A 121,896-nucleotide genomic window follows, 5' to 3' on the forward strand; every position below is an offset into this window, starting at 1 on the left:
CTATCACAACCACCCACCCTGGTACAATGCCACCATCTGGTGTAATGATTGCCACAACCACCCATTCCAGCACAACCGCACCATCCAATGGGATAGCTATAATAACCACATTACCTGGAACAACCCCACCATCCAGTGGGATGACTGTCACAACACCTTAGAACAACCTCACCATCCAGTAGGACAACCATCACAGCTACCCTTCCTGGCACAATCCCACCATCCACTGGGATGATTGCCACAACTATCTACTCCGAAACAACCCTACTATCCAATGGGATGACAGTCAGGGCCACCTATCCTGGCACAAACCTATCATCCAGTGGAAAGACTGTCACCACCACCCATCCCAGCACAACCTCACTATCCATTGGATGACAGTCATAACCACACATCCCAGCACAAATGCACTATCCAGTAGAGCAATTGTAACAACTACTCACCCCAGCACAACCCCACCATCCAGCGAGACCATCACAACCAACCCCCTGGAACTACCACACTATCCAGTGAGAACATCACAACCACCCAGCCTGGACCAACCACACTATCCAGTGGAACTAACACAATAGCCATGGCCTCTAATGTCACAAGTGCAAGCACTACCCCTCTGTGGAATGAGGAAAAATGTAATAGATACTTCAGGCCATGGGAAATTGCTCTAATCATTCTAGTCTCCATCGCAATGGCTGTGATTCTCTTCACTCGGCTCCTTTTCTGTCTTGTGAGTGTCTGGTGTACAGGAAATTATTTTTCTAAGAAAAAGAGAGCAGGAAAGTGATAAAGGAAGTATGGTAGAGAGAGCAGCGTCACTGTAGGGATAATAGAGAATGAGAAATCAGGAATTACAAAACAAGATCCAGAAATAGCATGTTAGAACCAGCAAGACAAACAGAAAAGTCAAGACATATTCAGAGGAAAATGATGAGAGGAAGATAGGATCTTTAAAAAAGCAATGGGAAGGAGGAGTGCTGACAGGGAAAGAGGATGCTTGGGACTGGAGAGCCCTGGAGGAGGGGGCATAACTCAAACAATTCATCCTTTTGTTTACTAGAGAAACTCTCTGGGCCTAAGAAACCTCTTCATCACATCTCTACCACCCTCATGGCTCCAACCTTAGTCTACACTTCACAGCTATTATGGAGTCCATGCAGATCTGTGACTGAGTTCAAAGGAGACTACTCTTCCCCTGCAGTCAAGGAACTGACTGGGAGACACCAATGGATCTGAGTAGCCCTGAAGGCAGAAGCATCACCAGGTGGAGGGAGGGAGCTGATCTGGATGTATGGGGGTCTGAGTGTCTCCCATAAGTCCCCAGGCTACTCCTACCAGCCCTGACCATCCTCCCTCCCCCCTGGTTTTTCCTGACCATAAAACAGAGGCTGTAGATGTGACCGAATTATTAAATAAATGTGTCTAATACATGTGAAAGCCAGACTCTATGTGTTAGTGTTTATATGTTGCTGTGAATAGAGGTTCCCTGTATCTCAGACCCCTCTTTCCTGTATCCTTTCAGCTCTCAAATCCCTAGAGTGACATCCAGAGATTTTTATCTGCCCCATTTTCTTCCCTGTCCTACGTCCATCCCCTTGAGGCCTCTGGGTTGATGGAAGAATTCAATCAGGGAAAATGGGGGAAGGTAGATATTGGACTTCACAGATTTATGTTGCACAATCAAAAAGTGAATGGAACTTAGAGTGTGAAGGGGTGGGGGTACTGCAAGGCAGAGAAGGACTTAGCTGTTAATGGGGCTATCCTTAGGCATGGCCACTTTCGCTGGTCACTCATGTCTGCCCTGGGCTTGGACTCTACTGAAAAGACAGGTGTGAGTTGCCACCTTTTTCTTCTGTGCGCTTCCACCCCCAAGAGAGGTACCAGGTAAGGAGACCATGCTCCCAGTTTCTGCAAGGCGGGCCCAGCCTGCCTTGCCAGACCTTCCAGCAGGGACACGATGCCCAGGTGTCAGTGCCATGCTCTTAGTGAAGAACATAGCCTTGTCAAGGCTTCTGGTGCAACTTGCTCCTAACATACATTCAACTAACCCTTCCCGGCTACAAAATCACTAGCCTTAACCCTGCTAACTCTCTTCAGCTTCTACAGTTCTCAATGTCTGGATCTTTGCCAGAGCCTTCTTAACAGAATCAAAGCTGTTCATGTACATTTTATAACACTGTTAACAAAACAGTTTTAAAAGGCTATATAGAAGCCAAATTCAAAAGAATACATACTGTATGATTCCATTTGTATGAAATTCAAGCATAAACAGAACTAATCTATAGTGACAGAGATTAGATCACTGAGTTTCCATGGGTGTGAGAATTTTTAGAAAGGGAAAATTTCTGGGTGATAGAAATGTTTTATATCTTGGCTGGTCTTTTGATTACACAGATAAATATATCTATCAAAACTCATCTAACTTAATACTTAAGATCTGTGCATTTCACAGTCTGTAAATTTTATCTAAACAAAATGATATGATAGAGTTGGTTTTTTGCCACATAATAATTTAATACTATATAATTTTTAAATATATTATACTACATAAATACTTTAAAGTTTTATCAAATAATAGTTTTATACTTGAAGGTAGTAACTAGTCAGTTATTTCCTCTTCAGTTTTAATAGTCCCCAGTCTTTTGTTTTAAAATAATTATCACAGGGCAGCCCCAGTGGCCCAGCGGTTTAGCACTGCTTTTGGCCCAGGACATGATCCTGAGTCCCAGGATCGAGTTCCACGTTGGGCTCTGTGCATGGAGCCTGCTTCCCCCTCTGCCTGTGTCTCTGCCTCTCTGTGTGTGTGTGTGTGTGTGTGTGTGTGTGTGTGCCTCTCATGAATAAATAAATAAAATCTTTAAAATAAATAAATACATAAATAAATAAAATAATTATCACATTTCTCATTCATTTCTTCATTTATTCATTCACCATATTTACTGAGCACCTGCTGGGTGCCTGGTTCAGAAAAGTTGGGGAGATGAGGATAAATATGTAGGTCACCATTTAGTAGAGGAGAAAGACTTACAGACAGGTTAAGTTTAGGCCAATGCATCAAGTACTACTAATTAAAGTAGCCCAGGAAAAAACATATAATTCAATCAAGGGGGGAGGAGCTGACTCACCTAGAAAATGGCTATGACTTGAATCATAAAGAGTTAGCAGGCATTTACAAGGAGGAAAAGGAGAAATGTCAAGCATGCAAGCACCTCAGGCAAGAAGAGGTGTGGCACTGCCAGTGAATGATCAAAAGAGCTGTGGGCCCAGATAAGACAGCACAAGGGAAATGAAGCCAAAGGGTTAACTGCATGGTTTTAGAGGCCACACCAAGGAGGTGAGATTTCCTTCTATAACAATAGGAATTCAACAGATTGTTTTAAGGTATTGTGAGATGGAATATTTTTTCCAAGCAAGAACGCTCTGCCTGAGTGAGTAGGAAATAGAGGCTGGGAATCCAGTAAGGATTGGAATTCAAAGGCTCTTGTAATATCCCAGCAAAGAAACAAACAAACAGATCCAAGGCCACAAAAACATGGAAATGGGAATCAAGAAGAAAAGAGGTGGGCAGCCCAGGTGGCTCCGCAGTTTAGCGCCACCTTCAGCCCAGGGCATGATCCTGGAGACCCGGAATCCAGTCCCACGTCAGGCTCCCTGCATGGAGCCTGCTTCTCCCTCTGCCTGTGTCTCCGCCTCTCTCTCTGTGTGTCTCTCATGAATAAATAAATAAAATCTTTTTTTTTAAAGAGGCTTTTGCCTAGTAGTTTTTTAAAAATCCCCTTCTCTGGGATCCCTGGGTGGCGCAGCGGTTTGGCGCCTGCCTTTGGCCCGGGGCGCGATCCTGGAGACCCGGGATCGAATCCCACGTAGGGCTCCCAGTGCATGGAGCCTGCTTCTCCCTCTGCCTATGTCTCTGCCTCTCTGTCTCTCTCTGTGTGACTATCATGAATAAATAAATAAAATCTTAAAAAAAAAAAAATCCCCTTCTCCACAACCCATGGTGACTTTTGTCAAGAAGTCCTGTTTCAAGTAGGTCCTCCTCTAACAGCTATAGGCAATTTTCTTAAAATAATCAAATGATTAATTCTCTAAATTTTCTTTTTTCTTTAAAGATTTTATTTACTTTTTTTTTTATTTTATTTACTTATTGAGAGAAAGAGAGCACAAGCAGGGACAGCAGCACAGGGAGAAGGAGAACCGGGATGTCTGCTGAGCAGGGAGCATAACACAGGGCTTGATCCCAGGACCCTGAGATCATGACAGCCAAAGGCAGATGCTTAATTGACTGAACCACCCAGGTGCCCTAATTCTCTTAATTTTCTTATTGTCTTTAAACAATAATCAGGGGATCCCTGGGTGGTTCAGCTGTTTAGCGCCTGCCTTTGGCCCAGGGCGTGATCCTGGAGGCCCAGGATCGATTCCCGCATTGGGCTCCCTGCCTTGAGCCTGCTTCTCCTCCCTCTGCCTGTGCCTGTGCCTCTCTCTCTGAGTGTCTCTCATGAATGAATAAATAAAATCTTTAAAAACAAAAACAAAAACAAAAAAACCCAATAATCAACATGTCTCCCTCCTGCCATAACTACAGACTAGGGGAAAGGCAGAGGGGAGACTGAAGAATATCTTGTTGCTGGAGCACCTAGGTGGCTCAGTTGGTTAAGCATCCAGCTCTTAATTTTGGCTCAGGCCAAGATCTCAGGGTCATGAGATGGAGCCCCGTGTCCAGCCCCTCAGTGAGCCCATGTCAGGCTCCCCACTCAACAGGCAATCTACTTGAGATTCTCTCTCTTTCTCTTTCTCTCTCTCTCTCCCTCTGCCTCCCCCCTAGGCTCTCTCTCTAAAATAAATAAATAAAAATTTTAAATAATATACTTATAGTCAAGAATATACTCACGAAAATATATTTATTTATAAAAACTTTCATTTAAAATACTATATTCAAGAACATATCCAAGAGGGAATATAAATAATAGTGAAAGGGAATAGAAGGGAAGGGAGAAGAAATGGGTAGGAAATATCAGAAATGGAGACAGAACATGAAGACTCCTAACTCTGGGAAACGAACTAGGGGTGGTGGTAGGGGAGGACGGCGGGGGGTGGGGGTGAATGGGTGACGGGCACTGAGGGGGGCACTTGACGGGATGAGCACTGGGTGTTATTCTGTATGTTGGCAAATTGAACACCCATAAAAAATAAATTTATTATTAAAAAAAATTATTGGAAACACAACAAAACAAAAGAACATATCCAAGAAAAATATTTTATGCTTGACTGATAATTGCAAATATTATTTCTATGGATAATATATAGATTATAGTAAAAACAATAAGGCTACAGACCGTGTAGTTCCATTCATTCAACATTCTGGATATCGCAAAATTATAGAGACAGAAACCAGGTCTATTTTGCCAAAATCTGGGAGTCAGGGTAATCAGGTAGGGTTGACTATTAAGGAACAGCCAGGAAGGGGTTGGGGGTGATGGAATGTTTCAGTGTGCTGAAGACGTGATTCAATCATTTATCAAAATCTATACAACTGTACCCTACAGAGAGTGAATTTTACTGTGTGGAAATTTAGCAAATCATCCAGGGTATGTGGGGAGAGGTAGAATGCAGACTCTGACAAATGAATCACATCACCACATCAAATGGGATAAGGAAGGAGTTGATCTAAGTGACTTTGAAAAACAGTGTTACAGGGACACCTGGGTGACTCAGTGGGTTTAGCGCCTGCCTTAGGCCCAGGGTGTAATCCTGGAGTCCCAGGATCGAGTCCCACATCGGGCTCTCTGTGTGGAGCCTGCTTCTTCCTCTGCCTGTGTCTCTGCCTCTGTGTGTGTGTGTGTGTGTGTGTGTGTCTCTCATGAATAAATAAATAAAATCTTAAAAAAAAGAAAAAAGAAAAAGTGTTATGACTGTTAGGCCGAAGATAAAAAGAACTGCACAAACACTACTCTCGTTGACAAATTTGTTTCTCACATGGGTGTGGATTAGCAACTCTGAAACTACCATCTGTTCAATAGGGATGAATAAATAAGTACTAGAAATATTGTAGGGACACCTGGCTGGCTCAGTCAGTGGAGCATGCAACTCTTGATCTTGAGGTTGTGAGTTAGAGTCACATGTTGGGTGTAGAGATTACTAAAAAATAAAATATGAAAAAAAAAAAAGAAATTTTGCAGCCATGTCAGAGGAAGAAATTACAAATAAGAGAAGAGGAAAAACTAGAATGAATTCTGTGTTGCTGAACTGCAGCTGTAGGATTCATACTTACGTTTAATATAAATACAGATAGATAATACAGAAATAAATACAGGTATGTGTTTATGCATGAGTGAGTATACATATTTCCTAGCTCTAACTTCTATGATGGACAAGAAGTAGCAACACCCAATTAACAATGAGCATACCTCAATGAGTGCCCAGATCTTGGTTTCTAAATACCATTCTCTAATAAATAGAATCAGAGTTACATGGAGAAATGGTTGATTCTAGGGCCTGGGCAGAGAAAATACAAAATGAGCATGGAACATCTTGTGATGTAAGAAAATACTTTGAGTATGGAGGGGGTGCCAGTGTGGCTCAGTCAGTCTGCCTCTGCTCGGGTCACGACCTCAGTGTGCTGTCCTGGGTCCTGGGATCGAGCCCCATGCTGGGTTCCCTGCCAGCAGGGAGCCTGCTTCTCCCTCTCCCTCTGCCTCTCCCCGCAGCTCGTGCTTTCTCTCAAATAAATAAATAAAATCTTTAAACCAAACAAATAAAAACCAAAAATGTCATCATGAAAAACAAAGAAAGCCAGAAACTGTCATAGACTGCAGGAGCCTACGGAGACCCGGTGAGTGGAATTCTGGTGCAGGTCAGAGAAGGAGGGAATATGGGCATTCCCTCTGCAGGCCTGACGGAACCTGTGGACAGGAGCTACTTTCATCGAGCAATTGAGGAAATCTTGGTAGGGGGAGGGCACTCAAACAGTAGGAACAGGGAGGTGGGCCTGCGGGCTGCAGATAAGCCAATGAGAAGGATCTGGGTGATGATTGAGAGAAGAGAGTGGTTTTAAAATAGCGAGATTAGGGATCCCTGGGTGGCGCAGCGGTTTAGCGCCTGCCTTTGGCCCAGGGCGCGATCCTGGAGACCCGGGATCGAATCCCATATCGGGCTCCTGGTGCATGGAGCCTGCTTCTCCCTCTGCCTATGTCTCTGCCTCTCTCTCTCTCTCTCTGTGTGTGTGACTATCAAAAATAAATAAAAATTAAAAAAAAAAAAATAAATAAAATAGCGAGATTAGGTGTTGATGTCCCCTCGTGCCGCCTGACACCTACTTTTCCTAGATAGTCGCCCTGCACCGTCCCCCCTGGCCCACCCGGCTTTCGGCCTCCTCGGGAAGGGAGCCCGAGGCCCTCGCTGAGCACCGAGACACCGAGGGGAGAGCGGCCCCCACCCCCCGGGGTCTGCACCGCAGCGCGACGCCGCCCAAGCTGCAAGCTCCACAGCTCTAGGGTTGCGATCTGGGCTCTGCGCCCCGTTGCGCCTGGACAGGTGTCTTCTCCCCTGCCGCCCGCTGCACCCGGCCTCTTCCCCTGGGTGACAGGGACCAGCAGGCTGCTCCGCCCTGAGAGAAGGACGGAGGACTCGGGCTCCCTGGGCCGCAGCACATAAATCCGCGGCCACCGGGGCTTAAGAACAGGAGCGACGCGGCGGCGGGAAGGAGGAGGAAAGCGCGCCCTGGCTTCCAGCCCCTGCGGGTTCTCTTGAGATGGAGAGAAGGAATTGCTCCGCGGCATCCCTTCTCTTGCTGCTCCCGCTTCTGCTCGGGGGTTCAGAATTGGGTGAGGAAACGAACTTTGGAGAAGATGCAAGGGCTGCTCCGGGCTCGCCGAAGTGGGGGTCGGGACCCATGGAGGAAAAGCATCCTGGGACTCCGGCAAGGCCAGTCGTTTTTGTTTTGTTTTTTTTTTCCTTTAAGATTTTGTTTATTTATTCATGAGAGACACAGAGAGAGGCAGAGACACAGGCAGAGGGAGAAGCAGGCTCCCCGCGGGGACCCCAATGCGGGACTCGATCCCAGGACCGCGGGGTCGCGGCCTGAGCCTTAAACAGAACTCAACGGCTGAGGCACCAGGGCGTCCTAGGCAAGGCCAGTCGTAAGCAAAGCTATGGAGTAATGGAATGAACCTTGGCCAGCTCCGGACCCTGCTACCTGCCCCAAACCTCGGTCACAGGTGAGCAGGGCTGCCAGAGTCCCGTTCATTCTCTCCCTCACATCCTCTTTTAAGGAAATTATCTTCTTTTGATCACTTATATTAATTTAAGTTTTTCTATCTCAATTTTCCTTAAAAATAAAGGATTTGAGTTTTATTAGAGGAATTTTGGGAATCAGCTGCAGATACAGAGGAATTCCTTTGAACAGAAGGATCCAAAACTCCAAAATTTATGCCACATAGGCTGCATATATTCATAAGAATAAATATTCTCAGTCTTGATGTCCTGCGGGTGGGGACAGTGGGAGGCACAGAGGCTTCACATCTTCCTCTACTTAACACCCAACTCAGTTTTGCTATCAACCTCAATCAGAGGTTGATTCCTCACGACTCATGCTACCCCCAAACCATCTTAAATTTTACCTGCCTCCAATCTTGCTACTTCAGCTTCAGAACAGAACCAGGAACTGTCTCATTCTAGATCATACACCAAGCCGTGTCCTGAATTTAATCTCCAGTATGAATCACAGCTCCTGCCTCATTTGTTTACCCCGGACATAACTAGATGAGAGGTGACATATACAATTATGGAGTAAGAATACCCAATATGCTGAACTACTAACTGGGGATGCGAGTGGGAGGGGCAGTGATGTTTAGAAAGAGTCAGTTTTAGTGTTTCACAGAAAGAGACCAGAACTGCAAAAAGTGGACTCAAAGGCTGGTGAGCCAGACCTCCTAAGGTTATGGCTTAGCTCTAGAGACTCCATATTGTAGTACAAGAGGATTCCTTGTGGAATATGTTTTATCAGAATTAAATCCAAAATACCAGATGATCCTTAACTCGAATAAATCCAACCACATCATATGGGGAGACCAGTCATATAAATGGGAAGGATAACTATTGAAAATATTAAGCAGAGCAGATGATGACAGGCTACCAAAGATCCACATTAATAGAGATTATTTTCAAATAGGAACAAGCCAAAATGTACCCACTAAAAACCCATTGAGCAGCACTGATGACTCACAGACAAAACAAAACTATACCAGTGGTGGCCTTAGGATCACCAAAAATCAAGTAATTGACAACCTAGGCTCCACTGAGGACTACAGTACTGAACACCGGGTAACCTCTGCAGACCCGGCCACCACCGAAGACAACGCCTCTGCAGACCCTGGCCACCACCGAGGACAACGCCTCTGTAGACCTGGCCACCACCAAGGACGATGCATCTGCAGACCCGGCCACCTCTGAGGACGATGCCTCTGCAGACCCGGCCACCACCGAGGGCTCTTTTACTGCTGTCCTGGGAACCACCAAGAACTATATCACTAAACATCCAGACACTCGCCCTAAGAGAACAATTGCAATAACCTCAGTGAAACCCACTGGGCAGTTGACACCTACGGTGTTGACATCCTCATTTCCCTGGCTGCCACCACAATGGCAGTTGCACTCCTTGTTGGACTTGGCTTCTTTGTGGTGAGTATTGGCCCAGAATGTAAAGGACATTATGGGCAAAGGGGTATCTGAGGAGGAGGATGTGGGCATGAAGAGTTAAGCAATGATAAATTGTCAGAGGTGGGGAAACCTACATAGAGAGAGCTTTAGAAAGACAGACAGAAGCAGATGTGGAAAAGGAGAGGAACAAGAAACATAAAAAATGAGGGCAGCACTAAGGGAGAGAGGAAGGTGTTAGAGACAAAAGAGGATGGAGAGAAAGAGGGAAGGGGAAGAAAGTATGGAGAAAGATAAAGCAGACAGAAAGGAACATAAAAACACAAATACAGTAAGGCATGGAGAGTTATGGAGAAAGGCATAAACCATTAAGTACAGATAGATGTAAAAGTTCTGAAATTTTCATAAAAGACAGGAAATTGGTGGTAAGAGGAAAAGAGGATGTAGAAACATTTTGGCCCGCTTATGTCAAAAATGATGTTTTGTATTGATTGCCAGCTCTGAGATTCTGCAAAAGTTTTTTTAAAACCAGGCTTGGGGGATCCCTGGGTGGCTCAGTGGTTTAGCGCCTGCCTTTGGCCCAGGGTGTGATCCTGGAGTCCCGGGATCAAGTCCCGCGTCAGGCTCCCGGCATGGAGCCTGCTTCTCCCTCTGCCTGTGTCTCTGCCTCTCTCTCTCTCTCTCTCTCTCTCTCTCTTTCTCTCTCTGTCTATCGTGAATAAATAAATAAAATATTAAAAAAATAAAATAAAATAAAACCAGGCTTAGGTAGGTTTTTATGAGCATGGCTACTCTATATTGGTGAGACAATTGGTAAGAGCTCTCAAAGCAGGGCTCTAGCTATTTTTCTGCCTCTAAGGGAAGCATTGTTTCTACAAGAGGAGATAAAGAAACTCCATGCTAGCCTTGTGGCTTGCCCTTATTGACTTCTGGTCTAAGACCCATACCTTCAAGGTCTGACTTCTGCTGGATGGGGAAGGGCTGGTTCTTTTTGGTAGTCCTGACTAAAGATTAAGTTCTCATTGGAATCTTAACAAGTGACAGCTTACATGACTAGCCAGCTCATGTAGGACATTAAAGCCTCATTAATTCTTGTTGGTCATTGATGCCACTATGCACGGACCTCTGCCCCAGGAGGCAAAGCCACAGCTTGAGATCAGTTTGTAAGTGTGATTTAAGCCAAAAGGAATGTATTATTCAGCTGAGGTGTTCATGTTTAATTCAAAATCACACTATGAATCTAGAGCATTCTGATGGATAGTTGACAAGAGGAAAGTGGGAACAGTAGCCTCTATATGTACTTGACACACACACATGAGTCACATTCAGTATTCACTGGTAGAGGAAGGACCTCTTGACGTCAGTGTTACACAGACTAGTGGATTTCTAATTATGTGGATCACGATGAAAAATCGGACACTCTTGCTCCAGGCTGGTGGATACTTTCCTCCCTCCAAACCAGACCTCTAAGTACTGATACAGAGCAGTCACTAGTAATCGCACCTTCTTAATCTTTTATAAAGACTGAAAACAAGAGATGGCTCAAAAGCTCAGGAGTAAGAGGAAAGTTGTGTTTCCAACGTGCTAAATTTTTAACTTTTAAACATTTAACTGAAAATGTTGAAAACATAAGAATTATCTATATTTTCATCTTCCCCACTAATTCCATTTACCAAATAGTTTTCTTTTCCCTACATGACTTCAAGATTTTGGAAATTTTGTATCTCTAGGGGTAAGTGTCAAGATCTAAAGAAAATGGTGACATAGGAAGGAATCACAAAACTGGGAAGAGGAGCTGGATAGATCTTGATAACTTACCACAAGAGTTAAGAGAAGAACTGTCTTAAAACCAAACCACTTTTTTCTCCTCTAGAAAAGTTGTTTCCTGCAGCCATTAAATCCATCCACCGGGGTTGTTTATTTTCCCCATGCCATGGATTGGAGTGCACCATGAAAAGGATTCCTGCAGTAAGTAACTGTAATGGGTTCTAGAGCCAATCGGTCCACCATCAGGCTCTGCAGGACCATGAATCATGACATGTACCCTAAGACCTCCACTTTTCTCCCCCACTCCAGAGCCCTGGAACCACCAGATGAGAAAGGTAGCTGGCCCTGGGAACAAGCATATCAGGAACACCCAAAAGGATGCCTGCCTGCTCCGAGTATCTCCTAATTCGGTCTGGCCATAGTTACTTCCTCAGGAAAATTGCCTTTACCTATCTACCAGGTTTAGTCGTAAAAACTATTTGAAGGAGACAGACACAATTCAGGTATAAGAGATATTCATTAATTCTGATCAAAGAAATAAAGCTGATGTTCATCTGCTTCTGTCTAGATGTCTTCATTCATTTAACAAAATGGAATGCCTAGCATGGGCCAAACACTCTATGCCTTTCTGTCTGACCAGTCCGAGTCCGTGTACCTGAAGGAGATAGCTTTCTCGTCTTTCAAGAACACTACACCCAAGTCCTCTCCACACCCTGGCCAAAGGATTATGTTTACAGGAAGTAGCTAACTGGTCATTCAACAAATATCTAGTGAACATCTACAGTGGAAACAGGCCACTGTAGCAAATAACTGAGTTTCATCTCTGTCATGGTGTGAAATGAGGGACAAAGTCCTGATCTGACCTCTAACTTAGGGGAATATCTGTGCATATATGAATCACACAGGAAGGAATTTCCTTGGGCTGTGTGTTAGAAGACACTAAATTTCAAAGTCATAAAGAAACCAAAACTTACATGTATACAAAAATAAAATTGAATACAGTGAAATGAAGGCAAAAATAAAGACTATAAAATGTAAATGTAAAAAATGAAAGTTTAGGGATCCCTGGGTGGCGCAGCGGTTTGGCGCCTGCCTTTGGCCCAGGGCACGAACCTGAAGACCCAGGATCGAATCCCACGTCAGGCTACCGGTGCATGGAGCCTGCTTCTCCCTCTGCCTGTGTCTCTGCCTCTCTCTCTGTGTGTGACTATCATAAATAAATAAAAATTTATAAAAAAAAAAAAAAAAAAAAAAAATGAAAGTTTAAAAAAAGACAAAAAGATGGGGGAATCCCTGGGTGGCTCAGCAGTTTAGTGCCTGCCTTCGGCCCAGGGTGTGATCCTGGAGTCCCGGGATCGAGTCCCACATCAGGCTCCTTACAGGGAGCCTGCTTCTCCCTCTGCCTATGTCTCTGCCTCTCTCTGTGTGTCTCTGATGAATAAATAAATAAAATCTTAAAAAATAAATAAATAAATAAAAATTAAAAAGACAAAAAGAGTTGATAAAATAAGAAACTAGTTGAGGCGGGAAAAAAGAAAGAATATTGGAAAATTTTAAACTGAAGCATAAGTGAATCCTAAGAAAAAAACTTCAAGTTCTACATACTATTTTCCCCCAGTCCTGGAGTTTTACAGTCCTGTTTGGTCCCTAAACTTGCTGTTCCCCTGTTCTTCCAGCTGGTCTTCTGGGGGAGGGCCGTGCCCTGCTGATCCTCAGGTATGTGTGCCTGGGCCGAGATGCACCACCCCTTGCGGGGTGCCGGGCTCAGTGGGAGCTGTCTGCTGTGCATGGCTTTTATTCCCTGAAGGCTTTCCCTGACTCTTTAGGGGTGAAAATAAAAACTGTCCACTCCCTAATCTCTAGACCTGGAGCTGAGCGGTGGGGGTATGTGCCAAACTCTGCAGACTCCTATGGTGTGTGCCCACTCTGATCCTCCCAGGGGAAGGCAGAGGGGTCACCCAGCTTGTTTCTGTCTTTTACAGGGCCTGGCATGGAAAGTATTCATGGGGTCAGTGTGCACCCACTCTGCCACTCCCAGGGGGAGCTGGAGGGTTGCTGCATTCTAGTCCTTTGCAGGGACTCAACATAGAGCGAGCAGTCACCCAGTCAGGCCGCTGTTCCCAGTTTATGGCAGATTGAACGAGAGCCTCCTCCACCCTCCAGGGCTTGCTGACCTAAACCTGCTTCCTGCTCCAGTGCTCAGGAACTGCCAGCTCAGGCACCTCTGTTCTTTTTGTGACTCTGGGGACTTTGAGTGTCCCACCAGGGAGTCTGCCTGCTTCACCACTGAGCACCTTTTAGGCAAGGGAAGGCTCTCATGGGAGCAGATTTCTGAAGTCCTGATTTTATGCTCCAGGGCTATATGGCTTTCCAGAAGCCAGCTGATGCAGATTCCCTCCTCCTGCTGTTTATCTTCCAATATGTCCTCTGTGCTTCTCTTTGCACTCCTACCTTGCAAACTGTGGTCGCTTTTCTATTTATAGAATACCAGCCACTCATTTCTTACATCCCAGGTTGAATTCATAGGTGTTCAGGATGAATTGACAGTTACCTAGATAAATTTAGGGGACCAGATGAAATGAGGACCCCCTCTTCTTCCACCATCTTGCCCCCTCCAGAGAGGAGCACCTCTTGAAAACTGCCTACTTCTGAGTGCCTCTGAGGAAGTTGGCTTGCCTTACAGGTCAGGTGTCACACCCAGGTCACTTCTCATCTTGTACTTGCTAAGGGCTAAGGTTCATATGTCCATAAACAACTACAATTTTTCACTGAATCTAAGACTCCATTAGCTAGTAAACATATCATTATTTCTTTTTTTAAAAAAAGATTTTATTTATTTATTCATGAGAGACATACAGAGAGAGGCAGAGACACAGCATAGGGAGGAGCAGGCTCCTAGCAGAGAGCCCAATGTGGGGGGCTCAATCCCCAGTCCCGGGATCCGGGATCATGCCCTGAGCTGAAGGCAGACACTCAATCGCTGAGTGGTCATTCAACAAATATCTAGTGAAATATCTGAGCCACCCAGGAGTCCCAATATATCATTATTTCATGCAACATTGAGAAAGAAAAACAGTCCAAAAAAAAAAAAAAAAAAAAAGAAAAGGAAAGAAAGAGAGAAAAGAAAAACAGTCAATTAAATGATGACATGCTGAAAACTTCTGAATTCACTGTGAGGCCAGCTTTACCTTGATCCCAAAACCAGACAAAGACGCCACCAAAAAGGAAAATTACAGACCAATATACCTGATAAACATGGATGTAAAAATTCTCACTAAGATAAATACAAGTCCATAGGATCCAACAGTACATCAAAAGGATTATTCACCATAACAAAGTGGTATTTATTCCTGGGCTGCAAGGGTGGTTCAACATCAGCAGATTATTCAATGTGATACATCACATCAATAAAAGAAAGGACAATAACTATATGATCCTCTCACTAGATGAAGAAAAGCATTTGACAAAATACAGCATCCTTTCTTGATTAAAACTCTTCACAGTGTAGGGATAGAGGGAACCTACCTCAGTATCATAAAAGCCATCTACAAAACCCACAGCAAATATCATTCTCAATGGGGAAAACCTGAGAGATTTTCCCCTAAGATCAGGAACATGACAGGGGTATTCACTCTCACCAGAGTAGTTCAACAAAGTACTACGAGTCCTGGCCTCAGGGGTCAAATAACAAAAAGAAATAAAAGGCATTCAAATGCAAAAGAAGTCAAATGTTCATTCTCACAGATGACTCAATTCTCTGTGAGGAAACCCAAAAGAATCTACCCCCAAATCACTAGAACTCATACAGGAATTCAGCAAAGTGGCAAGATATAAAATCAAGGCACAGAAATCAGTTGCATTTCTATACACTAACAATAAGACAGAAGAAAAAAAAATCAAAGAATCAGTCCCATTTACAATTGTTCCCAAAAGCATAAGATACCTAGGAATAAGCCTAACCAAAGCGGCAAAGAATCTATACTCTATAAACCAGGGAACAGGGACACCGGGTTGGCTCAGTGGTTGAGCATCTGCCTTAGGCTCCGTGTGATCCCTGGGTTCAGGATCGAGTCCCGCATCCGGCTCCCTGCAAGGAGCCTGCTTCTTCCTCTGCCTGTGCCTCTGCCTCTTTCTCTGTGTTTCTCATGAATAAATAAATAAAATCTTAAAAAATAAAAAAATTTTTTTCTTAATTTTTTTATTTATTTACGATAGTCACAGAGAGAGAGAGAGAGAGAGAGGCAGAGACACAGGCAGAGGGAGAAGCAGGCTCCATGCACGGGAGCCCGACGTGGGATTCGATCCCAGGTCTCCAGGATCGCGCCCTGGGCCAAAGGCAGGCGCCAAACCGCTGCGCCACCCAGGGATCCCAAAATAAAAAAAAATTAAAACTACAGAACACTTATGAAAGAAATTGAGGAAGTCACAAAAAATGGAAAAACATTCCATTCTCATGGATTGGAAAGATAAATATTGTTAAAATGTATGTTACCTAGAGCAATCTATACATTCTCTGCAATCCCTATCAAAATACTATCAACTCTTCACAGAACTGGAACAAATAATCCTAAAATTTGTATGGAACTAGAAAAGACCCCAAATAGTCAAAGGAATGTTGAAAAAAAAAAAAAAAAAAACTAGTGACATCACAATTCCAGACTTCAAGCTGTACTACAAAGCTGTGATCATCAATGTTGTGCCCAAGATTGCGAATCCGAGAAACCACCAAGGAGCCATCACCGATGCAAACACAAGAGGGTTCATTTACAAGCTCGACTTGGGTCCAAGTGCACCCGACGCAGCGGAGCAGGGACTTGGACCCCGAGACTAAGAGGCGTAGCAGCTTTATAGGGGCCAGTGGCCCATGGGACACGCAGAAAGTTGCACAGTCCTGTCGGTTCACACGCAGGTGGCCGATTGAATTACACCTTACCCTATAGGATCCACTTGAGCTGGCCTATTACTTTGGTCAGAATCGGTGCGCAGTTTTGGTGGACACAAAGCAGGGGTACATTGTTATGAGCCGATTTCCGATTAGGGTGTGCCCAGTGGCTCAACTAGGGTGGGGCAGCGCCTTAAGCCATAAGCAGGTCATGTGGGGGTCATAGGGGAGGTGGCGGGTGTAGCACAAAATGGAGTTAGTCCTGCTCTGCTTGTCCACCGGTAGGGGATTTTTGTTAAATTTCCTGGGTCCCACAGTCAAGACAGCACGATACTGGCACAAAAACAGACACATAGATCAATGGAACTGAACAGAGAACCCAGAAATGGGCCCTTAACTCTATGGTCACTAATCTTCAACAAAGCAGGAAAGAAAATGCAATGGAAAAAGGACAGTCTCTTCAACAAATGGTGTTTGGAAAATTGGACAGCTACAGGCAGAAGAATGAAACTGGATCATTTTCTTGCACCAAACACAAAAGTAAACTCAAAGTGGATGAAAGACCTAAATGTGAGACAGGAATCCATCAAGATCCTAGAGGAGAACAGAGGCAATAACATCTTTGACCTCAGCTACAGCAACTTCTGGCTAGACATGTCTCCAAAGGAGAGGTAAACAAAAGCAGAAATGAAGTGTTGGAACTTCATCAAGATAAAAAGGTTTGCACAGTAAAGGAAACAGTCCACAAAACTAAAAGACAACCTACAGAATGGGAGAAGATATTTGCAAATGACCTATCAGACAAAGGGCTAGTATCCAAGATCTATAAAGAACTTACCAAACTCAGTACCCAAAAAACAAAAAATCCAGTCAAGAGATGGGCAGAAAACATAAACAGACATTTCTCCAAGGAAGACATACAAATGGCCAACAGACACATGAAAAAATGCTCCACATCACTTGCCATCAGGGATTTGCAAATCAAAACCACAATGAGATACCACCTCACGCCAGTGAGAATGGTGAAAATCAACAAGATGGGAAACAACACATGTTGGTGAAGATGTGGAGAAAGGAGAATCTTATATATATAAATATATGTATATATTTTTATATATATATTTACAGTGGGATATTACTCAGCCATTAAAAAAGAATGAAATCTTACCATTTGCAAGGACAACTGCACTAACATTCTGTGACTCAGTAATTTATGACCAGATGAACTACAGAATGAAAATAGACAACAGAAAAGAAGTCAGGAACCTGGGCTCTGATCTAGGGCTGCCCTTTATTATTGTTTTTTAATATTTTTTACTTATTTGAGAGAGAGAGCACACAAGCGGGGTGGGGGTTAGAGAGAGAGGGAGAAGCAGGGCAGACTCTTCACTGAGCAGGAAGCTTGACGTGGGGCTCGATCCCAGGACCCCAAGATAATGACCTGAGCCAAAGGCAGATGCTTCACCAACTGAACCACCCAGGCACCCCTAGGGCTGCCCTTTAATAGAGTCTGTGATCCTTCTCAGCCTTAGTTTGTCCACGTATTAAGTGGGGTTATTATTGTCTGTTTAGACTAGATCTGTTAAATCAAGAAGTAACTATAATTTTCTCATAACACAGTCCTTTAAAATACATGCAGTGGGGACGCCTGAGTGGCTCAGTCAGTTAAGTGTCCAACTCTTGATTTTGGCTCAGGTCATGTTCTGGGGCTATGGGATCAAGCCCCTTGTTTGGCTCCTCACTCAGCAGAGAGTCTGCTTCTCTCTCTTCCTCTCCCCCTCCCCCTACTCATGCTCCTATTTTTCTTTTCTGCCCCTGGGCCAAGAAAGTTCCAGTTTTTGTCACCTTCAGGTATTAAGCAGTATAATTTTCTGCATATAAATGTATAATCTGGAACAATATCAGAACTTTCCTATTGTTCAGTATGGAGCTTCTTGTTCCCCAGTGGACAGCCTACAGTGGACTGGTATCTTGTCTTTGCCTGGTAAATACAGCTGCCTGGGGGTGGGAGGATAGGAGGCGATGCTGGGGTGCTGGTTCCTGAGTTTTTCAGGGCAAAGGCTATTAAGTGTTTCCAGTGGACTAGCTGTAAACCAGGCTAGAAAGAGAGCCAGTGTGGGGCTGAGTTACTCCTGTACAGTCTGGCCACCTACAGGTGTGAGTAAGCCTCAATGTAAAGAAGCTGAAGTTGTTTTTTAAATTGTTTTAAATTTATTTTTTGTACTTTCAATCTTTTTTATTGAAGTTGGCATACAATATTATATTAGTCTCAGGTGTACAACATTGTGATGCAACAATTATATACATTATAGATGCTCACTAGAATAAGCGCAGTTACCATCTGTCACCCTACAAAGTTATTACAATATTATTGATAATATTCCCTATGCTGTGCTCTTGTGACTTGTCTATTTTGTAACTGGAAGTTTGTACCTCTTAATCCCTATTTTATTCATTGCTTCCTCCCCTGAGCTGAAGTTATTGCTGCATGCCCAGGGATCTATGGAAGACATAAATTATAGAAAAAAGGCTTTACCTGCAACAAGGAACTATAGCTGAGTAGTCTTCAGCAATGACTGTGGAAGAATAAGGGATCTCAGAAGAATCTATGAAAGCACTCGAGAATCAGCTTTAAGCATCTGCCAGTCCCAGAGCGTACAACACCCTCTCACCATCCTGCCAGGCAAGAAAGAACTTGTGCCCCACTATCTGTAATCCTTCCCCATTCTACTCAACCTTGGAGGGTCAGAAATTATCATTAGCAAGCTAGGAGAAGGGGATAGAGACTTAAAGTAGAGAAAAGAGGAACTGTGTGTGCATTTCCTCATCTTCCCACACTCGGAAAACACTAATTAAAGAAGATTTAACTTTGGAGTTGGACATCAAATTTCCAAATTGACATTGTATTTGGTAATATAAAATGACCATAGGACTTTCATCACCTAAGAGAGATCAGGTGTTTAATACTGTTCCTGTTTTCATCTTGGAACAAGGAAAACTGATCCCACTGAGCAAGCTAAGGAGACAGTGGAGAATGAAACAGAGTGGCTATGATCGCATCCTTCAAGTCATGCTCGCTCCTCATAGTTGTGTGCAGGCCTGGGTGTCACTTCAGGCTGTCACTGGATCTGGTCTGATGCAGTTTGTGATAGACTGATCTATAGATGCTCAAAAAGTCTATTACTCAAGACTAACTTGTTCTTGAGGAATATGATTCAAGACAACACATGTTGCTATAGTTTCCTCATTAAAGGTCATAGTTCTATGTTCTCCAATATGGTAGCCATTAGCTCACATGTAGCAATAACCACTTAAAGTGAGGCCAGTCCAAATTCAGATGATTTCTTAATCATACAACACACACCAGATTTCAAAGTCTTAGTACCAAAAAGCTCACTAATAATTTTTATATTTATTACACTTTAAGATTGTATATTATTTTGGATTACTGGTTTAAAATATATTATTAGGGATCCCTGGGTGGCACAGCGGTTTGGCGCCTGCCTTTGGCCCAGGGCGCGATCCTGGAGACCCGGGATCGAATCCCACGTCGGGCTCCCGGTGCCTGGAGCCTGCTTCTCCCTCTGCCTGTGTCTCTACCTCTCTCTCTCTCTCTCTCTCTCTCTCTGTGACTATCATAAATAAATAAAAATTAAAAAAATAAAAAAATAAAAAATAAAATAAAATAAAATATATTATTAAAATTACCTGTTATTTGGGTGCCTGGGTGGCTTAGTCAGTTAAGTGTCCAACTCTTGGTTTCAGTTCAGGTCATGATCTCAGGGTTGTGAGATCAAGCCCCACATCCTGATGGAGCCTGCTCCGTGCTCAGCCTACTTGATTCTCTCGCTCTCCCTCTCTTTCTCCCTGTGCCCCTTCCCCCATTCATGTGTGCATATGTGCACATGCTCTCTCCCTCAAAAAAAAAAAAAAAAATTACCTGTTATCTTCTATCTTATTAGAAACTTTTAAATTACACATAACTCACATTATATTTCTATTGGGCAACCCTGTCTTAGGCCATAAAGCATTGAGGTCACAGGTCATATAAGACTGGGATATTTCCCATTCAGAGTGGTTCATTTCCATTTTTAATTATCTTAAAGCAGTCAGATCCTAGTAGATGGGCCGGAATCTGGATTAAGGGAAGAAATATCCTCTCCTTTTTGGACCAGCGTAAAGGTGGTGGTGCAGCTTGTATTTTGGGTTAGGAGAGCACATTCAAGGTACCTCCAATTGTGGGGAGGTAAACTGGCTCCTGAAACTCAGAGCATGCTGGAGGTAAAGCAGAGAAGCGACCAGTAGGAGAACTCACATAGGAAGGGCCTTGGGTTTGTGAAATCTGATCAGCTATATCTAATTTCCAGTTCAAACTGTTTCTTTAATTCTCTTCCTTTCTCCCACACTCCTTAGTAAAGACTTCTTAAAAGTGAGCCTGGAGGCAGGGGAGGGAAGCTGAAGGAGGGGTCTGGCATTGCCTCCTCCCTGCAGGTCCTGGCATCTGCAGGCCAGCTTGCTGATGACGCTGCTGTTCTCCCAGTGTGTCTTCTTAGCCTAAGAGGCAGTGACCTCACTTCTGAGAATCTATAAAATTCTCAATTGTGGGAAAAGCTTTAATAAATAAAAAAATATTCAGGGGATCCCTGGCTGCCTTTGGTCCAGAGCGTGATCCTGAAGACCCGGGATTGAGTCCCACATCGGGCTCCCTGCATGGAGCCTGCTTCTCCCTCTGCCTATGTCTCTGTCTCTGTGTGTGTGTGTCTCTCAAGAATAAATAAATAAAAATCTTTAATAATAATTAAATAAATAATAATAAGCAAACATTCATTACTATTTATAATCTTAAGGGGCTCCTGGCTGGCTCAGTGGGAAGAGTATATGACTCTTGATCTTAGAACTGTGAGTTCAAGCTCCATATTGGATATAGAGATTACTAAAAAATATAAATAAACCTTGAAAGAAAAAAAAGAAAAATATTGTAAGCAGCATAAACACTCAATGGGAAAAACTATAAATTGTGGACCATGCACTTCATACACCATTGTGGAGCTGCTTAAGTGACATTTATTAAAAGTTTGTATTAACAAGGAAGATGAAAATGTCATAATAATCATTTCAAAAAGGAATAAAGATGGGGCACCTGGGTAGCTCAGTCAGTTGAGTGTCCAACTCTTGATTTCAGCTCAAGTCATGATCTCAGGGTTATGAGATCAAGGCCAACAATGGGCTCTGCACTGGGCATAGAACCTCCTTGAGAGTCTTACTCCCTCCACTCTTCCCCTGCTTGTTCGCACGTGCTCTCTCTCAAAAATTAAAAATTAAAAAAAAAAAAATGGAGGGGCACCTGAGTGCCTCACTGGCTGAATGTCTGCCTTTGGCTCAGGTCATGATCCTGGGGTCCTGGGATCGAGTCCTACATCAGGCTCTCTGGCTGTGTCCCTGCCTTTCTCTGTGTCTCTCATTAATGAATAAATAAATTCTTTAAAAAAAAAAGATTAAAAGAATACACAATTAAATACACAACTGGTGACAATAAATATACTCCTCCCTCCAAAGAAAACCAAAAAAATCTAGCCATAAAGACTAGAAAAAATGTTTTTAAAAAATGGAACCATGATTGTTTTAGTCAGCCTTCTCCACAAAAATGGAACCAATATAGAGAGAACTGGTTCAGGCAATCGTGGAGGTTGGCATGTCTAAGATTTGCAAGGTAGTTCTGGCAGGCTGGAGACTCGGAGAAGAGTTGCTTCTAGTGGAGAAGCAGTTGAGAGGCAACATTCCTTCTAGTTCTAGTGGGGAAGCAGTTGAGAGGCAGCATTCCTTCTTCCTCCATGGGGAAGTCAGCCTTTTTCTATTAGGACCTTCAAATGATTGAATGAAGCACACCCGCATTACAAAGGGTAATCTGCTTTAGTCGAAGTCCACTGATTTAAATGTTAATTTCATCTAAAAACTAACTTCACACACAAAAAAATAACTTCACAGAAACATCTAGAAAATGCTTGACAAAGTATCTGGGTACTATGGGCCTAGCCAAGCTGACATAAAATTAACCATCACAATGACCTAGGATTCAATCTCTAACTTACTTTCAAATATTTTACTGTTTTCCAAAATACATATGGTAATGATGTACCTTTATGATAGAAAAAGACCTGTAAACATTTAAAACACAATTTTCCTGGAGTAGGGCAAGGGTGTCATGTGCTGGGTGCTTTTCTCAACCTGCCAATGCCCCCCCGACACCTTCCATAACTCTTCTCACCTCCTGTCACTGTTATGCCCAGGATGTGTCTTCCAATGCTAAATGGTAAACCCTTAGAGGTCAGCAACTAAGTCCTACTCTCCTTTTTCTTTTTTTTAAGTAGGCTCCACACCCAGCATGGAGCCCAATGTGGGGCTCAAACCCACGACCAGGAGATCAAGACCTGGACTGAGGTTAAGAGTTGGATGTTTAATCCACTGAGCTACCCAGACATCCCAAGTCTTACTCCTTTTTGACTTCCCTCATCATAGGGAGCTCTTTCATCAGTAAGTAATTACTTTCCCATTAAATTAAATTAAGAACTTTGAGGGAATGACTGGCTGGTTCATTTGGTAGAGCTTGAGACTTTTGATCTTGAGGTCCTGAGTTCAAGCCCTACATTGGGTGCAGAGATCACTTTAAAAAAAAAAATGTTTTTTTCAAAATAAATTAAAAAAAATAAGAACTGTAGGAGATAATCTTCAAGAGGATTTTAGGACCTGGGATTTTAGTTAATGACAGAAGGAAGATGTGGAGGCAATGAGAACCTGTCTAACTGCATTCATTTCAGCTGCAGGTAATATGCTGATTCCTAAGGCTGTACCCTTCAGAGAGGCTTAGTTATGGGTGAGCACAGGGAACTTGTGTTCTCGCTTTGCAAAGTTAACTTGATAAGATTTTCCCTACCTCTGCTGCAATTGTTTAAAAAGTATTATTGATTTTCTCTAATGTTTTCTGGAATTCCTTTAAGTTTTAATTTATTGCTCATGCTTTAACTTCCTTTTTACTTCTTCCTAAATGTAATATTGGTATATCTGCTTTGCTTATTTCTGATATGTTCCCATAAATGGAGGGAATTTCTATAAACTAAATCCATCTTTCTTTGATTTTCAATATGTTTGGAAATAATTTCCTAAAGGTGAAAAATGTTGCTCCCAAGACACAATGAAAATTTTACTTTAAAATGATGTGTGGGGGCAGCCCTGGTGGCTCAGTGGTCTAGCGCCGCCTGCAGCCCAGAGTGTGATCCTGGAGACCCGCGATCGAGTCCCACATCAGGCTCCCTGCGTGGATCCTGCTTCTCCCTCTGGTCTCTCTCTCTCTCTCTCTCTCTCTCTGTCTCTCATGAATAAATAAGTAAAATCTTTAAAAAATAAAAAAATAAAATGATGTCGGGCAGCCCGAGTGGCTTAGCGGTTTAGCACCCCCTTCAGCCCAGGGCGTGATCCTGGAGACCCAGAATCGAGTCCGGCGTCGGGCTGCCTGCATGGAGCCTGCTTCTCTCTCTGCCTCTCTCTCTCTTTCTGTGTCTCTCACTGAATAAATAAATAAAATCTCTAAAAAAAAGAACTTAAAGTCAGCCAAACGCAAAAGAAACTTATTTTTGTGGAGAGGATGGAGTAATTGGGTAATGGGCATTAAAAGGGCAGGTGATGTAATGAGCACTGGGTTTTATATGCAACTGATGAATCACTAAACTCTACCCCTAAAAATAATAATACATTATATGTCCACTAAATTTAATTAAAATAAAAATATTTTAAATCTTAAAAAAAAAAAACTGATTTTTTTTTTTTTTTTTTATGATAGTCACAGAGAGAGAGAGAGAGAGAGCGCAGAGACACAGGCAGAGGGAGAAGCAGGCTCCATGCATCGGGAGCCCTGACTGTGGGATTCGATCCCGGGTCTCCAGGATCACGCCCTGGGCCAAAGGCAGGCGCCAAACCGTTGCGCCACCCAGGGATCCCCAAAACTGATTTTTGAAACAATATCCAGAGGAGAAAATAAAGATGTGCCAAGTGTTGTCTGGCCTTTGAATTTGGTTGGTGGTTCTAGGTCTTTCTTGGAGAGCTTCTCCTCTGTGGTATCTCAGAGGTACTTGGGATTCTGAGAAACTCCCACTGAAAGCAAGAATTTTCTTCATTACATCCTACATAGTGGCTTTCTAGTCCCTGCCCAAACACAGAAGGTGGAAACTGAAGGTGGAGAAAGAAAAAAATTTGTGAACCTGAAAGTCTGGTTGCCCAAAGAGAAAAGACATTCAGAATCCTCAAAAGGAAGGGGTATCTGGAGATCAGGAAACTATAAAACTGGGTCCAGAAAAGGTTTTCTATCAGGAGAGAGAATATCTGATGAGACATGCAAATGTGGCCTAAGGTGGTAGGTTACGGGCACATGTTATAGGCAGATACTCTTCACAAATGCTCCACAGTTGAACTCTTAAGGCTTTTGAAGAATCTTAAATAACTGGCAGGGTTTTTCCTGATGACTCAATGAACTTGCTCAATCAGCCAGTCTCAGCTTACCCCCAAAAAAGAAAAATTAAATTCACTGCTCCCCAACTGCCCGTAGCTTTCCCTCTCCCCTCCCCCTTCCCTCTTTTATGAGTCCTGTCTTGTCTTTATATGTCAGCCATCAGAGTGGCCTGGCTCTTCTCCATGTGCACTACTTTTTTCTGCTACCACCAACTTACTATACAATTTCTCTATGTCCTATGTCTCTACGTCCTAACTTTTGAACTGTGCTTCCTCATTCCAAATCAAGGCCCTCCAGTCTCACACCTAATCACCATCACTGTCATCACCACCATTACCCCTGCACATTGATTACCATCAGCAGCACCATCATTATTACCATTTAGTTTCCATGAGAGCAAAAAGTACATCTAATCCTCACAATATTCTCAAAAATGTATTGTGACTCCCCTTGGAGGAAATGAAGTCAAATAACTTGTAAAGAGTTACGCATTTAGTAAGTCACACAACCAAGATTTAAACCTGTTTGTTTGGGACACCTGGGTACTCAGTTGGTTAAGCAGCTGGCTCTTTCAGCTCAGGTCATGATCTCAGGGTCATGGGATCAAGCCCCACAGGCTCTGTGCTCAGCAGGGAGTCTGCTTGAAAATTCTCTCCTTCTGCCCCTTATTCCATTCTTTTTCTCCCTCTCTCAAAATAAATAAATACATCTAAAAAATAAAAACAAAACCCAAAAACCTAGCTTTGTTTGATTCCAAAGCCCAAAGTCTTACTCATTATGCTATCCTGCTTTCCAAATTCTCTTTCTACTACCAACCACTTTAAAAAAAATTATTTATTTATTTATTCATGAGTAACACACAGAGACATAGAGGGAGATGCAGGCTCCTCACAGGGAGCCCAATGTGGGACTGAATTCTGGACGGGGGATCGCACCCTGAGCCGAAGGCAGTCGCCCAACCGCTGAGCCACCCAGGCGTCCCTCAACCACTTCTTTATAGTTCTGTTTCTTTTCTTTCTTTCTTTCTTTTTTTTCTTTTCTTTTTTTCTTTTCTTTTCTTTTCTTTTCTTTTCTTTTCTTTCTTTCTTTCTTTCTTTCTTTTCTTTTGATTTTATTTACTCATGAGAGATACAGAGAGGCAGAGAGAGAGAGAGGCAGAGCCACGGGCAGAGGGAGAAGCAGGCTCCATGCAGGGACTGATGGATGTGGGACTCCATCCCAGGTCTCCAGGATCACACCCGGGGACAAAGGTGGCGCTAAACTGCTGAGCCACCCGGGCTGCCCTATGCTTCTGTTTCTTAAAAGAAATTCTTTTAATTTCTTAAAAAGAATTCTTTCTTTTTCTTTATGATAGTCACACACAGAGAGAGAGGCAGAGGGAGAAGCAGGCTCCATGCTCCGGGAGCCCGACGTGGGATTCGATCCCGGGTCTCCAGGATCGCGCCCTGGGCCAAAGGCAGGCGCCGAACCGCTACGCCACCCAGGGATTACCTCTTAAAAGAATTCTTAAAGGAAAGAATCTCGTTGGTTTGACGCAATTTTTAGTACCATGCCACATTACTGGTCATCTGCCAGCTTATTGATTGGCTGACCATGAATCAGGTACCCATCTCTGGACCAATCAGCTGTGGCCTGAGGATGCAGGGTGCCTTGGGCTGTGCTCTCAGCAGAGCGGCTGTTTGTGGAAAAAGCGCCATAATTGGCATGAACAGTGTATGTGTAGGTGTCTGAACCCCCCTGAGAGTTTGCTCAAGAAAACAAATTGTAATGTACATTGATTTGGACTTCATCTCTTTCCACAGATTATTTGAAATGGCTCTATAACAAAAACACAATTATGCAGTAATAATGTACATATGAAAACATTTAAAACCTACAAACTGAGGCAAAACATTTAAAACCTACAAACTGAGGCAAACTGAGGTTTGGAATAGAAATATTCCAAACCTTAGGGATGAAAATATCGAGGTATTTAAGAAAGTTAGTGTTTTAAGGTTTCTGGGGCAATCTGTGCAGAAAATAATATATAGACAGCCTATAGTATGTATGAGGAAAAGAAAAGTAAACAACTTCTCCAAGCAGTAAATTCTAAAATAAATTTCTCACATGACATCCTTAATAAGGGACACTAGGTAATATAAAACTAAAAGTCTTCAGCAAATTTTCTGGAACAAATTCAATAATCAATTTCACATGCTTGTCCACTATAGCAAACCTAGCCAAGGAGAAGAGAGCATGAAGACAAAGGGCAATGGAAGCGATTCCAGGAAGGGCTAAAAAAAAAAAAAAGTCATATAAAGATAGAGATATCCTTGATCCAGGGACTGAGTTTGAGAACTTAGAGAAGAGAAAATTGCATGCTCCTTATATAATCATCTCTAAAATATCCTTTATCTCTGTTGAACTATTATGAGGAGCCATATACCAGAAATCCTAGTTTATACTCCCTGTTAGGTAACTTTAGGATATATGATTTCCATTGGTTATCTTTTCTTTTTAAAAAAATTTATTTGGGGATCCCTGGGTGGCTCAGCGGTTTGGGGCCTGCCTTTGGCCCAGGGCGCGATCTTGGAGTCCCGGGATCAAGTCCCGCATCGGGCTCCCAGTGTGGAGCCTGCTTATCCCTCCTCCTGTGTCTCTGCCTCTCTCTCTCTCTCTATGTCTATCATAAATAAATAAATAAATCTTTTTAAAAAAATAAAAATAAAAAAAATATTTATTTTGGGGGCAGCTAGGTGACTTAGGTGTCTGCCTTCAGCTCAGGTCATAGTCCCAGGATCCCAATATCGAGCCCCACATCAGGGCTCCCTGCTCAGTGGGAAATCTGATTCTCCCTCTGCTCCTCAACCTGCTCATGCTCTCTCTCTGTCTCAAATAAATAAGATCTTTTTATTTTATTTTATTTTTTTACTGGGACGCCTGGGTGGCTGAGCATCTGCCTTTGGTTGAGAGCGTGATCCCGGGGTCCTGGGATCAAGTCCCACCTTGGGCTCCTTGGAGGGAGCCTGCTTCTCCCTCTGCCTGTGTCTCTGCCTCTCTCTGTGTCTCTCATGAATAAATAAATAAATAAAATATTTTTTAATTTTATTTTTTATTGAAATATAGTAAACACACAATGTTACATTAGTTTCAGATGTACATTTGACAAGTCTATACATTATGCTGCACTCACCACAAGTATAGCTACATCTGCCACCATACAACTCTATTATCATTGCCTATATTCCCTATGCTATACCTTTTATTTCTGTGGCTTACTCCATAACTGGAAGCTTGTATCTCTCACTCCCCTTCACGCATTTTGCCCATCTCCCCACCTCACTCCTCTAGCAACCATCAGTTTGTTCTCTGTGTTTATGGGTCTGTTTCTGCCTTTTGTCTTACTTACCTTTTCTTAAAAGCTCAGTTGGACAGGTAACAGGTCCACATTGCTCCATGGAAACCAAGGGCCTCAGCCTATGCTCCTACCTGGGTGGAAACAATCCAGGAATCTGTGCAAAAATACCAAAGCCAGGATGTCCTTCAGGAAACTTTTTTGGATTGCTCCAATTCGTGAACTGCAGTGAACCAGCCACATTATGAAGCATTACTACAGCAAGACCAATCTGGCCCCTAAAACCATGTTGTTCATAGTAGAGCTAAAATGGTTATTTTGAAAAAATAAATCAAAGCAGGTACTACCAGTCACCTACTACAAACAGAAAGACCTCAGAAATTACTCATCAAATCCTCTAAGAATGACAAGGAACCCTACCAAATGTATGTAATTAATTTTCTGTATACTTACTTGAAATATCCAAATTAATTGTAGAAAACATCTGCCAAAGACAATTACTTTAGTTTATGTAATAATTAATACTGTGGCTATTTATTTGTTGTTGTCGTTTTTTGTTTTTTTATATTTTATTTAATTTCAATTTGCCAGCATATAACACCCAGTGCTCATCCCATCAAGTGCCCTCCTCATTGCCTGTCATCTAGTTACCCCAACCTCCTACCCACCTTCCCTTCAGCAACCCTTCATTTGTTTCCCAGAGTCAGGAGCCTCTCATGGTTTGTCTTCCTCTTTAACTTTTCTCCACCCAGTTTCCCTCCTTTCCCTTATGGTCCCTTTTGACTATTTCTTATATTCTATATACAAGTGACACCATATGATTGTTGTCTTTCTATGATTGACTTATTTCATTTGGCATAATACCCTCCAGTTCCATCCACATTGAAGAAAATGGTAAGTGTTCATCCTTTCTGAGGGCTGGGTAATATTCCATTGTGTATATATATTTTTTTCCATTCCATATATGGAATATAAAATGGCTATTTTATTTAGTTATCACGATCATTCATCTCTTAAAATCAGGATCCATCCTGGTTAAAGTTAATGAAACCATATCTGCAGCCCACTTATATCCTTTTAAAAAAATTTTTATTTAAATTCAATTTAGTTAACACATAGTGTATTATTAGTTTCAGGGGTAGAATTTAGTGATTCATCAGTTGAAAAAAAAAAAAAGAATTTAGTGATTCATCAGTTGGATATAACACCCAGTGCTCATTACATCACATGCCCTCCTTAATGCCCATCACCCAGTTACCGCATCCTCCCACCCACTTCCCCTTCAGCAACCCTCACTTTGTTTCCTATAGTTAAGAGTCTCTTATGGTTTGCCTCCCTCTCTGTTTTTATCTTTTTTTTTCCCTCCTTTTGCCTTTGTTCATCTGTTTTGTTTTGTTTCTTAATATCCACATGAGTGAAATCATATGGTAATTGCCTTTCACTGATTGACTTATTTTGCTTAGCATAATAGTTCCTTCCACATTGTTGCATATGGCAAGATTTCATTTTTTTTTAAGATTTTATTTATTTATTCATGAGAGACACAGAGAGAGAGAGAGAGAGAGAGAGGCAGAGACACAGGCAGAGGGAGAAGCAGGCTCCACGCAGGAAGCCCAACGTGGGACTCAATCCCGGACTCCCAGGATCAGGCCCTGGACTGAAGGCGGCGCTAAACTGCTAAGCCACCAGGGCTGCCCGATTTCATTCTTTTTAATGGCTGAGTAATTATATACATATATATATATATAATTTAATATATATGGGTATATATACATATATATAATTCTCACATCTTCTTTATCTCTTCATCTGTTGATGGACATCTAGGCTCTTCCCATATTTTGGCTATTGTCGACTTACATTCTTTGGCAGTTCCATGAATCTAGGCTATTTAAAACCATGTTTGAGTTGTTGAGATAGTGGTTTAAAAAAGAATTTGAAATTTTTTAATAAAGGAAATGATTCAACTTTTAGAGATTGTGGTGAGAGGGCCCCATATTATATTAATGGGGGGGGGGCTGCTATCTCTTTGGAAATACTTAGATAACATTCACCAAGAGTTAACACATACCAAAACATCTTTTGTAGACAATGTTTATGGAAGCATTATTTTTAACAGTGAAACATTTGACAAACTCAGTAAAAGAGAATGTCATATGGTATTATATTAGACAGCTATTTAAAATTAATTTATGAAGGAATGCCTGGATGGCTCAGCGGTTGAGTGTCTGTCTGCCTTTGGCCCAGGGCATGATCCTGGGGTCCCGGGATTGAGTCCCACATCGGGCTCCCTGCAGAGAGCCTGCTTTTCTCTCTGCCTATGTCTCTGCCTCTCTCTCTCTCTGTCTTTCATGAATAAATAAATAAAATCTTTTTTAAAAATTATTTTATGAAGAATTTTTAAATGTAAGATATTGTTCATAACATAGAATTCAGTTGAAGGAGCAGATGCCCATTGAATGAAAAAATATCCAAATGTTAGCAATATTTATGGATTGGGTTGAAGATTATTTTTTATTTTCTTATATACGTATAATTTCTCCCTTAAGATTCCAAATTCAGGGCAGCCCTGGTGGCCCAGCGGTTTGGCCCGCCTTCAGCCCAGGGTATGATCCTGGAGACCCAGGAACAAGTCCCACATCGGGCTCCCTGTGTGGAGCCTGCTTCTCCCTCTGCCTGTGTCTCTGCCTCTCTCTCATGAATAAATAAACAAAATCTTTAAAAAAAAAAAAGATTCCAAATTCAATAAATGTTATTACTTTTTTAATGAAAAGGGAAGTTATTGAACAAAAGAGTGTCTCTTCTACAAAATTTTTTTTGAGAGAATGCGACTGTGCACATGACTGGGGTGGTGGGGGAGTCAGGGCAGAGCAAGGAGACAGAGGATCTTTTTTTTTTTTTTTTTAAAGATTTTATTTATTTATTCATGATAGTTACACAGAGAGAGAGAGGCAGAGACACAGGCAGAGGGAAAAGCAGGCTCCATGCAGGGAGCCCGACGTGGGATTCGATCCAGGGTCTCCAGGATCGCGCCCCAGACCAAAGGCAGGCGCCAAACCACTGCACCACCCAGGGATCCCAGAGACAGAGGATCTTAAGCAGGCTCCATGCCCAGCTTGGAGCCCAACAAGAGGCTCAGTCTCATGATCTTGAGATCATGATCTGAGCCGAGATCAGAGTCGGATGCCTGACCGATTGACCCACCCAGGCACCCCATCTCTTCTACAGTTCTTAAGATGGCTGTCAGGTCCATCCAAATAGCTTTTCTGCAGTCCTTGCTTTTGGAAGCAATATAAAAAACAAGTATTTTATTTATAAGCATGAATGGCAGAGAATGTATATTAGCTTATCTATTTTGGCTCAGCTTTGCTTCCGATCATTAGAGGCCCACTAAAATAAATTGAAGATTGTAAATTCACATTGTTCCTGGAAGATCTCTCCACAGGATGACATATAATTCAGAATTCTTGACTGTCTCATCATGTAGCAAAGGATCTTGTTGGAAATGCATCAAATCATACACCACAGCAGGGGACCAGGTGCCAAAGAAAATGGAAAATAGAAAGAATGGTTTCATGGCATTTGCTTCTACATGGCAAAGCTGATCCATGCTACGTAGCTTGAATCCAACACAACCACCCTACAAACTCAACTGGGTCTTCTGACTTGATGTGGCTGATTGAACACACACACATTTGTCTCTGCTCCCACCAGACATCTCACTAAAATGTAATAAAGGTTTTTTAAAAGGTAAGAACCTACAAAGAAGAAAACAAGGAAACTATAAAATCTATATAAGTGAATAAATCAAGATCTGGCCAGTAAACAGATTAGCAGATAAAAGAAAAACAAGAGTAAGTTCACAGTAGGAAAATCCCAAAGCAGCCTGATTGCACGAAACAGAACCCCAGAAGTTGTAAGGAATGAAGATAACAAGTTTGTCTGAACGTAGGGATGCAAGAGAGCCTGGAAACATACGGTGAACATCCATGTAAGAAGCCAATAGAAAGCCCCAGATCCCCCAACTCGCTTGCATGGCAGCATGACTCCCACAGTCCACCCTAGTGAGTGCTTTACTTACCGGAGGGGGAGATGCAGAGAACTATCTGAAAATGGAGAATTTAACTAAAAGTCTGCATACAAAATGGCAAGACCTCCAGGTCTTCCTGCAGGTCAGTTCTGAGAACTTGCAGCCAGACTTGCTCTCAGAAGAATAACAGAGAAATCTCCTCCAGAACAACTGATCAGACCAAAAAAAAAAAAAAAAAAAAACCCTACAAATCACAGCAGTAGGGGGGGTTGCTGGTTATGAAGCTATTGTCATGTGGCTTCAATCCCACTCATCTAGTCCCTCCTTTGCCAGCTGTTCCCTCTTAGGCAGAGAGAGCCCTCAGGGTTGGAGGCAGAAGAAGGGACTTGCTCCTTCATGTTTTTTTTTTTTTTAAGATTTTATTTATTTGAGAGAGAAAGAGAGGATGCTTGAGCGGAGGGGAGACACACAGAGAGAGGGTGAACAGACTCCCCACTGAGCAGGGAGCCTGACCCTGGACTCGATCCCAGGACCCTGAGATCATGACCTCAGCCGAAGGCAGACCCTCAACCTCTGAGCCTCCAGGCACCCCTGCTCCTTCATGTTTGCTCCCCAGTCCTGTCAACACAGCACAGCAGTAACAGCTGGTTCCAGTAGCAGGCGCTGCTCCCAAGGTGTAGTTCTTCCACACTCCCAGCATGACCCATCACACCACCTCACAGACACCAACGCTGGGGCTCAGGCCCCACTCAGAGGTCTGACTTCCAGCTCCACCTGGCCTCTGCTCCAAGATTCTACTATTTCATGATCCCAAGCTTCTCCCATGATTCTTCAGCCTGTCTACCCCTGTGGTCCCTCTTGCTCCTTTTTGTCTTTTTGGATCTCAATATATGGTTACCAGTTCTTTACATAAAATTATCTGTTTAGAGGCGCCTGGGTGGCTCAGTCCATTAAGCGTCCAACTCTTGATTTCAGCTCAGGTCATGAGATCAAGCCTTGTGTCAAGTTCCACACAGAGCATGGAGCCTACTTGAGATTCTCTCCCTTTCTCCCTCTCTTTGCCCCTCCCCCCTCACTCTCTCTCTCTCTTAAAAAAAGATCTATTTAAATATATGGAGTTTTTTTCTTTCACTTGACTGGACCCTGAATGCAGGGCCTTCTGGAGAAACCCAATCACACTATAGTGAAGCCCACTGAAAAAACCCACCAACACATGTTGTTATCAAACAGCTTAACCTACGAGCCGAAGATTACCATACCAGTCAAGGTCCAATCAGGAAACAGCAGTCAAAGCCCTAATTTGAGCAGGGTGAGTTTAATATAAAGAATTATTGACTTGTAAGGAGGAGTAACTATAAAAACATAAAGAGAACCTAAAGCATACTTTTGGGCTGAGGAAGCGTACCGAAAGGATGACAACCAGGAAGGGCATCTCCCACTCCAAAGTTGGATTCAGACCTCCTTGGAGAGGACGTGGTTGAGCCCCTTGTGTGACAGATAATCTCACTGGGATGCCCAGGCCATAACAGTTGTGAGAAGGCAGGAAACACGTCTTCGGGGTGGAACAGAGGCACCTAGAGTTGGGCATTAGGAGCTCACTGGCTGCATGCAAAGTCTGGGGCATGCACTGTACCTGCCAGGACTAGCTCCTCAAGGAATTGCACACTCTCAGCATGTGGCTGAGCTGGAGCCCAGTGCGTGTCCACACCAGAAACACTGATGGGTTGTGCAGCTGGAGCTGCAAGAATCAAAAACTGCAGCAACTCGGAACCAGAATACGCTTCCTCCCACAACGTCCCTCAAGTGCCCCCTACTGACAAAGCTTAATCTTGAGCGGGCTGCAAAGAAGAAATCAGAGCTCAGGTAAGAGGATGCATTCTCAGTTGAGAGGAAATACACTGATAACCAGCATAGTGACCATTTCGTGCCACTAAAATGAAAGAGGGGGATTGAGCATACAGAAATTGAGAAACTTCAAAGAGACAGAGACAATTCAAAGAACTAAAAATAAAACCCACAATATTTTCATAAAAATAAGAGATACTGTCTCCATGAAAAAATGAAAGGCTATGAAAATGAACAGTTAGAGATCTAAAAAGCAGCATTTTTAATTAAGAATGTGATTCCAGGGGATCCCTGGGTGGCGCAGTGGTTTGGCGCCTGCCTTTGGCCCAGGGCTCGATCCTGGAGACCCGGGATCGAATCCCACATCAGGCTCCCGGTGCATGGAGCCTGCTTCTCCTTCTGCCTGTGTCTCTGCCTCTCTCTCTCTCTCTGTGACTATCATAAATAAATAAAATTAAAAAAAAAAAAAGAATGTGATTCCAAAGGCAAATATGCCCATAGAAGTGTTAGAATTTAAAGTTGATGAAATCTCCTAAAAGGAAGCAAAGAATAAAGAAATTAAGTGATACAGAAAACATATGGAAATTAGATTATTAATCTGGATGAATAACAGGATTTCCAAAAAGAGCAAAGGCAGAGAATAGAAGGAAGGAAATTATCAAGGAAATAATTCAAGAACATTCCTCAGAACTGAGAGTCATCAAATTCCAAACTCAGAGAGAACCTTGAATATCTAGCAAAGTGAATGAAGTCAAAAGCATATCATCATGAGTCCTAAAAATGTTAGGGACAAAGAGAAAAACTCCAAAAGTCTTCCAATTGTTTACAGAGAAAAAACAAAAAGGATAAAGACTCAGTCACCAGTGACAAGTCAACAAGTGACAAAGGAGGCTATATATAAGACAACACAGCAATGCTTTCGAAAGTCAGATGCAAATTTTGCAACTGGGAATTCCATCTTCAGAACAATTATTAGCCAGGTATAGCAGTGAAATAAAGACATTTGTAGACAAAGTCTTAAAAACTTCTCTCTCTCTCTCTTGCCCTTACCTCAGGGAGTTATTGGAGTGTGTATTCCACCAAGGTGAGGGGTTAGATCAAGAAAGACAAAGACGTGGTGGGGTCCTCCATAGAGTGAGGTGGGGGCGGCCCCAGTGGCTCAGCAGTTTAGCGCCGCCTTTGGCCCCGGGGCGTGATCCTGGAGACCCGGGATCAAGTCTCTCGTGGGGCTTCCTGCATGGAGCCTGCTTCTCCCTCTGCCTGTGTCTCTGCCTCTCTCTCTCTCTCTCTCTCAATAAAATAAAATAAAATAAAATAAAATAAAATAAAATAAAATAAAATAAAATAAAATCTTCAAAGAGTGAGGTGGTTGGAAATCCTGGTACGATACTGAGACATTCCAGAAGGCAGCTATGCAGGAGACCTAGGAATCGACAGGTCCAGATTGAAACAGGATTCTGGGGCCAAACCCTCAGAAATAAAGAGGATTCCTTTACTTGGCTGAACTCAATTATCATGCATTTGAATAGAGAGAAAAACTACACCGTTGGAGAAGAATTTGGTGACAAATCAGTGATAAAATCCTAGACACGCGATCAAAGGAAAACCTAGTAGATCAATATTGTCCTGGCTGACTACCATAAGGGTCAGCTTAGAACCTGCTCCTTCAGCCCTTCTAAGGTTTTCAAAAGCTCCAAATACCTTTCACAAAATTCCTTCCTGTTTTATATACCTGGATGAATCTCTATAGCCTGTACTGAAACCCAGCTGATGCAACTCATTATTAAAAACAGGAAGACAAGGACACCTGGGTGGCTCAGTGGTTGAGCGTCTGCCTCTGGCTCAGGTCCTGATCCCTGGGGTCCTGGGATAGAGTCCTGCATCGGGCTCCCTGCGTGGAGCCTGCTTCTCCCTCTGGCTGTGCCTCTGCCTCTCTCTCTCTGTATGTGTCTCTCATGGATAAATAAATAAAATCTTAAAAAAAAAAAAAAAAACAGAAAGACAAAAGCCAATTGAGCACTGCACTGTTTGCATCCAAAAGAGAGAAGCTGGGAAAGGCTGTACGAAGGACCACAGCTTTTTGTTGTTGCATAGCATTTTTGTCTTTTAAAACTATATAATGTTTAAGTTTGGTAAAAATTTAAAATAGTCAAGTAAACAAAAACTCAGGTGGGAGATAACATACGGTGAAGCACTAAGACACACTGAGTTTAAAAGAAAACACTTCACACCATCTATGCAGACTGCATTTTCTTTTAAAAAGTGGCATCTGAGGGGTACCTGGGTGGCTCAGTCAATTAAATGTCTGCCTTCAGCTCAGGTCATGATCCTGGGGTCCAGGGATTGTGTCCCACGTTGGGGCTCCCTGTCTAGTGAGGAGCCCGCTTCTCCCGCCCCCTGTGCCCCTCCCCACTGCTTATGAGCTCTCTCTCTAAAATCAATAAAAAAATCTTTTAAAAGATGGCATCTGGGGCAGCCAGGGTGGCTCAGCGGTTTAGTGCCGCCTTCAGTCCAGGGCCTGATCCTGGAGACCCAGGATCGAGTCCTGCTTCGGGCTCCCTGCATGGAGCCTGCTTCTCCCTCTGCCTGTGTCTCGGCCAGTCTCTCTCTCTGTGTGTGTCTCTCATGAATAAATAAATAAAATCTTTAAAAATAAAAAAATAAAAATATAAATATAAATGATGGCATCTGGGGAACCCTGGATGGCGCAGCGGTTTGGCGCCTGCCTTTGGCCCAGGGCTCGATCCTGGAGACCCGGGATCGAATCCCACGTTGGGCTCCCGGTGCATGGAGCCTGCTTCTCCCTCTGCTTATGTCTCTGCCTCTCTCTGTGTGTGTGTGTGTGTGTGTGTGTGACTATCATAAATAAAAATTTTAAAAAAATAAAATAAATAAAAATAAAAAATGATGGCATCTGAAACATTCCTGCACCTGGAAAATTTACAAGTATGTAGTAGGGACACAGTGGACTTCTGTCTTCATTTATCCCTTTTCCCTAGTATCTTAAGATTGGCATCCTGACTTTTTTTGTGAACATGGCACATTGTGCTCGCTTTGGCAGCATATATACTAAACATGGCACCTCCTATTTCTTACAAACACTCAAGTAAATTTCCAGGCCCCACATTCCCCACCATTCCAACTGCTGTTCTCCTCTCTGATAGCTCATACCCCTGCAGAAACCCAGGGCTCCCTTCTCCTTGTGCCAATGAGGCTGCCATGGTCCCAATTTAGCCTGTGCCCCTGGGAACCAAGGAGATCCAATAGAGTTTCAATCGCCCTCAGCCTTGGCTTGTGCCCAGGAGATAGGCAGCTGCTCCTGAGGTTTCAGACTCTCAAGTGACTCAGCTCTCCAACTTGCAGGGCTCTGTGCATATGCTCTCCTCCACTTCATCTTCCAGACCATGCCAGATGTTGGTCAAGTCTTCAAAGATGAGATAACCGATACTGATGTCCTAAAATCCTCCACCAGCTGCTGGCCAGTTGCAACAGCCTCCTGGGGTTCTGAGGGAGATACTTGTGGCAGACCCTACAGCCAAAATCACTCCTTAAGGCTGGTGCCACGGGAATCACTTAGCACCAGCCCCTGCTGGTGAAGGACACTTAGCCCTTCTTTCAGAAGCCAGAGGACACGGAGGAGTCAGGGCACATGTGACAGGTCAGGCACCCCACAGGCCTGCCTCCTCTCTAGGCAGTCATCGGGATCACACGTGATCGTTGGTCCAGCTCATTACGGGAGGGAGCCACGACAGAGTTTGGGCCCAAACCTCAGGAATAGAGTCCCTTTTCCTGGGTCAGCCCCAGGCTCAGTCCGATGCCTTGGCCTCTGGCGAGAAGTGAAGGAAAACGGGACCATGTGGGGTGGAAGCAGGCGCTGCTGCAGCTGCCTGCGGCTCGGCTCGGGAGGCGGCGTCCCCGGGAGAAGGCGGGGGGGGGGGGGGGGGCGGGCTGGGGCTCAGGCGGGGCCAAGGCGGGAACCGCCAGCTTCCGAGGACGAATTCGGACGGTTCGGGGAGGCCCGGGCGCCTTCCGCAGGCCCCCCCCCCCCCCGCTTTACTGGCTGCCCAGCTGCGCCCCACGGGGCGACCCCCTCGGAGAGGGTCCCCGCGGAGCACGCCCCCGGGCAGGGGCGAGCGGAGCGCAGGGCCCCAGGCGGGCGCCCCCCGGAATGCTCACCGCGAACGTGTGTGAGCGCGGGCGTTCGGCCCAGCCTATGGAGGCGCCTGAGAAGGAGAGGTCGGAGCCCGTGGGCGCTGGGCTTGCTGTCGTCCGTGCGCGGGGAAGAAATCCGAGGGTGGAGGAGGTCGGGCGCTCAGGTCTCCAGTCGGAGAAGAGAGGCCGGTGGAGCGGCTTTAGGTGTCCCTGTGAGCAGAGTCGTAGGGCAAGTGCCAAGACCGCAGAGACCTGGCGCTGGACGCTGGGTCAGGGGCACAGGGAGGGGAGGAGGACGCCGAGCCCTGGCTCGGACGTGAGAGTCGTGGGCGCACAGGTATCCAAATCCGAGCACAGCTCGGGCGCCTCTGCCGCTGCGGCCGCCTTCCTGCTGCGGGCGCTACGGGAGGTGGAGGCGGAGGCGGAGGTGGAGGCGGAGGCGGAGGCGGAGGCGGAGGCGGAGGCGGAGGCGGAGGTCGGGCGGCCCTGCTCTGGCGGAGGAGTGCGAGGGACAGGCAGGCGCGCAGGGGCCAGCCCGAGGAGAGATCCTGATGACACGCTTGGCGGTAATGGCAATGGCAGGCGTTGTAGATCCGTGTGAATCACCTCATTTAACCCACACAAGGGGGCAGCCCAGGTGGCTCAGAGGTTTAGCGCTGCCTTCAGCCCGGGGTGTGATCCTGGAGAGAGTCCCACGTCGGGATCCCTGCACGGAGCCTGCTGCTCCCCCTGCCTGTGTCTCTGCCTCTCTCTCTCTCTCTCTCTCTCTCTCTCTCTCTCTCTCGAATAAATAAATAAATAAAATGTTAAAAAAAAAAGATTTAAAAAAGATTAATCAGTATTAATCTTTCCCCCAAGCCAAACATACTTTTACTTCCTCCCTCCTCCTATTTCCCCCCACTGGAACCTCCCAACTTCCCAAGTTTTGTCAAAATCTTCTGAAACTGGACTCTCCTGTGGTTGAATAGCAGACAGAGGAGGAGGAGGTGGATGTGAAGCAGGAGCAAGGCCTCAGGATGGCCACGGGCTTGAAGGCTGGGCACCATAGGTGGGCTGGACAAGGGGCTGGTGTGTGAGCTCATGAAGTCATTGCTTCTGCAGACCCTCTCTGAGTCCCACTCTGTGAGGAGGTGGGGGAAGAGGAAGGCAAAATCCAGAGAGGCAGTGGCCACACAGAAATGACCTTCAGCGCAAGTTCCAGGCTCTGCAGCAGCTGATAATTGAGCAAGGAAGTGTTCTGACTAGAACTGACTTTTTGTGTGTCTATTAAAATACACATAAAACTTACTGTCTTAACCATTTTTGAGTGTAGAGTTCAGTAATATTAAATCCATTTACACTGCTGGGCAGTTGTCACCACCATCCTTCCCCATTATTCTTTTCATCTTCAAATCTGAATGCCTGTCTATTAAACAATAGTTCCCACTAGCCCCTCCCTCCAGCTGAGAGGATGAGCTGGAGAAAAGGGAGCTCGTGCGTATAATATCAATTAGGACATTACTGTAACTACCCAGGCAAGAGGCCATGAGGATCCCCATGAGAAACAAGAAACAGAAAACAAATTTAATAATTAAACAAAAGCACCTCCCTGTACATGAGACAGGCAAGATACCAGCCCTGCAGAGGAGTCATTTCCTGTCAGGGTGACTTGCCTGGCTGAAGTCATCCCCTGGCAAATGTAAAGCACCTTAACTTACTGTCAGTGCTCCAAACAGCCCTTTTCTGCACCCATTTCTCATATTACTGAAGGTCCCCAGATGCTCAACATCTATCTCTTGGGGCACCTGGATGGCTCAGTCCATTAAGTATCTGCTTTAGGTTCAGGTCGTGATCCCAGAGTCCTGGGATTGAGCCCCACATCGGGCTCCAGCTCCATGGGAAGCCTGCTTCTCCCTGCTTCTGCCCCCTCTCTCTTTCTCTCTTATGAATAAATAAATTAAATCTTTAAAGAGAAAAAATCTATCTCTTAGCTCATTCATGCCATTCCCCTTTTGTTCCTTCTCCATCCAGAGAAAATATGATCCTGTTACTCCCCTGCTTTAAATTCTAAATTCCCATGGTTTTTCAGATACTGATAAGGCTGCCATAACAAAGTACCATAATCTGAGTGACTTAACAGAAATGTGTTGTCTTACCATTCTGGAGCTAGAAGTCTGAACTCAAGTTGTCAGCAGGATTCGCTCCTTCTGAGGCCTGTGAGGGAAAATCTGTTCCATGGCTCTCTCCTAGCTTCTGGTAGCCTTGGGTATTCATTGGTTTGTAGATGACCTTATCCTTGTGTATTTACTTTTCTTCCATCTGTGTGTACTTGTGTCCAAGTCCCCCTTCACCTTTCTAAAGATTTTATTTTTAAGTAATCTCCACACCCAATGTGTGGCTCCAACTCACAACCCAAAGATCAAGAATCATGAACTGAACCAGCCAGGTGCTCTTCCTCCTTGGTATAGGAGCACCTATAAATGAGGTCCTGATGACCTCATTTTAACTCGATTGCCTCTGTAAAGATCCTCTTTCCAAATAAGATCATATTCTTAGGTACTGGCAGTTAGGACTTACACATATATTTTTTGGGAGACATAGCTCAATCCATAACAGGGTTGAATATGGTCTCACCCCAAATGAGTATAGCTCAAACAGGCCCTACCAGGTAGAAATATCCCTGAGCACTTCATTCTATCCCAGTCTGATGACTTCAAAATCTCTGCAGTGAATTGGCTCCCAATCCTAGCCTCGGTTTACCTGAATGTTGCCTAATTCACACCCTCTAACCCTTCCCCCAACCTACATGAGCTTTCACATGTGCCTTCACTTCATTCTTCCACACAACCTGTCCAGAGTATGTTCCCCTCCCTTAGTCTCGGTGATGTTAAAATCTTCATGGTTAATGGCACGCATATCTGATAAAAGTAGGAAACAATAAATATGTCATGTTAAGTTAGCGAACTCAATGTAAGTCTATCTAAAAACTGGCCAACACATCAGGGAAATACAAATCAAAACCACAATGAGATACCACCTCACACCTGTGAGAATGGGGAAAATTAACAAGACAGGAAACAACAAATGTTGGAGAGGATGTGGAGAAAAGGGAACCCTCTTACACTGTTGGTGGGAATGTGAACTGGTGCAGCCACTCTGGAAAACGGTGTGGAGGTTCCTCAAAGAGTTAAAAATAGACCAGCCCTACGACCCAGCAACTGCTGGGGATTTACCCCAAAGATACAGATGCAGTGAAATGCCGGGACACCTGCACCCCAATGTTTATAGCAGCAATGTCTAAAATAGCCAAACTGTGGAAGGAGCCCCGGTGTCCATCGAAAGATGAATGGATAAAGAAGCTGTGGTCTATGTATGCAATGGAATATTACTCAGCCAGTAGAAATGACAAATACCCACCATTTGCTTCAACATGGATGGACCTGGAGGGTATTATGCTGAGTGAAATAAGTCAATCAGAAAATGACAAACATTATATGATCTCATTCATTTGGGGAATATAAAAATTAGTGAAAGGGAATAAAGGGAAAGGAGAGAAAATGAGTGAAAATATCAGTGAGGGTAACAAAACATGAGAGATACCTAACTCTGGGAAATGAACAAGGGGTACTGGAAGGGGAAGTGGGTGGGTGGTTGGGGTGACTGGGTGATGGGCGCTGAGGGGGGCACTTGGTGGAATGAGCACTGGGTGTTATGCTATATGTTGGCAAATTGAACTTCAATAAAAAAAATTTTTTTTAAATAAAAAGTGGCCAACAGAGGAGGTAGCATTTTTTAAAAAGATTTTATTTAGTTATTTGAGAGAGAGAGAGCATGCATGTGCATGAGAGGAGGGGAGAGGCAGAGGGAGAATCAGACTCGCTCCTGAGCAGGGAGCCCAAACCCAAGACCCCAGAATCATGACTTGAACAGAGAAGGCAGATACTTAACCAACTGAGCCACCCAGGCATCTCAGAAAGTAACATTTTTAATTGACTCTCGTATGGACACCCAACACCTTGCCTTTCTTCAAATACTACTCTTACCTGAAAGAAACTAGGACCCCTTAGAATGCAAGGCTTGGATGATAACAGATTCCATATCTTAGGGAAGAGAAGAATCAGGACAGAACTTGAATGTTCTATTATTACCAGAAAGCGAGGATGCTTCAAGAATAGCAAGGAAAGGGGATCCCTGGGTGGCGCAGCGGTTTAGCGCCTGCCTTTGGCCCAGGGCGCGATCCTGGAGACCCAGGATCGAATCCCACATCAGGCTCCCGGTGCATGGAGCCTGCTTCTCCCTCTGCCTGTGTCTCTGCCTCTCTCTCTCTCTCTCTGTGTGTGACTATCATAAATTAAAAAGAAAGAAAGAAAAAAAAAAGAATAGCAAGGAAAGTGTTAAAAAGGACAAAGGAAAGTGAAGGGATGGAACTCTTCAATAAATGGTGTTGGGGAAACTGGACAGCAACATGAGAAAGAATGAAATCGGGCTACTTTCTCACACCTTGCATGAAAATAAACAAAAAATGGAACATAACACTCCTTGAAGAAAACATAGGCAATAACCCAAAGAAAATGAAACCTCTGACTTGAAAAAATACATGTACCCCTACATTTACTGCAGCATTCTTTACAGTAGCTAAGATATGGAAGCAGCCTAAGGGTCCATCAGTAGATGAATGGATAAAGAAGATGTGGTAAACACACACACACACACACACACACACACACACACACACACTATGGAATGTTACTCAGCCATAAAAAACAATGAAGTCTTGTATTTGTAATAACAATGATGGATCTAGAAGGTATAATGCTAAGTGGAATAAGTCAGAGACAGACAAATACTATATGATTTCACTCATATGTGGAATTTAAAGAAAAAAACAAATGAGTAAAGGAGGGGAAAAAAAAGACAAACCAAGAGACAGACTCTTAACTATAGAGAACAGCTAATGGTTACTGGAGGGGAAGTGGGTAGGGGAATGGGGGAAACAGGTGAAGGAGATTAAATGTACCCTTGTCATGATGGGCACTGAGTAATGTATAGAATTGTCGAATCACTATATTTTACACCTGAAACTAATATAACACTGGTATTCTGTTAATTAAAATTTTCAAAAGAGGTTAAATAAAAAAAATTAAAAGGACAAAGGAGTCAACTTAAAGGAGCTCTCATTGTTCACCTGAAGACAGTTGAACCTGAGAAGAAAGGATGAGAAGAAAAATGATAATTGGGGTTCATTGAATTAAATTAAGGCTGTTGAATGCTGTGAGATTTTACAATACTCAAAGATAAAAGTTAATATAAAGTGCACAAAAGATGGCTTGTAATAGAAAAGAATATTCTGAAAATTGATTTTAATAAAAAGGGAATTGTTCATTTTGTCTCTTGTATCAATTATGTGTCTGTTTATGAAGCAGAGAGATGTGCACTTTCATCTAGGTAAGCAGAAAAGAATTCTCAGAAAGCCAAGAAGCCCCACTGTAAATATGAGCTTGGCAGAAATGAGAATGTCTGACAAGGGGTGGGGTCAGACGCAACAATGAAAGAGAAGGTGGTTTCAATAGGAAAATAAATCAACCAAAACATCACTGAAAAAGAGAGCTAATAAAGTCAAGCCAGTTAGATCCTTATCTTCTAGAAGATTCTAGATCGCCCTGCTAATTATAACAAAATATAAATAAAGAATGCATCAGATTTAATAATGCTAACAGATCTAGTCAGTATATCATAATGAGAGGAAATGCATTATGCAACATTGCATAATGTCAAGAGAGATTTGTTAAGCATGTTATATTAAGGAGAGAAAATGGATTGCAAAATTCTAAAATCCATGCATTTTGAAAGTTTTACTCATCACTGAGATACAATTTCACATCCATAGTCCCGGCTATATAAATAGAGTAATAATAAGTGCTGACAAGAACATGGAAAACTTGGAAACTTCATACACAGCTGGGGGGAATGCGAAACGGTGCCATGGGTTTGCAGGACACTCAGGCAATTCCTCTGAAGGGGGAGGAATGTGAGCAGAAAGAGTAGCAGCTCATACTGGTTACCAACAGCCCAGATTTGAATTGTAAGCTGTACAACCAGCCTCACTTCCAGCCCAAGTCCAGGTAGTCAAAATGCAGATCCTAAGATTATTGAAACCTCAGGGTGATAGGAAAATAAAACATACTGATGTCCTAGAAAGGTAAACCAAGAATGGAAGAGTAAAGAGAAGAATGAAGAAGTACATTTAAATCCATAGAACTAGCTTTCTGATTTTTAGTGGAAATGAAGTGATCAGTTTTATAATCGTTAAAATTTGTGCACTTGTTTGCTTTATTAGGGATTTAAGATATTTAAGAGCATCTTATATATCAGACATATGATTTTCATTAAATATATAAATTAGTCTAGGGATGCCTAGGTGGCTCCCAGGCATCCCCTTAAATAAATTTTTAAGATGTATTTTTATGGGTGGCTCAACGGTTTAGTGCCGCCTTCAGCCCAGGGTGTGATCCTGGAGACACGGGATCGAGTCCTGAGTCGGGCTCCCTGCATCGAGCCTGCTTCTCCCTCTGCCTGTGTCTCTGCCCCACCCCCTCTCTTTCATGAATAAATAAATAAATAAAATCTTTTTAAAAAAGATGTATTTTTATCTCATAAATAAATAAATAGTCTAAATGTGAACCAATATTAAATGTCTGCATAAATTTGGTTTATTAAACCATAAGTTTTTACACCGTAGTTGTGTAAACAGCACGTAAGCAGGAGAGTGTGTTTGATGCTTAAATATGAATTGTTTAATAAATTCATAAGGGTAACAAACTTTAAACAGAAGTGCCTTTTTTTAAAAAGATTTATTTATTTATTCATGAGACAGAGAGAGAGGCAGAGACACAGACAGAGGGAGAAGCAGGCTCCATGCAGGGAGCCTGATGTGGGACTCAATCCCAGGACTCCAGGATCAGGCCCTGACCTGAAGGCAGACGCTCAACCGCTGAGCCACCCAGGCATCCCTAAATAGGAGTGCCTCAAGTCCTTTAGACAAAGGCAGTCCCAGGAGTGGAGACCCTGTAGTTGGAAGCTGGGAGACAGGCAGGTAAGGGTGCACTAACAAACAAGGTTGGTTTTCTTCCTAAACTCATCACGAACAGTTAGCTCTTCTGAATTCAGCATTACAGTGTCCCAGTGAACAGGGAACCCCAAAGCAATGGGTATAAGGAGAGGTGGGTTTGGGTGGGCAAAGTCCAGTGCATGGGATGGGCAGTCAGACCCAGCCAGAGGTGAGCACTGATGGGTGGTCCTGGGAAGCCAGGAGCAGTTTGAGCACAGGAGTGGAGAGGGAGGGGTAGCGGGAAAATGCTACAGGACACAGCTTCCCCTCTGTCAGTCATGAGTGCCGTGCTGAGGCCAAGAAGGACGAAATGGCCTGGAAACTCTTTCACAATTTGTTTCTCCCACATTTCCACAAGTGACGCTTGCCTAGGTGGGCACCGCCTGGGATCAAAACTTATTTCACATCAGCACAGTCTGCTCCTTTAGAATGAACAACTCCCAGAGCAGAGCGCCAGCTTACTAGCAGCTTGGGATAAACCATATCCACCCCCTTGATCTCTGTCTATGCGGGCCTGGAACCACCCTAGAGCAGCCATTGCTCCTGAGAGCGTGAAGGTGGCTGTTCCTACATAGCCACAGCCACACCTCTGAGACCTCCCTGCATCCCACTACCCCTTCACTGAACTGTACCTCCTCCACCACCAGGATGCTCTGAACACGGAAGCCTGGTGTGTGACCGAAATTCCTGGCAGCTCGTGTGCTCACTCTCCCGTGTGACAGTATGGGTTAGTAAAGATGTCCCCAGGGTGTGCTCACCAGCTTTCCGCAGCAAAAGGGAAACGCTGACCTAGAAAGAGATAGGGCAAAGATAATAGGGGACGTCTTTCCAACCGAATAAGAGAAACACAAGAGGTAAGCGTTTGATCTAGAGAGAGAAAGAAAACCAAAATCTAACTGCCGGTCTTCAGGTGACATGAAAAGATGGGTGGATGTGGATTTGTTGGAGAAAGGACTAAGGTGGCCAGGTGGCTCTGGGGGCTAGAGAATCTCTCACCTGCCCTGTGCACTCTGCCCACCTGGGTTTGCAGTTTCTAAAGGGTACCGTGACCATGCTCCACTGCGTATCGGCTATGTGACGTTGGGCAAATTACCTACCCTTGCCGAGCCTAAGGTTCTTTGCCTGGAAGGTGGAAATAATAAAACCTTATCTCTTTATTTACTACTTTATCCAAGCACATCCTACAATTGTTGGAACAGAAATAACCCTGCAACACATTTCGTCTGTGGTAAATACACAATAAAGAGGCTATTCCTATTACCGCCCAACAGTATGTGTGTAAGTCAAGAACATCTGCCTGAACACCGTTTGTGAAATACTTAAATAAAAAGCCAACTCTCCTTTCTGGATCTTGGAATAATTCTTGAGTGTAATTCCCATTGGGAAGCACCACGCCAGCCCCAGCCATCAACTGTGAAGTCAGCTGCGGCCACGTCTCCAGACCAGCCTCCTGCTGGGGCCCAGAGCCGTCCTTCTGTGCGGTCTGGCCAGGACTGCCTCGGAGGGACTGTGGACCGCACTGTAATCAGTGCTTTGCAGTGCTTGGGTTTCTCAGTCTCTCCTGCACTTTGTCATGATCTTAATTCTACCAGTCAAACAACCCTGTGAGACAGATAGCATATCTGCTTTTCGTGCTCTTTAGAGATGCAAAACTAAGGTCCACAGAGTTAAGTGGCGAGCTCCCATGACAGAGGCCATGTGGACACACAGAGGGGAACCTCGACCTCCTGGCCTCTTAACGGGTGCACTTCATGCCACAGCACCTTCCTTCCTAGGAGCAGGGAAATGACGCCTGCTACTCCAGCCACCACATCTACCAATCTACCAATGAATGACTACAAGACGCAGAAAACTCATTACACTGGCAGCAACTGCTCCTAAAAACCTTGGGACCTTCATCATGTCACCAATTACTGACTTTTCCCTGTTTAGTTGTTCTGTTCTTGTTAAGCAACAGCTGGCCATAAGGCTAAGACCACTCAAGTGGGGCTGGCCGCAGGTACCCTGGGTGAACCTCACTCCCTTGGCTCAGTGTTACTCTGTGAAAACCCTGGCTCTCTTCCCTCTCTGGGCCTCAGGATCTCCACCTGTGCAGTGGGCCGAGCAGTGCCTACCTGATGGAATTGTGGGGATTGGCTGGAGGGGTATGTGTGAGAGCACCCTATCCAGAGTCTGACACATAGTAGGTACTCAATAAAAGTTAGGTGGGTTTTTGTTTATTACATATTGTACTTGAACACTCCCTGCACGGATAATGAGAAAAATTCGGTTAGAGTCACTGACTCTGTCACTTGTTAGCTACGGAACCTTATGTAAATTGCTTAAGCTGGCAGCCCGGGTGGCTCAGCAGTTTAGGGCCGCCTTCAGCCCAGGGCGTGATCCTGGAGTCCTGGGATCAAGTCTCATGTTGGGCTCTGCCTCTGTGTGTGTGTGTGTGTGTGTGTGTGTGTGTGTCTCATGAATGAATAAATAAAATATTTTTTAAAAATTGCTTAAACCCTCCGGGCCTCAGTTTCTTCATCTTATAATACCTTCCTCACAGATAGTAATGAGGGTCAAATATGGAGTATTCAGAGCATTTTATGAGCTGAGAAGGGCTATGTGAGGTTTGTAAGGAAATGTCAGAGAGGCTCTGGGAAAGCCAGATAGGAGTACAGATTAGACTCGGTACGCAGCCCTGTGGCTCAGGAAAAGATAGAAGAGAGAACAGGGAGTCAGAGAGAGGGTTCCTTGATCCAGCCTTGGTCCAGACTTGCTGCTAGGGGTGAAGCAGTGAACAAAATAGACACATGGTGTTTACACTCTAGAGAGTATGGGGAGCAGAAGAGGAGGGTACTGACTTGGAAGTCAGAAGTGCAACCAGAAAAGGGGACAGAGAGAACTGAGACCCCAGGCCTGAAAGAATGAACTTGGATTTGTGGGAGAGACAGGTGCTGAAAACAGAACCATGTGCCCCAGGACAGGGAGAAACCAAGAGTCCAAGGTAGGAAAGAATTGAGGGAGCGAGGTTGAGGTGATGTGGAAGGAGTGTGGTTGGTGATGGGAAGCTGTCCTAAGAAGGAATTCCTGACATAGGGAGGAGTGTAGTAGTAGACACTGGGATGGGAAAACTTTCTCTGAGAACACCCACCTCTCAGGCAGGCAGCTCCCCATCCCTCCAATTCTGATATTTATTCTTCTCCTACTTCCTCCTCACAACCTGACCAATTCCTATGACTTGGGGCAATCCCCAAGCTATCTGAGGGTACACGCACCTGGATCACTCTGGTGAATTACATGCATGGCATAGGGAAAGACACTGGCGTAGCCGCTGGAGTGTGCCCTTCTGGAAAGCCCTTCACCTCCAGATGGCTCCTGCTAACTTCCATCTGCACTTCTTACAATGACCATCCCCACTTCACTCCAACTCCTGTACGGGATGCTGAGCTCCAGGGAAACCAAAGAGTAGCAGAGAGACAACTACGTGACCAAAAGAGGAGACTGTGCCATCACTTGGGAATAAAAGCAGCAAACGCAGCTGCAGGTAGGATCGTTGACTCCAACGGGTTCGCCCCCCTTTCCTTCTCCCTTTTACTTCATTCCTTTATTGGAGTCTACTATTCATTCAGCAAATGTTCAAAGTCTTGGTTCTCTAGGGCACAATGTGCCAAGTGATGCGTGTAAGGGAGGAGATCAATGCATCCTCTGTTTCTAAGAGGCTTACATTTCTGAGGAAGAAAAAATAAGCAGAGGCAAATGACTTTCTCTGACTCTGTTTCTCTGCGAATCAAAGGCTATTCATTTCCCACTTGGCCCTGGTACTAACTTCTTGGACCTCATCCTTCTCCTCAGCCACAGGTACCATCTCAGTTGGTCCTGCTGCCCCTCCTCCCCTCTTCAGATTTCAGGACAATTCTAGAGCCAGCTCTCCCACCTGGCTAGGGTGAGAGCATGGAGCTCCACCCTCAAACACCTGGGCTTTGATCTTCTCCAAAGGATAGACGACAGCAAGAGAGCATCTAGAGACCCTGGAGAGACAGGAGGGTGGCTAGAAAATGGGGATGGACAAAATGCACTTCACTTTGCACCCAGAAACAAAGACACTGCGAAGGAGCAAATTTAATAATTGCTTGTGTTTTATTGGATATCAGCATGAGGGGAGCAGGGGAGGCAGTAAAAAGTAGAGAGGATGCTAGAAAACACACTCATTGAATCTTCATTTAGCTCACACTCCATTCTTTTGATTTCCAACTTAGGGTGTTCCCCTCTGTCATTCTCCTAACCCCACTGTGACCCAGGGTTTGGAGGACTGAGGAAGCCAGCTGGGATGTTCCAAACAGAGCCAGTAGGATGAAGAACTCTGGGAGGAAATTAATTAATACCTGGGCGTAGATGAATATTTCCCCAGCTGCCTCCTGGATACCGGTTAACATTCCCCCAGCTAGTACCTGGATACCGGTTAATATCCCCCCAGCTAGTACTTGGGTATCGATTATTGATACCCCAGATTCCCACAGAGTGTGGCATGAGCCTGGTGCCCCATCCAGTTCCAGGACCTCCACTTCCCCAGGACACTCCTGGATTCAGGGTTCCCCAGGGGTGCCCAGGCATAGGTGGCTGTCGAATCCTGTTAGTAAGAGAAGGTAGGTTTCGGGCAAGGACTTCTCTGTGGGCTCCCAGCACATTAGAATGGAGTGGCTGTCTAAACTTAGACTCCTGGTAGAGTGAAGCCTCAGGTATGGGGCCTGCGGAATGTGCAGAGGGTCCTGCGGGCAAGAAACTGCTGCCCAGAGTGGGGGCAATGGCACCAGAAAGGAAAGACTGTTTTTCACGCAGCACTTCACCTATGTGGTCCTCAATGGCAGCAGCCATCATCTGCCAAGGATCCTCAGGGGGCCAGGAATCCATGGAGGGCAGTCTCTCAGTTGGGGGCCACCTCTGAACTCCAGAACCTCCTGCAGGTAGGAAGCCATCTGATGGAGAAACGTTGAGCTTCAAAGGAACCCTTGTTAAATCATTTGGCCCAGGGTCTGGTTTGGACTGAGGAAGTTCAGAGTTGGAGTGGCTGGTCAAGTAAGGTTGTTCAAGCAGAGGCAAGTTGGCTCCCAAGTGTTGGATTACTTTCTCCTCCACTGCACCAATGCTTCGGCCAAAGAAGCCTGAGGGAAAAGAAAGAGGAGGCCACAGAAGGACTGGATATTTGGTTCCAATGCCCACCTTGGATTCTCTTTGCTCCAAATTCCTTCATTTTCCCCAAGGACCCAAGGGACCCTCTTGCCTTTACCTCTTCCCTCAATTCCAGTTCCCCTGGAGCCTTCCAGTTTCCACCTGTGCAAAGGGTTGGGTACAACCTCCATACCTGGGAGATGAAGACAGATCAGAAGAAGCAGGCCCAGAGGAACTCCGCTCCCTGCCATGCAGCCCTGCATCTTGCTCAACTCTAACATCTCTCTCTCTCTGCCCCAAGACAGCCAACCCTTTATCCTCTTGGTGGGGTGAGGGACAGCAGAAACAAGCTGAGCCAGTGGTTGTGCAGATAATAAGGCTGTACATTCCACTCTCATTCCTAATTCAGTCTGTGGCAACAGGTGCCACTTGAATGTCCTAGGGAAGCTGGGTGTGTCCACCCCGGTTTCTTTCCTAAAGTTCCCCACCCCTTCCTGACCCAGGTGTCCTGGTTCACTGCTGGTCACTGATTGCCAGCCCTGCCCTGCCCACTCTGGCTTCCTACACCAGGCACAGGAGTATCTTCAATCTTGGGGTCCTGATCTCATCATTGCCTTTTCAGCAATAGAAACATTCAATTCTCTTTACTTTCTCTTTGGGATCCAGATCATTCTCTTCCAGCACTCTTTTCTCATACATCGCCATAGCTCCTTTACCTTAACCACAACCTGTAGGAGCTCAGGAGTACAGAAGTGCCCCACATTGGAGAGGCTGCTCCTGGATAAGATCTTGTATGTAAGGAATAGGCCTGGTTCCCATCCTTAAGAGACGATGGTGTATTAATTTCCTACCACTGCTATAACAACCACAACCTTAGTAGCTTACAACAATACAAGTTTGTTACCTTACAATTTTGAAGATCAGAAGTGGGCTCCCAGCACATTGTTCTCACTGGGTCAAAATCAAGGAGTCACCAGGACTGTGTTTCTTTCTAGAGGCTCTAGAGGAGAACCCATTTCCTTGCATTTTCTACCTTTTCTTTTTAAATTTTATTTCAATTGTATTTGCCAACATACAGTATAACACCCAGTGCTCATCTCATCATGTGCCCTCCTTAATGCCTGTCACTCAGGCATTTCCTAGCTTTTAGAAACCACCTGCATTCCTTGGCTCATGGTCCCCTTCCTCCATGTTCAAAGCCAGAAACAGAAGATCTTCTTACATTGCATGACTCTGACCTTTTCTTCTTCTTCTTCCCTCTTCCACACTTAAAGATCCTTACGATTACACATTGACCCATCCAAATAATTCAGGATAATCTCTCTACTTTAAGGTCAGCTAATAACCTTAATTCCATCTGCAACCTTAATTTCCCTTCACTGCGTAACCTAACATATTAGCAGGTTCCAGGGATGATGTGGATATCTTTGGTGGTGCTAGGGAGGACACCATTCAGCCTACCACAGACGGTCAAATGGGTCCACAGAATATAAGAAATACTGAGAGGGAGTAGACGTTCCCAACTAATAATAGAGGAAGATATTTAAATGCTATTGTCAGGGACTCCTGGGTGGCTCAGTGGTTGAGCATCTACCTTCAGCTCAGGGTGTGATCCCAGGGTCCTGGGATCAAGTCCCACATCAGGCTTCTCTGCCTGTGTCTCTGCCTCTCTTTCTCTGTGCGTGTCTCTCATGAATAAATTAATAAAATCTTTAAAAATAATAATAAATAACAAACTCTGTTGTCAAATGGCCCTGAATTGATAATTGTTGAATCTGTGTGTGGGAGCATAGAGATTCATTAATTCTTTTGTCTACTCTTAAATATGTTTGAAATTTTTACAATAAAAAGTGTACAAATGCCTTCATTTTCCCTGTTGCTTCCAGGAGGCACCCAGACTAGGCTTCCTGGTTACATGAAGTCTAAAATAAGCTGTTAGATTTTCCTTTTCCATCCTCATCCCCAGCTCCAGATTGCTAGCTACTGGATGAGTGGGAAGCTTTTTTCCAGAACTGGGCAGGGGAGGGCATTGTCCTTTTTCAGTGACATCCACCAGATTTGCAAAAATTTTTGACCTTGACCATACCAGAGACTAAAGACTGCTGACTAAAGGAATTCCCACATCAGAGTCTGTATCCTTCCTGTAAAGCCTATAATTGGCTGAAATCCAGGGCCAGATGCCTGGCCAAGTGTGACTCACCAGTGGTAACAAAAACAGGACTATTCTGCAGCCTTTCTCTGTCTTCAATCAACCCTGCAGGTTGGCTCAGCTGCCAGGTCATTTTTGATCAACAATAGATCAAAATTTGGGACCAGTTAATACCATCCAATAGGAGGGAATAGATTAGATCCTAGGGTAGGGATAAATTCCTTTGTAGTCAAACAGAGGTTCTGAGAGGTAGCCTTGCTTTGGGGTGAGGCCCTTCCTAAAGGGACAAGCATAGCTCACTCTCCTGTCCTTGGGTGATGAGAACTTCCTTGGCCTCACCGTCTCACTACCACTGCCTCAATCTGCAGGACACAGTTTGCCTGGCCCTTACCACCCTCTGCTTTCTCTCTCTTCTCCTATGGAGGCCACTCTCCTTCTCCACTATAGTGCTCTACCTCTTACCTCCCATAAGTCTCTCTCTAGAACTGCAGAAGTAGCAGCAAAAGTGTGGAGGTGGAGAGGACACCTGGCTCTGTTCTGCCATAGGCTGTGGCATTTTTATGTAGGCTAGTGAGTCACCATGCTTGGCTACACTCCCTATCATGCTACCATCCTCTCTGTCTTTTATTCTCTCCACCCGTAGCTCCCAGAACAACGCCCACCTGGGCTCCCACCCAGTCACCAGGAATCTGATCTGGTTGTTGTATTCCAGCCTTCCCAAGGTTTTCCAAGTGTCCCGGAAAACCAGGAAATCAATGCTCAGATTCCTAGAGAGGATGGCTTCTAGTAAGTGAGGCAAACTAATGGTAGAGAAGTAGGAACCTGCATGGGGCGGGAAAGGGAATAATTAGGGCCCTATATAGGGAGAGGGAAAGACCTCAGGTGAATGGGGAATAGAGACAGAATGGATTTCCTGAGCAGTGAGAGAGAAAAGAAATGGGAGGAAGGATCTTGGAGACCAGCCTCTGCTTTCAGTTAAACAAATATTTATTGTTTTCCCTTTGTGGGTGTAGCTATAAAGTATAAGAGAAATACTGTTCTAACTTACGAGTGAAAATGAGGGACATGGGGATCTCTAGAGATATAAGAGAGCACCGTGCAGGTCCTAAGGGGAGACCCAGGACTCCGTGCAGGTCCTAAGGGGAGACCCAGGACTCCAAGTCCTAAGGGGAGACCCAGGACTCCAAAAGTCTCCATCTAGTTCACACAGTTTATTGAACCATCTGTCCAGGGTCCAGAGAGAGTGGGCGTCTACTCCAGTGTCTGAGGCTCCCCTGGTGTCTCCCTCACACAGGGAAGCATCTGAGCCATTGAAGGAAGTGGCAGCCAGGAAGGGGTTCTGAGACAGAGACCTTGAGAGGCAAGAAGGAATGTTAGGAACCCACAGAGACTGTAGTGAGCTCTATAGGGCAGGGTGGGAGTGGAATCAGGAGTGTGAGAACCCCATGGCATTGGTTAACCAGATAGATGGCAAAGAGATGTCAGTGAAAAGTGGTCATTGCTTTCAGGCAACAGTTTGGACTATGCTTTATTTGGCAAATAAAGAAAGGGGGAGGACGACTTGTCCAGGAACCAGAGTTACTATGGGACATTTCAGGGGTTTCCCAGTCAAGAATCTGAATGGGAAGGGTTAGCTACTGGATTGTACCATCTCAAAGACATGACAGAGGAAACTTTAGAGAATGGTTATCTGGCAGGGAGGGCACTGTAGTACCAGGGGAATCTAAGCAGTAGGAGAGAATGAGAAAAGGGATTTGGAGTCTACAATTTTGGGAAGTAAAGAAAAAAGAGGTGTTACGGGGCGTCTGCCATATTAGAGCAATGAAGGAAATAGAGCAGCTCTCTTGGGAAGGAGGAGGGAAACTGAGCTAACCCCATGCCGGCCTCTGGACTCCCAACTGAGATGTGTTTGCGTGTGTGCCCACACATGCATATATGCAAAAGCTAACTTATGGACTGGTAAGTGACTCTCCCTGGGGTAGGAAAACTTCAGGGTCGGCTAGCTGGGGCCCCAGAGGCTTCACTTGGGCCAGAATGTCCCGGATACTGCGGCAGGGGAGCTTTCCAGAGCCGCAAGACTTGGCACCAGCTGAAGGATCAGGTTGAGGAGAACCATCCGGACCCCCACTCAATGTTGAGGAGACAGAAATGCAAGGGTGACCAGAAGAACTGGACTTGCTGCCGCAGGGCTGAAGGATGATTTTGCCACTGGATTGGGAGCTGGAGCTGCCGCCAAAGGTGCCAGTGCCTGGTGGGGAACAGGGCCCCTGTGAAACACCACCACAGGGATGGAAAGATGAACTACTGGAAACACTAGAACTACTGTGGACTCCAGAACCAGAGAGGGAGCAGGGCCCCTTAGAGCCACCTCCACAGGGCTGGACCCCACCAGAGCCCACTGGCTGGAACACAATGGCTGAGGAAGCTCCTGACTGGTAGATGCTGGAACTAGAAGAGCTATGGCTGGGGATGATGGGATTGCTGGAGAAGTATTTGCCCTCAGAGATGGGGGGCCCAGCTGCAAAGGAAGGGGCGCCTGGAGAGCCTTTGACAGGGTTATCTTTGGTGAAGTAGCCCACAGGGTAGATTTTGCCCCTACTGTAGGTCATGCCTGGCACCAGGTAACTGTCAGAGGAGCCACCCACCACCTCATAGCTGCCATAGGATTTGTCTACAGAGGTTATGGGGGGGCAGGGCTTGCCCGGAAGGCCACCAGTGCTGCAGGGGGCACCTTGAACCCCTCCAGGGCCACCAGAGCCATGCTGCTCCACCACCACCACCACAGGCCTTTGACCTCCTGACACGGAGTGGGAGCTGGAAATGTAGGAGCCAGAATGGGAGACAATAGGCCCCCCACTGCAGGGAGAGTCAGGGACATCTGAAGTACAGGGGCGTAAGTTGACCCTTTGGCCACCGCTGCTGGATATCCAAGAGCTTGGGGAAGCGGATAAGCTGGAGCCTCCTCCAGACTGGGAAGAGCTGATCAGTAAACGGGAAGAATCATCACTGATTGGTAGGGCTGAGCCAGCCCCTGGCTGGGCGCTGCTGCTTCCCGACTGGGAGGAGCTGGATCCGGAGGAGTAGCTGATCTGGGAATACCCGGTTCCTGGCTTAAATAATGAAGATCCCAAAGAACCACCCTGGGCGACACTGGATCCGCTGGAGCCACCACTGGAGCCACCGGAACCACTAAGGCCACCGCTGGAGCCACTGGAACTGGAACTGCTGGAACCGCTGGAGCCACTGTGGCCACTGAAGCTACTGGAACCACTCTTCCCAGTTAGGCAGGGGTCACTGGGGGAGGTGATACGCGTGTCCTTGCAGGGGTCTGAGAGGGTCGCGATGCTCTTAGCCAAGGCCCCTGGGGAGGAAGTAGTGGTTAGTAAAGGCAGAATGGCTTGGCCTCCTCCCTCAGCTTCCAAGCCCGCTCTGTCACTCTGTCTTCTGCTTGGGATCTCTCCTGGGAGGGACCTGGGAAGAGCGTGGGGTGGCGAGAAGTGCTGCTGTCTGTTAAGGAAAATGAGTCAGCAGAGGAAGGGCTGTTTCGGTGGAGGCAGGGACAGGGAAAATGAGACTCCAAAGGAGGGGCTGTCAAAGGAAGAGAAGAGGGGACCAAGTGGCAGGGGCTCATAGGTCCAAGGGTCCAGAATAGAGGCAGGGCATGGGGGAGACTGCTGCTCCTCAAGAGGGCGCCTAAATCCCGAGGGGAAGAGTCCCAGGTAAGACTGAGGGACCCAGGAAGGGGGAGACAAGACAAAACAATAAGTGGGGAAAGGAAAGGAATACGGAAAGAAATAAGCGGGGAAGGAAAGGAAAGGTAGCAATGGAGATGTGAGGAAAGAGGCATCCAGGGGCTGGGGGACTGAGGTTAGGGTTCGGGTGCTGGAGGACTGAGATTCCATCACCAGCCGCCTTGAGAGAGTCTGGGCTTGGGCAAAGGGTGGGAGCTCTGATCCCATCTCAGTGCTGCCAGTGCCAGGAAAGCTGGGCGGGGGCCGGGATGTGGGGGCACCGCCGGTGCTTCAGAACCTGCCAGTTCAGCGCGACAGGACACCGCACCCAAGCCAGCCCTGGGTCCTGGCCCAGCCCAGGCACCCTAGGAGGAAACCTCCAAGGCTCACAACCAGCATCCGCTTCCCTCTCTCCGCACCCAGCCATCACACATGCCACCTGCCCCCGGGGCTCCCACCCTTAGGTCCTGGCAGGGGTGAGACCACTTCTTTCTGTTACCAACCCTGTGCCTCTCCTCCCAGGCTCACCTCACCCTATCCTTCCTCTGCTCCCCATCTCAACTCCTGCAGGTCCTGAGCAAGTTCTAAACCTCTCCGAACTTTAGTTTATACATTCGGAGAGGCCGAATCTGTCCCCCCACAAGCAGTGCCTGTGATGTCCCCATCCTCTCCCCAAAGAGAAGTCCTGTGTCCCCCTCCATACCAAAGCCAGCTCTGTCCACAGCCCCCCTCACTCGGCAGCGCTGCTCACGGAGAATGCCTCCTCTCCTCCTCCGCTCCGGCCACGGCCCCCGACCGGGCAGGCTCACCGCTCACCTGCTGGTCCACGGCACAACCCCAGATTGGATTCCGGCTTTGCCACTTTCTAAGTTGTGATCTTGAGCCAGTTTCTTTTCTTTTCTTTTCTTTTTTAAGATTTTATTTATTTAGTCACAAGAGACACACAGAGAGAGGCAGAGACACAGGCAGAGGGAGAAGCAGGCTCCGTGCAGGGAGCCGGATGTGGGACGTGATCCCTGGACCCCAGGATCACGCCCTGAGCTGAAGGCAGACGCTCAACCACTGAACCACCCAGGCATCCCTTGAGCCAGTTTCTTAACCTGCCCTAGCCTCAGTGTCCTCACTGGTACAGTGGGAATAACGAATCTCATACAGTGCTGATGATCAAAAGTGCTAACGTGAAGTGCTAGGATAGTGTCTGACACATGAAAAGTACTCAGTAAGTGGTAGCAGTTACTACTATTAAAATCCGGTCTTCATCTTCTAGTGCTCTGATAATTGACAAGAGCAATAACAACAGTAACCAATAGTTATAGAACTCTCTAGGATTCCCAAAGCACTTGTCACATACATTATTTAATTTGAGACTCAGGAAGACTAGAGGTAGTCTGGTTGTAGAGTTTCAGGAAGTTGAATACCTTGCCTGGAGTGACAAGGCAGGGAGGAGCAGCCCTCAGACTCAGGCATCAGATGCCAGAGCCCATGCTCTATGCCCTTGCTGGGTCGTCTTGGGGTTTCTCCCTGGATGGTGATTCCTCCCAGCTCCCAGCACCCAGAGCACTGGAACCCTCCAGCCTCCTGTGACCTGGTGTCTGCATCCTGCCTCCGCCACAGCTCCCCGTTCTCTGACTCCCACGGGTCCCAGCCTCCTACCTGGCAGGAGGAGACCAGCCAGCAGCAGTGCCATCATTCCTCGCCCTCCCACATGCCCCTCCTGGGGTGCCTGCGAGGAGCCCATCTTGGACTGTGCAGCCTTCTAACAGCAGCTCGTGGACACCCAGGGCCTTTATGCCAGGGCTGGACATTCTCCGGGCAGGAGTCACCAAGGGGAGGGGTGGGGAGGTGAAGGGGCAGGTGCCCGGGGCACCTTGGTGTGGCTGGGAGGAGCTCAAGTAATCAGCTGGGGCATCTGCCTACTCAGCGGCAGAGGTGGCTCGGTGCGGGGTATCCGCGGCCACGGGGCCTCCAACAATCCTGCCTTCCAGCCCGCTGACGGGCCTGCCCATGGCTCGTCATTGCTTCACCTGGAACCAGGCACTCTGCCCACTCAAGCGGCCACTCTCCCCACAGACCCAGTCACCTGGCTCCTGTCCCACTCCCCATCCTCCTCCCATGCACAGACGTGGACATTCAACTTTCCCAGGTACCCGCTCTGGCCCCCCACCACTACCCCATGGCTAACCCCACCTGGCTTCCCGTCCATGGCCCCTGGATCTGCCCCTTTCCTTGGGATCTGTCCCTCAGCCTCCACTTTCCTCCTGCAGCTCAGAGAATCTGCCCTGCACCCCCAGAACCCCCTGTGGTCACTGTCCGGGTCGCATGCCTGCCACATGCCTAGTATGTGTCCAGCAATGAATGAGTCCTCTCCCTCCTACCCACTAGGAATCTGCACTCCGAATACCAGCTCCCTGACCTCTCCCTTCCGGGGGCGCTCCTGGGATAGGGTGAGGGGTGCTGGGTGCCAGGGCCACAGCCTGGGGAGAGGCCTGGGCTGGGAGCCCCTGTCATAGCTGGGTCTGAGGTTACTCACAGGCCACTCATGGCCTCTCCCGCACAGCTGGTGACCCTGACTCCGTGGCGTGAGCCAGAAGCTAATGAGGCTAATTGGGAAGGTGGTGGCCCTGCAGACCATTAGCTGGCTCCCTGGCCTGGATGAGGGGACAGGAAGCAGCCAGCCCTGGTCTGAGGGTGGTGAAGGAGGGTCAGGCAGAAGGCAGACTTCAGGGTCCCCTAGGATGAAAGGCAGGACTGGCCGACCAGAGTCCTGAGTTCAGCTGGGAGGGAGGCCGGTCCTCCTCCATCATGTTCCCCTCCTCCTGCTTTGGTCCTGGCCCCACCCCAGCCAATTAATTGCTCACTGGTATTGCCCAGAGTATCAGTATCGGAGGGAGAGGCCTGGGACCAGGTCAAGCTGCCTCTCCTCCTCCTCCCTGCACCCCTCACCCAGACTCTCACCTCCATACCTCCCCACAAAGACTGCCTATGCCCCAGCCCTGATTGCCTTCTCTCTCTCTCTCTCTCTCTCTCTCTCTCTCTCTCTCCTGTCCTGCCTTTCCCTCCAGCCCAGTGCTGCCCCTAGGACTTTCTTTGATGATAGGAATGTTCTGTTCTGTATCTGTGCTGCCAAATACTACTAAGCATTTGAAATGGGGCTAATATGGCCAGCCTAAGGAACTGAATTTTTTTATTGTACTTAATATTAATTTATTTTTTAAATATTTTATTTATTTATTCATGAAAGACACAGAGAGAGGCAGAGACACAAGCATAGAGGGAAGCAGGCTCCCTGCAGGGAGCCTGATGTGGGACTCGATGGGAACCGTGGAATCATGCCCCTGACAGAAGGCAGGCACTTAACCCTGAGCCACTCAGGCGTCCCCTTAATTTTAATTTAAATGTGAACAGACATGTGCAGCTAGTGGCTACCATGTGCAGCTAGTCTAGCCCTTGATTTTACCAGCATTCAAAATGGGATTGGGAAGGAAGAGGGGCCAGGAGCTAGGGAGACAGGAGGTAACAGGACAGACTCCCCGAAGAGGGTTGAGGCAGTGGGAGAAAAACAAAACCACTGGCTTAGGACCAGGATGACCTGGGTAGGAGTCTCAGTTAACTTCTGCCTCCGGCAAGTCTCCCAACCTTTCTGAACGTCAGTGTCCTCCTCTGTAAAATGGAGATACTTTGAGTCAAGCCTACCTGACAGGGGGTTTGCGAGGATCAAATGGGAAATGAGGGATCCCTGGGTGGCGCAGCGGTTTGGCGCCTGCCTTTGGCCCAGGGCGTGATCCTGGAGACCCGGGATCGAATCCCACATCGGGCTCCCGGTGCATGGAGCCTGCTTCTCCCTCTGCCTATGTCTCTGCCTCTCTCTCTCTCTCTCTCTGTGACTAACATAAATAAATTAAAAAAAAAAAAAAGAAAGAAAGAAAACAAATGGGAAATGATCAGAAAGATTCGGTGAGGCTGAAGATGCAGCCCTCCGGGCACAGGAGTTTAGCAGATGAAGCCCCACAGCGCCCCACCTGTGTCCTCCCCTGGGGACAGCGAGCAGGATGGCCCACTCCCCAGCCCCAGGCTTTCCCTTCAGAGGCTCCAGCCCAGCTGACCTGGAGGGGACCCAGAGTCTCCCCCCACCCCCGCCCCGCCCGCCCCACCCCTATGGAGCAGCGAGCAGCGTCACCCAGGGGTGCTACTGAACATGGTGTCAGTTCCTCCAGAGCCCATCCCGGCCACCTCTGTTCCCTCCCTGGACTCCCAGCCGCTGGCTGTCTCAGGGAAGAGGGGGGCGGGGTGGGCTGGGAGCAGAGAGGGGAGTGCCTGAAAGAAGAGGCACAGGGAGCCTTGTGGGTGGGCAGAAGGGGAGGAACGTCGGCAAGGCCTGTGGGATAGTCTTTCCCAGCGCAAACAGAGGTGGCAACGTCTGTCCTGTTTTCTCTCTCTTCATTCCTCCCAGATGCCGTCAGACCTTGGCCAGGACAGCCAGGGCTGGGGGAGGCAGAGTGTCTCGGCCTCTCTCGACAGCTGCAGCCGCTCGCGCAGCCTGGTGTTCAGCCTCCGTCCTTCTCCCACCTGCTGTGCTCCTATCCTCCTGTCCTCTCTGTCACCTTTCTCCCTGATCCCACCAGCGCGTCTCCCCATGTGTGGGCCCTCCCAGCAACTCTCCTCTCTGCTGTTTTACTATGTCCCTTGGACTCATCATGAACACTTCTTTCAGCTCAGGCAGTAAAAATCTGAAGCTAATGGGGCTGAGGAGGGCAGGAAGGGCCATTGGCTCGGCACCTGCCAGGCCAGGGCTGTCCCGTGGGACATTCACCAATGCCTACAGAGGTGAAGGAGGTCTGCTGTGCTCCCCAGCAAGTGCCCCGTCCAACACCTGGACTGAGGGAGAGAACATGGTGGCCCGAGGCAACCCCACACACACCAGAGAATATCAAACATTTTTTAAGACTTATTTATTAAAAAAAAAAAAAAAAGACTTTATTTATTTATTAGAGAGAGAGAGAGAGAGCACAAGCAGGGGGGAGGTGCAAAGGGAGAGGGAGAAGCAGGCTCCCCACTGAGCAGGGAGCCCAACGTGGAGCTCCATCCTAGGACCCTGAGATCATGACCTGAGCCACAGGCAGAAGCTTAACCGGCTGAGCCACCCAGGTGCCCCTAGAAAATCAGACCTAAGGCACATGCCTTCCAAGGGCAAGGGATTGGGAGTTGGTGACACGTTTATGAAGAAGGCAGGTTGTGTCCACTCAATTGAGGCTGCCTGGGGCTGCTCGGGGCTGCTGCTGCTGCGTCCAGCATTGGGCACTGGTTCAGTACGCTCAGCCTACACGGTGCTTTAGACTTTGCAACAAGGAGGGCGATGAATTGTCCTTGACCGTGAGGAGCTGAGGTCCAGCTGGGGATAAACACACAGCCCAGAGAGAAGGCTAGCATGGAGAAAAGAGAAGCACTTGGTTCCGAGGTGGTGTCAGGACATTCCCTGGGCCTTGGGGAGTGCTGAAGGCAGGGAGTCAGCAGCTCAGACTCCAGGCCCTGGCTGTGCTGAAGGGGTGTTTGGAACAAGTGGCTGGCTTGGAAAGTATAAATGGGAGCAGCAGAGTGGAGGCACAGAGGGGCTACTTGGGCCAGCATCACAGGGGATGCGTAACAGCAGGTAAGGGAGGAATATGGTCAGTGTAGGAGGATGCAGGGATTGGAGGGTTCTGAACAGGGGGAACAGTATAGTCAGAGGGGAGGTTTGGGGTAGAGAACCACCATCTCCTGAGGGCCAACGGTGGGCCAGATACTGTCCCGGCTACTCCAACTGCTCTGGTGCTTAGACCTCACAACAGCTCGGCAGGGTAAGAGTTTTTCTGCCCCAATTCACAGACAAGGAAACTTGAGTTTAAATTGGTTGCTCAGACCAGCGGGTAACTAGCACGAGAGTTTGGAAAGGACACACACTCAAGCCTGTTGGACTCTAGAGGCCGTGTAGGTCCCATCTTTCAGCTGACACCAGGCCATGAATCAATGGCAGTGGTCCACAGACAGATTTCAGAGGTTCCTTAGACCCAGTAAGGGTGTGTGCAAAATTCCTTGTGTGTCATCAAAGTCTCAAAGCTGAGAGGTCCCAAGCAAGAAAGTCAACAGCACATCCTGTCCCTCCCACTCAATCTTGTCTCCTTTGTGTTTTATCCACGGCCCTCAAAGTCAGGACAGAAGTTTTGGAACAAGTGTCCCATGCAGGGGTGTTTGGTAGACCTAGGACTTCCGCTTGAGAGAAGGAACGGGGAATGAAAACACAGGGGAGAAGAAGCCCAAGAGAGGGGCTTGTTTTGTGGGGGCAGAGGGCAAGAGGCTGCTCTGCACCCCAGGGCCTGAGCCTCTCTGCTCTGCTCCAGCCAAAGGCACTTCCGTCTCCTGCCCTCTCTTCCTCCCTCGCACTTTCTCTGCTGGGGTGGGCTCCTCTGTCCAGCTGTCACCCAGGGCAGGCTCACACCCCTGGCCCGCTCCCAGAAGGTCTCCCTGGGCCATTGCCCCTGAGTCACCCACACTCTCCACCTGGTCCTCTTGTGGCTGAGGACACGGGTCCAGGAAGCAGAGGACGAATCTGCACGTGGGAGTTCCTGCCCGAACCATGCCCACCTCAGCCCCGCTGTGCCCACGTGACTGGCTAAGTGTCACTCCAGTGTGGTCTCTCTCCTCCACCTGCCTCTGTGCTTTCTTCCCTGTGGTAGATGATGCAGCCCAGGACCCATGTTCCACATGGCCGGCCCCCTCTGAGCAGACAGATCCCAGGGCAGCTTATGTGTGCAGCCCGGCACGGCCATCAGCCCCGGATCTCGGATCTCCGAATGCCAGGCCCGCGCCCCCAGCAGGCGCTCGGTGGTTCTTCCCCCGCTGCCCCACTTCCCCTGGATCCCCCCTCTCGGCCTTCAGCGCCCTCCCAGCCGCTCGGCGCCCGGTGGGATGTGGCAACGGCTGAGGCCTTGCCCCCAGGAGCACCCTGTCTGTCCAGGCACATGAACTGGGCTCCCATGTGAAGCTTCTCAGCTCCACTGTGTTGGGGGCCCATCCGTCCCACCCTCATTCCTCACGGGTGACTGTCTCCCCGAGCCACTCGTCGCCCCCCTGGACGTTCTCTCTCCTCTGGGGGATGCAGCACACCTCCATTTAAAGAGCAGAGCTCACATGGCACCCCGAGGGAGTCCTGGGAACTCCCCTGCACCCAGCCTTACTCTGGAGCCGAGGGTGGAGCAGGACGGGGCCGTGTTCCCTAACAATCCCTTAGGTGAGTTATTGGGAATCCCACCCAGGATAACACGCCACCCTTAGCTAAGAATCACTGGGGAGCAGTCTGCACCTCATCAAAACGTTCAGCTGTGTGCTCTATGCTCAGCTCCACCTGGTCCTCCTCCATCAGCTCCAGCCCACCCGTGCCTCCTCTGGGACTGACCTCCTGGAGTTTGGCCTGGTCAGCCTCCACTTCTCCTCTTCCCATGCCCCACCTTCACCCTCTCCGAAGCCTGCCGGCACCCTCCCAGGGACCCAGGGCACTGCAGCTGGAGTGAGGACTGGAGCCCGAGGCAGGGGCATCTTTGGGCAGTGAGTCTCCGTGAGGAAGAACTCTGCCCCCAGCCTCCCTGCTCCCCCTCCTGTCTCCACCCCGCCTCCTGTAAGCAGCAGCAGGGAGTCAGCTGAGTGCGGGTCATGCTCCCAGCCTGAGACCCGCTGGGTTTAAGTCACATCTGATTTGGCCACCACCTCTCTTGCCTTGTGAGGAGGTGACTACAGAGGCTGTGATTAGCTGTCCGAGCAACAACAATATTTGTCCTCTTCTCTGTTCTGTGGAATGAGCGCCAGGGAAACCAGCACTCATTGCTCATTATGTTTACCTTTAAAACAGTCGTTCTTTCCACTGTAGCTATTAATGCTTCTTTATTGTTATTGGTCACCCAGGACTAGTGCCTCCCAGCTCCCTGGCAGTCCAGAGGATGGAGCCAGGGAGGGTGAAAGGGAAGGCCAGGGTACAGTCTGAATGAGCTTTTGGGAGCAGCAGGAAGGCGGAAGGCGTTGCCCCAAGAGGGACTCCCAGGCCAGGTGTGGTTCTCGGGCTGCTGGGGGCGGATCGTGTGGGCCCGTCTTCTGGACTTCTGCCTGGCTGGGAGCATCACTCTCACAGGGAGCTTCTCCTGTCCCCCGAAGTGTCCATCCCTGGCACCTGATGCATCACCCTTCCACACAGGTGGCCAGAAAAGCCCGAATCATGTTGGAGAGGCTGGCATCCCTAGTCCAGCTCTGTTCTCCTGGACCCCAGGACTAGAACCAGAGAGTAGCACTGAGTCCTCAACAGTGTGTAACAGATCCTCACAGTCATCCACATGTGCGGGGTTGATTCGGATCCTCTCAGTGACCCCAGGAGACAGAAATTATCACTTGTCCTTTGGAGCTGCAGAGGGAGCTGCAGACACAAGTCCAGGGAGGTAAGGTGATGCTCACCCTAGTGGCCTGGGCTTCCCATGCACTCAGGATGCCCTAAGCTGCTTTCTCCTCTTCTTCTTGGGTATTCCCATAGCCTGACTTCCTCCTTCACTTCATTCACTTCTTGTCACCTGCCATTTCCTCAAGAGGCCCCCCTCTATCTTTTCTATTTAAAATCGCACCCCACCGCTAAATATGACCCATCATGCTCCATTTCCTTCCTTTTCCTGAATTTTCTTCAGAGCGCTTATCCCAGCCTGACATCCCATTACTTCTGTCCTGTGTCCATCTGTGGGATGTTCCCTTCCCCCACCACAAGATGAGCCCCGTGAGGGGAGGGCCCTCCTCTCTTTGACTCACCACTGCATCCACAGCCCTAGAGCACCGCCTGGCTCATGGGAGGGACATAATCAGAGAACGAAGAAATAATGAATATGTTAGGCCACAGGCCAAGCAGCCTGTGCCTGAATTTTCCTGAGGGCTCCAGAGCCTGCCTCATCTCACCTCATGTGCCTGACTCACCTCAGAGAGGTCACCCTGGCGACCAAGAGGGTACTAGTGGGGCCTGAGTGAGGCCTGGGGAGTGTATGATGTCAGAGGCAAAGGGCAAAGAGAACTCTGGATGGAAACATCTTGGGGGGCCTCTAGGCCGCCCTCTGGTGGAAAAGCATAGAATACCCAACACAAGGAAAGCCTCTCCGCCTGGGGTGGAAATTTGGAGATTATTACAGAAATCCCGAAAAGTCACATCCCAAGGTCACACAGAAAATATGTAGCGGAGAAGGGACAAAAACTTGGGTTACAATCGGATGCTTTCACCACTATGGGATTCGGTCTTCCTCCAACCACAGTTGAGATTAAGCTGTCAAAAGGAAGGCTAAGGATTTTTGAGGCTATGGTGGGGGTAGGGGGAAGCTGGGAAGGTGGAGTTGGTTTAATCCAACAAGTTCTTTGAGCTAGTGCCAGGCACCCAGTGGGCACGCAATTGAAGATTAGAGGAAGAAAATGTATAGCAAGAGAGCTTAACTTTATACTGAAGCAAGTTTTCAAATGAATTTGAAACATAAAATTGGCAGAGGAGTTAGGTCTTCCCCTCCTCAGCTCCTACAGAGGGGTGTGCCCCTCTGTAATTTAACTTTTATCACATTTTATCGCCATGATTTACATGTTTGTTTCCTCCCCAGACACACAGCTCCTTGAGGGCAGGGAGGACTGAAGCTGCTTCCTGGGATTGTCACCGCAGTCTAGCACCCCACACAGTAGATGCTCAATAAATTATTGTTGTATGGGCAAGTGGATGAACAAATGAGTGCCTTGGAGTTTCCCTGCCTAGAGATCTTCAAAGAAGTGCAGACAACCATCTCTTCTGTCTAATCCAAAGACATGATTGGCCTGCCCAAAGGCTGAGCACTGTGCCCGATGCCTTCTCAAGTTAACTAGGCTTCTATAATTAGGTTATACCATGATACAAGTTCTAGGTTCTTCTCTTTCATTGGCCAAGCATTTACTGACTACCTGCCATGTCCGAGGTACTGAGCTATTGTTCTCTAAAACTGTGATCCTGTTCTATTATTTAATTCTCTGACTCCATGTTGACATAAGATGCAACACTGTCCCCACCGCATTCACTCCTAGGTGAGGTCAGTCAAAGTAGACAGGAAAGAAGCAGTATTGTCTAACCTCAATGATAGGCTGGCACAATGGGTTCCCCTGTGTTAATACTCCATACCCTTCAGTACCACTCAATCTCCTTCCCAGCTAATAAGCACCCTGTGTTTGGGTGTCAATGCCTGCTGCCTATCAATAGGTATTAAAATCTCCAATTACCTCATGCCTCCCCCTTCTCTCTCCCACTCACCCACCTGTTGTGTCAAACCGGAAAGAACTGATTTGGAGCCAAGTCCTGGATTGTCTTCACTTTGGCACTTGGGTGATGTCTTTTTTTTTTTTTTTTTTTTAAGATTTTATTTATTTATTCATGAGAGGCAGAGAGAGAAGCAGGTTCCATGCAGGAAGCCCGATGTGGGACTTGATTCTGGGTCTCCAGGATCACGCCCTGGGCCGAAGTTGGCGCTAAACTGCTGAGCCACCCGGGCTGTCCTTGGGTGACATCTTAAACAGATGAGTTACCTCTCTCAGAGTAGTTTCCTCATCTGTGAAGTGGGGCTAATAACTTGCTTTCTTGAACACCTTCAGAGCCAAGTACGAGGATAAGAAGTAAGACCTATAAACACAGACAAGGCACCATCTCTGCCCTCCAGAACCTCATACTTTACAAGAGGAGAAACATGGAAACCACAATAATGTGGAAATTAAATAAGACGGAACCCTAGGTCCTTGCCTGGGCCACACTAAGGACTCCGTTCCTTTGCCTCACTTTCTCTCTCCTTTAAGAATGCTTTTCTCTTTCTTTTCACAACGAACTTCATCTCACTGGCTTGGGGGGTTGCTAGGGGTCCATTTGAGGGGTCCAGACTTCTTCCCTTCCTTCCCATACCTCCCTGCCCGAGCACACCCAGGCATGTGTGTGAGCCTCCTTATCACTGGGCACGACTCTATCAGAGGACAAAGACTTTTGATATGAGCTCCCAAGCTTGGCTTCCCTGATTTCCCCCCAACTCACTTGTCCAACAATATCCCCTTCCTTTCCAGGTTATAAAGCCCTTCACTCTAATCATTACAGTCTATTTCTGTTGCCCAAACTTGCTATTTATTAATGAATTCAGCCACTCATAAAACATGTATGCAATGGTTAGTTTTATCTGTCAACTTGACTGGGCAAAGGGATGCCCAGGTAGCTGGTAAAACATTATTTTGGAGTGCATCTGTGAGGTGCATCAGCGAGGCGGTTTCTTGGAAGAGAGTAGCATTTGAATGGTGAACTGAGGGAAGAAGCCTGCTGTCACTGGTGGGGTGCAGGTAGGCATCATCCAACCTGTGAGGGCTGAATTAATTGAACAGATAAGAAGAAGGATGAACTTGCTCTGTTTGAGCTGGGACATCCATGTTCTCCTGTCCTCGGACATCATCAACACCCCTGGTTTGCTGGCCTTTTGACTGGGACTGGTACCTGCACCAACTGTTCCCCTGGTTGTCAGGCCTTTGGGATTATTCCACTGCTTTCCTGGGTCTCCAGCTTGTAGATGGCAGACTGTGGGGATTCTCAGCCTGCACAGTCTCAAGAGCCAATTCCTGTAATAAACCTCCAGGTATATTCCATTGGTTCTGTTTCTCTGAAGAACCCTCATATAACCACTGTATTCGGTGTCAGGGTTACACAGATGAATAAAGGGATGGGAAGCTATAGTGATTAAAATCAGAGACATTGCTGTAGGATAGATCTGAGTTCAAATCCCAATTTTGCCATTTGTTTCTCCTTGTATGCTCCTCACTGTACCTGTCTGGATCCAAAACGGTGATAAGGGGACACCTGGGTGGCTCAGGGTGATCCCGGGCCCGGACAGAGTCCCACATAGGCTCCCTGCATGGAGCCTGCTTCTCCGTCTGCCTGTGTCTCTGCCTCTCTCTCTCTCTCTGTGTCCCTCATGAATAAATAAATAAAAATATTTTTTTAAAAAACGGTGATAAGGATGGGGTTATTGTGCAAATTAGGTGAGAGCTTACTGTGTAGACATTTCACAAGGGTGTCCATACAGTACATGGGGGTCACAGGTAACTGCGGTGGCTTGTAGTAAACTGTACTCTGCGTCTTACGCTGGGTTGCCCAGATCCTGAGACAAAGATTCAAAACAAAGGGGACTCAGTTTAAAAAGGCAAGGGGGAGGGGACAACCGGGGCTCGGAGGACCGGAGTGTGCACGCCCCGCATCTGTGAGTCGCCCTTGAGGGGCTGCGGGGAGCTGCGGGGGAGCGCGAACGCCAGGGGACGCCGCTCAGGTGCTCCCAGCGGGCAGAGGCGGTGGCGGGCTGCCGGGGTGACAGCACTTTGCGGGCAGAAGGCTCTAGGCGCTAACCAGGTCCCCGAAGAAGCGCCCCGCCCGCGGCGAGCAGCCCGAATAGGTCATTTCCCGCCCGAGCTCTGGCGCAGGCCCCGCTGCACCGCGGACCGCAGGCGGCGGGGGACAGAGCAGCGGCGACGCGGAGAACCACCACCGGGCAGCCCGGGTGTGATCCTGCGGACACGGGATCGAGTCCCACGTCGGGCTCCCTGCACGGAGCCTGCTTCTCCCTCTGCCTGTGCCTCTGCCTCTCTCTCTCTCTCATGAATAAATAAATAAAATCTTAAAAAAAAAAAAAAAAAAAGAACCACCACCGGCTGCGGAGAGGGAGGCCTGCGCACACGGCGGGCGGCGCGGGGCACACGGCGCCAGGTGCCCGCCAGGTGCCCGCCAGGTGCCCGCCGCCGGAGCTCGCAGGGGCAGGGCCCGCCCTCTGCGCCTGCGCCGGAGTCCCGCAGCCCCTCCCCCGCAGCCCCCAAGCCCCCCGCAGCCCCAAGCCTCCCAAGCCCCTCCCCCGCAGCCCCCCGCAGCCCCAAGCCCCCCAAGCCTCTCCCCCGCAGCCCCCCAAGCCCCCCGCAGCCCCAAGCCTCCCAAGCCCCTCCCCCGCAGCCCCCAAGCCCCCCGCAGCCCCAAGCCTCCCAAGCCCCTCCCCCGCAGCCCCTCCGGGCCGGGCCGGGCCGATCCCCCCGCCGCTAGGAGGCCTCCCTGGACCCCCTCTGAGCCCGCGGCGTTGCTTGCCCAGGCTGTTTGGGTTCCTTCTCAGAGTGATTTAGTCACACACATCCTTCCTATGTGGGACATTGTTTAACTTTTCAGGCAAAACCTTTCTTCCTCAGCTGAATTTTAGACTTCCTGAGAGTGGGAACCGTGTATTTTTTACTATATTCCCCTGTGTCACGTGGCACTGACGGACACACTGAGGGTCTATAAGATCATGCCCGAGGGACTGAGGGCTGGCTCAGCGGAAGAGCGTCGGCCTTCGGCTCAGGGCCTGATCCTGGAATCTCACAGGGAGCCTGCTTCTCCCGCAGCCTGTGTCTCTTCTCTGCCTCTCTGTGCCCCTCATGAATAAATGAATAAGATCTTAAAAAAAAAAAAAAAAGATCATGGCTGAATGAATAAATTTCGTGAACCAGGCCCCTTTGAGGCCTATTGAATTCTACTAGGCCCACCCCTACAACCCTGTTACTTTCCAGGATTATTTCTAAATTCTAAAACTAGGTTTGGTTTCGTTTTGTATTGTTTTCAAACTGGTCACCTACAGGTTTTGATGGGAGTCGCCACATAAACAAATGGGTCCTAAGTGGTGAATGTTAAGGTCATGCACATTCAATTGCTTTTAACCCTTCTCAGCCCCACCCTGGTAAGCCACTTGCTCCACATTAGGTCAGGGTAATCTTTTAGCTCTTGCCTTTTGAACTTTCCTGCTCAAATACTCCTTTAAAGAATGGTTTTAAATTTGTATTTATTTTTTTAAAGATTTTATTTATTTATCCATGAGAGACACAAAGAGGCAGAGACAGGCAGAGGGAGAAGCAGGCTCCATGGAGGGAGCCTGACGTGGGACTCGATCCTGTGACTCCAGGATCACACTCTGGGCTGAAAACAGCACTAAACCACTGAGCCACCCACCCAGGCTGCCCTGAATTATGTATTTTTAAGTCAACGGCTAACATTTTTAACTATAAGTTAAAATATTGCAAAGGGTATACTTTCCAGGAAATTGTACATACTTACCTGTTAAAAGCCACATCACTCAAATATAGCAGATGGAACATAGCATAATATTTTTGTACCCACAACACCCTTTCAATAAGCAAGCCCTATAACCAGTCCACAAATTTAGCTTATATTTCTTTTTAGTTTTTTCCATTCCACTCTCCCTACAGTTCTATCCTAATGAAATATATTTCCATTGTGTCACTTTCTTTTTGTATTTTATTGTATTTTGGGGAAGTCCTTTTGTATATCTCCGTAACAAAAACATGTATATAGATTGAAATGTATTTCCTGTGACTAGAAGACCCGAAGTGTTGAAAACAGTTATTCGGCAGCGGGTTTATAACTACAATTACTACAGGACACAAGTTGTCAAAACTACAAATATTGACAGTGATTAAACAGAAAAGCAAGTTTGTTTTTTTTAAAGATTTTTATTTATTTAAAAAAAAGATTTTTATTTATTCATGAGAGACACAGAAAGAGAAGCAGAGACACAGGCTCCATGCACGGTACTGGATGCGGGACTCGATCCAGGAATTTCGGATCACACCCTGAGCCACGCAGGTGTCCTGAAAAGCAAGTTTTTATTTAAGATGCCTCCCTTGGAGGGCCTGCCTTTGGCCCAGGGCGTGATCCTGGCGTCCTGTATTGGAGTAGCATCAGGCTCCCGGCAAGGAGTCTGCTTCTCCCTCTGCCTGTGTCTCTCATGAAATAAAGTCTTAAAAAAAAAAAAAAAAAAAAAAAAAAAAAAAAAAGATGCATCTCTTAATGAGATGGGGGAAAGGGCTGACTTCTGTTTCCCCCTGACTCTTGTTTGGCAACTCCAGGAAGGGCACTCGGGTCCTGTTTAGGGTGAAAAAGAGAGCCCAGCCTCTCTCTGTCAAGAGGGAGTAGAGTGGTTTGTTAATGGAGGCAGGTAGAAAACAGTACGGTCCTCGGCAGATTCATTTTAGGAAGGGGATACATATACTTCTGGAAATTGATCCCCTTAGAACTTAGTCTTGCCCACATGCCCTTGGGAAAAAGTTTTCTTTTTTTTTCTAAAAGATCTTATTTATTCACGAGAGAGACACACACAGAGAGAGAGAGAGAGAGAGAGAGAGAGAGAGGCAGAGACAGAAGCAGGCTCCATGCAGGGAGCCCGATGTGCGACTCCAGAACCACACCCTGGGCCAAAGGCAGGCGCTAAACCGCTGAGCCACCCAGGGATCCCCGCGAAAAAGCTTTCATGTTCAGTGCAAATCAAAAGCTATTTAAAAGAGACTTAAGGGCGGCCCCGGTGGCACAGAGGTTTAGCGCCGCCTGCAGCCCAGGGCGTGATCCTGGAGACCCAGGATCGAGTCCCAGGTCGGGCTCCCTGCATGGAGCCTGCTTCTCCCTCTGCCTGTGTCTCTGCCTCTCTCTCTCTCTCTCTCTCTGTGTTGTTGTGTCTCTATGAATAAATAAATAAAATCTTAAAAAAAAATAAAAGAGACTTAATATGGTTTCTCATTCTCCAAAATAGGGGTTCCAGAATGGGAGAAATGTGGGTCTGAATGTCCTTGTAACTCTGATGGTTACATTTCCAACTTCCTCCTGCTGAGCTCCACGTCCTTACGCATATGGGCAAGACGGGAACTTAAGAGTACTTCCAGATCTCCGTAGCTTTGTGCTCTGGGGAGGGCATCTCATTATTCAAAGACCTAATCATCAGCAAAGCAGCAGCCAAGATTCAAAATGAAGAAAACATGGTTTTTATTTTTCCATTTCATGGAAGAATGGTCTCCGTCTTCCGATAGTTCCCAGCTGTCGGCCACTAGGGGGCAGCAGAGAACACAGGGCCACCAACCTGGCCCCAGGAGCCCCAGGGGTGGGGAGGAGGGACCAGGTTGGAAGCAGGTAGGTGGGTGGACTGGGCATGAGGTAGGGGTGTATGCTTCAGCTGTCAAAGAAAAAAGGAGGGGGAAAGGGGGCTGGATCTCAAGAGAGGAGCTCTTGATAAGATAAGATAAGAGAATGACGCTTTCAGAGTTCAGAAAAAAATTGAAGAGGAAGGGGATTGAGGCTGATGGGAGAACTGGAGAGGAATCAGAAAGGTATACTTGGGATACTCAGCCTGGGTATCTAAGAAGCCTCTGGGGGAGTCCCTTTATCTGTACTCTTCCCGGGGTGGGTCAAGATCTGGGTCCTCTTGAGGTCCATGGTCCACTTCAGGGGCAGGTGGCCAGGGGTTTTCTGGAGGCTGGGGTCCTGCTGGCCAGGGGTCATCAGGCCGGGGAGGCTGAGGGGGGTCGGTTCTCGGGGGTTCAGGAGGCCAGGCTCCGGATTCAGGCAGGTCTCTCCAGGGACGACTGGGGCCTGGAGGTGGAGGGTCCTCAAAGAGAGGGGGTGCCCCTGGCCAGGGATCACCAGGGACTGGGGGGCCCTGCGGCAATGTTGGGGAGCCCTCCTCCTCTCCAGTCTCTGTGAGTGGGGGACGGGGGTGCTCTCTGCTGCCTGAGATGCCTGTGGAAGAGGAAGGGGAAAGGTAGAAGGTGGTGAGGGCCAGATCTCCCTGCCCCAGCTGGTCAGGGGGAATAGGCTCTCTGGGATAGACCACAGCCTGAGCAGACATCACAAACCTACCTCAAAAGTCAGTCTCAAAGAGCTCTCCACACATTAACAACAGACCGAAGTGATCTTAAAATGACATAAAAACCTTGTCCGGAATCATTAACTTGACCTACTTTAAACCAACAGAGCGGGCAGCCTGGGTGGCTCAGCAGTTTAGTGCCGCCTTCAGCCCAGGGTGTGATCCTGGAGTCCTGGGATCAAGTCTCAAGTTGGGCTCCCTGCATGGAGCCTGCTTCTCCCTCTGCCTGTGTCTCTGCCTCTCTCTCTGTCTCTCATGAATAAATTAAAAAAAAAAAAAAAAAAAACCAACATAAGTTGACATAAGCTCCATTCAGCCAGGGTTGGGACCCTCACTGGCATGGCCTCTGTGCTGGTCTACACCTCCAAAGCCATCTACACCTTGGGCCCATGTGGCAACCAGACCCCACCCTTTGCAAACACATCCACCCTCCACAGGCCTCAGTCGTGATGCATACTCACCCACACACCTGGATTCTGATCTAAATTGCCACATGGACCTACACTTCAACCAGCAAAAACATTCTGAGCTAAAATGCATTTTCCTGCATCACCTTCAACTTCTTAACTCCCTCCTTCATGTGAAAACCCAGAATCTTCTGAAGTCTCCTCCATCCCTAGGCATCTAATTCACCCTTGCCCCACCTGACCATCCTCCATCACCCCAAATTGCACTCCTTGCTCTGTTCCCAGATTACCTCCAGCACACAGGTAAAGGACCAGGATCCCCAGTAGCTTCCAGTTGAGCATCATGGCTGTCTCCTGGCCCCCAAAATTGGGGGTGGGCTGAGTGTAGGTGCCTAGGAACCCCAAGAGGCTTTATAGGGATTGAGAGGAGGTGTCCAATCTCTGGGGAGGGGCCAGCCCAGTGACACAGGAATCCCATCAGAACCTAACTGGTTGAACCCGTTTGGAAAGCCAGGGCTAATGTGTAACCTCTGACGGTGGCGTCCCTCACTTTAGTGCCACCCCCCCTTCATTTTGGGATTCAGCCACCCCAGCTCTATTGATGACCTAGACCTCGGTCACCCCACCCTTGTGTTCATGTCCTCCTCCACACACTCTGCAGCCATCAATACCTACCTGTCATCTCTAGTCACGGGGACTTCCACCTTTCATTCCTTGGCACTACTGGAAGCCAAGGAATGGAAGCCAACCATGCGTGGGGAAGCAGTGTAATTACAGGGGCCAGCAGGCAGGACGCCGCGGCAGGAGCAGGAAGAGATGCTCCTTCTAAACATACGGAACGCAGCTAGGACGGCCCCAGCCAGCACCCCGAGCTTCCCCCTTGGGACTGTTTTGTCCTTGGAACTCCCAATCCCCCCACCCCTCAGGACTGGGACGTGCAGTAGCACATGCCTTCATCAGGCACTCAAGGGGCCTCCCAAGCTATGACATCAGAAGAATTACACCCAGGAGCCATGTGGGAGATGGCAGGCCAGGAAGTATGAGGACACCCTGATTTCTTCCTCCACCCCGGAGCTAGCTCCATCCGTCCCAGCCCAGAGGCTCAGGAGGAAACTGCCTCTGCTTCCTGTGGATCTCCGCCCCTTCCTCCTCCCTCTGGAATCCTGCTCACTGCCCCTCTGGCCACTGCCTGGTCCTCCCTGCCCTTCCCCCTCTGCCCCCAAAACCCCCCACCCCATCTTGTAGACCTCAGTCTAGTTTTGTCTCCGTCTCTTGGAGCCCTCAGGAAGGCTGCCCCTGGTCTGGAGGTCCAGTAAGCCTCTAGGAAGTAATGCCTCCCTAACACATCTCCCACCCTCCCCAGGCTGTTCCCCACCTGGTCTGCTCCCTCCTGGTGAGGGACACCACTGTCCCTCTGTGGCTCACTTTGAAGCCTTCATTTTGCTCCTTCCCCCAACCCTGCCCCAAGCCCAGCTCAGGAGCCCATCTCTCCGGGCCTCCTCAGTTACCCTGCTAACTGGTCTCCCCACCCCCTCTTCTTCCCTCCCCAACCCAAACCCCAACTTCCACAGCCAGCCTACCTAGCTCTTAAGAATGTCAGCCTAGGGATCCCTGGGTGGCGCAGCGGTTTGGCGCCTGCCTTTGGCCCAGGGCGCGATCCTGGAGACCCGGGATCGAATCCCACATCGGGCTCCCGGTGCTTGGAGCCTGCTTCTCCCTCTGCCTGTGTCTCTGCCTCTCTCTCTCTCTCCGTGTGACTATCATGAATAAATAAATTTTAAAAAAAAAAAAAAAAAAAAAAAAAAAAGAATGTCAGCCTAGGGGATCCCTGGGTGGCTCAGCGGTTTAGTGCTTGCCTTTGGCCCAGTGTGTGATCCTGGAGTCCCGGGATCAAGTCCCACATCAGGCTCCATGCATGGAGCCTGCTTCTCCCTCTGCCTGTGTCTCTGCCTCTGTGTGTGTGTCTCTCTCATGAATAAATAAATAAAATCTTTAAAAAAAAAAAAAAAGAATGTCAGCCTAGGGATCCCTGGGTGGCTCAGTGGTTTAGAGCCTGCCTTTGGCCCAGGGCATGATTCTGGGGTCAAGTCCCACATCTGGTTCCTTGCACGGAGCCTGCTTCTCCCCCTGCCTGTGTCTCTGCCTCTCTCTCTCTCATAAATAAAATCTTTAAAAAAAAAGAAGTCAGCCTAATCATGTGGTTGCATCCCTGCTACAAGTACTCCAAGGGCTTTTTACTGACCTGGAATAAAACCCGCACCCCACCAGGTCCCCCTCCATGCTAGCCTGCCATCTGCAGGACTCCAGCCAACGCCGCTGCTTGCTTCCCCACCTCAGGCAGGTCCTCCACACAGCCCCTCCTCAGGGAGGCAGCATCGGGCGGCCTCTCCCTGGTCAGGTTCTATCACCTTGTATGTCTTTTCTCTTCCCAAGGACGCCCGTCCGTTCACTTAGGTACCTGTCCATCATCTGTCTCTACCACCAGGACAGCAGTGCCTCGGCAGCAGGGACCCACTCAGCAAGCCCACCACTATGGCCCCTGAGCGAGGACACTGCCTGACTCTGAGCAAATGAGCGATGTTTTATATTCCTCACTCTGGGCAGTGGTCTTCTTCCAGAAGTAGAGTTTTAAAACAAAAGTTGAGAAAAAGAAAACCTGGGGCTTGCCAGAAACTTCTCAAGCAGCCTGGGGAAGGGGTTTTGAGAAAGGCACTACCTAGAGAAAACAGCTGGGGACCACCTCTCGCATTTTCCGGGTGGATGGAGATGGCTGCAGGGGAATTCCCTCTCAGTCCCAGAGAAAACATGGCACACTGTAATCACCTTTATTGAGCCACAGCATTCAGACATCCTGGTGGCTGGTATCCACGAGGGCAGCTGGCCGGCCCCCCACCCTGAGCCCCCAGAGGCAGAGTCCCCAGCTGTTCACCCTGAGCCCCCAGAGGCAGAGTCCCCAGCTGTTCAGCCACACACTGGAGCAGGACAGTTCGGGTTGCCTCCTTGAGAAATAGCTTCCTCTTTGGAAATGGCCTCACTCAGGCCCTGCAGATCACTGAGCAGGACAGAGAGGGATCCTAGGAAAGAAGACCCCCAGGGATAGCAGCCAGACAGACAAGGCTGTTGCAGCTCCGGTTGCAGAGAACAGGACTGCCATCAGATGGGAGGGTTATGAGGGAGGGTGTTCTCTGGCCCAAGGTGGGCATGGATGAGGGGCTGTGGGCCTCCAAAGGTCATGGAGAAAAATGCTCACACCATTAAGAGCACCTGGAGGAGAGATTCCTTAAGTCCTGTACATCCATCCATCCCTTCCTACCTAGACCATTACCTTTTATGGACTCCCTGGTGGTGGGTGCTGCCAGAGGCACAGCTGCTGAAGACCCTGGGTCCCTGGGGCTGGACTCCACAGACTTTCCCTTATCCAGGAGGGAAGGAAGAACTGCCAATAGTCGCTGCTGCTTGTAACGGGAGAGGAGACCCTCCTGCTGCAAGGTGGCCTGGGAAGGAGAGGGTCAAATGCCACCTAGCCCGGGCAGAGCCACCCCTCCCCAATGAGGCCTCTACTCCCCAGGCAGCTCCAGGGCCCAGTCTCTGACCCCCTACCAGCATAACGTTCTTGTCCCTCTCTAGCTCCTGCAGGCGCTGGGTCAGCCGCAGCCCCTCCTCCTTCCGGGCCTCATCTTGCAGGCGCCTGAGCTCCTGGTTCCGCTCCTTCTCCCAGGTGGCTTTGCGCTGCATCTGGCGCAGGGAGACCACTAGTGGAAGCCAGGGTACAGAGGGCACAGGTGTGGGGCAACCCAGAGGTAGTGAGGCACCATGAGAACAGCTGGAATTGTGGGCAGAACACTGGGGGGCTATGTCTTCTGCATGCTGGGCACAGTGGCTGATGCTCCACAACCCCATCCCTGAACCTTCCTGGACTCATTTAGGGAGAATCTGAATGTGTACTGAATATTCAATTTGGTGCAATCAATGTCTTCTTAATGTGTGCCAATGACACTGAGGTTAGGGACGCCTGGGTGGCTCAGCTGTTGAGTGCCTGCCTTTGGCTCAGGGCATGATCCTGGGGTCCCAGGATCAAGTCCCATATCCGGCTCCCTGCAGGAAGCCTGCTTCTCCCTCTGCCTGTGTCTCTGCTTCTCTATGTCCCTCATAAATAAATAAAATCTTTAAAAAAAATCTTTAACAAAAAATAGATGAATAGCTGTTGCATCTAGTTAGAGGAAGTACACAAGTGGGCACTGCATGAGTCTTGTAATTTGGCTAGGTATTTGAACTTTTCCCTACTATGACATTGAGGGGAAGCCTCTGGCTGGGTCAGTCGGTAGAGTACATGATTCTTGATCTTAGGTAAGTTTGAACCCCATGCTGGTTGTAAAGATTACTCAAAAACAAAATCTTTTAAAAAAAAAGTTGGGAGACGGACACGTGCAGCACAGAACATCATGTAAAGATGGACACACAAAAGAATGATGTGCCAACAAACCAGGGATGCCACTGATTGCCAGCAACCATGAGAATGCAGGAGAGAATCATAAAATAGACTCTCAGAACCTCTAGTAGGCACCAACCCTGGCCAGCATCTTGACTTCAGACTTCTAGCTTCCAGTACTGTAAGAGAACAATTTTCTATTGCTTTAAGGCAAAAAAAAAAAAAGAAAGAAAAAGAAAAAGAAAAAGAAAAAAGAAAAAAGAAAAAAGAAAAAAGAAAAAGAAAAAGAAAAAGAAAAAGAAAAAAGTTGGGGGTAATGGTTGGTGTGAGGTTGGGATGGCCGTGGCCTTGTGGAGGGGGGTGGCTGGGCAGGGCTCAGGGGGCACTAGGGCTGGCCACCTGCTGGTGCTCCTATGTGTGCTGGCTGAAGGAGTGTGTTCACCGCCTCAGAATGTATTTGTGCCATTTCTTGGTAACTTCATTATTTGCATACTTCAAAAACAGCTTTAAGATCCTTGGACACCTGGGTGACTCAGCAGTTGGGCACCTGCCTTTGGCTCAGGGCGTGATCCCAGGATCCGGAATTGAGTCCCACATCAGGCTCCCAGTGGGGAGCCTGCTTCTCTCTCTGCCTGTCTCTCATGAACAAATAAATAAATCTTAAAAAAACAAAACAAAAAACCCTTATGTCCAACACTGCCTTCTCCCCGGACGACCACAGCCACCCAAGCAAATCTCACCTGCCTTGCCATGCTCCCTCCGAGCCTCATTCAGTCTCCTCTCTGTTTCTAAGAGCTGTTCCCGCAGCCTGGTTTCCACTTCAGCCACCTTCTCTTGCAGAGCTGGGGGGGGGGGGGGGGTGGGCGGGGGTGCAGATGGGATGTGTCAGAGGAAGCTTTGCTTCTCCGTTCCTCACAGCCCTCCGTGGTAAACAGACTCCGCATCCTGCACACCTTGCCCATAGAGCTCCTGCTGCTGGGTCAGTTCCTGCCGGAGATTGGCAGCCTCCTCTGTGCTCTCCTGCTGGCCCTGGCGAGCAGCCTCCAGCTGCAGCCCCACACTAGCCAGGGACTCCTGGGTGCGTTGCAGCTCCTGCTCTAGCTGCTGGGCGACCTCACTCAGCTGCTGCCGCTCCGCCTCCCCTGGGAAGAGATGGCACTCAAAGGTCTCTCCGTGGCCAGACTCCACTCCTCCCTCCCCAACACACCCAACTCTGGCCCCTGCTCCAGCTCTGTAACGCCAGGACCAAGCGTACCTTGCTCCCGGGCCCGGCCCACCTCCTGCTGGATGATGTGGGCACTCAGCTGCAGCTCTGCATCCAGGCGGTTCCGTTCTTCCCGCAGCTGCTCCAACTCAAGGCTCATGTGTGTGGCTGGCGGGGCTGGGGGGCAGCTGCAGCAGGGAAGGGAAAGAGTCAGGGGCAGTCACCTAGCCTGATCCCTAAGCCCCCATCCCCTTCAGTCCTCACTGTCTGGGGTCCCAGCAGACACCACCTTAACCCCCTCCCATCCACCGCAGTGCCCCAGGCTTCACCTCTCCTGGCGCAGCTGAGCAAGGGCCAGTTTTCGAGCCATCAGGCCTGGGGGAGAAAAGGCAGAGAGCAACGGAGAGGAGCTTGAGGAGGGAAAGGGGAAGGGATGCATGGTCTGGTGACAAGAAGGCATGAGGTCAAATGTGGGAGGCAAGAGCTGGGGAAGGCAGGGGCAGGAGTACAGCGTGTCTGGCAGTTGCCCTACCCACCCCGAATCGTGTGGACCCTGCGGACGGCATAGCTGACTCGGCTGCTGAGGCAGGGCAGCCGGGCTGCAGCCCCTTCCACTTCAGCCATGGTGCTCTGGAGCCAGGTCTGAAAGCTGGAGAAGGCACACATCACTGACCCTTCCACCCCACTCATCCCCTGAAGGACCTGATGTGACTCGTAGGAACAACTCCTTCTATCCTATACTGCTGAATATGCAGGGAACAGGCAGGGAAAACCATAGCAGGGAAAAGAGAAGCTGAGGCCGAGGGCTGGGGCACCAACTCTGTCCCACCAGTCGCATCTGAGCCCCTCGGCCTCGGCCAATGAGGAAAGCCTGAGCGCTCACACCCTTTAGTGTCTGTTAGATAAAAATGATCCCATTGCTCCTAAGGACCACATGGCTTTGCTTGGTCCCAAAACCTACAGCAAGCTTCTCCTCTGGGTCCTATCAATCAGTATCTTTAATAAGAGCCCTGTGGTAAAAACAAGAATGAGCTTCATAGGGTCACACACCTCATCCTGACCCAGAGCCCATAACACACAGAGTTCAGTACACATCAGTACAAACAACTCTATGGGGGCTGACACCATAAGGATGGATCATCTCTAGCTCATTTGGACTTTTTTTGCCTGCAGTCCCTGGACATGTCTCCTGGTTTTGGAAACCTCCTGGCACTGTACGCCATGTGTGGGTATATGAACTTAGGTACATTTTCCCTAAAGAACAAGGCACACAGTTTCCAAGAAGGCATCGCCTATGTATCTTTTATCTTTCCAAGCAACCTGCAGAGTTTATTTCTCATAACCTATGTTTTGGTCACTAATATGCATTACAGATCAAAGCTACCCTCACAATTCCCTGACACTAGTGAAGGCCAGACCCATGAGCATTATGGGCTGGCCGTGCCCCAAGCGGTACAGCAAAGGCTCACGAAAACTGAGCAGGGCCAAGGCAAGGGCAGAACTCTCCAGGAGAGTCCAAGTCTGTATTGACTGAAAAACACGTAGATGATAAAGGCTGATGATAAAGGTTGTATCCCTTGCAGCACAGCAGAAACCCATTATTCAAAAACCTCCAACACCTCCTGTGGCTCTTATTAAAGCAATTTCCTGATGAAGTTTCCAGACCATCTAGAGATAGACAAACAAACATGATTAACAATCTGAGTGTGGGTTGTTTTAAGCCTCACGAACTTTCTGGCAATCAGTCATTGGCAAGGACCATTTCAGTGATGTCCTGGTGCCAAAGTAAAGCCCTGTGCACAGTGCAACCTTCCCATTCTCCTGGGAACAGGAGGCATGCACGATGAGGTGAAGCTGGGTGGTTCATTATAAGTCTAAGTCCATGAGAAGTGGAAATTTTTCATGATTATTTTAAAGTGAAATTAATCCTCAAGGTACAAACCCAACAGAAAGTGATGGTGGACAAGGACCTAGCCAGCCTCACAATTTTCTACACCAGTAATTCTTCTGTTATCCACCCAGAACAGCCTCGTGGTAACAGTCAACATTCAGAGTGCGGATGACAAGCGGGCACCGTGCCAGGAGGCCTATGGGGGCCCACCTCAGTATTCCCAAGTCCAAAGCTGACAAGGGGCTGTCACCAGCACAAAGAAGCATGCGTTCCGCCTTAGAGGCCCTCCTACAGGTTGTAAAACAGGAGTTGAGAAGGACACACCTAGGAAGTTGGTATGAGAGGCACTGGCTTGCAAATGATTAAGGAGGAAATTGGCATACATGTCACAGACTATCTAGTAAGCCAGGAGGTGTACAGCTTTAAAATAAATACATTAAACTTGGTGTATCCACACTCTGCATCTTCCAACAGCTCTGAAGGTGGAGAACCTCCCAGTGAGCGGCACTATAGGAGGAAGCACGGTCTCACCTCCAACCAAACATGCATGGGAGTTGTAACAAGCGACCCTCCTGAGTGTGGAGCAGGTCGCCCCAGGGAAAAACAAACACAGGGACTTTTACAGTAAAGGGCTGGGTACCTCTAGCCCTGCATCCCCCAATTGCCAGCTTTCCAGCCCCTCTTGCCTAAGCTCCTAAACTTCCGGCTATCCAGGAAACCAGGGAAGCAAAAATGCTACTCCGCCTACCCTCCATCCCATATACCTGCTGACAAAATTGGCCACAAGCCTCAGCTGCTCCTCGGCTGTGGCTGTGTGCTGCTGCCTCCGGCGCTGGGCCTCCTGAGCACGGCTGAGCTCTAGCTGCAGGGCCTGGGAAGGAGGCAGTGAAGACAGGGGTCCCCTCCCCAGGGCTCGTGGGGGGCAGTGGTGAGGCACGCCCGACCCCACCCAGCCTCGGCCTGGCTCAGCCACTACCTTGGTGCTCATCCGCTCCACCTCCACCTCTGCGGCTTTGTCCTGTAGGGAGCGCTGCAGGATGGCCTGCTCCTGGCTCTGGGCCACAGCTCCCTCCTGGAGCTCTGCCACCTGGGCAGGGTGGGGAGGAGGCAAGACGGGGCACAGCTAGGGCAGAAAGCTGGAGGGGGGCACTGGGAATGGAGGGGCTGGTGTCAAAGTCTCTGAAAGAACATCATGCAGGGAGACAAGCTTGGGTTCCTGAGATGGAGTCTGAGTCCAGGTTTCCTTCCAGAAGCATGTTCCACGTGCCCACACCTTGAGGAACCACACTGTGACATACCAACAAGGATGCACCACCTCAGCCCATGCCACCCATGTTTGGACTTTGTCATCTCCTTAGAAAAGCCATTCCTGACCATCCTGCCTAAAGCACGCCCACCCTGGGGTCTCTTTCTGTCACGCTTTTACACTTTTCTTTAGCGCACACCATAATCACTTGACATCATCTGTCTGCTGGCCTGCTGTCCCTGCTGCCCAACGTAAGCTCCGTGCCAGCACTAGTGTTTGTTCAGGACTATGTTCCCGGTACATAGGGTAACTCTTCAAGAGATCTTTGGTGGGTAAGTACCATCCCTTGTGTAAGGAGCCAGGAGTTGGTGGGGGGACGAACAGGGAGAGAGAGTCAAGTGAGAGGGTGTGTCAAGTGACCTGTCCCTTCAGCTGCGCCACACATCCTCTGTGCTCCAGCTCTTGGGCCTTCAGCTGCACCATGAGGGCAAACACCTTCTCCCGCCAGCGCTTCAGCAGGGCCTGGCACTTCCTGCTGAACTCGGGCTCCAGGGAGTCTGCAGGCTGGACCTGCGTTGGAGGAAGGGCCAGAAGTGCGCCCAGGCTTTGTTTTTTTGTTTTCTTTGTCCCACCCAAGCCACAAGAGCCACAGCAAGAAGAGGGCTTCACTGAAGAGAAGGTCCCAGAAGGTTCTGGCAGCACGGCAACTCTTCCCACCCTCGGGGAGTTGCTGGAGGCAAGGGGCCTACCTTCCTGGTCAGCTCCTCCTCCTGCATGGCAAGAATGTGCATGAGGCTCTGCACACGCACCTGCAGCAGCTCCGCCGTGGTGTGCAGGCCATCCCGGTCCTCCCGCAAGTGCTGCAGGAGGAAGTGCAAAGGAGGGAGCGGCTGCTCTGCAGGCCCTCAAGCCTGATGCCACCCCTTGTCAGCAACTGCTTTCAGGGGCCACCCGTCTCCCAGGATCTGATCCCTGAGCCTTCTCACCCCACCTCCAGCCCACACAGAGGCGCACTCTCTCACTTGCACTGTTTCTAGAAGCTCCTGTCGCTCCGATTCCCAGGTCTGGCTGTGGACCTCAGGAGGGACTTGCTCCCCCACATATCTCCTTAAATTCTCAACCAAGGTCACTTGTGCCTCTAAGTCTTCTTCGGTCTTGCTGGGGTTGGGATGGGAACCGGGCAGCCATCAGTGAGGCACCCTGGAGACCTGCCACATCCACCCGCCTGCCGGATCCCATTTGCTGCCCACCCCCACTTTACCTCAGCTGCTTCTGTAGCAACTCGGCCTCTCTCTGGGCCACAGCCAGCTCCTTGGCTTCCCCTGCCCTCCTAGTTTCCAGACTATTCAGAGATTTCTCCAAGCCCTCAGCTTTGCTGGTCAAACTGGAAAGAGCCTCCTGGTGTGCCTGTGTCAAGGACAAGAGCTGTGGAGAGAAGAGAGGGCACAGAGGGGCCAGCTCACTCCCACATCTGGACTTTCTGAATCCACTCCCGCTCAGACCCTGTCCTTGCAATCCCACCTTCCATAACCTTAGAAAACAACGTGGCAAAATGGAGACAGTCCCTGGTGCCCCACTGTCCTCCGTCCACCTGCCATTCTGTCAGCGGTCCCTGCCAGGTCTCTCTCCACTAAATGTATCTTCACTTCTGTCTCCAACCTTAGCAAGCCACCCTCCTCTCTGGCCTGCACAATACCAACAAACTCCTGACCAGTCTTCAGAAGCCTTCTGGGGCAGGGGCCGCATGCGTGGCTCAGTTGGTTAAGCGTCAGACTTTGACTCGGGTCATGATATTGGGGCTAGAGACAGGCCCCGTGCTCAGTGGGGAGTCTCCTTGTCCCACTCTGTATTCCCCTCCCCCCATTCATTCTCTATCAAATAGATGAAAAAAATTTTTTTAAGATTATTTATTTATTTAAATCTTTATTTATTTATTTTTTAAACTTTTATTTATTTATGATAGTCACACACAGAGAGAGATAGAGAGAGAGAGAGAGGCAGAGACACAGGCAGAGGGAGAAGCAGGCTCCATGCACTGGGAGCCCGACGTGGGACTTGATCCCGGGGCTCCAGGATCACACCCTGGGCCAAAGGCAGGCGCTAAACCGCTGCGCCACCCAGGGATCCCCTAAGATTATTTATTTATTCACAAGACACACAGAGAGAGGCAGAGACACAGACAGTGTCTATTTAAAAATTTTTCATCAGGGCACCTGGGTGGCTCCGCGGTTGAGCAGCTGCCTTTGGCTCAGTCCCGGGATCGAGTCCCACATCAGGCTCCCTTGCATGGAGCCTGCTTCTCCCTCTGCCTGTGTCTGCCTCTCTGTGTCTCTCATGAATAAATAAAATCTTAAAATAACAAAAACAGAGCTCACTGCTCTCAAGGTAAAGTACAAAGTTCTGAACAGGCCCCAAGGACTCCCCGTGTGTACACCATCCAGGGCACCCCCCCTCTTCTACACTCATACCCCTTGACCCTCTGGCCTCCTTATGCCCCACAGGCTGCCAAGTGTCGCCAGCTCACCAGCCAACTCCTATTCAGCTCAAATGACAACTTATCAAGATGCATCTTTCATAAACCTAAAGGCCATTTTTTTTTTTAAACTACCTGCTGTGTCCATTTTCTGGCTAGATTGCTACCTTTCCCTTATCAACTTCTAGGCACAGAGTATATGTTAGGGATATTAGCCTTTTTCACGATATGAACTGTAAATATTTTTTATCATCTGTTCTTTAATTTTACTTTGTCATTTTTACTGTGTCATTGTGTTTGTTCAGGACTATTTTCCCGGTACATAGGGTAACTCTTCAAGAGATCTTTGGTGGGTAAGTACCATCCGTTGTGTAAGGAGGCAGGAGTTGGGGGGGGATGAACAGGGAGAGAGTCAAGTGAGAGGGTGTGTCAAGTGACCTGTCCCTTCAGCTGCGCCACACATCCTTAATTTTAAAATTATAAAGCCAATGTATCCATCTTTCCTTTAATGACTGGATTTTAACTCATAGGTAGAAAAGCCTTCACCAATCTGTTATAAAGGAATTCACCAGGGGTACCAGACTGGCTCAGTCAGTAGATAGAGCATGCAACTCCTGATCTCAGGGTCATTTTGGGTGTAGAGATTACTTAAAAAAAGAAAATCTTTAAAAAAAAAAAAAAAAGGAATTCACCCATGTTTTCTTCCAGTATCTTTATGGTTTCACTTCTTAACATGTCAACTGGTTAGGATGGTCTCCCCTAATGCCCTTGTCCACATTAGGGCTTCCTGTCCTTCTCCTTCCTGGCATTTCTCCCAATTGCAATTAATTAATTAGGATTACATAAGGTGTTGAATGTGCAAGTCCCCCAGTTGGGTGTCAGCTCCACCCACAAGGACTCAGGCTGATTTGCCCACCCCAGAGTCCCCACACAGATCTCAGATGGCAAAAGGTAGCACTGAGAAATGCTTGCTGAATGAGTCCTCTCCTTTCCCCAGTCCACCTCAGGAGACCTCTCCCACCCTCCTCACCACCCTTACAATGCTCCCACATGAAGTGGGTATCCTGAGTGAAGCAGGAACACAAAGTACTTCCTACTGAACAAAGACCAAAACACCCAAATTCGTCTTTCACCTTCCCCAGACATCTTATTACTCCACTGGTCATGGGGACTTTTCTGTGAAACTTGCTCTTTGCTAGGAAGCTTCTGGCCAGTTCCTCCAGCAGGAACTGAACCCTTCTCACCCCCATATTCACCTGCTCCTGGTGCAGCCTCTTAATCTCTTCCAGTTCCCGCTGGCTCCCTTCTTCCAGGTTCTTTCGGACAACCTCAGCCCCAGCCAAGGCAGCACGCAGGCCCTCAGCCTCAGCCCGACCAGCCTTCTCCGCCCGTGCCAGAGCCTCCAGCTCCATGGCCTGGGCCTCCAGCTTCATCTTCTGCTGCAATGAGGTCTCCCGCAGGACTCGGACCTCCTCCTCAAGCCGCCGCAGCTCTTGCAGCTGCCGAGAGATCAGCTCAGCCTGCTGGCTCAGGGCCTGTGACCCCTCTATCTCCACAGACCTTCAAAGAGGTTAGCACAGGTGAGACCTGTCTGGTGCTGGGAGGGTGGTGGAGGTCACAAACAGAGAGAGGAGGAGGATCCTTCTGCTACTGTATGAGGAGATGGGGGGAGGGAGGATGAAGGTGGGCCAGGGGAATCTCTGCATTTGCATCATCACTGTCATTTATCATGGCAGTCCTAAGCATATTAGGCTCACTAGTGGCACTCACAGGACCTAAAGGCTACTTGAGTTCACGGAACATGATCTCTTTTGAACTACATACAGGCAGATGCATCAAACACGCACATCATTAGGCCCCACATTCTGAAATAGAGATTGGAAGACACCCAGAGACTTCTGAATTCTGATTTAAGGGTAAGGAAAAGTTGGAGGAAGTTTCAGAGAAAGACAGGTCATCATGGCTTCTAGTATCAATACAGTGAGACCAGGCACTAATTAAAAGCCTTTATTGAGTGTTAGATATCCTGTATCTATCCTGTATCCAGGAGTCGACAGCACATTAATAAGTTACATAGACCACTGGTGTCTTGTAAAGTTTAAACGAGCTTACGATAACATGGATCTTGACACACCTCCTCCACTGAGGCCCAGAACCACAGGATTTTTCTTTTAAAATGGTGGGGATCTACAGCCTAGAGATATTTTTTTTTTTTTAAGATTTTATTTATTCATGAGAGACACGGAGAGACAGATGTAGAGACACAGGCAGAAGAAGCAGGCTCCATGCAGGGAGCCTGATGTGGGACTCGATCCTGGGACTCCAGGATCATGCCCTGAGCCAAAGGCAGACACTTAACCACTGAGCCACCCAGGCGTCCCTACAGCCTAGAGATATTAACTGGCCAAAGGACCCTAGTTGGTAGCCAAACTAGCATCAGAGTCTCTGTCTCCTGACACCCACTCTGGGGCTCTCCCCTTTTCATCATCATGCTCCTTTCTCTTGGACGGGGTCCAAGGCAGACCCATCTGCAGCCCCACTCTAGAGCAAAATGGCAGAATGACATTCCAGTACATTTGAGAAGAGACACATGACGAAACATCAAGAGTAAGAATCACAATTTTTATAGAAAAACATTGGCAAATAGCACGGTCAGCTCTAAAGGCAAGTCCTCCATCAGAATCCACGCTACCACAGTACAGCCTATACTCCTGGTTTGTACTTCTTTCTCTCACCCTATATGTTGCTCATTGCTATCAGCTGCTGGTCAATCTACCTCTTCCCTTAGGGCTTTTAAATCATTGCTATCAGGATCTCATTCATTTTCATTATCCCCATTTGTAGCATCGAGCACATTGCCTTATCCTTTATGCCTTATCCTTTATCCTTAAGCTCCAGGAGTTGCTTATGCAAAAATGCACAAGTTAGGGAACTAAGGGCTGAAACAGGGTAAGGAATCTATTTCAGTGAAAAAGGGTCACTGGCAAGCAAGCCCAAGAAAAGAGCAACAATGAATCCCTACCTGCCTCTCCGCCCCAGCTCCTGCCCATTGCCAGAAACATCCTGTTCCCACGTGATCACTTGAGGTCTCTGGTTGTCTGGCCGCCTCTCTGAGACATCTTGATGGGCTGAGGTTTGGACCAGGGGAATGTCTGAAACCCAGGTGGGAGCCATTCTTGGTACAGTTGGAAGGGGATGAGCTTGGAAGTGGGATGGGGGAATCAACCCAGTGGAACCTGAGGAATCACAAGGACACAGATGGTCAGTTTTCTAAGGAAAGGCAATCACCAGTCCCCTTGCCTGGGCCCACTGACCTGAAGGTTGAAACATCTCCACATTATCTGAAGTCTCTAGATTCTGTGTCCAGCCATCTATGTTTCCCTGGACAATAGGAGAAACAAGGACACCCCAGTTCAATTTTCAGGCCACCTTCCAAAGAGAAAGCCCCTACAATAACAAAAGTCATAATCCTTTAGTAACTTCGCAAGAGAAGTAGGAAATACCCGAAGATCACTTGCTTGACCCAACCTGGTTCCTGATAGAAGAACTATGGCAATAACCATGAGATGGAGGTAATTAAGGCAGGCCGAGAGGAAGCTCTTAGACTTTACTCCTACTTTTAGAATTCTGGGAAGCCTTTACCCTCTTCTTTAAGTTTCTACGGCCTCTGCCTTTCCTTGCCGGAGGTGAGAAAGGAGGTACGCAGTGCAGGGGCTGTGAGCCCAATCTCCAGAGTTTTCTCCATGGCTCAGCAAGGCCTTCTGGAAGCCCATCCAGACACCACCAAGCCATGACTCCTGGGTCCTTCCCTATTAAAGCACTGGCCCAAGGCCTGGGCCCAGATGAATGTGGCCACATGTAGGGCAGGACACCTGCCCAGGTCCCCTGGGAACAGGCAGCCTAGACCCCTTGGCCGAAAAAACAATTTCCTGACATCTCATCCAGAGCCTTCCGGCCGCTGTCCTCAGTTTCCCTCTTCTATGCCCTCAGCTGCCATTCCTGCCGCCTACCGTCCTCTCTCCGGGTCCAGAACACGAGAGGTCTTTTCAAGGTCTCCCTACCCTCCCACCAGAACGCACCTAGTCTCCCTGCCTGGGATTCCTATCACCCTCCCTACAGCCTCATCTGCTCCTTCCTGAAAGCGTTACTCTAGGTCCCTCACGGCCGCATCCCCTCCCAACTGCACGCCTGCAGGCTCCCAGCTCTTTCCACTCCCGCGTCTCCCCCGATACCCGAGCCTTCCCCTGCTGGACCCGGGGCTCTAAGGCCGTTGGGACCACTTCATCTGCTCCTTCCCCTGGTCCCTGTGCCCCTCTTCCCCTATGGACCCCTGAGCCCACCCCGAACCCCCTGTCGGCCCCTTCCCGCCCCCCAACCGACTCTTCCCGAACGCCCCTTACCGAGCGCGAGGCCCTCCGCCCTCCGCCCTCCAGCCACCACCCCTGGCCCTCGCCCCGGGCGCGGCCACCGCGCCTGCGCAGAGCGGGCGGCTCGGCGGGCCGCCGGGGGAGGGGGGGAGGGGAAGGGCACGCAGGCGCAGTGGGGTCTAAAGCCAGGCCCCAGGCCCCAGGCCCCAGGCCCCAGGCCCCAGGCCGTGGGGGACGCCTCCGCGCGCCCGCGGCCCCTCCCAACTCCGGGAACCCGGGAAAACAGGAGAACTAATCAGGAGAGGCGGAAGGCGGGAAATCGGAGCTCTCCAGAGCGCCGGCCAATGGAGCGGCGGGGGGCAACGGAAGCGGCCAACCAGGAGGGCCGGTGGGGGCTCGTCGCTCCGAGCTCGGGCCCGGGAACTCGGAAGGCGGGCCAGGCGCTGCCCGCGCGCGGAGGCCACGCCCCCCCCCCCCCCCCGGCCTCCCCGCTGTCACCCGGCGGCCGCGCGCGAGCTCGGGCACTGCCTGCGGGGGACGGCACGTGGAGGCTGCTCGCGGTAGGTGGGCACCAGGCCGGGCACGGGAGGGAAGGCCTGGGGCGGCCCTGCCTGACCGCGGGAGCCCCTTCCCCTTTGCGCCGCGCCCGGAGAAGCCGGGAAGCCGGGGCTTAGCTTCGCTTTGCTGGAGAACCGAGGGACCGTCTTCACTGTCTGTTGGGGGACAGTGGATTCGCCTCCCGCTGGGGTTAAAGGGAACTGGTTGTGAGAGGGATTGGCCTGAAGGGCGAGGCGGCGCGGGCGAGCAGGACGGTTACTCGATTTGGATAAGCAAGTCTGATAGGAAGCTTCTTTTCTACAAATTACAGAGGTGACAAGGTAGTGTGGTACAGAGCAGGAATCCCATACACCCATCTACAGACTGCATTTCCCTGGGAGGCGCCTAATGTGTTGTTGCCTTGCACAGATTGAGTCTCCTGAATACCTGGGGCAGCCTGAGGATCCGGCTCCACCAAGGTGCCACAGGACGTGTTCCTCTCTGCGCTGCACTGGGACCTTCCCCGAATTCTTCGGTTGCAAAGCTGCTTGACAGTTTTGTTTGTATCCCGTGCCTAGGCGCCCTGCACTCTGAAGTTGCACTACTCAGGCCTGGGTTCTCCTCTGAGTTTTACCACTGATCCCTGGTACAAATTCAAGCCTGTGCTCAAAGTTGAAAAAAAGCACAAAGCACAGCTCAAATTTGCATCAGACAGAAAGTGAACTTAGGGCAGCGTGCATGGCTCTGGTGTGGGACAGGTGATAGACTCCTGAAGTGGAAGAGGTGGTGCAGAGAGGGCACCACCCATGCTGCCCTGCTTCCAGCTCCTGCGCATAGGAGGAGGCAGGGGTGGTGATCTCTACACCTTCCACCCCCCTAACGGGGCTGGCTGCACTTATCGCTTGGGCTGTAGGGCCGACCTGTGTGATGTGGCCCTGCAGCCCCAGAGGGAGCCTGGCCTCATCTCTGGAGTCCATGCGGAGCTGCACGCTGAGCGCCGGGGTGATGACTGGAGGGTCAGCCTGGAGGACCATAGCAGCCAAGGTGAGCAGCAAGCAGGGCAGCCTTGCACCTGGGCAATTGCAGTTCTGGGCTGGAATGATCAAGGGGCTTCACAGGGACCCTGCCTGCCTCCCAAACGCCCTATCAGATTGGATGGACAGTTGTCTTGACCTGCATCTTCCCACTCAAGGTGTGCAGTGTCAGAAGCTCTCTGTGGGACTGGCCCCCAATGGTCGCTGCCTAGCTGGAAGCATCTAAACAGGGGCTGGGAGGTAGATGCAGGGCCTGCCATCATCAGGGAAGTATCATAGTGGGGATGATCTGGGGCCTTGGGAGCCAAACTCAGATGACTCAGTTTCCAAATTTGTTGAGGCACCTTGTTTTTGTCTGAAGGCGGTTATATGTTGCATTATGTTTGAATGATCAGGGCATAGGTCTTGCTCCTTGACTGGCAGGCATTTGTAGTCAACCTCAGAAGGCCTGGGCTTTGCTGCTGTCCCTTCACGTCTCTGGGTCTCGAGTTCCTCATAGGTATAATGTAAGGCTTTGTAAGGTCGGTTTCAGGAGTGTTGGGGAGATAGGTTAACTATAGGAGCCAACATTCATTTAGTGCTTACTGTGGGCACCAGGTACTGTTCTAAGCGCATCGAATGTCGGTGAACACTAATACAGTCCCCATTTTACAGACAACAAACATTAAGCATAGCTTAATTTTCAGGTGACATAGCTGGTAAGATAGAGCCAAGATCTCAACCCAGACAGTCCATGGTATGCCATTAACTGTTTTTGTGTTAGAGCTGGGTGAGAAACATGTCTGAGGATGGCACCTCAGCAGAGTGAGGGAAGGAGTCCATTCCTTCCATATGCCTTGTGGGACGGCATAAAAAATAAACTTGTTCTCAACTCACTAGGAGCTTAATATCTGGTGTCACCTGCCGAGGGACTTCAGGTGTTGAGAAGTTGATGACAAGTGTCATGTTCTCCTCCCTCATGTTCCCCAGAAAAGCGAAGGAGGCCAGATTTCTCCTCTCCTGACTCTGGTCATTTCTGTTTTTGTCATTCTCTGTATCTGTCTGGTGCCCTGCCATCAACAGGGACTCTGGTCAATAATGTCCGACTCCCAAGGGGTCACAGGCTGGAGTTGAGTGATGGAGACCTTGTGACTTTTGGCCCTGAAGGGCCCCCAGGAACCAGCCCTTCAGAGTTCTACTTCATGTTTCAACAAGTCCGAGTCAAACCTCAAGATTTTGCGGCCATTACCATCCCGAGGTCTAGTGGTGAAGAGGGAACTGGGACTGGCTTCCAGCCTATGCTGCCCCCACAAGGGGCCCCAAAGCGCCCCCTCAGCACCCTTTCCCCTTCCCCGAAAGCCACGTTGATCCTCAATTCCATCGGTAGTCTCAGCAAGCTCAGACCCCTTCCCCTCACCTTTTCCCGGAGTGGGGGTGGGCCACAGAAACTGCCTGTTCCCACTCCTCCTAGGGAGGTGGGGAGTACCCCTTCTGACCCACCCCCAAGAAATCGGAGGAAATCAGCTCACCGAGTGTTGGCAGAGCTGGATGATGAGGGAGAGATTCCTGAGGCTCCCCCAGTCTTTATGGAGCCCAGAAAGAAACTCCGTGTAGAGACAACCCCACAGACACCTGCTGGGTAAGTGGAGAGAACTTTCTCAATTTTAATTCCTTTTTTATTCTTTTTTAGTGCCCTGGGCTGGAAGGTGGCCCTCTGCTCTGGGGATAGGAATGGGGATGGGAATAGGAGGTGGACAGAGGTGGAACAGATGTTGAATTGGCAAGACCTGGGTTAGCTCTACTGTTGAGGTTCACCACTGGTCCAGTGAGTCTATCTAAGTTCCCTCTAGGATTACCCAGGGGAAAGTTCTAGGCTACTACAGGTTTCTAGTGACCCTGATTTTCTGTGTCACTTTCTTCAGCAATCGACGTGGATGCCCTTGGAAGCACCCAGTGAGCACTCCCAGGGCTCCCCCTGCAGCTGGGGGCGAGGAGCCCTGTGCAGCCACTTGTTGCTACCTACCCCAAGAAGAAACAGTTGCCTGGGTTCAGTGCGACGGTTGTGATGTCTGGTTCCATGTGGCCTGTGTTGGCTACAGCATCCAGGCTGCCAGGGAGGCTGACTTCCGGTGCCCAGGGTGTCATGTAGGCATCCAGACTTAAGGCCCACCACCGGGGTACCAGAGGACAGGGAGCCAGCACCTCCAGGCCAGGGGTAGACAGTGGAGCACCGATGGATCCTAAGAAATGCTCCCATCTTCCCTTGCCTCCCTGGGAGGGAATGACTACAGGGGATCGTGCCCATTGCTATGGACACTGATTCAAGGCTGGAAGAGGCCCTCATGGCCAAGGTGACAGAAGAGATGGTTTCCTGCCAAAGATATTGTTGCCTCCGGAAGTTGCAAGCTGGAAATTCCATTACAAGCTGTAGGTAGGTCCTTGTCGTCAGAGGCACTAGAGTGTCTGGTCAGAGCACCCGTCAATTGCAGAGGCAATGCCTGGGCAGACTTGGAACAAACAAGCGCTTAATGTTCTTGGATGGCATCACTAAGGCATACTGGGAAAACCCAAGACATGACCTCAAAGCTTTTACATTGTGGGTAAACCACTGACAGACCATGATCTTGAACTGGCTTTTCAGAGCTTTGCTTCTATTTCCAAATAAATAAGCAGCTTCATTGAATCCTAGACATTTATTCTTTTTCTAGGTCTGACACTCCTGGCTTTCCAGTTCTTGAAAGAATGATATGGTCTGGAAAACTAACTGACTTTTTTTTTTTACAATAGTCACAGAGAAAGAGAGAGAGAGAGAGGCAGAGACATAGGCAGAGGGAGAAGCAGGCTCCATGCACCGGGAGCCTGATGTGGGATTCGATCCTGGGTCTCCAGGATCGCGCCCTGGGCCAAAGGCAGGCGCCAAACTGCTGCGCCACCCAGGGATCCCAACTAACTGACTCTTAGGGGAAGAGATGAGCAAAGCACAGAGAAATGTGAACCTGCTCACTTGAAATAGAATGGGCTGGAGGTGGGAGAATGGAAAAGAGGTACCTAAGGTTCCTATTTTAAAGGAAAAACAGGGAAGCCCTTGTGGCTCAGCGGGTTTAGCACTGCCTCCAGCCCAGGGCGTGATCCTAGAGATCCGGGATCGAGTCCCACATCAGGCTCCCTGCATGGAGCCTGCTTCTCCCTCTGCCTGTGTCTTTGCCCCTCTCTCTCTCTCTATGAATAAATAAAATGTTTAAAAGAAAAATAGATCCACTGTCTTAAAGTAGATGAAATTTGGTCAAGTTCTTGAGGATGGTGGAACCTTTACAAATTTCACCAGTACTATTATAGAAGAGAGAAAACCTGGTACCCAGGTAGAGCAGATACTGACTTTATTCAGCATGAATGAGCCTAACCCATCTACAGTTAGCCAAGCCAACATATTGTCAATGGTGTAGCTCTTACTAGGAAAGCTTTATGTTGACCTATTAGCAATCTTTGTCCATTTCCTTCTATCCCTACTTAAATCAGCCCAAGGTTTGGTTGGTTTTTTCCCACATCAAGAAAACAGCTCCAGGCAAGAGCCCCAATTAAGTAATGGCAGAGCCAGGACAAAAACATGGGGGTTTGGGGAGTTGCTCATGGACAGACTAGGCCAAAACCTCAAGTGGAAACCAAATGGACTTTGGTATTAACAAAGCATATAACAGGGGATCCCTGGGTGGCGCAGCGGTTTAGTGCCTGCCTTTGGCCCAGGGCGCGATCCTGGAGACCCGGGATCGAATCCCACATCAGGCTCCTGGTGCATGGAGCCTGCTTCTCCCTCTGCCTATGTCTCTGCATCTCTCTCTCTCTCTCTCTCTCTCTCTGACTATCATAAATAAATAAAATTTTAAAAAATTAAAACAAAACAAAAAACAAAGCATACAACAAAACAAAGATGGAGTTTCTAGTTGGGGCAATAGCAGAAAAAAGGTATCTAAAGATCATTCCTGGGATCCCTGGGTGGCGCAGCGGTTTGGCGCCTGCCTTTGGCCCAGGGCGTGATCCTGGAGACCCGGGATCGAATCCCATATCAGGCTCCCGATGCATGGAGCCTGCTTCTCCCTCTGCCTGTGTCTCTGCCTCTCTCTCTCTCTCTCTGTGACTATCATAAGTAAATAAATAAAAATTAAAAAAAAAATAAAAATAAAAATAAAGATCAGGGATCCCTGGGTGGCGCAGCGGTTTAGCGCCTGCCTTTGGCCCAGGGCGCGATCCTGGAGACCCAGGATCGAATCCCACGTCAGGCTTCCGGTGCATGGAGCCTGCTTCTCCCTCTGCCTGTGTCTCTGCCTCTCTCTCTCTCTCTCTCTGTGACTATCATAAGTAAATAAATAAAATTTAAAAAAAAAAAAGATCATTCCTTAGTATAAAAACACTAAGAACACTTCCAGAGTAGAGAGAAGAAAGCAAAAAGCCAGGTCCTAATAGGCAATGAGCTATAAAAATAAGGCATGCCAGGGATGCCTGGGTGGCTCAGTCAGGTGAGTGCTTGACTCTTGATTTCAGCTCAGGTTGTGTGATCTCAGGGTCCTGGGATGGAGTCCCAGGAGTCTCCAGGCTGCTTCTCCTGTCCACCCCCATCCCCACTCTCTCTAAAATAAAGTAAAAATAAGGCATTCCACTCAGATTTCCCCAGGCTCTGAAGAACTAGTTCACTTATAGGGGCACTCTCCAAGTAAGTGGGTTCCAATACCGGCTCTCCCTCGGACACCCTGTGGCTAAGCAGTTTGAATGGCACCTTGGTTTCAGGTGGGATCTAAGAGCTATTTATATCTAACTATTGGGTATCCCCAACCCCTCTTCAGTAACCACAGGAGGACAAACCAAAGACAAAAGTATCTACTTACTGTGTCCCAGGCTTCTTTATTTAAGAAAGTGATGAGTGATGTGGGGATTAAAAACAAGAGCATCCTTGAACTTCACCTTTCCTCCAACCAGCCACCCCCCTCCCCGAAACTCCCTGCCTCTACACCCTTTGTGTTCCCAGATCCTTTCTTAGTGAATGAAGAACTTAATCCCAAAGCCCTGCTACAAACCCCAGGTTCTCCTTCCCTAGCGCTCCTTCTTCCTCTGGCCCCCATTCCTGGGAAGGGCCAGCACCTCAATTTGAATGCATGGGAGAGCCCAGAGTGGTGACAGACACAGAGGGAAAGCCTTCACCCTCAGGGAGAGGGACTGAGGAGTAGAGCGTAGTGAAGTGAGGGCCCCCATAGCCTGGGGTACCAAAATGGGGCCCTGGCGCCAGAGGAAAGGATACTGGTGCCCCTGAGAAAGGGGACCCAGCAGCCTCAAAATCCTCTCGTTGTGAATAGTCACTGCTTGATCGTTTGCCCTTCTGCCGACGATTGCAGAACCACACTCGGACCACCTGGGATGGAAGACATGAGGTACAGTGACACTTGATCTGAAGCTCAGGGAAATGGGGCTGGCTTTGCTTAGTCATTTGACCCAAAGCCAACAGGTCTAGAGCGGTTGGAGGGCACGAGGCAGAGCTAGGGAGGTGGTGACGGGGGAGGAGACTGGAGGACACAGGGACAAGGCACTCACATCCTTCTCAAGGCCGAGCTGCTGGGCAATGTGGCTGATCTGCTGCAGGGTGGGCTTCGGGCACTGCAGGAACATGTTCTCCAGGTTGCCTCTCACTCGGTTCTCAATACTTGTTCGCTTTCTCTTTCGGGCCTGCACGAGGGTCTCTGCTTTGCATATCTGGGGAGATAGGGAGTGAGTGGCAAGGGAGGAGAAAATGGAATGGCAGGCTTTGGATCTCTTGAGCACCATGAGGGTAGTGACTCCAGAGCTCGTTGCTAAGGGTCCCCACTGACTAGATGGATCACCAGCAACAGATGGTATGAAATAGAATCCTGGAAATGTGGGTCTAGACAAGGCAGTTCTGGACCCCTTTCCCAACAGAACCAAGGAATTCTATTCCATCCCACTGAGGATTACTGCCCCCAAGAAGGAAAGTGACAAACCAGGGACAGAAGCATTGAAAACTGGGCCAAGAGACTGGGGCAGTTCACTGAGCCTCCCTCCCCACCCTCACCTCCTGTAGATTTTCATTGTTGTCAGCTTCCTCCACCCACTTCTGCAGCAGGGGCCGCAGCTTACACATATTCTTGAAACTGAGCTGCAGAGCCTCAAAACGGCAGATGGTTGTTTGGCTGAACACCTTCCCTGGGGAGACCAGTTGAAAAAAATACAAGGTGAGGCAGGAAGGCAGGAGGCAGTAACTTCCGGACCCCAAGACCCAGGGTCTCCCCATCTTTTCCCTCCCAAGACCTCACACCAGGGTTCTACTTCTTCCCACAGGGAACTCAAGGTCCAGGTATTTTTTTTACCCTCCCTCTCTACCCTATTTCATGTGTGGAGGTAAAGCCTGCCCCTGCCCCCTGCCCCCAAAACACCCTTCCCTTGCTCCCCTGGTGGGAAGAAAAGCCCAAGCCCAGGCGTGTTCTTCCAGAGGTGTGTTCCCTGTGTACTGTGGGTCAGGACAATACTGAGGGAGACCCACCAAAGAGAACCCCCAGGGTGAGCCCCACATCCGCCTGAGTATATCCTAGGGTGATCCTCTTCTGCTTCAGGAGCTTGGCAAATTGCTCCAGGTCTTTCTGCAGGGCTTTGATGTCTTGGGACTGCATCCAAAAAAGGCAGAGGATACATAAGAACATAAGTGTGTAACTTGTCCGTCCCCCTTCCCACCTGGACCCCAAGAACCTGACTGTGGCCTCAAGGAATGGTCCATGGAGTATCTGCACCCAGATTATCCACCAAAAATCTAGTGATGACCTATCTACAAACGTCATTCACCCCAGAAAACAATGCATCCAGTCCACACAGAGCTCCATGCATGCACAGACGGAAAGGCAGGCCCTGGCCTCCATGAGAGCAAACACCCATCCAGTTATTAAGGGAGCTGCTGCCTGTGAGCCCACTAATACAAAAGATTTTATGAGTATGACCCCAACTTGAGGCGGTTTTGAGACTAGACAAAGTAAAGGGCACCATGTCTCTAATTGTCATTTCAATATATTCTCCCCCAGTGTGCTTCCACAGTAGGACAGGGTATGCATAGACACAAACACACAACAAAATGTATTTCTGAAAAGGTGTGAATTAAATGATAGGTAGACAGCTGGTGCTCATTTTTAAAATCAAACTATTCCTTATTTTTACTCTATCTTTTTGCAACATACAGGCATTCTCCTTGATGAATTCAACAGATTTAGTGCTCTTTCTGTAAACCAGTGGCTACACAACTGGACAGAAAGCCCTGGCCTCAAGGGGCTTCCATTCTAATATGGAGAGACAAGTAATTATGCAGTATGTTACTAGGTTAGAAGCACTATGGGAAAAGGTACAGCAGGGTAGATTATGGGCATGGGGACAATTTTAAATAAAAGAAAGTGATGCTCGAGCAACCCCATGCGGTGAGTGGTGCAGGGTGAAAGGCTGAGGGCTGGGAAGGGATGAGAGGAGCTCACGAAATCCAAGGGGGGGTAGGGTAGATTCTGTGGATACTGTGGTGCGTGAAACGGGGAGCTGCTGAATGGATGTGGAGTAAAATGATCTGATTTTGAAATGTTCACTCCAGTTGACATGTTGACATCAGACTAAGGAGGCAACTTCAGTAAACACCCCCCTGCCTCCCGCATCCCACCCCATCTTACCCCCCATAGACAGGGGGGCTGGGACTAGGGCGGTAGTGATTGCTTCAGGGTGTATTTCCAAGGCAAAGATAGCTTAGTTTCCAAAAGATGGGATGTAGAATGTGAAAGGAATGAGGACAACCGGTTGGGGCCTTGAGCCGCTGGGTGTTAGATAGGGTGGAGCAGTTCATGTCGCCATCCCAGCAGGAGACAGAAAATGTGGTTGTCCTGTCTACAAGGCATGTGAGCTTGAAGGTAGATGAGAGGAAACTAAGGTAGACAGAGCAGGTGATGGACAGGCACTCCAATGAGGGCAGGTGGCCAAAGGGACCAGTAGAGCAGCTAAAACTTCTGTGACGTCCCGGAGGCTTTGAGAAGTATTCCGAGGGTGATCAATCCCATCAAGCTCAAAGAGGCCAACTTCGGCTCAGTTCATGCTTCAGACCTTTAAATGTCTTCCGCTCCCCATCATGGCTAGGTGATGGGGAGTGGAGTAGGTCCAAATCCTACTTTGGGGATTTGAAATACAGTAACCTCTGCTCAGATCCTAGCTTCATCATTTAGTAGTTAGGACCCGTGAAACAGGCTAATAATGCCTCCCCGGGAGATTTTGTGCCAGTTAATGAGGTAATGATGTAGGCACTGAGCACACAGCCAGGCACTTAGGAAATGGACAATTGGCATCCATTATCATTCAAGGCCCACTCGCCTCCTACAAAGTCTAGGACTCGGCTGGCTGAAGCGCTCGCACCTCCTTCTGGGAGGTCTAATGGCTTAGTACTTGATCTCTAATTGCTTACACTGGTCTCTTTGGAGGGCTGGAAGCTACATCCTTAAGAGTCCTTGGCAGGGGGACGCCTGGGTGGCTCAGTGGTTGAGCGTCTGCCTTTGGCTCAGATTGTGATCCCGGGGTCCTGGGATCACAATCTCCCCACAGGGAGCCTGCCTCTCCCTCTGCCCAGGTCTCTGCCTCTAGGTCTTTCATGAATAAATAAATAAAATCTTCTAAAAAAGGAAAAATCCTTGGCCAGGGCTGGACACATAAGTCTTTCAGGCCCTCAGCAGACCCTACGTTTGGGGAATGGCCTGGCGGGGACATCCACCACTTCAGTTTTTGTCTCATTTACAACTTACGGAATTAAGGCCGATATCAGTTAAAGTTCTCTACGAGGGGGTGCCAGGGGGTGCACTTGCGTAATGGTAACTCACTGGCCCCAAGGCAGAGGTCAAGGGAAGGCAAGCCCTAAACTTGACGGCAGGTAAACCCAGCCCCACGCTTCCACACACAGCCCAAACAGGAGCTTCTGGCAGAAATCAGTCACACCCTACACTTGCAGGAACAATAACCCTAGGATAAGCACGGTTTTTACCCTCAGGCCGTACTTAACCCGAAGGCCAAGGTCCTGAGTCCCGTAGGGATCAAATTTTCAAGAAGGGTTAAGGTGGGAAGAGGGTCTCAAACCCCAAGCTGGGTCTGGTACTGGGCTGGTCATCAGAGTGATGCCACCCCAGTCAGGCCAGGCCTGGAAGTGGGAAGGGGCTACTAGACGCGCAGGGGGGTGGGGGGACAAGGCCAGCCTGGGGCAGCTTCCGACCCGGGGCTGCCCAGCGCTCTGCTTGTGGCTTCTCAGGCCGCACACCCCTCTCTGCCCGGGTGGCCGCCCCAGCCCGGTCCCCTGTCGCGCTCCGCGCCTAGGAGCCTAGGCCACCGCCTCCGCCTCCCGCGGCCGCCCCCCAACCCGGCGCCCCAGCCCGGCTGCAGCTCACTCGCCTCCTCGGGGTTTTGCTCCAGCTTCTCCTTGTCCGGCTTCACGACCCCGGGCGGGGCGGCGCAGGGCTCGGGGGAGGCCCCCTCGGAGCTGCCCTCCAGGCCGGCTCCCCGCTCGCCCTCCGGCTGGGAGGTGTCCAGGCCGCCTTGGGGCAGCAGCCCCACTCCCACCTGAGGTCCACAGTACGCCATCCCCCCGCAGAACTCATAGGGCGGGGGGCACGGGGGGAGCCCCCACACCTCGGCGCCAGGTCCGACCCCGGGCCCGAGGGCCGGCCCGCCCGGAGGCCCCGGGAAGCTCAGCCAGGCCCGGGGGTCACCCCAGCCGGGATCCGGCCCTCCCGGCCCGTCGCCTCCACCGCCCGGCGAGGGCGAGAAGGCCAAGTCGGAAGCCAGGTGTCCCGCCATGGGGAACAGAGGCGCCCCAAGCCGGGGGCCTGGAAAAATGAGGGCTCTCCTAAGGGCTGCTCAACACCTCTCTCCCTCCCCAATCCCACCCACTGGCCTTGACCTCTGGCCCCGCCCCCTGGATGGGTGGAGGACCAGGGCGGTGGGGGTGGGAGAAACTGAGGCCAAGGGCGCTGGCCTGAAGGTGGCGGTGGTCGGTCGCTCCAGCTAGGCACCCGGTCAGAGCCGTGTGGGGTGGCCTGGACACCTCCTCCCTGTTGTTCAGGAGCCCAGGTGCTGGACCCCCCTCCAAAGACTCTGGCACCATCTCCTGACTGGGCCCTGCCATCCTCTCAGCCCCTAAACACTCTGGAGTGTGCCTGCGTGGGGAGCCACTGTAGCCACCCCTCAACTCCTTAACAGCCCTCATTCCCAACCGCCCCACACCTCGGCATTCCCATCCCAATTACTGGCCAGCTTCCGTGACACCAAAGCCACAGATGCCCCGTAGCCGTCTGCCCAGCCAGCTGAATTCCACCCCATCTACAAGGGCAGGCTGCCAGGCAAGGCCTCCCTTCTGTGCCTCGAGTCTTCTGCCCCAGAGCCCCGTACCTACCAGACCCAGGGACTGGCCTCCACTTCCCCTTCTAAGGCCCAGACTCTGGACTGACTGGGCCCACATTCTCTAACCTTTGTGCAGACAGAACACTTGGACACATTTACACCCCAGGCCCCCCACAAGGAGACCCCCACACCGGGTTGGTTCCTCGTCTCCCATCAGAGACCCAAATATCTAGCCCTGTTGTTGACTGTTCCTCCTCTAGCCCTAGGCCCTGGCTGAGGAGAGCCAAAGGAGAGAGCTGGGCAGAAAAAAAGTATCTGAGTTCAGGTTCAAAGAAGCTTGGAAGGCACTGGGGGAAGGGGGCAGCACAATGGCCTTGGTTGGACAATCCCAGTCCCCAGAGGGGGCAGCTCGAGCCCTAAACAAGTGCTCAACCCTTGAATGGGCCTGGATGGCTCCCCTGGGGTCAGCTTCCTGCCCCCCAACCCCCAGCCCCAATCCCCCCCCACAGAATCCCCCTCAAAGCAGCTAAAAGAACTCCAGCAACACCACCCCCCTATCCCCTCAAAGCCTGAGCCTCAGACGGGGCCCCCCATTGAGAACCTAGGTATCCTGCTCCCCTTCCTCTGGAGGACTGGGGCGTCCAGCCTCCTCATCCACCCCTCCCCCAGAGCCCCAGGCCAAGGGATGCACTTTGTTTAGTGGGGCTGGTTGAAAGAAGCTGAAGAGGTGGAGAGCGATTTGGGGAGGGGGTGCAGGAAGCCTGCCCTAAACTCTCCCGCCCAGGGTCTATTTTCCTGGGCCTTCCTGACAGTCCTGGGGGCCCATACTGTTGGCTTAGTACTTGATTCTGTTTGCAAGAGAATAGCTCTCAGGCATCCTGTCTATGAAGGAGGATGTCTGCTCCCCAAACCTGCCTTAAATGGAGGCTCTAGAGTAAATTGGGAGATGGGATCAAAGTTCCCCACAGCTTGAGAGGTGAGAATCCTGAGCTTAGGGACACTGACCTCTGCCAACTTTGAGGCCTGTCTTCAGCTGGGCCCATCTGTGGTTGTTTGCTGGGGCGAGTGGCTCAGTGTCTGCATTCTGAGGGGCTAGGCATCCTGGTGGGGCCCTCCTGAAAGTGCCCTGCTGTCTGTACCTCAGTATCTAGAAGGCTTTTGAGCCTGTTTTTCTTTTTTCTTCTGACCTGTATAACACAGCCCTGTTCATGTGCCCATCTCTGAATTTTTTGGACAACTAACTATATGCGTGATTTCAATACCTTTCCATAGGTCTGTTGAAAGATCTAACTGCATTCACCTCTAAGCCACTAACTGCCCAAAAGGCAGATAGATTAAGAGGCCAGGTGGGGGTGGAGAGACGAGCATTAGAACAGGAGGGGGCCCCTCCCCAGCCATCTCCGCCCCCCCCCCCCCCCCCCGCCCCGGGACAGGGCCATCACGGCACCTTTGTCATGCATCTATCTGCTGTCTGCCATGAAGGCAGCCTCCTGGAGGAGGGGGAAGGGCAGCCCTAGGTCTTGGCTGAAATCCCCTACACCATTGCTTCCCAGAAAGCGTATTCTACGCTCCCAGAACCCTCTCTCCCCATGCCAGTCCAGGGTGCCCCTGCTGCCTAACTTCCCAGCGACTCCTCAAACATCTTCCCAGCTTCCCTACTCAACACCACCCTCTTATTTTTTAGATTACAGTTTGCAATTGCTCTAGGTGATGTTTCTGGCCTGGGCAAGAGGCCCATTCCAGAGAGACAACCGGAAGAGAGGTGGGTGCTAGGATCCCTGGTCAGCTTGTAGTGGGACACCTGAGCCAGGTCAGCCCCATGCTCCCCTGGAGACCTACTCAGAACCTTAATGACAAGTTAAATTTGTCTAGACCCCAAGCCTGGCGTTCTTGGGGGCTGACCCAGGCTGAGACATGCTCCCCTCCCCATCTCCATCCTCCCATTGAGCCTGGGGGAGGGGGGGCTATCCTTGTGCCAGCCAGCTGTCTGCAGGACAGCCCAAGGTTGTCGGCCTAGAGGAGACTTGGAAATGAGATTGAGTCACCAGACCTGACTCAACTTTCCTGGGTCATAATTACAGAATCACTAAAAAACTTCAAGTCCCCCAAACCAATTTAGGGCTGGGCTCACAAACTCTCCACATATACCTTTATTATATGACCTTGCAATGTCAAGGCCCTTCACAGAGACAAATGGGAGTATCTGATTGCAAGGCACTCACAGGAGACTCAGGGAGGGCAGGCAAGGTCCACACTCCCCATGTGTGGCTGGCTGGCTGGCTGCAAAGCGAGGTCAGCCAAACTGTCCCCTTGCTGGGGCATCGGGGTGAAAACCAGCTGAAAGGGCTCAGATGGAGACCAGTGGAGACCTGCCCTACACCAGTGTAGCAGACCACTTATCTTGATTTCTGGGTTCTATCAACCTGTAGGCAAAAGAAAGCAAGGAGGGCTGAGGTGAGAAGGTTCAGGCTTTGCCTTCTCTGGGAGATTATCAGAAGTCAGAAGTCAGGAGTAAAATGTCCATAGAACAGGGTTCTTGGTCCTGGCTCTGGCTCCCTAGCACCTCCCCTATCAGTGCCTCAGTTTCCTCACTTAATAAGGAGGAATTGGATTAAATGAACTCTACATTTCCTTCCAGCCTCAACATAAAATTGCTGCCCCGTTCCTATATTCCCCTCTATCTACCTTTGTCATGCGTTTGCCATGGGAATATAGATTTCTCTCTGCACACTGGTGAAGAGAAATTGGGGTTGGAGGAGTGGGGGGGGGCACAGTGAGAGGCTGGCACTGGGCTTTTCTGCACCCCACCTCCCCACCCCCAAGCAACCTTCCTGGGAGATCTGGCAGATATTCCCACCAAGTCTGATCAAATTACATATGAGGATTTTGAGACGCCAGTGTGCTCTTGATTTTCAGTGCTTGGGAGGTTACAAGAAACACCAGGAGGTAAACTTATCATGGAAAATAGAGCCCAGGTGTGTGTGCACAGGCACCTGTGTCTACTGGGAAGGAGCACCCAGGCAAAAAGCCTGAGAGGAAACAAAAATCCTAACTGACTCCTTCTTCTTTTCATATTGCTTCAGTTGCTCTCTTTAAGTCTCTGCCTCAGGGATGCCTGGGTGGCTCAGCGGTTGAATGTCCGAGAGAGAGAGAGAGAGAGAGAGAGAGAGAGAGAGAGAGAGAGAGATGTCAGAAGATCCCTAGGGTCATTCCCGGCTCTAAGATTCTAAGCATCCCTGCTGTCCTGCCCTTCTTCCAGAGAAAGGTGTACGGTAGCACCCACAGCGATCACCGCAGAAGGCAGGAGCCCACAGAAGATCCAAACTGTGTGTGTGTTGGAGGGGTGCTTAGAACAAGGAGCTCTGAAAGGTGAGGCCACGGGGGCCCCTGATGGACCAGCTAGACTCTCCCCTCTTCTACCTTTACCTGGGCCACCCTGACTGCTCATCTGAGCTCCTGCAGAGACCCAGCATTGGCCGGGTGCTCCCCCAAGACAGGAGGGCCTCTGCTCACTTCAAAGGGCATCTCAGGCTGTAAGCAGTCCCATCCCTCAGGGGATCAGGTGGCTTGAGGTCCTGGGGATTCAGGGTTCAGAGGCAGCCTGTCTGTCAGCTAGATTAGTTGCAGTACTGCTGGAGGACAGAGGCAAGGGCCCCACGTGTTGGGATGGGCTCCTTTCCAGGGGCTTTACAGAGAGTCACACACACTAGTGGGACAGGGAGGAGCAGTGGAAAGGAGACCAAAAGGCCTGGACCAGGGAACTTGCTGCCTCTAGTCTGGCCAAAATGTCATGCATGCATCCATACAGGCCATGCCCTACCCTGAGTGCTCTTGAGTGCTAAGCCCTGGTGGAGAGCCCTTGAAGACCAGGTGGAGAAAGGGTTCACCAAATACATGGGAGAGAAGGCAAGCAGAATGGCTAGGCTGGTCAGCCAGGGAAGTATGCTCAGAAAGGGCGCAGGTAATATGGAAGTAATGAAGGAGTGTTGGCTGAGAGGCCTGCTTAGCCGGGTCTCCCCATCCCCCCTCCCCTCCCTCTGACACTGATCAGTCCACACTTGTCACTCCAACCGAGTCCGGGCCCCACCCCAGCTCCCAGGTATTTCTGAAGAGAGTAGATGCAGCTCTGGGTCAGGAAGCCTTGCTCTTTCCTCTTCTCCCCACATGCAGTTCTGCTTTTTTCTCGGCTTGCTCTTGCTGGAGTGGAAAAATTCCCACATGCTGAGACGAAGTCCTGGCCTGTGTTCTCCGATGCTCTGGTTCCTTAGCGACTCACAAACTACCAGTGTCTGGAGGCCATGTGACTCTGAAATGCCAAAACTCCTGAACACCAAAGTTACAGGAGAGCAAACAGTGGCTTTCTCCACCTCCACTCCCACCACTTCCCAAAATGCCTGGAATTCCCTTCTCCAACTGATTAACCTTCGCTCATTCTCCTAGACCTGTCTCCACTCTCCTGCATCCCAGCAAAGTCACGCTGCATCCCATCCTCCATCTCTTGCAGCAAGTGGCTTGCTCATGCCACACTTATGGCACTGATGACACTGGGTCTTGTCACCTCACCACGCTGAGACCTGTTGAGGGTGGAAAGCCATTGCGGTCCCTGCACAGCATCCTGCTGACATCCAGATCTAAACGCTATTGCAGACTGTATGGCCCAAGGCTAATGTAAATGAGCCTCTCTGAGCCTCTCTGAGCCCTACTTTCCTCATCTGGGAATCCGAGATAAAAATAGTAAGGACTGGGCAGCCCCGGTGGTGCAGCGGTTTAGCGCCGCCTGCAGCCCAGGGCATGATCCTGGAGTCCCGGGATCAAGTCCTCTGCCTGTGTCTCTGCCTCTCTCTCTCTCTGCATCTCTATGAATAAATAAATAAAATCTTAAAAAAAAATTTTTTTAAATAGTAAGGACTATTTTTTTTTCCAAGGTAAGGACCTTGGAAGTAAAAATCCAATGAAAGAATGTATGCCAGTGTTCATGTAAAACCCACCTATAAGAATTCAAGGACTAAAAAAAAAGAAAAGAATTCAAGGACTAGGACACCTGAGTGGCTCAGTGGTTGAGCATCTGCCTTTGGCTCAGGGTGTGATCTCGGGATCCTGGGATCCAGTCCCACATTGGGCTCCCTACCTGGAGGCTGCTTCTCCCTCTGCCTGTGTCTCTGCCTCTCTCTTTCTCTCTCTGTGTCTTGTGAATAAATAAATAAAATCTTTTTTTTTTAAATAAATAAAACCTTAAAAAAAAAAAGAATTCAAGGACTGGTAGCTGCTACTGTCATGTGTATTATTGGTGATGCACAATGAACAGCATTTTCATGACCCTCAGATGTTCGCTAGATAAAAAAAGAAGATGTAAGTTAGAAGGTGCTTCACTTCAGACCCCGACCAGTCTCCAGGGTTCCTGTGAACTACTGGTGGGGGTAGGGAAGTGACTGTCAGAAAAAGGCCAGTTATTTCCCAGACTCTGGATTTGAAAAAGCTGGAATTGTTTTTTCACCTGAAGAGAAGGCTTGGGAGCCCAGAGGCAATGGGGAGTTCTATTCCTATTCCTCTGCTGGGCTAAAAGTGGGGAGTTACACTTACATCCTACATTTGCCAATACTCAACACCTAATATGCAGTCTTTTTTTTTTTTTTTTTTTTTAATTTTTATTTATTTATGATAGTCACAGAGAGAGAGAGAGGCGCAGAGACACAGGCAGAGGGAGAAGCAGGCTCCATGCACCGGGAGCCCGATGTGGGACTCGATCCCGGGTCTCCAGGATCGCGCCCTGGGCCAAAGGCAGGCGCCAAACCGCTGCGCCACCCAGGGATCCCCGCAGTCTTTTTGGCATCACTGGGTACATAATAGGGTTTGGGTTCAGAGATATAATCCCTTAGGTGGAAGGAAGAGATACTATCCAATCTCAGTGGAGGATGCTATGTCTAGAGCACCCGGCATATTTATTTGGTGCCCAAACTGAATAAATAGTTGAATGATAACGAATGCCTGGTTCCGTATCTTTAGGCCTGTAGTGAGTCTTCCACCAAGACTGCCCCCTCCCCACCCTTCCACCCCACCCCCAGTCACCTTTGTTGTAATTGTTCTGCTTCATCAGGTCCTTGGCATGATGATAAGGTGCTGAGCTCTGACATTCAGTCTGAGAGTCAGCTTCTCCCAAGCTCTGGGACCATGGCCTGGCATGAGAAGCCCCATGCTCTCCTTGCAGCACCATAAGAAAGGCTAGTCCTCCAAGTAGTTTGAGATTCCTAAGGAGCTTGCCCAGCACTGAGCTGGGAAAGAGCAATGAAGTTCTATCGCAGAGTATACCTGGCTGAGGGAAAATAAATGGTGGTCAGGGTTTATCCCTCACAGGCTTCAACATACGACATGGCCCTACAAGGTTCCTGTACTTTTAGGGCACCAAAGGGATAGTAAAGGAAATGGAGAGTGAATAGTGGGAAGGAAAACTTTTGTTTCTCAACAGGCTCTCACCCAAGCTCATTGCTTTAAATAGTAATGACCACCAGTATCTAAATCCCTGTACTTCACATCAGTATGAACAACCACCTGTTGGCCCTCTTGACCTAGAGTCCTACACTGCCTCAAACTCAACACATCCAAACTGAGTATATCCTTAGCCTCCCCCCACCATAGAACAACCGGACCTTCTTCCTATATTCCTGATAGGTGACATCACCATCCAGTCTACCCACTTACTCAAGTCAGAGCTGGGTTGTGGTGTGGGGAATGACCTTGATGCTATAGTAGCCTGCTGGTGCAGTACCAGGAAGTCATCCCAGAAGTCACAGAATAAAAAGGCTCACAGACTAGGGCACCTGGCAGGCTCAGTCATTGGAGCATGATTCTTCATCTCAGGGTCGTGAGTTCGAGCCCCACATTGGGTGTAAAGATTACTAAAAACAAAAATGAAATCAACTTTATTATTATTATTTAAGATTTTATTTATTTACTCATGAGAGACACACAGAGAGAGAGGCAGAGACACAGGCAGAGGGAGAAGCAGGCTCTATGCAGGGAGCCCGACATGGGACTCAATCCCAGGACTCCAGGATCATGCTCTGGGCCAAAGGCAGGCGCCAAATCGCTAAGCCACCCAGGCGTTCCTGAAATAAACTTTAATAAAAAGGCTCATAGACCGGGGGATCCCTGGGTGGCGCAGCGGTTTAGCGCCTGCCTTTGGCCCAGGGCGTGATCCTGGAGACCCCGGGATCGAATCCCACGTTGGGCTCCCAGTGCATGAAGCCTGCTTCTCCCTCTGCCTATGTCTCTGCCTCTCTCTCTCTCTCTCTCTCTGTGACTATCATAAATAAATAAAAAAAAATTTAAAAAAGGCTCATCGACCAAATTAAGATGCTTGACACATGGTTTATTGGATAAGGGTAAAGCACACAGTGAGGAGCAAGAGGAAAGCAGTGGGGTACAAGTTGGATGGAAGGATCATACAGCCTATATTCTAGGTTATTCAATGTGCATCTGTCCTGTCAGACAGACGCCTCCTGAATTTCAAGTGCCTCAGATCATATATTTAGGGTATCATGAATATCATGAGCACCTGGTTGGCCTCCTCTCCCTTTCTTTTTTCTTTTTAAAGATTTTATTTATTTATTTATTATTTATTTATTTATTTATTTGAGAGAGAGAGAGAGAGAGAGAACATGAGCAGGGAGAGGGGAGAAGGGAGAAGAAGAAGCAGACCCCGCTGAGCATAGAGCCTGACACAGGGGCTCCATCCCAGGACCCCGAGATTATGACCTGAGCTGATAGCAGACGTTCAACCAACTGAGGCACCCAGGAGCCCCAGCCTTCCCTCTTTTTCTATCTCAGTTCACAGGAATACATTCTACTTACTTATCAATGTCTAACATGTCTCACAAATTACCAATTTACTTACCCTCATGCAACACTTCTGATAATTACATCCATCCCATTTGTTTTCCTGCGTTTTTTTTTTTTTTTTTTAAGATTTTATTTATTCATGAGACACACAGAGAGAGAAGCAGAGACACAGGCAGAGGGAGAAGTAGGCTCCATGCAGAGAGCTCGAAGTGGGACTTGATCCCAGAACTCCAGGATCATGCCCTGGGCTGAAGGCGGCGCTAAAGCGCTGGGCCACCCAGGGACCCCTGTCCTCCTGATACAATCAGTGATCTATCTGGAAACACATATCTTACTGCATACCACTCTGCTGCTCCTTCAAGAATTCCCTTTGTTCTCGGGATGACTTCCAAGCTCCTTAGCAGGCTAAACAAGGCCTCTCAAAGGCTGACTTCTCTACCCTCATCACCAATTACTCCTTGCCTTCACTGGACCATCTTGGAACAGGAATGTTTGAGAATCTCTATAGTCCTGCTGCTGTTCTATGTTCCGGAAACCGTCCACTATCAAAGGGAGTTTCTTTCCTCTGTTCTGCTCCCCCCACCAGCCACATTAAACTCTGACCCTGGCCTCAAATCATCTACTACAGGGCAGCACCCCTTTATTAGAGGTGAGCTCTCCAACTTAGGGGTCAGTGGCTAATCCATAATACACACACCCTCCACACTCCTCTACAGCTGTACTTCCCTAAGGGGCCATCCTTTTTCTTGTCGAAAGTTAACTTCTTGGCCTCCCTTTGATCCCTGGGCTATGCCCTTCTATCCAGCAGGGAAACCCAGTCCTGAGTGGCACCTCTTAAGAGAGATGCGAAGGTACAATGCAGTGCTCCCCAAGCTCACCAGAGCCTAAGAATCACCTGGGTTATTTGTTTTCTAGTCTTTTTCTTTTTCTTTCTTTCTTTTTTTTTTTCTTTTCTAGGCTTTTTCTCTCCAGAATCTGACTCAGGAGATTTGGAGGAAGCCTAAGAATATATTTTTAAAAAATATTTATTGGGGATCCCTGGGTAGCTCAGCGATTGAGCACCTGCCTTCAGCCCAGGGTGTGATCCTGGAGACCTGGGATTGAGTCCCATGTTGGGCTCCCTGCATGGAGCCTGCTTCTCCCTCTGCCTGTGCCTCTGCGCCCCCGCCCCCCGCCCTCTCTCTCTGTGTCTCTATGAATAAATAAAATCTTTAAAAAAAAATAAGATTCTAAACTTTTTTTTTTCCACTTAGTGAATACCTATCTCCTCAAATCTTGCTTTTGCCTTCACCTAAACATGATATGGCAAAGGTCAGCAGCCACTTCCTAATTGCTAAATCCACCAACTCCTTGCACCTCTAACCTGAGGTGGTCTCTCAGCAGCCTGTGGCCCTGGATCTCTTTCTCTTGTCACTGTCCTGCTTGGGAGCCGACTCTTCTCAAGCCTCCCTGACAGCCTTCAGTGCCTAGGCAGTGATATCAGTTTTTCTGAATCACTCCCTCAAGCCCCAACCTCCAAGCATTTTACAAGTTTTGCCTGGAGAAACCCATTCATCTCTGGACTTCTCTTGCAGCTCCTACCATCTCTCTGCAAGTAGCTGCTTTGTCAAGTCTATTCATTTTACTGCCTTGCCTGAGACCTTTCAATGAGACCCTCCCCGCCACCCTTAAAAATAGTCAATTTCTTGGCCTGGTTCCTGTGGGGGACTGGGAATTGCCTAGGATTTGTGATCAGAAGGTCCTAGATTGACATTCCTTACTCACAAACACACCAACAGCATGGATTTATGAAATAGCCTAACTTCCAGGCTTGCATCTCTCATCTGTAGCCCAGGAAAATAAGACCTAAAGTTATATGGCTGAGATTCAAGAGTTTATTAGGTGCCCAGACAGCAATGACAAGAGCGAGCACTTGATTTAGTTGGTGTTCTCCCAGCCCCAGGCAGGTTTTCAGATCTACCTGTGGTTTCCAGAATCCCACTCCAGCTGTGCCCCAATCTAGTTTGTCTACCCAAGACCCTGCTCATCTCCAACAGTCAATGTTAACCACCTCCTCTCAAGTCTTTCTGCACCTCCACAGGCAGAACTCACTCCTCTGCTGGGAAGCCTCAAGACCCTACATATTCTGCTGTGATAGCAGCTATGTCTAATATTTTTTTGCACTAATCTGCTCAGTAGTATCCATCAAATTGACACCCTTTAAGACCAGACCTTATTCTTCTTTTCATCACTCATGCCCAGCAGGAAGTAATTAGTAAGTGGAGGTTGCAAAAAGGAATTTGACGTAAAATTCATTTTTTCTCTTCATCTCCTGCCATGCTGTAGGACAAAATGTAGGGGTTAAGCTTAAGGTTCCTATGTGGGGGAGAGGATTCAGGGTAATCTATTAGTTCGAGGCAGCTAGTTTCAGAGGAAACGCTACCCCTATGCCAGGCGTTCCGTCTTCTCAGACTCCAGCTCCCCAGGCCTCTCCAGCCCGGCTCCAGGAAGTGGTCACAAAGGGCCTCATAATAGAGGCCACAGTTTGGGGGCGGTGGGTTGGGGTGAAGGGGAGGGGTCTACACAATCCAGTCTCCTCACTACTCAGCGCCCAAGTGTCAGGCCTCCAGCGGTGGAAGTGCAACACTCGGCCTCAGTCTCCCGGGAGGTCAAGCCGCCGGCTGGTCTGCGGCGCTGGGCGTTAGAGGCCGCGGTCGGCTGGCTCGGAAGGCTCAACAGGGCCCCCTACCGCCGGCTCCCGCAGCGCGCCGCCCGCAGCAGGCCCTGCAGCCGCGAAGGGCTCCGTTCAGCCGCAGCTCCCAGGCCTCCGCGCCCCGGGCCCCCGCGGCCCCACCCCGAAGGCTCCCATTGGGCGGTGTCTGCCTGGGAGGCGGGACTTGACCTTTCCTTGTATCCCATTGGGCCAAATCCAATCGGAGGCGGGATTCTGCGCTCCGCAGGTGGGGAGAGGTGCTTAGTGCCACTTGAAATTCGGGATTTTGCGTCCTTGGTCACTGTGGCCCTATGAGTGTTTTAATTCTCGGATTCCTCACCAATTAAATATCATGTTTTCAAAAATTCACTTTCATTTCTGATTTCCAAGCCTCCGACCAACACCAACTTGCATTCTCAGTCACTTGAAGATGCATCGGAAGTTTTGTTTTTGTTTTTGTTTTTTTTAATTTTAAATTGTGGTAAGATACACATAACATAAAAATTTACCATTTTAACTTTTTTTTTTAAAGTAGCCTTCACGCCCAGCGTGGAGCCCAACAGGAGCCCTGAATGCAGGACTCTGAGAAGACTTGAGCTGAGATCAAGAGCCCCCATGCCTAAAAGGCTGAGCCACCCAGGTCCCCCCCCCCCCACCATCTTAAAACGTTTATGTATTTAACTAATCTCTACACTCAAGTTGAGGCTTGAACTCATGACCCCAAGATCAAGAGCGACATGCCAAGGGCCCCCTATTTTAACCATTCTTAAGTATACATGAAGTACATTTACATGACATAAAGTATATTCACATTGTTGTGCAACCACCACCAAGAACTTTGATATATGGAGTATAAAATTTAAATTACAGACGTAGTGCATGCTTAACGTTGTAGGTGAACAATCCAAAACTTTGTGAAAGAAAAGTTAACAAATGCACTGTTTTCCACTACCAGGAGGTAGCCACTTTAACAGCTGTGAACCCTCTCTCTGATGACCATACAAGCAGACAGCCACATATTTGAGGCTTGCTCTTTGTACTCTTACAAAGATAGGATAGTACTACGCATAATACACGTAAACTTACAGACATTTCTTTGTATGCATAGATTAATCACCTATTTATCTACCTATCTATTTATTTTAAAGATTTCTATTTATTTATTCATGAGGAACACAGAGAAAGAGGCAGAAACACAGGCAGAGGGAGAAGCAGACTCCCCCCTGGGAACCGATATGGGACTGGATCCCAGGATCCCGTGATCATGCCCTAGGCCAAAGGCAGACGCTCAACTACTGAGCCACCCAGGTGTCCCAATCACCTTCTTATTTATTTGTTTGTTGGTTTTTCACCTTTTCAATAACACCGTAATAGTCCATAATATGGACATATCACCATTTATCCAGTGTTTTCACTCTTGAGGGACATTTTGATTCTTTCCATTTCAACACTACAAATTCTTTCCATTTCAACACTACAAATAAAGGTACAATAAACATCCTTACAGAGGCACCTGGCTGGCTCAGTTGGTAGAGCATGCAACTCTTGATCTCAGGGTTGTAAGTGCAAGTCCCACACTGAGTGTAGAGATTACAAAAACAAAAAACAAAACAATATAAAACATCCTTATATATTTATAACCTTCCCCTCTATGGATTGCTAGGTCAGCATAAGTGTTTTCATTTATACTTTCAGATTATATTCACAAACCATGGAAGCAGTTTCCAATCTCCATAGTTTCCATTCTTAAAAATGCAGGCCATTTGGATTTGTAATTAAATCTGTAAAGGGGGCTGAAAGTGCCAAGTTTATCTCTGCCTCAAGGAGATTGATTTAGGGTCAGTGTTACTTCATTTCTTAACAGTCTGGCTCTGAGGCTCGCTGTGGCCATGATCTCTGGGGTGAGCCTGGTGGAATACAGTCAAGGAGTATGAGAGGTTTGGAAGAAGGCTGGGACCTGGGTAAAGTCTGCGTAGGCAGTGATGACCAGTGGAACCCAAGTGTCCTGAGTCTATGTTTTTAGGTACTGGTCTCTTCACTCCACTTGTCTTCCTTGTTCTGGAATGAGTTTACCCATCTCTCCAGAAGACTGAAAGGAATTTAGTCAGAAGGGCATTATTTGGAATGCCTGGGTGGCTCAGCGGTTTAGCGCCTGCCTTTGGCCCAGGGCGTGATCCTGGAGTCCCGGGATCAAGTCCTGGGATCTAGTCCCACATCAGGCTCCCTGCATGGAGCCTGCTTCTCCCTCTGCCTGTGTCTCTGCCTCTCTTTCTCTCTCTCTGTGTCTCTCATGAGTAAATAAATAAAATCTTAAAAAAAAAAAAAAAGGCATTATTAACCTGTGTCCAGACTTGAATTCCAGTAAAGAGAGTTCCAGCCATATCTGGATGTGTCAGCTCTGTCCAGGTCCCCTTCCCTGCATTACTTCTGTCCTCCCTCTAACGCTGGAAGTGACACCTAATTTTTAACACGGGAAATTACTACGATATAGTCTAGTGTCTTTGTTCCCATCTTAGACCCTAAACTCCTTGAGAGCAGACTATGTCTTACTCATTTTCTTATCCTTAGAGGCAAGCACAGTTCTTGGCATAGAATGGGCACCTGATTGGGACACCTGCTTGGCTCAATCTGGTAAGCATCTACCTGCATCTCAGGTCATCAACCTTCAGCTCAGGGTCCTGGGATCAAGCCCAGCATTAGGCTCCCTGCTCAACGGGGAGCCTGCTTCTCCCTCTGCCACCACCCCCCCCACCCCAGGGCTCATCCTTTTTCTCTCTCTTTAATAAGTAAATAAAAACTTAAAAAGAAAATAGGCATTTGATTGTGAAGTGAATGGCCTGGTGTGGGGGAAAGGTAAATGGTTGAAAGGCTGAGATTCCAGAAGGGGAGGGCCCAAGAAGGACAAAAGCAATTTCTTCTTCCATCCTTCCCTATTCCTCCAGTCATTGTGGGGAGAGAGAGAAGAAAGAGTGCTGGGTGGATCAGAGAGGATGATTCCAGTCCTTTGAGGAGGGCTCCAGGGGTACGGAGAGAGAACTTCTCTACGGTTTTAGGGAAGATCAGCTCCTGCATTATCCCCCATCTCATAGGCTATTCAAAATCTTCCCCTTCTTAGGAGTATTGAGGTAAGACGATGGAAACGGCACGATTGGAGGCAGGAGTCTCAGGTATCAATCCAGCTTTGCTCCTGGTGATTTTGTAGAATGATTATTTAAACCCTTGACTCTCAGTTATAGATCTCTAAAATGTAAGGTTCCTCTTCACATGAACATTGTGAAGATTAAAAGAGATATTAATATAAGTTCCCAGCAAACAATATATGCTACAAGAAGTGAGCTACTTCCCCCATCAGTTCCTTTCTCTGCCCCCAAGACTCTAATTGCTCTTCTGGCCGCATTCATCTTTTTCTTTCCTGAAATCATACAAATCACAAAATGTTGGCTTGCAGATATATATGTTCCTATATTGTCATCATGTGGTTGTTTGGTACATTTTCTCTCTTTTTTAAAAAAAGATTATTTATTAATTTATCCATGAGAGACACACAGAGAAGCAAAGACACAGGCAGAGGGAGAAGCAGACACCCCACAAAGAGCCTAATGGGGGACTCCATCCAGATCCTGGAATCAGGACCTGAGCCGAAGGCAAATGCTCAACCCCTGAGCCATCAGGCGTACCCATTTTCTCTTTTCTCTTAAAATGTGAAGGTACCAGAGATCCGGTGTTTTGAGCTCTTTCTGCTTCTCTTTTCTCTGAGCTAATTTGGGTGTCTGGCAGGTGTTTCAGGGTAGTTATGAATCTACTCAGAAAAAGGGTATTTGTGCAGCCTCCTCACTCTGTGGGATTTTATTTTTTTATTTTTGTTTTTTAAATTTTTTCTTTTTTTTTAAGATTTTTATTTATTTATTTACTTATGAGAGACACACAGAGAGAGAGACAGAGAGAGAGAGAGAGAGACAGGCAGAGAGAGAAGCAGGCTCCATGCAGGGAGCCAGATGTGGGACTCAATCCCGGGGCTCCAGGATCACACCCCAGGCTGCAGGGGGCGCCAAACCGCTGCGCCACGGGGGCTGCCCTCTTTTTGTTTTTTATTTATTTTTTATTTTTTTAAGATTTTATTTATTTATTCATGAGTGAGAGAGAGAGAGAGAGAGAGAGATGCAGAGACACAGACAGAGGGAGAAGCAGGCTCCCTGGAGGGAGCCTGATGTGGGACTCAATCCCAGGTCTCCAGAATCAGGCCCTGGGCTGAAGGCTGTGCTAAACCGCTGAGCCACCAGGGCTGCCCCTCTTTTTGTTTTTTAAATAGTAATCTCTACAGCCAATGGGGAGCTTGAACTCATGACCCAGAGATCAAGGGTCACATGTCCTACTAAGAGAGCCAGCCAAGTGTCCTGATTATTTTATATTCCTATAAGCAATGGATGAGAATTCAGATCATTCCACATCCTTACAAATATTTATAGTTTATTAATCTTTTTACTCTTAGTCATTCTAATGAGTACATACTGGTTTCCCATTGTGATTTTACTCTGCATTTTCCACTAATGACCACTGATGTTGAAAGTTTTTTCATATATATATTGACCATTGACCATTCACTTATCTTCTTTTGTAAAATCCCTGTTTAAGTCTTTTGTTCATGTTACTTGTTGTTGTTGGTTTTGTTTCTTTCACTGTGAAATTATAGGAGTTGTTTATACACTCCACATCCAGATCCTTTGTCACCCACCTATTGCATTGCCTGGCGGATGTGTGTTGAATTTGGTGTATAGGTATGTTTTTTACTAAGACTTTCATTTATTTTATTTCTTGAAGTTAACTCTATGCCCAATGCAGGGCTCAAACTCATGAGTCTGAGATCAAGAGTTGCATGCTCTACCCACTAGACACCCCTTTACCAAGACTTTCTAAAAAATCCCTTTATTTGGCATGTTTAAGACTTTGTATAAATTGTTTCTCTCTGAATCCATCATTCTGTAGCTTGCTTTTTCGGTTAACATTATATATGAAATGAATCCATGTTTATCCAAATAGTTCATTTATTTTTATTATGAGATGGGATCCAATATGCTACAATTTATTCCCTCTCTCCATTGACCTTTAGTTTGTTTCTTTCTTTTTTTAAAGATTTTATTTATTTATTCATGAGAGACACAGAGAGAGAGAGAGAGAGAGAGAGAGGCAGAAACACCGACAGAGGGAGAAGCAGGCTCCATGCAGGGAGCCCTACGTGGGACTCAGTGCTTGATCTCCAGGATCAGGCCCTGGGCCGAAGGCAGCGCCAAACTGCGGAGCCACCAGGGCTGCCCTCTAGTTTGTTTCTATAGTGAATGTTCTAGGGCTTCTCTCTTTGGTTCCTTGTGTAAGTTCCCCTAGGATATGTTTATAGGAGTGGAATTACTGCACATCTCTACCACATGATGCTGAATTGTTCTCTGAAGTGATTGCATTGTTTTATAGTACTCCTCCCCCTATTGCCCCCCTTTTAAAGCTTCTGTGACATTATATAGTTCTGGTTTTCTTTGACGCCCTTTGCTGACTCTCTTTCCTCTAAATACTGGTGTGTTTAAGAACTGTATATGGGCTGCTTGCTCTGTTTTTACTGCCTTCTTAATCACTCTACTTTCATCTAGTCCCAGGATTTTTTTTATAGTTTTTTTTTTTAAGATTTTATTTATTTATTCATGAGAGACACACAGAGAAGAGAGAGAGAGAGGCAGAGACACAGGCAGATGGAGAAGCAGGCTCCATGCAGGGAGCCCGACGTAGGACTTGATCCTGGGTCTCCAGGACTAGGCCCTGGGCCAAAGGCGGTGCTAAACCACTGAGCCACCCGGGCTGCTCTAGTCCCAGGATTTTATATTTTATTTTTTAAAGATTTATTTATTTATTCAGAGAGAGAGAAAGAGAGAGAGAGAGAGAAAGGCAGAGACACAGGCAGAGAGAGAAGCAGGCTCCATGCAGGGAGCCCAACGTGGGACTCCATCCTGGGTCTCCAGAATCACACCCCAGGTTGCAGGTGGCGCTAAACCGCTGCACCACCGAGGCTGCCCTTCCCAGGATTTTAAATATCATTTATACACAGCCCGAAATATATATCTACATCTTATCATAGTTTAAGAAATAGCACACCCAAATAGGTGCTCAAATATATTGTGCAGATGGAATTGCAAACTGGTCATGTTTTTCTGAAAGGCAAAATGGCAATTTCTATCTATAAATTAAATTTCTATCTAATAATTTTTTTAAAGATTTTATTTATTTATTCATGACAGACAGAGAGAGAGAGACAGAGACATAGGTGGAGGGAGAAGCAGGCCCCATGCAAGGAGACTGATGTGGGACTTGATTCCGGGACTCCAGGATCACACCCTGGGCTGAAGGCAGCGCTAAACCTCTGAGCCACCAGGGCTGCCCAATTTATGAATAAATAAATCTTTAAAATAAAAAATAAAAAGACACAGGAAGCTCTTAATACATCTTTATGGGAGGGTGTCCATGGTATGTGGTTAAGTGTAAGAAAGTAAGGTGTAGGAAAGCATATGTCAAAATTTGTGTAAAAGGAAAAAAATATATTATATATTATTACTTGTTTGCTTGCATAAGCATAAAATGTCTTTGGAAAAATAAGCAAGGGACTAATATTAGTGGTTACCTGTTAGGGATGGGATAGGGGTGAGAAAGAGACTTTTTATCTTTTTGAAGCTTTTGAATTAAATCAAGATATAAAACAAAAAACAAAACAAAAACAAATAATTTCAAAGGAGACAAAAATAAAATTGAAAAACTCAAAGTAAATAAATGAAAAGAAAGTGACAGGAATAATTCCTCTACTCTTTTTTTTTTTTTCTCTACTCTTATTAAGATAAAAAATTGGGGGGATCCCTGGATGGCGCAGCGGTTTGGCGCCTGCCTTTGGCCCAGGGCGCGATCCTGGAGACCCGGGATCAAATCCCACGTCGGGCTCCCTGTGCATGGAGCCTGCTTCTCCCTCTGCCTCTGTCTCTGCCTCTCTCTCTCTGTATGACTATCATAAATAAATAAAAAAATTTAAAAAAATTGTCTGAAAATGTATTGGTTCTTGAACAAGGATGTTTACTACCATTTAAAAAATATATATTTTATTTATTTATGATAGTCACAGAGAGAGAGAGAGGCAGAGACACAGGCAGAGGGAGAAGCAGGCTCTATGAACCGGGAGCCCGATGTGGGACTCAATCCTGGGTCTCCAGGATCACACCCTGGGCTGAAGGCAGTGCTAAACCATTGAGCCACCTGGGCTGCCCTGTTTACTACCGTTTTAACTTAGCAGGTTATTTTCTTTTTAAATGCCGTATCTGGGCAGCCCTGGTGGCTCAGTGGTTTAGGCGCGGTCTTCAGCCCGGGGTGTGATCCTGGAGACCAGGGGCCCCCTGCATGAAGCCCGCTTCTCTCTCTGCCTGTGTCTTTGCCTCTCTCTCTCTCTCCCTGTATCTGTCATGAATAAATAAATAAAATCTTTTTTTTTTAAATGCCGTATCTTTCTTGATATATTTGTTTTTCATTCATTAAGAGGTAGAATAAGGGCACGATTATTCAACAAATGCAATTCGTTTGGTCAAGGACATCGACCAAGTCTTGTTTCAGCAGGAAAGCCCCATCTACAAGACTTTTTGGTTGTTGATGGTTAGACACAATCTTTGTAGCTTTAGAAGTCTCAGGACGCCCTCTAGTGTCCATATGGATTCAAAGTCCAATGATTCAAAAATAAATCACTGGTGCTTCTAGTCTAGGACATCTTATTGTAGCCATTTGCCAAAATAGCAGAACCATCATTATTCGCCCATTGTGTTATCCTGTTAGTTGGCTTGTCATTGTCAGGCTATGCTACCCTATCTTTGGATTAGAAAGTGTGCTCAGAGTTCCTCAGGTGGCATCATAGGTCCCAATGGCTGAGCAAGGGCCTGGAGGTCAATGCTGTGAGTTGACTTAAGTCAACTTATAAGTTCACTTGTCCTGGGTGTCCATTGGGTTTCTACTCATACCTCAAATGCAGTTAACATTTGTGAGGGGTGGAAGGGCCTGAGGGGACAGGAACGAATCTTTGGAGGCACAGTTGCCCCAGGTGCTGTGTGTAAAGTGCTGCTTCTGGATCACCCTCTCAGACCTCCATGTCTGGTGCCTGCCTGGATGTCTGCCCATTGCTGGAACTCAAGGCAATCAGACAAACACGGGATCACTGGGGTTGGAGCAGGGTTCCAGGATAAGCCAGGTGTGGTTCAGTTTGTCCTATACTGCCGCCTTATAGTCCTTTTCCAAGCCACTTCGCCTTATCCTTTTAAAAAATATTTTATTTATTTGACAAAGAGAGAGAGAGAGCACCCAAGTAGGAGGAGGAGCAGGCAGAGGGAGAAGCAGGCTCCCACCTGACAGGAAACCTGATGTGGGACTTGATCCCAAGACCTTGAGATCATGACCTGAGCCAAAGACAGATGCTTAACTGACAGAGCCACCCAGGTGCCCTCCAGGCCTCTTCTGATATTAGAAACCAAACCAGACTGACTTGGGGCTATGGTTCTCAAAGTGTGGACCTGAGACAAGCTGCATTGGCAACACCTGGGAACTTGTTAGAAATGCAAATCTCAGGCTCTACCCAGAACCTACTGAATGAGAAATTCCAGGGGTGAGGGTCCAACACACCGGATTTTATTTTTTTATTTTTTTAAATTTTATTTATTTATTCATAGAGACAGAGAGAGAGAGAGAGAGAGGCAGAGACACAGGCAGAGGGAGAAGCAGGCATCATACAGAGAGCCTGACGTGGGACTCGATTCCAAGGTCTCCAGGATCACGCCCTGGGCTGCAGGCAGCAGCTAAACCGCTGCGCCACCGGGGCTGCCCTTTTTTTTTTTTCTTCTTTTTTTCACACCAGATTTTAATAAGCCCTCCAGCAGGATTTTGCTTTTCATTTTTTTTTTAAGATTTGATTTATTTATTCATGAGAGAGAGAGGCAGAGGGAGAAGCAGGCTCCATGCAGTGAGCCTGACGTGGGATTTGATCCTGGGTCTGCCCTGGGTTGAAGGCAGGCACTTAAAAAAAAAAAAAAAAAAAAAAAAAATGAAGGCAGGCACTTAACCGCTGAGCCACCCAGGAATCCCTAGGATTTTGCTTTTCAAATCAGGCTTTCCTCTCTCAAGTTTCAATATGCAGTAGCTGTGACTCCGGATAGTCAGAGGTCAGGACACTTTCTTACCAGGAAGCACCTGGCACCTGAATTTAGGCCTGGCCTGGGCAAAGACACTCATGTCCTGGATTCTGAGCCATGTTCACTTGTCCTGGGTGTCCACTGGGTTTCTACTCATACCTCAAATGCAGTTAACATGTTGTCTCTTTTATGAGGTTTTGGGACTCCTTAGAGCTGATGGGCTACATATATATCCAAAAAGCCCATGTGCAGCTTGCACTTATCATTCCTGTTAATGTTTCCTTATCCATTGAAATGCAAATCTAACCACTTTGAGATGTCACCTCATACCAATCAGAATAGCTAGTACCAAAAAGACAAGAGGGGCGCCTGGCTGGCTCAATTGGTAGAGCATGCCACTCTTCACCTCCTCGTTGTGAGTTTGAGCCCCATGTTGGGCATAGAGATTTTTTTTTAATATTTATTTATTTATTTATTTATTTATTTATTTATTTATTTATTTATTTATTTATGATAGTCACAGAGAGAGAGAGAGAGAGGCAGAGACACAGGCAGAGGGAGAAGCAGGCTCCATGCACCGGGAGCCCGATGTGGGATTCGATCCTGGGTCTCCAGGATCGCGCCCTGGGCCAAAGGCAGGCGCTAAACTGCTGCACCACCCAGGGATCCTGAGATTACTTTAAAAAAAAAAGAAAAAAAGGGACAAGAAATAGCAAGTGTTGGTGATGATGTAGAAAGAAGGGAACTCTTAAGCACTATTGGCGGAAATGTAAATCGGTGCAGCCACTATGGAAAACAGTATGGAGATTCCTCAAAAAATTAAAAATAGAACTACCGGAAATTTCACTTCCTGGTATTTTTGCCAAATAATTTTATTTACTTATTTTTTTTTAAATTTTATTTATTTGAGACACACACAGAGAGAGATAGAGAGAGGCAGAGACACAGGGAGAGGGAGAAGCAGGCTCCATGCAGGGAGCCTGATGTGGGACTCGATCCCGGGTCTCCAGGATCACACCCTGGGCTGCATGTGGCACTAAACCACTGCGCCACCGGGGCTGCCCTTATTTACTTATTTGAGGAGGGGAGAGGATGAGGGAGAGGGACAAGTAGACTCTATGCTGAGTACAAAGCCTGATGTGGGGCTGGATATCACGACCCTGAGATCATGATCTGAGCCGAAACCAAGAGTCAGCCACTTGACCA

The 121,896-nt window shown here is 48.3% G+C and overlaps 6 protein-coding genes and 1 long non-coding RNA gene across 24 annotated transcripts; 1 reads left to right on the top strand and 6 right to left on the bottom strand.

Moving 5' to 3' along the window:
* Positions 1 to 49,339: 49,339 nt before the first annotated feature.
* On the bottom strand, positions 49,340 to 53,884 carry C12H6orf15 (chromosome 12 C6orf15 homolog). 2 transcript variants are annotated; one of them, XM_025418032.3, is made up of 2 exons: positions 50,581 to 53,884; positions 49,340 to 50,380 (listed from the first exon to the last, which is right to left on the bottom strand). In XM_025418032.3, the coding sequence occupies exons 1-2, from the start codon at positions 50,783 to 50,785 to the stop codon at positions 49,593 to 49,595; spliced, it is 993 nt and encodes a 330-aa protein (XP_025273817.3). In that variant the 5' UTR covers positions 50,786 to 53,884; the 3' UTR covers positions 49,340 to 49,592. The 2 variants fall into 2 exon arrangements, with proteins under 2 accessions (XP_025273817.3, XP_035553709.2); XM_035697816.2 differs by having other exon boundaries at positions 50,506 to 53,884.
* Positions 53,885 to 54,038: 154 nt separating this feature from the next.
* On the bottom strand, positions 54,039 to 58,072 carry CDSN (corneodesmosin). Its single transcript, XM_025418131.3, has 2 exons — positions 57,921 to 58,072; positions 54,039 to 55,897 (listed from the first exon to the last, which is right to left on the bottom strand). Exons 1-2 carry the CDS (start codon positions 58,003 to 58,005, stop codon positions 54,486 to 54,488), a joined length of 1,497 nt encoding a protein of 498 aa, XP_025273916.1. The 5' UTR covers positions 58,006 to 58,072; the 3' UTR covers positions 54,039 to 54,485.
* A 14,039-nt stretch (positions 58,073 to 72,111) lies between these two features.
* PSORS1C2 (psoriasis susceptibility 1 candidate 2) lies at positions 72,112 to 74,613 on the bottom strand. The gene is made up of 2 exons (XM_025418145.3): positions 73,710 to 74,613; positions 72,112 to 72,885 (listed from the first exon to the last, which is right to left on the bottom strand). The coding sequence occupies exons 1-2, from the start codon at positions 73,762 to 73,764 to the stop codon at positions 72,530 to 72,532; spliced, it is 411 nt and encodes a 136-aa protein (XP_025273930.1). The 5' UTR covers positions 73,765 to 74,613; the 3' UTR covers positions 72,112 to 72,529.
* Positions 74,614 to 76,230: 1,617 nt separating this feature from the next.
* On the bottom strand, positions 76,231 to 89,152 carry CCHCR1 (coiled-coil alpha-helical rod protein 1). 14 transcript variants are annotated; one of them, XM_049092533.1, is made up of 18 exons: positions 89,063 to 89,152; positions 87,977 to 88,043; positions 87,685 to 87,898; positions 85,919 to 86,222; positions 83,451 to 83,614; positions 83,212 to 83,347; positions 82,939 to 83,049; positions 82,610 to 82,759; positions 81,920 to 82,030; positions 81,708 to 81,814; positions 79,589 to 79,701; positions 79,382 to 79,427; positions 79,104 to 79,240; positions 78,802 to 78,990; positions 78,589 to 78,690; positions 77,020 to 77,171; positions 76,745 to 76,913; positions 76,231 to 76,493 (listed from the first exon to the last, which is right to left on the bottom strand). In XM_049092533.1, exons 2-18 carry the CDS (start codon positions 87,990 to 87,992, stop codon positions 76,381 to 76,383), a joined length of 2,334 nt encoding a protein of 777 aa, XP_048948490.1. In that variant the 5' UTR covers positions 87,993 to 88,043; positions 89,063 to 89,152; the 3' UTR covers positions 76,231 to 76,380. The 14 variants fall into 14 exon arrangements, 11 of the variants coding, with proteins under 11 accessions (XP_048948490.1, XP_048948491.1, XP_048948495.1 ...); XM_049092534.1 differs by having other exon boundaries at positions 87,977 to 88,109; positions 89,063 to 89,150; XM_049092538.1 differs by having other exon boundaries at positions 87,685 to 87,814; positions 89,063 to 89,130.
* Positions 89,153 to 89,216: 64 nt separating this feature from the next.
* Positions 89,217 to 93,262, top strand: TCF19 (transcription factor 19). The gene is made up of 4 exons (XM_025418143.3): positions 89,217 to 89,589; positions 89,996 to 90,610; positions 91,663 to 92,218; positions 92,502 to 93,262. Exons 2-4 carry the CDS (start codon positions 90,373 to 90,375, stop codon positions 92,740 to 92,742), a joined length of 1,035 nt encoding a protein of 344 aa, XP_025273928.3. The 5' UTR covers positions 89,217 to 89,589; positions 89,996 to 90,372; the 3' UTR covers positions 92,743 to 93,262.
* Positions 93,263 to 95,455: 2,193 nt separating this feature from the next.
* On the bottom strand, positions 95,456 to 100,470 carry POU5F1 (POU class 5 homeobox 1). The gene is made up of 5 exons (XM_025418033.3): positions 100,027 to 100,470; positions 97,121 to 97,241; positions 96,653 to 96,783; positions 96,157 to 96,315; positions 95,456 to 95,977 (listed from the first exon to the last, which is right to left on the bottom strand). Exons 1-5 carry the CDS (start codon positions 100,429 to 100,431, stop codon positions 95,711 to 95,713), a joined length of 1,083 nt encoding a protein of 360 aa, XP_025273818.3. The 5' UTR covers positions 100,432 to 100,470; the 3' UTR covers positions 95,456 to 95,710.
* A 2,832-nt stretch (positions 100,471 to 103,302) lies between these two features.
* On the bottom strand, positions 103,303 to 111,616 carry LOC112641274 (uncharacterized). 4 transcript variants are annotated; one of them, XR_003124575.3, is made up of 4 exons: positions 111,233 to 111,614; positions 107,671 to 107,867; positions 107,041 to 107,284; positions 103,303 to 103,397 (listed from the first exon to the last, which is right to left on the bottom strand). It is a non-coding gene; the product is annotated as an uncharacterized LOC112641274 (long non-coding RNA). The 4 variants fall into 4 exon arrangements; XR_007401421.1 differs by lacking the exon at positions 103,303 to 103,397 and adding an exon at positions 105,013 to 105,548 and having other exon boundaries at positions 111,233 to 111,616; XR_004804251.2 differs by lacking the exons at positions 103,303 to 103,397; positions 111,233 to 111,614 and adding exons at positions 105,013 to 105,548; positions 111,022 to 111,226.
* Between the last annotated feature and the right edge of the window lie 10,280 nt (positions 111,617 to 121,896).

The sequence above is a fragment of the Canis lupus genome, chromosome 12, assembly GCF_003254725.2.
Source record: "Canis lupus dingo isolate Sandy chromosome 12, ASM325472v2, whole genome shotgun sequence".
NCBI lineage: Eukaryota > Metazoa > Chordata > Mammalia > Carnivora > Canidae > Canis > Canis lupus.

Bases quoted from the DNA above. Each gene is read 5' to 3' on its own strand.
- C12H6orf15 (XM_035697816.2), bottom strand. From the start codon at position 50,785: ATGAGAGTGGAATGTACAGCCTTATTATCTGCACAACCACTGGCTCAG. The intron at 50,381-50,505 runs GTAAAGGCAAGA...CTTTTCCCTCAG, and splicing joins AACTGGAATTGAGGGAAGAG to GCTTCTTTGGCCGAAGCATT.
- CDSN (XM_025418131.3), bottom strand. From the start codon at position 58,005: ATGGGCTCCTCGCAGGCACCCCAGGAGGGGCATGTGGGAGGGCGAGGA. The intron at 55,898-57,920 runs GTAGGAGGCTGG...CTTCCTCCCCAG, and splicing joins GGCTGGTCTCCTCCTGCCAG to GGGCCTTGGCTAAGAGCATC.
- PSORS1C2 (XM_025418145.3), bottom strand. From the start codon at position 73,764: ATGATGCTCAACTGGAAGCTACTGGGGATCCTGGTCCTTTACCTGTGT. The intron at 72,886-73,709 runs GTAATCTGGGAA...CCTCTTCCACAG, and splicing joins CCTTTACCTGTGTGCTGGAG to GCATCTCAGGCAGCAGAGAG.
- CCHCR1 (XM_049092529.1), bottom strand. From the start codon at position 88,520: ATGTGGCCACATTCATCTGGGCCCAGGCCTTGGGCCAGTGCTTTAATA. The intron at 88,044-88,304 runs GTAAAGGCTTCC...CCTATTGTCCAG, and splicing joins GTAGAAACTTAAAGAAGAGG to GGAAACATAGATGGCTGGAC. The intron at 78,691-78,801 runs GTGTGCAGGATG...CCCCCCCCCCAG, and splicing joins GCAGGAGCTCTATGGGCAAG to CTCTGCAAGAGAAGGTGGCT.
- TCF19 (XM_025418143.3), top strand. From the start codon at position 90,373: ATGCTGCCCTGCTTCCAGCTCCTGCGCATAGGAGGAGGCAGGGGTGGT. The intron at 90,611-91,662 runs GTGAGCAGCAAG...TGCCATCAACAG, and splicing joins GGAGGACCATAGCAGCCAAG to GGACTCTGGTCAATAATGTC. The intron at 92,219-92,501 runs GTAAGTGGAGAG...CACTTTCTTCAG, and splicing joins ACCCCACAGACACCTGCTGG to CAATCGACGTGGATGCCCTT.
- POU5F1 (XM_025418033.3), bottom strand. From the start codon at position 100,431: ATGGCGGGACACCTGGCTTCCGACTTGGCCTTCTCGCCCTCGCCGGGC. The intron at 96,784-97,120 runs GTGGGTCTCCCT...TGGTCTCCCCAG, and splicing joins CACCCTGGGGGTTCTCTTTG to GGAAGGTGTTCAGCCAAACA. The intron at 96,316-96,652 runs GTGAGGGTGGGG...CTATCTCCCCAG, and splicing joins ACAATGAAAATCTACAGGAG to ATATGCAAAGCAGAGACCCT.